The sequence below is a fragment of the Balaenoptera musculus genome, chromosome 8 (genome assembly GCF_009873245.2).
Source record: "Balaenoptera musculus isolate JJ_BM4_2016_0621 chromosome 8, mBalMus1.pri.v3, whole genome shotgun sequence".
NCBI lineage: Eukaryota > Metazoa > Chordata > Mammalia > Artiodactyla > Balaenopteridae > Balaenoptera > Balaenoptera musculus.
In genome coordinates, this window is record NC_045792.1 from 98,673,896 (window position 1) to 98,803,404 (window position 129,509).

At 43.2% G+C, this 129,509-nt stretch overlaps 4 protein-coding genes and 1 pseudogene across 4 annotated transcripts; 2 read left to right on the forward strand and 3 right to left on the reverse strand.

Moving 5' to 3' along the window:
- Window positions 1-21,923: 21,923 nt before the first annotated feature.
- On the forward strand, window positions 21,924-56,169 carry DTX4 (deltex E3 ubiquitin ligase 4). Its single transcript, XM_036862121.1, has 9 exons — window positions 21,924-22,567; window positions 30,994-31,717; window positions 38,045-38,106; window positions 38,459-38,620; window positions 40,447-40,508; window positions 41,434-41,586; window positions 43,730-43,891; window positions 48,830-48,919; window positions 52,401-56,169. Exons 1-9 carry the CDS (start codon window positions 22,357-22,359, stop codon window positions 52,632-52,634), a joined length of 1,860 nt encoding a protein of 619 aa, XP_036718016.1. The 5' UTR covers window positions 21,924-22,356; the 3' UTR covers window positions 52,635-56,169.
- Window positions 56,170-56,439: 270 nt separating this feature from the next.
- Window positions 56,440-60,652, reverse strand: MPEG1 (macrophage expressed 1). The gene has a single exon (XM_036859203.1). The coding sequence runs from the start codon at window positions 60,562-60,564 to the stop codon at window positions 58,411-58,413; it is 2,154 nt and encodes a 717-aa protein (XP_036715098.1). The 5' UTR covers window positions 60,565-60,652; the 3' UTR covers window positions 56,440-58,410.
- A 17,449-nt stretch (window positions 60,653-78,101) lies between these two features.
- Window positions 78,102-79,038, reverse strand: LOC118898734 (annotated as a pseudogene).
- A 15,182-nt stretch (window positions 79,039-94,220) lies between these two features.
- On the reverse strand, window positions 94,221-103,100 carry LOC118899596 (olfactory receptor 1440-like). Its single transcript, XM_036861360.1, is given in 2 exon segments — window positions 94,221-95,187; window positions 103,096-103,100. Coding segments are annotated over 2 exon segments (972 nt in total).
- An 18,920-nt stretch (window positions 103,101-122,020) lies between these two features.
- On the forward strand, window positions 122,021-124,548 carry LOC118900206 (olfactory receptor 5A1). Its single transcript, XM_036862561.1, is given in 5 exon segments — window positions 122,021-122,413; window positions 122,415-122,579; window position 123,311; window positions 124,173-124,223; window positions 124,226-124,548. Coding segments are annotated over 5 exon segments (933 nt in total).
- The last annotated feature ends 4,961 nt before the right edge of the window (window positions 124,549-129,509 follow it).

The following is a 129,509-nucleotide window of genomic DNA, read 5'->3' on the forward strand; positions in this document are numbered from 1 at the left end:
AATGGATTAAAGACCTAAATGTAAGGCCAGACACTATAAAACCCTTAGAGGAAAATATAGGCAGAACACTCTGTGACATAAATCACAGCAAGATCCTTTTTGACCCACCTCCTAGAGAAATGGAAATAAAAACAAAAATAAACAAATGGGACCTAATGAAACTTCAAAGCTTTTGCACAGCAAAGGAAACCATAAACAAGACGAAAAGACAGCCCTCAGAATGGGAGAAAATATTTGCAAATGAAGCAACTGACAAAGGCTTAATCTCTATAATTTACAAGCAGCTCATGCAGCTCAATATCAAAACAACAAACAACCTTATGCAAAAATGGGGAGAAGACCTTAATAGACACTTCTCCAAAGAAGATATACAGATTGCCCGCAAACACATGAAAGAATGCTCAACATCACTAATCATTAGAGAAATGCAAATCAAAACCACAATGAGGTGTCACCTCACACCGGTCAGAATGGCCATCATCAAAAAATCTACAAACCATAAGTGCTGGAGAGGGTGTGGAGAAAAGGGAACCCTCTTGCACTGTTGGTGGGAATGTAAATTGATACAGCCGCTATGTAGAACAGTATGGAGGTTCCTTAAAAAACTAAAAATAGAACTACCATACGACCCAGCAATCCCACTACTGGGCATATACCCTGAGAAAACCATAGTTCAAAAAGAGTTATGTACCACAATGTTCATTGCAGCACTATATACAATAGCCAGGACATGGAAGCAACCTAAGTGTCCATCAACAGATGAATGGATAAAGAAGATGTGGCACATATATACAATGGAATATGACTCAGCCATAAAAAGAAACGAAATTGAGTTATTTGTAGTGAGGTGGATGGACCTAGAGTCAGTCATACAGAGTGAAGTAAGTCAGAAACAGAAAAACAAATACTGTATGCTAACACACATATACGGAATTAAAAAAAAAAGGTTCTGAAGAACCTAGGTGCAGGACAGGAATAAAGGCGCACATGTAGAGAATGGACTTGAAGACACGGGGAGGGGGAAGGATAAGCTGGGACAAAGTGAGAGAGTGGCATGGACATATATACACTACCAAATGTAAAACAGATAGCTGGTGGGAAGCAGCCACATAGCACAGGGAGATCAGCTTGGTGCTTTGTGACCACCTAGAGGGGTGGGATAGGGAGGGTGGGAGGGAGACGCAAGAGGGAGGGGATATGGGGATATATGTATACATATAGCTGACTCACTTTGGTATACAGCAGAAACTAACACAACATTGTAGAGGAATTATACTCCAATAAAGATGTTTAAAAAAAATTCTCTAAGTAGTTGATTGCAGGGGTGTAGGGCTTATTTTAAACATGACTCCTTTGTAAGAATCAAAAAATTAAAGAGAGATAAAACATTCTGAAAAAAAAGAACTTGTTCGGTTTGTACTCTTGAAAATGTGAATTTTATTTGGTTTAAGTCTCACTAGCTATATTTTGTAACTTTGAAATTAAGACTTCACTTGGTTTGAAATTTGAAGGAAAAAACAATAACCAAAGTCTGCTATAGAAAAAGAAATGTCAATCTTAGACTTTTTAATTTTTAAGGTAAGGAACTTCAATAATATAAATCAAGAACTTCAATAATATAAATCAAGAAAATGGAAAAGATGTAGGGATGATGAAAAAAGTGTGACAGTAATCATTCATCCAAAAAAGTTTATATTCCTATTACCTTAAGCCAAAATGTATTTTATTGAAAATATATTTAAGGTTTAAGAATTACTTACTTTACACCCTTTTCCCAATAAACCAACACCTAATTTACCAAGCCAGAAATGTTTTTTATATATAGATTATTTAAATTGTACAAAATTACATAAAGATTCAGGAAAAAATGATAGATATCTCACTAGTAGGTTTAGTAGCATAGATATTAGAGGAACAAATTTTATACCCTCTGTAATCGTAAAGTTTTTTTATCTTCTTGTGCACTAATGTTTCAGTGAACAAAATTTATGTGTATGTTGAATTCTTAACATCCGTGCCTTAGAAAGTGTTAAAGCCTATTGTCTATTAAATCACTTTGTTTATACATTGAAGTATACAAAAGGCAAAAGGCAAAAGGCAAAAGGCAAAAAAAAAAAAGGGAGGGAGGGAAAAACCACAGAAAATCATTCACATCTGCACAAACACATTCTCAGTGGACTCAGTTGTATTTATTACCATCATAGTTCTTCTCACTGTACATGTAGTGGCTTCAACAATACCTGTGTTTATTCCAAAAAGGATGACTTCACTCTTCTTCATAGGTTTCTGAGATCCGTTTCTTAATTTTCAGGCAATATCTCAAAAGCCTATCAAATATTAATAAGTCAGATCGAATGGCAGGATGCTGTTCAATGTTTGGAAGTCACCAGGATAGCTCAGATTTTTCAGCAATTTCAACCCTAGTGTTCTTTACTCCTTTTACTTGTCAATGAAATGTTTGCTGCTTGAGAATCCACAATGAAAAAAAAATATCAGCCAGATACTAATTCTCTGGTGATAATTGCAGAGATGTAGAAACCTACAATGATTCAGAGAATGACAGTAAGTGGTGAAACTTTTGTACATGCTGGGATTTTTGTTGTTGTTATTGCCTTTATTTTTTTTATTTTTATTTTTTTTTGACTTTTTAAAGGTTCCTCTATCCAAACAGCAGAGAACCCACAGAAGAGTGCCGCAGACTGGCTGCAGAAAGCTAGAAGTTCCTGGCGGTGAGGGGTAAGGAACTGAAAAGCACCAGTATGGGGTCAGAAGGGCCAAGACAACTGATGGTTGCAAGGCAAGTTTATTCAAAGAGCATGAATGTATATATAGGTTTAGTACGGACCGAATATTAGACAATAAATCAGTAAACCTTGTATTTCCACATAATTCTGTCGCCACTATCTATGCGCCACTATCTATGCGCCACTATCTATGCGTCAGCATGCCTTATGGGCCATTCTTTGGAGATACAGACTTCCCCCTCAGGGCAGCACGTCCTTCTTCTGGGGAACAACCAGGGGCTCTTAGATCCAGAGCAGGCACCTGGAACGAAACTGGCCGCAAGCCATTTTCCTTTTTTATGCTCAATACCGCAGCGTCAGGAGTGCATACCAAGAAAGAGACAAGCAGTTCTCCGGAAAGCAGAAAGCTGAATAAGCTTACAGCTTGGGGGCCACCACAGAAGAGGAAGCAGGAACTTTAGCCACTTCAGGTGTATTGTATGCACATTAAGGCCAGTTCTCCCAAATCACCACACGTATTGTGATTACCAACACACTTTTCAACCCTGTGACTTTATATACATCGTATATTCCTCTGTCAAACTGCATAGAAGTAGCCACTGTTGCGACACTGATCCCTTCCCGAGCACAGCATGGAATACTTGCATGCCTGCTCTCCACGGAGACTCTTAAAACAGCAGGCTGCCTCTGCAAGCCCTTTCCGATCGAGATCTTTGTCAGCTTTGAGATGCACAGTCCTGGAGTTCATGTTTCCCTCCTCCGGTTAGTAAACTTCTGCACGTATGGAGGAGGCACGTTTGGAGAATCGGTTTGTGACGAGGTTGTTCACTCCGCCTGCATTCGCGGCTTCTTCCTAATTGTCCTTGTCGTGGGTCCTGTCCCAGCTGCTGGGAATGACACCCCTGGAAAGTGCCCGAGTCGCCCTAGCCCCCTCCTCCCCACCCACGCGCAGTGTCCTCTGCGCGCCTGAGCAGGTGGAGATGTGTGCTGCAGACGCCAGGCTAGTGTCGCCACGATCTCCAGGCGGGGCCTGCCGGGCACGCGGGAGCCCCTTTTCCGCCCGCCCACTCTGCCTTCTGCAGCCGGGTCTGGCTCTTGGGGCTAGGGTCTCCCCAGGGGCCCCTCCTCCCGCGATCAGGGCCTCCCGCTCCCGAGTCCTCTCTAGCCCCATCCCCCCCTCTCCTCCCCACCCCCGGACCCCTCTTCCTTCCCGGACTCTTTCCCCTGTTCAGGACTTAGAGAGCTGAAGCAGGCCCTGTGGGCAGTGAGCAGCGGAGTAGCGAAGCACGATCTTAACCAAGAGAAAGAGCTCTTGGGGAGGGAGGTGGACCAGCCCACACTCACCTTTTCTCTCGCTCCACACCTAGGCTAGAGCTCAGCCAATCGGCTTCCTCAGTAGCAGAGCTGTTATCCAATGAGAGCAGGACTCCAAGATCTCTCTGTCCATTGGCAAGAGGCGCAGTTTCCCAGATCTCGGAATTAGAGAGGTTCCTGCCACGTTACCTGAGCAGACGAGTGGGAGCTTGGTTGGGGAAAGACACTTCTTCCCTTACCTGAGTTACGCCTTTGATCCTGGGGCTGATCTGAAGTTTGGGGGAAATTCACTGGCTGGGACACAATTCGAAAAAACCCTCAGGTTTGGTGGGGGGCCTGGAACGTAGTCCTGGCTACAGTTGTTTCTGAAAGGGGAAATGAGGTCTGTCCCTGGAAACGTAAAAAGAACAGAATAAAGTAAAAGGATGTGTATTTCTCTTGCAGTGCCCAAGGGGGGAGCACGGTCTAATTTTAAAAACGGATGGGTCTTCTAAGACCCAACATTAACTTCATAAAAAATGTTTCCTAAGATCACTCTCTCTCTGAATTCTGTATGTAACAAACAAATCATGGCAAATGTGTTTTCCTGAGTCAACTTCTTTCCAGGATAAAATACTCTAAGTGACAAATGTTGATTATGTTCTCACAGGCAGGTTCACCATTGAGAGAACTGAAGCCATCTACATTCACATAGATTTCTAAGTGACTACATTTATATGACCTATTCACTCTTTTTCATCAACGTAAATTTGCTATTCCAGCAAGCTTTTCCCCAGGGACATGAAAGCTGCAAATATCTTCATTGTTTATTCCAGTAACTTCCTCAAAGACCCAACCATTCTTCAACAGAAAAGCTCAAAGTACAGTTTACATCCCAAGACTTCTTGAACCCTTGCCTCAACGTCCTTGCCTTGTTATATCCACATCCTAAACTGTTACCCAACCCTTATCTTATCCTAATCAATCCTCTACGTTAAAGACACAACTTAAACCAGACTTCAAAACTTTAATAAATAACCCAATCTTGCTCTCCTCCCTCTGAGACACAAACAAAATTCTGTCAAGTAATTGCTCTCCATGACTTCTATAAGCAAATGACGTAGCTTTGTCTTAGCAACAGGTTGCTTTGGGGATCTTTCTAGGAGCCAACAGTTGACATTCTTGGAGGTCCCAGCAAGACCTACTCAGTTTCTGCTGCTGCAGCCCAACACCTCCGACTCAGAATCCTTGTGTTCCTCTGAGGTCCCTTGAACTTTCTCTCCGGGCACTCTGCACTCAAAGGTAGGGAAAGTAAATCATATATTAAGTTGAACTCCAGTTTCTCTTTGTTGAATTCCCCCAAGTGATGAGTTTATTTTGTCCGTGGGAGCAAAGAAACGTTTTTAGGGATCGTTTTGCTTATGTGATCAAAATATTTAAAGCTCTTGTACTCGGTGAAAATCTGCCTTATTAGCAATACTACAACGTGTCTCTATCTTTGTCACATGTCGGTGTACTTGTGTAAAGGAAAAGCTCATAGTAAAGAGAACAGGCATAGGCTCTGATAAATCTGTTTCTCAAGCGGGTCCCGGGGACGAAGAAGTTCAGGAGGTTTTGTTTCAGGCTGGAGGGACCGTCTGAAACAAGCATGGCATCAAACGCTTCCCTCTGGAAGCCCTCAACAGTCAGGTTCCCGCTTCCCCGGTTGTCCAAAGAACAGAAGAACCCAGAGAAGCCTGGAAGAAGCCGGGAGGAAAGGGAGGCGAAAGCCTCCAAAGGGACAAGCGGAGCAGCATCTCCCGAAAGTCAGGCAGCCTTAGCCCCACCTCCCTCCTTTAAAGCTGTCCGAGCAGAAGAGGGAGAACTCTCTTCCGCCAGCCTTGGACGGAGCTGGGAGGCCTTCGCTCCGCCAGATAAGGAGCGACCTGGGTGCGGGGGGCGCTGGCGGCGGGCGAGGCGCGCCGCGCAGCAGATGAGCACTGCGGAGGCAGGTGCGCGCCAGCCCCGGGGCTGGGAGGGGAAGGGACTGGGGCCCCAGGGCCTGCGCCAGACAGCGGCCCCCACCTGGGGGACCCAAGTAGGAGCACGGTTTTTATTTCAGGGGCTGCTTCGTGTCATGCTCCGTGCCGGTGGGAGCGGGGTGGTGGGCTTGGACGAAGCCTAGGGTCAGCCGTGATCTGATTCCTACCTCTCGACGATGGCCAGGCTCAGCTCTGGGGAACCCGAGCCGGGGAAGAGTGAGAAGGGGGGTAGGGAAGAGGGAGGGGAGGAGGGGGGCAGAGAGAAAAGGAAAAGGGAGGGGTAGGAGGAGGCGTAGAAAGAGGGGAGAGGGAAGGAAGGAAGGAGGGAGGGAGGGAGACAGAGAGAGAGAGAGAGGAGGGCAAAGGAGAAAGAAGAGGAGGGGGGAGAGAGAGAGAGAAAAGAGAGAGGGAGCGGGAGAGAGGAGGGGGGAGAGAAAAAGGAGGGGGGGAGGAGTGGGAGAGGAGGGAGAAGGAGAAAGAGAAAGAAGGGGGCCAAGGAGGGAGGAGAAGAGGGAAGAGGGAGGGGAAAGGGAGGAGAGAGAGATGGGAGAGAATCATTTCTCATTTTACAAACAGAAAACTAAGGCTCAGAGAGGCTGAAGTGAGCTTCTTAAGTAGCTCATTCCCAATAAATGACGAAGCCAGCGCTCCTGCTCCATTGTGAAATAGTCAAGTGGATAAGCTTAGTCTTTTTTTTTTTTTATAAAGTGACATACGCTTTTTTTTTTTTTAAGGAATTCCTTGTTTTTATTATTTATTTATTTATCCATTTATTTTTGGCTGTGTTGGGTCTTCGTTTCTGTGCGAGGGCTTTCTCTAGTTGCGGCGAGCGGGGGCCACTCACCATCGCAGTTGCGGAGCACAGGCTCCAGACGCGCAGGCTCAGTAGCTGTGGCTCACGGGCCCAGTTGCTCCGCGGCATGTGGGATCTTCCCAGACCAGGGCTCGAACCCGTGTCCCCTGCATTGGCAAGCAGATTCTCAACCACTGCGCCAGCAGGGAAGCCCCAGCATAGGGGCTTCTTGACCAGAAATGCAGGGGCTAGAACTTAAACTAAACAACAAGGTGAAGAAGTAACCCAGGAGGTGAACATTCTACCAACAATTTCTCTGTCCTCTGTTCTCTTCAACAAATCATTGCTTTTTCTAGAATAGAAGAGCTCAAAAGACATAATAATTAAAGATGACTTATGTGCCTCAATTGGATCTTGGTCTGAATAAATTAGTATTGTGATGATATAAGAAAAAGTCCAACATTTTTCAGACGGAAAGTGGTAATTAGGGTTAAAATGTCATGATGTCTCTAACTGTAAAATAATGTAGTAAAATAAGAAGATGATGTAAATTTGCAAATAAAATGAGCACATTACCCTATGTTACAAGTATATGGAGGCTCATTATGCTATTCTCTTTTTTTTCTATTTGAAAATGTTCATAATCAAAAGTCACCAAAAATATACTCTCTGGGGCTTTGAGACCTTGAGTAAATAGTTTGATCTGTCTGGGGGTTCAAAGGCTTTATTAGTGAAGTGGGGCTAATAATACCTATCTCACAGGGTCGTAAGAATTACATGAGGTAGTTTATGAAAAGCAATTAGAACAGGGCATAGTTCCTCACATGCACACTTCGTTCATTCATTGAATATATCTTTGCTGAAGGCTTGCCCTGGGCCAGGCTTTGTGTTAGATGATGGAATTCTGAAGAAAGATGGCTGCTACCTTCTATGGCTTTCATTCTAGTGGCATATATCACTCTTGAAGATTTCACTATTTTATTTACATTGTTCATTCCCTTCTGGGGAGACATCAGAGGGAAGATAGATGGGGAAAAATAACACAGAATCCCTCTTTAAACTAAAAACTAAAGCTGCAACAAAAGTTTCTCACTAACTTCCCAGGCGGACTCTCACTTCACGTTTATTTTGCCTTCATGGTACTACACAATTCTCTTCCCATCTGTTTCCCTATAATTATACCATCTCGGTATCATCTTCATCTTAAATGGAGACCAGATTTTAACGTCAGTGTATCTAGAACACACTTTTGAATTCTCCAACTGAAAATCCATCTGTAGGGTATTTATACCTGCATTTGAATTCCATCTCTGCTTTGTAGCTCTGGACTTGGGCAGGTCACCTATTTTCTCTGAGTTACACTTTCTCCATCTGCAAAATGAAGATATATCTACATGATATATATGTGGGCATTGGCAATTAGAGATAATTTTTGTAAAGTGTTTGATATACTGCTCTATAAAAAGGAGATGTTATTGTTCAGATCATTATAATTAGTGGATAAACTGTCTACATGCTAAATTAACAACTCTAAGGAAAGTGAGGGTGGAGTTGAAAGGTGGGTTAGGGGGTCCCTGTTAATCTTACTCTCTGTACAATTAATGATAGCCATGAAGACACTGCTATAACTGGACCCTTTTTGAAATTAGTGTTTCAGCTGAATTGTCTATTCATCTTCAAGCCATCATGAGCTCTGAGAAGCCCAAGTCACAGAAGGACGCAGATAAAAAGAGTAAGACAAATACTGAGCACTGCTTTCATAAGGTATGTTTGTAAATACTATTTATGGAATATACCAGTATTAGACTTAGCCATTCTTGACACTGGGCTTCAAAGGTTTTCCTGCCAAGAAATGACCTCACTGTATGTAGGGAATAGTAAAAAAGTTAAAATCTGTCTCGTCTATTTTATTCTTCTTATTTTAGTAGGATGGTGGTAGGGAGGTGTTTTAATAAGAATCTTGGCCATATCAAAGCAGCCTTTAATAAAAGGCTATTGTAACACTTCCTGAACAACAACCAAAAAATCAAATGTAACATATTACAGTAAACTATGGAATGAAAACAAAATGAATGCTATTTCCTAGCATGAAAATATACACCATCCCAAACATGGCTGATCTATTCAATAACAATAGTAACCTACATTTGTATAATGCTTTACAGTTTATAAAACAATTTTTTTTAATGTTTGTTCTTACCATAACCTTGTTAGGCAAGCAGGGAGGATTTTATTATCCTCAATTTGTTGATGAGGAGAGAGAAGAGTGAGTTGTTGCTTAAGGCAGAAGTGGAATGAAGACTTGGACTTAAGTTTACTGACATTAATTCAGGTCTCTTCCTACTAACTGGGCTCTGTTATCATATCAAACCGTCATCTCCTTTCCTGAGTCTAAAACGCTCCTTGAATTTTTCAACAAGAAGGCTGAGAAATGGTAAACATTTTAGACTGCAAGTTAAAAACCTTTAACTTTTCTTTTATCCGGTTCTAACTAGAACATCCCCGTATCTAGAAAAGCCAAGACCAACATAGTTCTGGTTTTCTCTGTCCTACTCCATGATCCAGTGAGCTGACAACTATGTACTACTACCCCTGTCCCCTTTTGAAAGTGTCTATATCTGCCCAAGAATCTTTTAACTAGTCAGAAATCCATTACAGTGTTCCATTGGGGTGTATGACATTTCTGAAAGCATCAGGCCAAAGGGATACTTTTTGAGAGTCTGTATGGATGCCCAGAGTACCTTTATATTACCTTTTGTTCCTTTTTTGGTTTTTTTGGATCCAAAATATTAGTACCATTACCAAGAAGGAAAGGAAAAGTTAACATATTCATGCGTCAGTCATTGTGCTACTCAGACACCCAAGTCACTTTCTTGCCCTGGAAGAGGAAAAGATTCTGGGCACAGCAGCAAGCGGTCAAAGGCACCAAGGCCTGAGGGATGGAGCTGAGGCAGTGTGTGTGGAGGGAGAAAGAAGCCCCTGAACTTGGTTCTCACCAGACACTGAGAGGTACATGGGAAAGGAACTAGCACTGGCACTTGGGCAATGACCCTGGAGCAAGGGGCCAAAGGAGGAAAAGAGACTGACAATCAAGTTTTCTCTCTCCTACCTCCACTATCCTCCCTTTTCAACCCTAGCTGGCCTTTCTCCAACACCCAGGACTTCCCTGGGCCCCCTAGATGGTAGCTTTTGTTGTAACCCCTGATTTACATTGTGCTTCTATAGGAGGAAAGGTACCTAATTCAGTCGATGGGGTTTAAGCAAGATTTGAGGTGAGGAAAGAAATGACGTGAACTTGTGGATGAGAGCCTTTGGATGGACTCAATGTACGGCTGTTGTGGAATTGATGCCATATATGCCTCCACTCCCATCTCATAAGCACCAGAGGGGATTTCTCCTGTTTAGGAACTGCTTCATGTGGGATGTGTAGATTTTCCCCAAACTATTTCCCTGTCCCGTCTGGATATTCCAGCAAAAAAAAATAACACAGAATCCCAAAAGGAGAAAGCGAATTCGGGGCTTTTCTTAAAGACCGAAAGGGGGCCTGAACTCTCAGAGAGGCCTTTTCCTGGTACCACATCGCCACCTGCTGGATAGAGCCACAAAATGCACACTTTCCAAACAAAAGCAGCCCTTCACTGGTAGTTAAACTGATGTTGAAACTGACCAGGGGAATTTCCATCTGGCGTCTCATTTTGGGGGGTTTTTCAACTCCCACTCACCGACTAACAAAGGAAGGATTGAAAGGCATTGGCAGTCAAATGCAAATGGTATATTCAGGAGCTCAGTCAGCCCCCAGCCTAGTCGTCCTGTTGGATTTTACATGAAAAAGTGGCAGCTGCCTTTCTGGGAGAAATCATAAACCCTACTTCATCCCCGCTCCACTCCGCCCCAGGACTTTTTTTTCCCTCCAAGGAGGAGTCATCTTGCCTTCTGATACAGAGAAATCAGATCATCTTAATCCAGTCAGAGATGAAACTGCCTTGAAACGGAGTTACAAAATGTTGGGACTCTATCTACCTCTGGTCTGCTCTGCCCTCCAGGGGTCCCAGCTGAGAGCTTGGGATATTTACTAATACCCCTTCCCTTATCAAATTCTGAACTCCAATTTTTATCTCATCAGCACCATAAGCCTTTAGGGAACTCTGCTCCACTTTTCATTGACTTACCTACCCTCGTTGGGGTGGGGGAAGCCTGAAAATTAGTGCCAGCCTTAAGGATCTGAAGAACACAGAATTAACCATCTCTGTCATATATGCATTTGCTTTATCAGTCTGGCCCCTGCAGAAATCTAGTAAGTCCCGGAGAATGACCGTTGACTTCCACAAAGTCAGCCAAGTGGTAGGTCCAGTTGTGGCCACTGTGCCAGATGTGGTATCTTTGCTAAAGCAAAGAAACATGGTCTCAGGTATATGGTATGTGGTCATTGATTGGATGAATGTGATTTTTTTTTTCTTTTACTATTAAAAAAAGGGGATCATAAGTAGTTGAACTCACACAGAAGAGACAATAGTATATATTGTTTAGTTTTGCCCCAAGACTGTATTAACACACTCTCCTTTTGTTACAATAGAGAGAGAAAAATCTGGATGGTGTGTACTTCCAGCAGACTATCACATTGCTAATTAAGCCAGATGACCAAGAAGTAGTTTAACATCTTAGAGGCCCTGGCACTCACACATTTCAGATATTGGGAGATAATTCCTATGGAGAACCCACTAAGTCAGGGGCATGCCAGGACATCTCATCTAAAGAAAATGATATACCCCACTATGAAGAAGGAGGTAACACTGCCTCTGGTTTCTGGCAGTAGCATATTTCACACCTGGGTATACTGCTTCGGCCCAGTTACAGGCTGCCAGCTTTGAATGGGACTTAGATTAGGAAAGGGTTCTACAGAAAATCCAGTCTGTGGTGAAAAGAGTGCTGCTGCTTGGATGATCCAGCCTAGCTGACCCTATGGTATTAGAAGTATCAGATGTGGAAAAAAGATACCATGTAGAGTTTACAGCACATGTGGGAGAATCACAATGCAGACTCCTGTGGTTCTGCAGCAAGGCCATGCCATTTGCAGTGGAGAATTATATGTCTTTGGAATAACAACTTTTGGTTGGTTGGTTCACTAGCAAGTGAACCCAGGTAAAGATGGAGCACCTGACCATGAGACGTCATGTGACAATTCATCCAGAACTGCCCATTGTGCGGTGAGTTCTATCAGATTTACCAAGTCATAATTCAGGGGTGGCCAAAAATATCCTCTTGTAATTTGGAAGTGGTACACCCAGAACTGAGAGCATGAGTGAGAAAAAAACCACAAGTGAGTTGCATGGACAATGTGGGGAGCATTCCTGCAAAGACATCCATGTCATTCTTGGAACCTATGAATATGTTAAGTTATTTGATAAAGGGCAAATGAGAGGCATCTCTGATTGACCATTTTTAGCTCCTGAGCTTCCTGTTGGGCAAGACTCTTATAGGGTACAAGTTCCAAAGTTCCCAAAGACCAACTTCAGGTTCAATAATTTGCTAAAAGATTAGTAGAGCTCAGAAAACCATTATACTCATGGTATGGTTTTTTTTGTTTTTTTAAGATAGTAGTCATCTTTTTTTGTTTTTTTAAATTATTTATTTATTTATTTATTTATTTTTGGCTGTGTTGGGTCTTCGTTTCTGTGCGAGTGCTTTCTCTAGTTGCGGCAAGCGGGGGCCACTCTTCATGGCGGTGCGTGGGCCTCTCACTATCGCGGCCTCTCTTGTTGCGGAGCACAGGCTCCAGACGCGCAGGCTCAGTAGCTGTGGCTCACGGGCCCAGTTGCTCCGCGGCATGTGGGATCTTCCCAGACCAGGGCTCGAACCCATGTCCCCTGCATTAGCAGGTGGATTCTCAACCACTGCACCACCAAAGAAGCCCCCATGGTATGGTTTATTACAGTGAAAGGATACAGATAAAAATCAGCAAAGGAGTTAGATTTATTCTAGGCATACAAGGCTGAGTCAACATTCAAAAACTTATTGATGTGATTCTTCACATGAACTGGCTAAAGAAGAAAAGCCATATGATCATATCAATAGATACATTAAAACATTCAACAAGACATGATACTATACACAGAGAAACCTAAAGATGTCACCAAAAATCTACTAGAACTAATCAATGAATTTGGTAAGTTTGCAGAATACAAAATTAGTGCACAGAAATCTCTGGCATTCCTATATACTAACAACAAAAAATCAGAAAGAGAAATTAAGGAAACAATTCCATTTACCATCGTAAGAAAAAGAATAAAATACCTAGGAATAAACCTACCTAAGGAGGCAAAAGACTTGTACTCAGAAAACTATAAAACACTGATGAAATGAATCAAAGATGACATAGACAAACAAACAAACAAAAAACAAAGATGACATAAACAGATAGAGAAATATACCATGTTCTTGGATTGGAAGAATCAATATTGTGAAAATGACTATACTACCCAAAGCAATATACAGATTCAATGCAATCCCTATCAAACTAGCAGTGGCATTCTTCACAGAAATAGAAAAAAATATTTCACAGTTTGTATGGAAACACAGAAGACCCCGAATAGCCAAAGCAATCTTGAGAAAGAAAAATAGAGTTGGAGGAATCAGGCTCTCAGACTTCAGACTATACTACAAAGCTACAGTAATCAAGACAATATGGTACTGGCACAAAAACAGAAATATAGATCAATGGAACAGGATAGAAAGTCCAGAGATAAACCCATGCACATATGGTCACCTAATTTACAACAAAGGAGGCAAGAACATACAATGGAGAAAAGACAGCCTCTTCACTAAGTGGTGCTGAGAAAACTGGACAGCTACATGTAAAAGAATGCAATTAGAACACTCCCTAACACCATACACAAAAATAAAGTCAAAATGGATTAAAGACCTAAATGTAAGACTGGACACTATAAAACTCTTAGAGCAAAACATAGGAAAAACACTCTTTGACATAAACCAAAGCAAGATCTTTTTTGACCCACCACCTAGAATAATGAAAATAAAAACAAAAATAAACAAATGGGACCTAATGAAACTTCAAAGCTTTTGCACAGCAAAGGAAACCATAAACAAGACGAAAAGACAACCCTCAGAATGGGAGAAAATATTTGCAAATGAAGCAACTGACAAAGGATTAATCTCCAAAATATACAAGAAGCTCATGCAGCTCAATATCAAAAAAACAAACAACCCAATCCAAAAATGGGCAGAAGACCTAAATAGACATTTCTCCAAAGAAGATATACAGATTGCCAACGAACACATGAGAGGATGCTCGACATCACTAATCATTAGAGAAATGCAAATCAAAACTACAATGAGGTATCACCTCACAGCGGTCAGAATGGCCATCATCAAAAAATCTACAAACAGTAAATGCTAGAGAGGGTGTGGAGAAAAGGGAACCCTTTTGCACTGTTGGTGGGAATGTAAATTGATACTGCCATGATGGAGAACAGTATGGAGGTTCCTTAAAAAACTAAAAATAGAACTACCATATGACCCAAAAATCCCACTACTGGGCATACACCCTGAGAAAACCATAATTCAAAAGGACACATGTACCCAATGTTCATTGCAGCACTATTTACAATAACCAGGACATGGAAACAACCTAAGTGTCCAACAACAGATGAATGGATAAAGAAGATGTGGTATATAAATACAATGGAATATTACTCAGCCATAAAAAGGAATGAAATTGGGTCACTTGTGGAGACATAGTTGGACCTAGAGACTGTCATAAGAGTGCAGTATGTCAGAAAGAGAAAAACAAATATCGTATATTAACGCATATATGTGGAATCTAGAAAAATGGTACAGATGAACCTATTTACAGGGCAGGAATAGAGATGTAGAGGTAGAGAATGGACATGTGGAGATGGTGAGGGGAAGGGAAGGGTGGGACGAAATGGAGATTAGGTTTGACATAAATACACCGCATGTGTAAAATAGATGGCTAGTGGGAACCTGCTGTATAGCATAGGGAGCTCAGCTCAGTGCCCTGTGACTACCTAGATGGGTGGGATGGTGGGGGGTGAGGGAGGTCCGAGAGGGAGGGGATAAGTATACATATAGCTGACTCGCTTCATTGTACAGCAGAAACTAACACAACATTGTAAAGCAATTATACTCCAATAAAAAATATTTTGACAAAATCCAATACCCATTTATAAAAACTATCAACAAACTAGAAATAGAGGGAAACTTTCTCAAGTTGATAAAGAACACCTACAAAAATCTTACAGCCAATATCATACTTCATGATGAGAAGCTAGATGCTTTCTTGCTAAGATCAGAAACAAGGCAAGAATGTTGGCTTTCACCACACCTATTCAATATCATACTGAAAGTCCTAGCTAATGCAATAACACAAGAAAAGGAAGTAAAAGGTACACTACTTGGGAAGGAAAAAATAAAACTAATCTTTGATCACAGATGATATAGTTGTCTATGTACTTTGCAGAAAATCCCAAAGAATCAACAAAAAAACTCCTGGAACTAATAAGCAATTACAGCAAGGTTGCATGTTACATGATTAATATACAAAAATCAATTGCTTCTGTATGAACCAGCAGTGAGGAATTGGAATTTGGAGTTTAAAACATAATACCATTTACTTTACCACTCCCCGCAAAGAGAAATATTCAGGCATAAATCTAACAAAATATGTACAAGATCTATATGATGAAAACTATAAAACTCTGATGAAAGAAATCAAAGAAAATCTAAATAACTGGAGATATATTCCATGTACATGTATAAGAAGACTCAGTGTTGTCACATTGTCAGGTCTTCCCCACTTGATCTGTCATCAGTGTAATCCCAATCACCATCCCACCAAGTTATTTTGTGAATATTGACAACCTGATACTAAAGTTTATAAGGAGAGGCAAAAGACCCAGAATAGCTAACACAATATTAAAGGAGAAGAACAAAATTGGAAGACTGTGACTACTTGACTTTACTACTTATTATTATAAAGCTACACTAATCAAGATAGGGTTGTGTTGGTCAAAGAATAAAGAAGATCAGTGGAACACAGCCCAGAAATAGACACACCAAAATATAGTCAGCTGATCTTTCATGAAGGAACAAAAGCAATATGATGGAGCAAAATGGTTTGTTCCACGAAAGGTGCTAGAACAACTAGACATCTCCATGCCAAAAAATCCAACAAAAAAAAGAATCTAGATATATACTATACACCTTTCACAAAAGTAGACTCAAAATGAATCATAGACCTAAATGTAAAACACGTAACTATAACATTCCTAGAAGATAACAAAGGAAAATCTAGGTGAACTTGGTTTTGGCACGAAAGCATAACCAAGGAAAGAAAAAATTGTTATGCTGGACTTGGTTAAAACTGAAAACTTCTGCTCTGTGAAAGACACTTCACCCCCACCACCATGCAGTGCAAAGGTGAGTGCTGGCAAGGTTGGAGAAAGTCCATGTGCGCCTGAGCACTGGGACACGAGGTACTTCCTGTCACTCTTGGGCCCTGTGGCACCTGCAGCAGGCCAGCTGGGGCAAGCTCCTGTTACTTTAAAGAGAGAAAGAGAGACAGAGAGGAAGAGAAAGAATGAATAGACAAGTCACAGATTAAGATAAAATATTTGTGAAAGACACATCTGAGAAAAGACTGTTACCTAAAATACACAAAAACTTTTAAAACTCAACAACGAGAAAGCAAATAACCCTATTAAAAAGATGGGCAAAGATCTTAACAGACATTTCACCAAAGACAGATGGCAAATAAGCAGGTGAAAAGATGCTCAGTGTCACACGTCATTAGAAAACTGCAACTTAAAACAGTAATGAGCTACAACTACCTATGTTCTATGGGTTCTATATAAAAACTCATAGAATTTACAACACCAAGAGTGAGCCCTAATGGAAAATGTGGCCTTTAATTAATAATAATGTATCAATATTCGCTCTGCAGTTATAGCAAATGTACCACACTAACCCAAGATATTAATATTAGGGGAAACTGAAGGGGTAGGGCACTGATGGGATACATGAGAATTCTATGTATTTTCCACCAAGCATTTTTATAAACCTAAAACTGCCCCCAAAATAAAGTGCATTAATTTAAAAAACTCATCAAAGGGAGAGACGATAGGGAGAGAACAGGTGTGGAGCTATCCATTGTCTGTCCCTTCCCAGAGGATTTGTGTGGCTTGTGTTTATTTCTCCAGCAATGGCTTGTGACAATATGCATGAGTAGTGCTAACCAGGGAAGCTCCCCAAACTTTTGAGTCCAGAGTTTTTATTAGGGGCTTGTTATGTAGACGTAGTTGACCACCCATGAGGCTGACCTTAGTCGCCAGCCCCTCCAAATGTCAAGCTGATATTGTGTGCCCTAAGTCCTCTACCATATATCATGTTGTGTTAGTATAAACTATCTGTCATGGCCCAAGCCCGACAGATAAACAAAGACACTCTTATCAATCAGGACATTCCAAAGGCTTAGAGGTTACCTCCCAGGAGCCAAGAGCAAAGGGCCAAATCTTTTTTGGGCACAATTAATCCTTTATTGCCCACAGAACCTGCATTCCAGCACAGCTCCCTTTGCCCAATCCTTGCCCCCTTTTTCCTTCTTTCCTTTCTTCCTTCCTTCATTCCTTCATTCCTTCCTTCCTTCCTTCCCAGGTGTTAAGCCAAAGGATGCTCCTTTATAAATATTCTGCTCACTAAGCTCTGTCTCAGAGTTGGCTTTCTAGAGAACCCTACCTGCAACAGAGGTTGTGATGGGATACTTAGTCTGTAGTTTAGGTCCCACATCCAACTCTGATCAGATTTTATTCACCAGGTTTTGAGATGTATTCTGAACTTTCCACAGAAAAAACTGTACATAGTGTACCAAAAAAGAAGCAAAAGTTTTCAGTTGCTTTAGGAATTTAGATCTGTGAAGTTTTTATTTTCAGGACTCCAAAGACAATTAAGGTAAGTCAGGTGCTCTCAAAGAAATCTTTTTTTTTTTTCTGGTCAGAGAGGCTTCAGGAAAAGTTCAAGAAAGATGACTGGCATCCACATTCAAGGAATATATTCATCTGAGGAAAATCCCAAAGGGCAGACAACTCCTTAAAAGGAGAAATTAACCACTGCTTTGGATCCAAACTACATGAAACACAGAAAAAGTAAAGGCAAGCTTAAAAGTGATGAAAGTGAAAACATGTATGTGTCACTCAGCTGTCAAAACAGAAGGAGAAAATCAGCAAGGAGCTGGTGGCGTTGGGGTGTCTCATGACATCCTGGCAAGGGCATAGTTTCCCCACTCAGCCTTTGTGGTCACTGGTGGGGATGGGACCACAGTTTTTCTGTGCTGTTTGGCTAGAGTAGAGTGGTTACTATTTAAAAGTTTTCAGCTTTGCTATGCTGCCCCTTTCTTTGTTTTTTTGATTAGAGAGAGTAGGCTTTTCATGTTGTGTTTGTTCGTTTTGCTTTGTTTTGGGTCCATGCCCATGGCATTTCCAAGTTGCTGGCTTCTTCCAATCCAAGTCTTGGGTATATGAGGCAAAAAGAAAACTAGGGAAACACCACCATTTTGTTCCTTGGATCCCGAGGTCCCTAAATGATCTGTCTTTCCTCCAACTTTCAGAGTCTTCGCATGGCTTGCCAGGGTTTTTAGTTGTACTTAGCTAGAGGCATAGGGAAAATATGTCTGCTGCTTCTTCTTCTTCCCAGAAGTTGAAATCCCATATTGACTTTTACACTTTATTGTCTTTTATAATCTACCCATGAATGTCAGATAATGTCAGTTCTATTGTGGTGCCCTATTAGACAATGCAACTAAGGATCCCACAGATGGAACCTCTTCATAAAGGAGTGACAATGTTCTGGAAGAGCATATGGGACCAGAAATATTGTTGAGGCCATTTCTGGAAAATATAATCTACCATGCTCTTTGCCTTGGGAAACTGATGAACAGCTGCACTACAGTTAAAGTACCCAAATTTGTTTCTCATCTCAGTGACTCAGTTGACTACATATCTGGAAGCAGTAATCAAATCAGGACCCTCCCACCTGATTTGCCTTAACTTCAGAGGATTATTCACATCACTGTGAGGAGGCACTACATAACACTGTAAGAAAAAGAAGAGAGCCAACTAACTGGGAAAAAATAATCAGTCGACAGAACGTAACACTGATGTGGTCCTAAATGTATATAGAGCAATTATAAATGGGGGAGGGTAAAAAGAGTTAAAGGGAAGTAAGATTTCTCTACTTCACCTGAACTGCCAAAATGACTACGTTAGTAGATTGTGATGTTGTAAATATATAGTGTAATGCCTAGAGCAACCTCTAAACAAGCTATTCAAAGAGAAACATTGAAAAACACTATACATAAGTCAAAATGGAATCTTCAAAATGTGCAAGTAACCTGCAGGAGAAAGAAAACAGACAGAGCAAGCAGAAGACAAAAAATAAACTGGCAGACTTAAGCCCTAACGTATCAATAGTTACATTAATTGCAAATGGTTTAAATACACCAATTAAAGGGCAGAGATTGGCAGAGTAGATTAAAACATGACCCAGCTGTAAACTGTCTACAAAAAAACTCAGTTCAAATTGAACATCATAGGCAGATTGAAGGTGAAAGGATAGAAAAAATATACATCAGGAAGACATGGATAAAAGGAAAACATAAGTGTCTATCTTAATACTAGATAAAGTTGACTTCAGATCAAAGAAAATTACCACAGAGAAGGATACTATATAATGATAAAAGGATCAAGCCACCAAGACAATGTAGCAATCTAAAATGTGCAAAGCACAAACAACAAAGTGGCAAAATACGTGAAGCAAAACCTGATAGAACTAAAAGGAGAAGTAGACATATCCACAATTGTAGTTAGAGACTTTAATACACCTCTTTCAATAATTTATAGAACAACTATACAGACAGTCAGCCTGGCTAAAGAAGAACGAAACAATGTCATCAACCAATAGCATTTCATGAAAACTTATCGAACACTCCACGCAACAACAGAATACACATACCTTTTGAGTGCACATAGAACATACCCCTTTTAGCAGGCTGAGGCTTTTTCTACTTGGGAATTTCTGGTTTAGCTGGTCAGATGCTGTTTTCTCCCTGGTACTTCCAGCCTCCCCTTCAGTTGTTACTGTTAGTTTATAGTTTCTGGATCTGTACCTCACAGACCACAAGAGAGTTTCCAGGGTCTTCATACACTTGGTCTCATGATTGAAAGTAAAAATAGCTCAATACAAATTTACATGACCTTTTCTTCAATTCTACTTGTGTCCTTTCAGGACACTCTATCCTCATTTTCTCCCTTCCTTTCTTTCACACTGAAGCACTTTTACATTGCCATATATCTTGCCTCTTATCGCACCATCTCCTCATCATATAACTTGTATTATGGAACAAGGTGAGTTTTTTGTTTGCTTGTTTGTTTGGTTTGGTTTGGGTTTTTTGCCCAACTAATTTTTGGATACCAGTTTCCCCTCTGCTAAACATGTAACTGGGGCGAACTGCTCAAATTCCCTAAGCCTTGTCATTTATAATATGGGAATAATAGTGACTCTTGTTAAGATTAACTGAGGTAGCCTTAACTCCTTTTCCTTTTGCCCTTCAAACCCTAAAATTCCATGTTTTAATGAATGGTGTTGATTGAGTTGGATTGGGAGACTGGCCTTAGGGAAGAGGTTTACTGGAGATTCTGGAGGTCACCCTGGGGAGATTTCTGGGCAAGGGGACCAGCAAGAACAAAGCTCAGAGGTAGCCTCAAGCCTGGTGCTTTTGGAGGCCCGAAGAAGAGTATGGTTGATATTTTTTCTTTAATTTTGTACTTAGAACTCAGTGAGGAGGGAGGTAAATAAAGGTAGAGGGGTGAAAAAGATTTGGAAAGTACTAGTGACGGGAGAAAGGACAGGTATAATTCAAGAGAGAGCAAGAAACAGAGAGGGAAAGCAAATCTTCCAAAGCAAAAGAGATCATATGTTATGAAAGAAAACGATTATTTCAGAAAGTTTCATAATCCCGGTTCCTAACACATAGTCTACTTTCATTTTTCTATATCCTATCCTGGCTCTTGAGCGTATGAATTCATTGTTTTACGTAGCTGCAACTTTAGCAAAACAAAGTTTGTGTTTTCTGGCAAGATTAATATGTAATCCCGATGTCAATCTACCTTTTTAGTCAGAACGCACCCATTTTAGATTATTTTCCACGTTGACTATTGATGACCAAAACAACCAAGTCTAGCTTGTGTCTGTCTTAGTGTCTCATTATTTCGGTCATAGAAATCCTGCAAAAATAAATCAATTTAGCACGTGTCTTCTTGATTCTAGTAACGTCTAAGCAGGCCAGAAAAAAACACATTTGCTCCCTACATAGACAGTGTTAATCCATCACCTCTCAAGTTGCTGCATCCCTTTGGACTGGGGTCTCATAAGCAGAAAGGCCCAGTTAGTTGAGCTAACTAGTGTGTGGCCAGTGGCCGGCACGCGTCTCTTTAGGCCAGCAGGGAGCGCCTGAGCTCCAGGGCACCTGCTCCAGTCGTCAGGGGGCGTGGCTCTGCATCCTTGACGGACAGCTGAGGATGCGGACGAAGATGAGGTAATACAACCACATCAAGGACAGAGTGCGGATGTGGGCGCGTGTGCGTGCGAGCGTGAGTGTGCAAGACACTAAGTGTCTCGGAGCTCGCGGTACGGACACCGATCACACTGCATTAAAGAGAAAGAAAGAAAAGAAAAAAGAAAATTCCATTTCTGGGAGGGAGACTGCAAAGTTACGGCCGGCAACAGCTGCAGTCCCGGGGCTTTGTCCTGGGGGGTCGCTTTTCCGCGTCTAGGGACCGGAGAAACCCTCCGCAGGCGCGGGTTTGCCCGAGCGCCGGGCTTGGGAGGGGCGATTCATTCTAGAAGCAGCTGAGCGGAGCCACAGGGAGGGGGAGCTCTCTCCCAGGCGGCGACAACTGAACGTGCGGTGAAAGGGTGGGGAGGGAGGGGTGGGGAACTCAGCGTGCCAGTCCGAGCGCGATCGCGCGGCGAGATCCCACCCCGGCGTCTGCGGAGCCCGAGGCGCAACTGGTGCGAGGGCTCGATGCTCGCCTCGCCGTCAGCCCCAGCTCGCGGCCGCCGGGGCTCCGGCCGCGCGCCCGCCGGGTGGCTTTGCTAGGCGGGGGCCAGTTTGCAGAGAGCCGGACATTTGCATGAAGCGACTCGACCCCACGGAGCAGCGGCAGCAGCGGCGCACCCGGGCGGCGGCGGCGCGCGGTCGGAGCCCGGCGGCCCTGGTCTCCGGGCCCCGGTGGATGCGCGGCTGGGGAGCGGCCCATGGGCCGGAGCTGAGGCTGCCCGGGGTGTCGGGGCGCGGGGCGGGGGGCGCGGTCGAGGCCCGGAGGCGGCGGCGCAGGAGGAAGCGGAGGAGGGCGGGCGCGCCGGGCCCGGGAGGCAGGCATCGCAGCGCTGCCGCCGCCGCAGCCCCGGGCTCGCCATGCTCCTGGCCTCGGCCGTGGTGGTCTGGGAATGGCTGAACGAGCACGGCCGCTGGCGTCCCTACAGCCCGGCCGTGAGCCACCACATCGAGGCGGTGGTTCGCGCCGGGCCCCGCGCCGGGGGCAGCGTGGTGCTGGGCCAGGTGGACAGCCGTCTCGCGCCCTACATCATCGACCTGCAGTCCATGAACCAGTTTCGCCAGGACACCGGTGAGCCGGCCGCCCCTGCCCCGCCCGCGCCTCCTCCCCTGCCTGCCCTGAGATCTCCCACGTCGCGAGCCCACCGGGGCCCACCTTTGTCCGCATCTCCATACACTGGTGTCACCGAGAGGTGGTCGTGGAGGGGGCGCTTGACGCCCCACGATCCTCTTAAGATACTCCCTGCAATAAACGTCCATGCAAATAGTATCCGTGGTTTGGTTATGCAAACCGAGCTTCAACCTAGCTCCTAAAAGACCCCCTTTCACGCCCCCCTTTTAAACGCTTGGTGGCTCTCGTAGAAATTCAGGGGCTCACCAGTCCACAAGCAATCCCAGCTGATAGGAAAGGCTTCCTGCTCTCATTCCTCACACATCACCTTGGCTGACTGACCCTACTGTGCCTCAGGCACCCTTGGGCCTGCCACACGTTCCCCTGGTCAACCACCTTGCTGCCTCTACCCCTCGGGGTGGGATGGCTTCCCACAGCTGCAACCTGGAGGGTGGGAACTGGGGGGGAGGAAGAAGGGATTCCCGGGAGGCTTTCACTGTAGTCTAGTATGGGAAGGGAGGGGCCTTTCTGGGAGCAGAGATGGACTTGGGGGATTCCAGGGGAGGAAACGCCCGGGTTGCTGTGGCATTGGTGAGTGCCTCTGCTTGGGCACTCCAAGTGTTGAAGCAACAGGCCAGAGCAGATGGAGAGAGGAGGGGGAGGGACACAGCTCCGGAATGCCTGGCTGGGAAGCTGATCGCTTTGTCCTTGGAGGAGGAGGAGGAGGAGGAAGATTCCTAAAAAGAAACTGTCCCCAAGATTCGCCCCGTAAAGGTCCCCTATGGGGGACACTAAACTCCTATCTTTTTGTGAGAATCAAGTTGCCACTGTGGCCACCACAAATCCCACATCCCAGCGGGCCAGCCTCTCCAGGTCAGAGCAAAGAAGAGAGCCTGCAGGCTGGAGGTCAGGGTGGCGGGTCCTTGGCGTGAGGGGCAGAGGGGGCTGCATCTCTTTGCGTGGCCCACGCATGGTAGCCAGGCTTAATTTACCTGGGACAGGTTTGTCTCTCCAGTAGCCTCTTCACGGAAGTGGGCAGTTGTTTTGGGGATTCTGGCTCGGCTTTCTCGAGAGTGTGACCGAGGAGCCTGGAGAGACAGGTGTGGAGGGGAGGGACCTGAGAGGAGGACTGGGAGAGTCCCAGAGGGTCAGAGAACAGCTGTGTGAGCAAAGGCATCTCCGCCTCCTTGGAAAGCCCCCGCATCCTGTGCGCTAATTAGGATTGTCATGGGAAAGGGGTATCTTTCCACCCTTGTGTCCTCATCTTTAGTCATAAGTCCTAATAACCTCTTTGCCAAGGACTTTGTAGACACCGACCGATTGAGTGAAGCTTTCTGGGGAAAGGATTCCAGAAGTGTTAGCATCTGGAGGGGCTTAAACCTTGGTGGGAAAGGGAGGGGGGTGGAGCTGAGAGAGACTGGGAGGAGGAGGGAATAAGGAGGAACGCGGGGAGATTGAGAAAGAGGATTAAGAGTGGCCAAGGGGGAAGGGGGAGAAGGTAACTGTGTACTTTGGATAGAAGTCAGAGAGGTGAGGGTGGAGGCATCAGACTGGGGGGGAGGGGGAAACTAGCCCTGTAGGTGGGGCCAGAGAGTCTGACAGTCAAGACACTTACCTGACAGGGGACTGCACTCCTGCTCAGAATAAATGGGCAGGTGTTAGCTTTTCTATTTCAGACTAAATCTCAGCAGCAGATGGAGAGACACCTTGGTGACATAAAGGTCCCAGGCCTTGTCCCACATTTGAGAAGGGGGAAAGTTTAACCGGTGTTTAGGGATGTCTGAGATGGGCGTGGTTCCTAGGAAGGGTCATGGCCTGAAGGGTCCTTACTACAGAAATGAAGTTCTGAAGAAAACTGGGTTGAAGGACAGTTGCTACTTCCCCCGGGTCTGACCACCCTTCCCTGAGGACAGGCTGCCCACTGCCTGGTGGTCCGCAGTTAAGTCGGAGGCTGGAGCTCCTCAGATTTTAGACCCGACCTGGCCCTGGATCATTTTTCAAACTGCCTCAGGGTGTGTTTTACATTTTTTGTCTGTCTTTGAGGGATTCAGACTGCTTTGGTACCATCCACTCATTCTAATGGTTGATTGGCCACCGTGGACCGAGAGCCTCCATCCTCAGCGCCAGGCCCCGTGCTGGGTGCGCTGGGTGCATAAGGCACTGGGCTGAATTCCCAGGATTGCTGGGTCTGTCAGGGAGCTTGTCAAAGCAGAATAGAATCTCTGGGTTTCTGGGCTCACAGCCCCCTCCGCTGTCTTCTCCATCAACAGACACACAGTTCCTCTCAATATAGCTCATTGATGAAGCCGTGACAGGGTAGGAACTGTAAACCACCGGCTCCCAGGCAACCTCGGCCAAGCCCTGGCAATGTTTAATTAAATTACCCACCATCCCCAAGCCACAGTTTGAAGCTGGGAACCAGAAACATCCCCATAAACAAAGGAGAGCTGGAAGTCCCCTGCCCAGAGGCGATTCCTCTCTTTTTTTTTGTTGCCTCCTCTATGTGGGGACATTTCCTGACATGGGAGCTGTGTTTTTTCAGAGGTTGCCTGCCCTGCTGCCAAGGAAGTCCTCAGACTCTCCACTCCCCTGGGTTCCAACCTCATCCAGCCTGTCTCCAGGGAGATGGCTGGGAGGTTGCAGATACCCTCTGCCCACCTCTGTTTGTCCTGGGCCCTTCTCCTTCCCCAGACCATCTCTGAGTCTGAGCTTGTTTGCATTCTATGCTGGTCTCCTCTAGGCATTTTGGGCTAGAGAATGGGGAAGAAGGGAAGAGACAGGGCTAGATAGAGGTGAAGGAGTCTTGGCTGCTTCCAAAAGCCTCTGTCGGGTCCGCTCCACCCACGATCATTCACCTTGACTGGGCTGAGCTTTTTCTGTTGTAGGACAGTGGCTGGAGCTCTGTCCCTTGTAACTTCCAACATCACTGTGCTCTGTATCTTCCAACATATCTGATCACTGCCATTTTCAGGGCCTGGCAGCAGGATGGGGGAAGACCCGGGCTGGCAGTGGGAGACGTGACTCAGGGTCTCATTCCAGACCCACTGGCTTACTCTGTGACCTTCAGCAAGTCCCTTGACTGCTCAGGCCTCATTCTCCTTCGTAGAATGAAGAGCAGCCTTAGGGTTCCTTCTGGCTCCTTTCCTCCCGTCATGCAGATCGGCAGGTGAATGGGTTTGGACTCTGCACCAGTGATGACGCTAATTAGAAGTAAGGTGGTACGAGGGACGGTTCTTTCCAGCTGTTTTCTTATTTTTTTTTTTTGGAATTCCTTTATTTTTTTATTATTTATTTATTTATTTATGGCTGTGTTGGGTCTTCGTTTCTGTGCGAGGGCTTTCTCTAGTTGCGGCGAGCGGGGGCCACCCTTCATCGCGGTGCGCGGGCCTCTCACTGTCGCGGCCTCTCTTGTTGCGGAGCACAGGCTCCAGACGCGCAGGCTCAGTAATTGTGGCTCACGGGCCCAGCTGCTTCGTGGCATGTGGGATCTTCCCAGACCAGGGCTCGAACCCGTGTCCCCTGCATTGGCAGGCAGATTCTCAACCACTGCACCACCAGGGAAGCCCCTCCAGCTCAGTTTTCTGTGCAACTTTTGCCTCTTTCATGTCTTTAACACAGTGACAAGAGTCAGATGGAGAGTGATTAAAGGGTTTGATAGAAGCTGATTTTTAGTACCCCCCCCAACTATACTCCCCACCCTGTGTGAGCACAAGAGTGGTGGGAGCAAATGTCATGACCACATGATAGCTATGGTACGAGGGAGGCGCCAAGCACATTGCACACATTATCTGGTTTCATCCTCGGCCATCTTATGAAGGACCCATTGTTCTCATTTCATAGGAAAGGAAACAAGTTGAAAAAGATGAAGTTGCTCAAAGTTGTACAGCTAGTCCACGGCAGAGCTGAGATTCTGAATCAAGTGCCCATGTCCTACTTGTGCAGGCACTGTTCCAGGCTTGTGGGATATAGCGATAGCGAACCATCCAAGTCTTTGCCCTCATGGAACATTCTAGTGGGGGTGAGGGGTGCTGGTAAGAGAGGCCTGGGATTTCCTGGGTACAGGAGCATCGTGTTGTGTGGACGTGGGTGAAATGCCCTGGAGTCCTAGGGTCATGCCTGAAAGGTGTTGTCTCTCATTTCCCAGGAGCCAGGACAACTTGGGTGCTTTGGGATGTACGTGTCTGAGTTGCTGGAAAAAACTTTTTTCCTCTTTCTTCCTCCTTCGTCTGTGAAATCCTTTATCCCTGTCCCATTAGAAGCCTTGTCCTTGGGTCACACTGCACCTTAGGACCCAGTGGATTTCCTCAGATCATCTAATTCAGGGTCCTGATAATAGAAAGGTCCAGGACTCGCCCATGTCAGATGGAGTGATCTCAAAATAATCAGAGAATGTAATCCCACCACCTCTCTTGTCCCACAACTTTCGCGCTGAGGTCTGCCTTCTGTTTTTAACTAACCCTCTAGGGCTGAACTGAACGCAGCATCTTTCCTTCCAAAAATCAGCTCTTCCTTGTGACACCCCTCTTCTTGTTAAATGGCGTCACTACCTTACCACTCGCTCGTGGACAAAGCCTCAGGGGTCTTTGACTCGTCTCGTCCTTCTTTTTGGATGCCCCATATATACGGGCATGTAGAAGCTGAAACTTCAGCATATGTGACGAATGAATACTCTGCAGTTGTTCACGTGCAGATTCCCGGGCCCAGTTCCCAGGAATGCCGACCCTCAGTGCTGGAGGGTGTTGCTGATCTGTTCCCCAGGAGATTCGAAAGCACGTGATCCTGGATCACTTGGAATGCATTCAGCTACTTGTGGTCAGGTCCTACCCATTACCTCTCTGTAGGGTCCCTCTGGTCTATCACCTGCTTTTCATTTTTGCTGCCAGCACCCTCCCCCCTCTCCCCCCCCCCATTACTTCTCATTTGGAACTAATAAATGGAACAGCTCTGGTGTCATCACTTCTCTGTGTCACAAACCTGGTTTGTGGTTCCTCGTGGCCTGTAAATAAAAGCCCTCACAGCCTGGCAGTCCAGACCATCTATGCCCTGGCTCTCACACACCTTTCCAAGTTTATCTTCCTGTATGCCCATATTTTCCTCTACTCCTGCCAAACAGATGTGCCTTTTATTCTCAGGCATTCCCTTAGACACCCTCCCCCCAACTATTCACAAGGTCCCTGCTCCTGAGATGCCCTTCTTCATCACTTTTACCTGTTGAAGTTCTCCTTATCATTCAGGCCCTATGCTCTTTGTTATGGTCTCCATTTCTTGAAATGGTCTCCAAATTACTATTACTTCCTTTCTTCAGTGGATATTTATTGAGCCCTCAGGACATGCTAGGCATGGGGGCTACAGCCTTAAGCAAACTCCTGGATGCCCACCCTCATGAGACTGGGAGTCCCATGAGGTAGGTGGACATTCATCCAATGAATCACACAAATAAATGTGTAACTGCACCTCAAGATGGTGTAAAAAATAGGAGCAGGAATTTTACCTGGTCGGACAACCCAGAGAGGTTTCCTCGAGGAAATGAGCTGAAATCTGAAGGATGGGTAGCCAAGAGGATGCCAGAGTGTGGGTGGGGAGGGACCAAGATTGTGAAGCAACCCAGAGAGGAGAAGAGGCAGTGGCGAGAGTCTGCAGGAGGCCAGTGGGGCAGAAATGTGGGCAGAGTGTATTAGGATTCGAGGAGACCACGGAGGTTGTGGATGGAGAGCATCTTGGTCTTGACCTACAAGGAAGTCATGGAAGAGATTGAAGCACGGTGGGGTTGTGGTTACATTTTCTGCTAACACCGCATTTGTTGACACCCTTTTTGGTGGCATATTCTGCCTCATAACTAGGCAGTTGCCTCGTTTTAGACTGGGAGGTGCTTCGGGAGTGCCTGAATCTGCATTCCTCACAGCAGCTAATGCATACTCAGCAATATGGGATAAATGATCAAATGCCAACGTAGCCAGAAGTCCTCACCCCATCACAGCACGTCTATGGAGCCCTCGTTACTGCCGACTCTGCCTTAGGCACTGATATGAAAAGTGCCGAGATGCTTGTACCCATCAGACATAAGCAGCTGTGTGCCCCAGACTCCTTGAAGATGGAGCCCGGACTAGGAGAGCATTTCAAGAAATGGATGGCAAATGGCATAGGACCTGAATGATAAGGAAAATTTCAGTAGATCAAAACAGCAAAGGAGGGCATTTTGATAGACGGGACCTGGTGAATAGTAGGGGCAGCGGGGAGTCAGGGAACACTGAGGGAATGCAGGAGGAAAAGGGGGCATCTGTCCAGGGCAGAGAGGAGGATAAACCTGGAAAGAGGCAGGGCAGAGTTTCCAGAAGTTCTGGGGGAACTCCCAGGCATAGCTGGGACTGATACCACCATTGTGAAAAATGCCTTTTAAGCATATTTATGAGAATTGGTCAAGTGCATTGTTTGTCCCTGCTACCCTGGACAGAGAATAAAATAGTGTCATTTAAGCTCTCTAAACTTAATGTCCTCACCTTTAAACGTTGTTTCATAGGATTGCCAGGAAGATCAAATGAGTTAGGATAGCTGAAGGTGCTTTCTAAGTAACAAAGATTGTGCAAAGAGGGAGTTTAAACTCTCTCTCTCGTCCTCCTCTTCTCTCTCTGTCTCTGTCTCTGTCTCTGTCTCTCTCACTCTCACACACACACACATACACACACACTTCACATCCCCTGGACTAACCTTTCCCCGTGACTTCTCCATCCTGCGACATGCGACAGGTATTATCTTAGCATTTATATTCATTGCTGCATTTAATCCTCAAATCCACCCTTTGAAGAAGCTACCCAGGACCCAAACAGATGAGGAAACTAAGGCTTAATCACACAGCTGGAAGGGACGGAAGCTCTGCTGTTGGATCCAAAGGCTGTGCTCTTTGTCCCCCAGCAAGCTGGCGCCTTAGGAAGGAAATGGCGGCAAACCAGGGGCCTACTGGCCACCCCGTTCTTCCTCCTCCTCTCCTGCTCCCCCCCACATCCAGCAGACCTCCTGGCGCTGAATAGGGGATTGTTCTGCTTCTCCCTCCTGCCTCTGAATGTTGATGTTTTGGGTCATTAAGGGGCTTGGAGATGGGGTGGGGGTGGGTGGGTTATGACCTGGCAAAGGCCTGAATAGTCATTGTTCCTTTTCTTCCCCCCTTGAATGAGATTCTGTCCCCAATCTTGGTGTCTCCCTCTGGGTTGGAGGAGGGAGTGGGTCAGAGGCCAGGGAAGGGGAGCCTTTTCCCACCACTTTGATGGATAGAGCTTAAGCTGACGGATGCAGAGATTCCAGCATCCTTGGAGCTCTCCCCAGTCTCCCTACCCGGCCTTGAACCAGGCATCTTCAGCGTTGATGTTAATATCCATGAAAGGAGCCCTGGTGGGGCATGGATCTGAAGTCAAGGTTCCGGTAGATAGAGGAGAAAGAGGCAACAGTTACAGGCTTAGTTTTCCCTGCCAGTCCTGCGGGTTCATTTCTTCTGTCCTATTCCCCTGCAATAAACCCTAATCTCCTCCCTGCCCTCACCACCCCCCACCCCACCCACTGTGAGACTATCAAAATTGAGACTATCCTATCTTTAGGAGGGTTGAGCTTCTCGGAACAAAAGACATTAGATAAATAGAAAGTTATTCTTATGATCACTATCACAGTTGTTGATATAAGATTTAATGCTGGGAAATATGAGAGAGTTCTTTCAACCTGATCTTTTTTTTTTTACCACGCCCAAAGAAGTCCAGAGAGCCAGCTCCATCGCCCCCAGCCCTGGGCAGCCTTCCTGGGTGGGGGCAGAGTCTTCCTCTATCCTCTAGGGTCCCATGACCCTGTGTTCTTTTCCTCTGTAGCCTTCGGGGCTGAGGCATTTGGAGAATCAAGGAAGAAGGGAAATGATATTTCTCAGCACCTAGCACGTGTCAAGGGCTTTATATATTTTATTGCAAAGTACAGGGCGCATGAGAAATCCAGGTCCTGCCACAGACAAATACATATTCGATGAGTGAGTGAGCCACATTTAATTTCACAAAAACTAGGCAAAGGAGTCATCATCTTGTTTCTTGAGGGGAGAAAAGAAGGTTGTGGGGTGTTATATTAAGTGATCAAATTTGGCTGCAAACTAAGGTCTCCCAACTCCAAACCAGGAAGTGCTCTTTCTGGTACCCTGTACTGTCTCCCACATCCTTCCCCTTGTAACTCATCTGCTTTCACCCCCTTGTGACTGCTGGACTTCAACATGGCAGGAATGAGCCTCATTTAAAGCTGATACCTCAACCGGCAGCCCAGTGCCGGCACACTGTAGGACTCGTTTAATGTCTGCCTATTAATGTAACACAATTCAGTTTCATCCCTTGGTGACCCTGATCCTCTCCTCTGTCCCACTCTGGCAGGGACCCTCCGCCCAGTTCGCCGCAACTACTACGACCCGACCTCGGCCCCTGGGAAGGGCGTGGTGTGGGAGTGGGAGAACGACAATGGTTCTTGGACGCCCTACGACATGGAAGTGGGCATCACCATCCAACACGCCTATGAGAAGCAGCACCCCTGGATCGACCTCACTTCCATCGGCTTCAGCTACGTCATTGACTTCAGCACCATGGGCCAGATCAACCGGCAGACCCAGCGCCAGCGCCGCGTCCGCCGGCGGCTGGATCTTATCTACCCCATGGTCACTGGCACCTTGCCCAAGGCCCAGTCCTGGCCAGCCAGCCCCGGGCCTGCCGCCGCGCCCCCCGCCCCGCCCTGCTCCTGCCCACAGTGCGTCCTGGTGATGAGCGTCAAGGCCGCGGTGGCCAACGGGAGCGCTGGACCCCTGCAGCCCCCGGCTGCCCGCAAGAACATGCCCGAGTCTGGAGTGGTCAAGGTGCCTCCCCCACCAGGCCCTGGGGCCAAGCCACTGGACAGCACGGGCACCATGCGAGGCCCGGTGAAGACGGTCCCATCGCAGGCGATCCGGCGACAAGCCTCCAGCACGCCGGCAGGGGCGAATGCGGGCTCCCCTGCTAGCGCCCCGGGAGCCAATGGCAAGACCGGAAGGGTGGCCCTGGCGACCTTGAATCGGACCAACCTGCAGCGACTGGCCATCGCCCAGTCCCGGGTACTCATCGCCTCCGGGTAGGTGCTTCCATGGCTGCCTCTGGGCATCGACTGACCAGGGGCGTCAGACGTCACTGATCATCCGGGTCAGAGATGAAGGAAGGGCTGCCAAGGCTTAAGCTCCTCCTCGTCTTCGCCTGACCCCCTGGCTGCAGGTGGAAGGCAGCACGGTGTGGTGGGTTAGCAAGGATGTGGCCTTTGGGGTCCAGCAGATCTGGATTCTAATGGAGACTTTGCCTCTTCCTAGCCCTGTGATGGGGGCGGATCCCTAACATCATAGAGCCCCAACTTCCTCATCTGTAAATGCTGGCCATAATATTCATGTTAGGGTTGCAGAGAGGATTAAAGCAGGTGATGCCTACCAAGAAATAGCAGGCAACATTCATGGGCTCCCACCGTGTTCTAGTTTGGGGGCTTTATCGCTTTACTTAATCCTTACAACAAGCCGATGGAGTAGGCATTTTTTGATCCCATTTTGCCCTTGAAGACATGAGAGTTTCACTCGCTCCAGGGCACATACCTAATCATCAGCGGAGAACGGGATTCAGACTTTAGGAAGTCTGAGCCCAGACTCTTCCCCACTCAGCCATGCTGCTTCCCTGTCAATCACATACCACGGTGTCCAGCATACAGTAGGTGCCAAGTGAGGGTTAGTCCCTTTCCTCTGGTGCCTCCAGATTGGAATAACAGCCCATGTTTAACGAGTGCTTACTACCTCCCAGGCAGTTTCCATGCACTGTCTCAGTCATTCCTGTGACAACTTGGGGACGTTGTAGATTCTGTTATAACTACTTTTTATCATCCTCTTGGCCTTCCTGATCCTAAAATGGGAGAGACGCGGGTCCATGTGGTACCCGTAGCCTTTGCCTGCCAGCCCCTGATTTCTTGTGAGATTGGCCTCTTATATCTGTCCAATCTTCCCTTTCTCTGGAGGAGCCTGGCCCTGCCTGCCACCCAAGCCCCAGACATTCGGGATGGTTCAGAGGTAGGTTGGACGCAAGAGTGTGAAGGTCAGGCTGCCCAGAGGAAGATCTCTGCACATAGAGGCTCAGCGCTGGGAGGAGACAGGAAGGAGGGTAGATTGCAGACTGTGAGGCCGGGCCTTCACTCCTGCCTCTGCCACTGGGTGAGGCATCGAATCTTTGCAAGGTCCATGTTCCCCCTGTGTGGAATGGGGGTCATCACGCTTGCCTTGCCTACCCCATGGAGTCAGTGTAAAAACCTCAGCTAAGAGAAGTCATCCCTTAACAGCTGACCCTATGCACTCGCCGGCATTAACTCATTACCTTACACCGTGATGCAAGTGTCAGGCATGGGCACTCCGCTAGGAATTAACTCCCCAAGGAGAGATGCACAGCCCATGTGTTACTGAGTGGGAACTGGAACCTAGATTTTCGTCTCTTAGTCTTCTGCTCTTTTGGCCAAAGCCCAGCTCTTCGTTGTATTCAAAGGCAATTTATAAATGGTCAGATGCTAGTCAGATGCCTGGGATATTCATGACTTCCTCTGAGCCTGCAGAAGTATTTGGCAGAGGGGAAGGGGTACCCGCACAATGCCACTGCCCAATTTCTCCACACTGGCGTACAGAAGCATCCCGGGGCCTCTAACGGAGTTCCAGGGCGACTGCTGGCATGGCAGAGGGAGGCTCCTATAGTGGGTAAGAACTCAGTCTTTAGAATCTGACTGGCTGGGCTGGAACCCAAGTTTCTGGCTGCGTAACTTGGGGCAAGCTTTGCATCCTCTATCTTCAGTTTACTCATCTGTAAAATGGGGATAGGAATAGTACCTTGCTTATAGGGTTTGTCATGAGGACTAAATGAAATATTCAGTGTGGATTTACTACAGTGCTTGGCACATAATAAGAGTCTTTTCAGTATTAGCTGCTATTATTATTACGAACAGTATCTATGCGCTCTGTAGTTACTGAGGTCGGAGCTGAGCAGAATCTAACACCCTACTTCATTTCTGGCGCCCTAGACAAAAGCCAAGTGACCCCATGCCATACTTGAGGGAAAAGAACCCCAGATTGCTTTAAATGTCAATGAAGGAGTCGGCAGCTCTTTATCTCTCTGCTTGAGTATCTGCCTGCCAATAGAATCCGAGCAGCAGAGTAGGGCGGAGGTCTGGGCAGTGCAATTTCAAAAGGGCTATAGAAACAAGTTGTTTTTTTCTCTGCTCTGTTTTCCTGACAAGGGAGGCCCCTCCCTACCCTCTCTGTCTTCCAGCCCTCTCCTTTTCACCTCTTACCACCTCCCTCACCCCCACAACCATCTTCTCCTCCAGCCTTTCTTGGCCATTTAATTAGCGTGTTTATTCCCTTTGTCTGCCATTGCCATCGACCTTCTGTCGTCCAACGGCCCCTTCCCCCTCCCCTCTCTGCCCATGACCTCTTCCAGTAACTTTCCCACGGAAAAAAGGAAGACCAGGGAGGGCGGGAGAGGTGGGATGGAGGGAAGGGTTTGGGGGGAACAAAAGATCCTGTGAATTATTCAGAGACACAAGCAGGGGGTTTCTAAAGAGGAGAGAGGAGGGCTGTGCTGAGGAGGGCGGGAGTCGCCCCTCTGGCCCTCTTTTCCAGAATGGAAGCTTCTCTATCTCCAGCGAGACCTCGGTTGCTGGAGAGACAAGACCATTGTTCTGCCGAGGATTCCTGGGTTGGCTCATAACTGCCAGAAAAACACTTCTCACCATGGTATCTGCAGAGCTATTCTCCCCTCATCAACCCCCCTTCCCCTGCCACCTTGCCAGCTCTTCTCTTTTCTTAGTTTTGTATTTTAGAGACAGAAATTAAAACGTGCACCCTCCATAACTGGGAACTTCCCCACAGCATGGGGGCAGGGGGTGTCTGCTGATTGGCCAACAAGTAGTTGGGTCAGGCAGCTTTTGCTGAGTTGAGTTGCCTGGAGGATGTGAACACTCACCTGCCTTTGGGTTGCTGATTTCCAGGAAAAGGAATCTGGCACCTGTAACCCTGGGGGCCCCAACAGGCTGTGACCGGTGTGGACCATACAGGCTGTTCTTGGTTTTCATTTTAATGAATAACGGTGGGGGAAGGGTGATCAAGTGTTGCCAGCTTAACAATCTGCCCAGCTCTCAACTTTGTATTAATACTTTACACCTGACATCCTCAAGAATCTGAGAAAATTGGAATATTAAGCAGGAAAAGGCTTTATATCAAGCCCAACTTCCTCTCACCTTTGGGAACCAAAAAATGTAAACAATCACCCAAATTTGCATAGGGCTTGGCTATTTACAAAGTGTTCGACCTAGATCCTAAATCCTCCCTGGGAACCCATGAGACAGAGATTTAGGGTGCCCTGTTTACTACGTGGTAACTCAGATGCGGTCATGAATGGCAGAGAGGCTGCACGGTTCTCCCAAAGGCACAAAGTCAGTGCAGAGCTGGGTTAGAAGCAGATATCCTGACCCCCTTGCAGGGCCCCTTCCGCTGGACCCTTCTGTATTTCATAAGCAAATATCCCCTCTTCCCCAAGCCCTGCTGGGGAAGCCTCCAGAGCCTCCTGACAAGCCCTTCCACCATGTTGTCCCTTTCCTGGCCTGGCAGGGACACCCACCTGTTCCGCAGTATTCACCAGCAGACCCTCCCTCTCCCCAGACCTTGCCCCCAACCCTGAGTTCTCGGGCTGCCTGGGACGTGTGCGCTGGGGACGTGTGCGCTGGGGACGGACTGTTTCCTGGTTAACCAGGTTGGGTGTGGAAACCTGCCAGTCCAGTTTGTGGCAACAAAGGTGGCTTTTGTCACCCAGATCACAGCTACTTATCAGCTGAAGTGGGGGCCTTGGAGATGGTGAGGGGGGAAGGCAGGTGCTGGGCTGGGTGGCACCCACTGCCCACTGCCCCCTGGTGCAGATCCAGAGAACAGGCGCAGAGGCGGGACCCTGCCCACCCCACCCTCCCCAGAAAGAGGCGGGAGGAAAATCAGCTCCAGGTGGGGGACCCAGGGCAGAGACGGCACCTTGGGTCCCCAAGTAGTGGGGTGGGAAATCATCAGGAAGTCTCCTTGGCAGCTTCTAACCCAAGACTTTCACAGTTTTACAGATAAGGAAATTGAGGCTCAGAAAAGTTGATGGACATTGTTACTGGCAGGACGGGGTCTTTAACCTGATTTCTCTGACCGCCCTCCCCCCCCCCCCATCCACAATACCATGGCTGGCCTTGTGGGGCAGGTTACAGAGTCCGGAATCGAGTCTGTGCCTCTCTTTCTTGGTGTCTTTCTTCTGTGTTGAATTCAGCTTTCCCCTCCTCCCATCGGGATTTGATTTATCCTGGGGACAGTTTCTGAGGACAAGTAGCCTTTGGTGGCCTGCTGAGACACAAACACACCCACATTTGTTATTTCCACATCCTTCTCACAACCCCGGTGCACACGTCATCATCCCTGGGAAGGGACAGAGGCCCCAGAAGACTCGGCATGGCCAGGCAAGCGCCCATCCTCCTGGGCACGTGGGGGACAGACAGACCCAGGGCTCAGCCTTGAGGTGACACTCCAACCTCCCCTCTGAGTTGTGGGTTTATTCCTTAAACCTGAAGCTTCGTGTTTTCTGTCTGCAGCACGGGGGTGTTAGGAGGATTACACAGACACAAGAGCACAGCCTAGTGAGTGGCAAAAACAATGGGCTCCGGAGACAGATTTCCTGGGTTCAAATCCTTCGCTGTGTGACCTTCGTCAAGTTTGCTTAACCTCTCTGTGTCTCACCTTCCCTGCCTATTAAAACGGAGTTAATAATAATAACACCTCTTGCATAAGTTGTTGGAAGGGTTAGATGGATGTATATATGGTGAGCAGGTAGAATGGTGCCTGGGATTAAGTGCCTGACTCTACTCCTGTTAGCGATTTTAACACATGGGTGAAGGGCTGTGGGCTGTCTTGTTCACTGCTGTGTCCCTGGCATCCAGTAGAGTATCCAACACAAAGTGGGCTCAGTATGAATGGACAAATAAATTAATAAACAAATAAACAAGTACTCTTTCCCCTCCCCCTACTTTCCCAGCACCACCCTTCCCCCATAGCAGAAACTCTGGCTCCTGGAGTCATCGGTGACCCCGTCCATCAGGCTCTCCAAGCACACATCCCCTCCCAAATCCAGCTGTGGAGGCCTGGGTGGCAAGGGGGATGGTGCAAGACCTAGCCCCATGTGTCTCATATTTTTCTACTCAGCACCGTGGGAGGCCTCGACTTTCCCAGGCAGCTGTGCTGTGTTCTCTCCATCCTGGCTCAAGTTGCTGGGGAGAAGGACAGAAAAAGGAGGAGGCCTTGCCTGATATTTATGTTTCTCAGGGAAAAGGAGAAGTGACAGCTGTTAGAGCAGTGGTTTCCAAATGTTAGACTAGGGATCGGCTGCCTTTGCATCCTCTCAGCAGAAGCTTGTAAAAATGCAGATTCTCTTGGCCCACAGGTAGAGCTTCTGAGGCAGGCAAGGGGCTTTGCCTTTTCAAAAGCTTCTGAGGTGACTGTACACCCAAGTTTGAACTTGCTTCTTTATGTTTTTTTCATTTCTTCAACCAATATTCGTTGAATGCCTACTAGTGTCAGGCTCTGAATGAAACAGACAAAGATATTTGCCCTGGTAGAGCTTAGATTTTAGGAGGGAAGATAAGAAGCAACAACTTATTTTCAAAGATCATACGTGGGAATTCCCTGGCGGTCCACGGGTTAGGACTCAGCACTTTCACTGCCGTGGGCCCAGGTTCAATCCCTGGTTGGGGAACTAATATCCCACAAACTGTGGGACGTGGCCAAAAAAAAAAAAAAAAGACCAGGGTAAGAGGACTTGGGGGGGTCTCAGGGTGGGATGGAGTGGTGGTTAGCAGTATTAAATAAGATGGCCTCAGGAACATCACTGAGAAGGGAACATTTGAGCCAAGGCTGAAGAAGTTGTAGGAGGGAACCAAGTAGGTGTCAGGTGGAACAGCATTTCAGACAGAGGGAACAGCCTATGCAAAGGCTCTGAGGCAGGACTGTTCTTGGCCAGTAGGAGGAACAGCTAGAGTGCAGTAAAGAGGCGAGTGATGTGAGGAGAGGCCAGAGAGCTGGGGGGATTGGGGTGGGGGATTTTGGCAGCTCATGCAGGGCTGTGTAGGCCTTCCTGGGACTCTGAGGGAACTGCAGAGCCCTTCTGAGTTTTGAGGTTCTGAGTGGAGGCATGATGTGGACTGACAAGGTTTGAAGGTACCAGCTCTGGCTGAGGGGCTAAGAACTTACTGCCTCTTTAGTAGTAATAAGAAAGGGGAACCCCTCAGTGGGTGAAGTTTTGGGGTCCCCACCACTGGCCCATTTTGTCCCACTTGTCAAAAGCATGATGCGTCTGCTCTTTCCTTCTTCAGGGTCCCCACCGTCCCAGTGAAGAACCTAAGTGGGTCCAGTCCTGTCAACCCTGCCTTGGCAGGTAAGAGAAGCCCCCGGCTGAAGGTAGAAAAACAAAAGCAATGAAATAGGTATAGTGAGCATTTGTAAAAAGAGAGACAATTCGGATGTTGATTAAGACAAATGAGGGTGTGAGGAGTTGGGTTGGAAGGGCAGGAAGAGTTTGGGGAGAATTGATTGTGAAAAGCAAAGCTTGCTGTTGAAAATGAGGGAATGGATACGTTTCCGAGAAAAGTAGAGGCTACGTAGAGAATCCATGAGTTATGAGAACGCCGGTGGAAAGGAGGCGAGTAGGTTACTGGGGAGGGGGGTTTGGGGGGGGTTTGGGGGGCTGACTCTCCAGTCCTTCTTCTCTCATGCTCTTGCCATTCCAGGGATCACTGGGATCCTCATGAGTGCGGCAGGGCTGCCTGTGTGTCTCACCAGGCCACCAAAGCTGGTTCTCCACCCGCCCCCCGTCAGCAAGAGCGAAATAAAATCCATCCCAGGGGTTTCCAACACGAGCCGCAAGACCACCAAGAAACAAGCCAGGAAAGGTATCGGCCTCTTTATCGAAAGGGGTCCTGACGGGGAGGTCACAGACTTGGCTCCCAGCCGTGGCTCTGCCTCCACCACTGAGGGTCACACCCATGCCTTCACCCTCTATGCCTTAATTTCTGCATCTGCTAAATGGGCCTACCTAGTACCTGTTCTGATGATTACACCAAAGTGGATGAGGTATGGATCAGATGGCGACACCTTGAGAAATATAAAAATGCAGCGCAAAACTATAGACACATAAAAATAGGATGCGTGACACAGATAAAACATCAATACATTAGAGGGAAAGATCACTTTGACATTGGAATCCGAACAGACTCGACTCATACCCCAACTTTGTCCCTTGCAGTCTTGTGACCCCAAGCAGCCTCTATTTTCTCACCTTTACAATGGGCACAACCGGTACCCGGCAGGTATGTCCTGTAATGCATCCATGTCACTGGGGAAGTAACCACTGTCTTGTGTCCCTCTGGAGAGTCCAGACACTCTGGCCCCTCGAACCCCCCTTTAGGAGCTCCATTCTCCCTTTTCACATCCCACAACTAGGAGGTCAAATACCTGTGCTTATCCGGGCACCAAGGACCCCACTTCAGCTTGGTGGCTGGTCTTTCTAGCCTCTGGTATTGGTTGTTAAATGATTTCACTGTCACCCCTAAGTCCCCACCTTGCAAACTTGTTATGAAGTTTCAATGGGATCATATGTATATTGTGACTTAGCCCGGCAAGCAATAGGCTTTCAGTTAATAGAAGCTTGATTCTTCTAAGAGAAGCAGGGCAGTGGGAAGGAAGGGCCTGCATCCCAGCTTTTGAATGTTGCAGGATCCACTTCCTCAAACCCTTGTCCTACTTTTCCAGTCTATCAAAATCTCTCTGCTTAAATAAACTTGATTGCCTTGCTTGTAGTCTCATAGGAAACGGCAGGATTTTGCACTTTCCCACTCTTCCTGTTATTATTAACAGCATATATCAGACTCTTAGCAGGTAAAGTGCCAAAGAACTGTACATCCATTAGCTCATTTAATTGTCAAAGCATCGCTCTCAGTAGGTGCCAGTGGTTGCTCTTGCCCATTTCCTAGGTGAGAAAACAGAAGCTTCGAGAAGTTAAGAAAGTCACCCAGGGAGGCACTGACCCTTTTCTCAAACTTCTATGCCTCTTTGTGAGTCTGTATCATCCCATCCCCTGCCTTTAGGCTAGGCTGCCTCTTAGGGGTCCAGTTCCTCCCTCCCCAAAATTCCAGAATCAATGCACCTGTCAGGTGATTGCTTCCCAGAGCATCACCCTTTCCCTACCGCTGGGCTACCTCTGCTGGCAGTGATCATGCCATCAACAGCCAGAGAAGACCGTCCTGAAGCTGTAGTCATAAATTCCTGGTTTCCCATAAAAATAATAACACTTTGACTCCACATTACCGATTGAGACAGTACTTAGCACATTGTAAAAGGAATGCCATAAGCCTACCTAATGCTTTTAAACGTGTAACAGTTTACAGAGTGCTTTCATTCGTCATCTCATTGCATCGTTTGGGCGGGTCCAGGCTCCTCGATGATGTGGAAGAGAAACCCACTCAACTCAAGTGGGTTTGTTGAAATTAGGCAGGGGGCTGTCAGGGAAGTGACCTAAGGAGATGAAGGTGGATGTGAGCACCTCCCATCTCCTCAGACCACCTCCCTCCATCTTCTACCACTCTGTTCCCTTTCAGTTCTTAAATCCAATTGCGCAATGAATTGCTTGCCTTTTCTGCTTTGAGCCTGGCTAATAACTCCCCTCTCTCTGGCACATCCAGCTTGTCTTGGTGGCCCACTGAACATCTTGTCCCCACAGGTAAAACCCCAGAAGAAGTGCTGAAGAAGTATCTGCAGAAAGTCCGGCATCCACCAGACGAGGTGACTGCAGGGGAGACAGGGCGGGGTTCACCTTCTCCGTCACCCACAAGCATCTCCTCTGCTAGAGTTTTCCGCAGGATGCGGCAGGAGCTGCTTTCTAAGTCCTGACTGGTGCAGAGCTGGTCAGAGCGGACGCCCAGGCTCCAAGGTTCATGGTCCTGAGCGACAGCTGCAGCTTAACCTCTCCCACCTCCCCATTCAGCAAACTGCTGACTGATTCTAAACTGCCTTAACATGAGAGTCTGAATTTAAGAAAGGCAGTATGATAAGCTATGGGCACTGACTTTAAAATGGGCTTGATGTCCATCAGCAGTTCTCAACCAGAGGTGATTTTACATGACTGGAGGGGAGAGGGGATACTGATAGTATCTAGTAGGCAAAGGCCAAGGGTGCTGCTAAACACCCTACGATGCCCAGGAAGGCCCAGGACAGCACCCACAGCAAAGAATTATCCGGCCCCAAATGCCAATGGTGCCAAGGTTGAGAAATCCTGTTGTAGACTTATTTAAACAGCAGCCTCTCCAGGACACTTCAAATGCAATTCCTTTACAGACGTTCCATTTAAATAAAGCTTGTCAGTGAGTCTATCTGCAAGCATTGGTTTCCTCCACAAGCCACTGAAGGATACCAAGGAAGGACGGTCGGTCACAGCCCCCAAGGAGGTTATCATTCTTTTGGCCAGCCTAAATGAACATGTTCCACCATCAGGTATTATTTCAGGAATTTCTCTGTTGTGCAAAGCAAGGCAGGATTCTATTTAGATTCCCAAAGGCATGTTTACCCTGGTTTGTGGGCTTTCTAGAAGAGGAGCAGAAATAGCGCACCTGACCTCTGAGATCACGCGGGGACCACCTTGGAGATGCTTTGGCCTCATAGGCTGATGGAGAGCTGATGTCCTCTTTCCTCTGTCCCCTCCCACCCCCAGGACTGCACTATCTGCATGGAGCGCCTCACGGCCCCCTCGGGCTACAAGGGTCCACAGCCGACGGTCAAGCCTGACCTAGTGGGTAAGCTGTCCAGATGCGGCCACATCTACCACATCTACTGCCTGGTCGCCATGTACAACAACGGCAACAAGGTTAGTGCCAGCCCACGGGGCTGCTGCCACCTCCCACATGGGCCCTGGGGTGCAAGAGCATGGAGGCCTTATTGGAGCGGCACGCGGGTGGTCTGGGGAGTCTCAAAGGCATCCCAGGGCAGCAGGAGTGATGAACTTGGTTGTTCTCAGCAGGATCAGTTTTCCACGAAATTATGACGTTGGTAAAATCTGTCTTTACCTTCCTTTTGGTCTATGCTACCCAACTCTCCCCCTGTATCCACACTGAGTGGTGGTGTGAAAGGTGTAGACTTCTGTCCCTGAGAGTCCCGAGGGGGAGTGGTCCATGATGATGGGCCAGTGGTTAGTGTTCGCTCATACTGGCATGGATGGATTTCCCATCACCCTTCCTTCTCCCAGGGCTAGTGATTTTCAGTTACAATTCATTTTCTGTGGACAATTTCAAAACACCTTTCACTGCCCCTTTAAAAGCACTAAAGATTTCATCAAAGTATAACCGGAAGTCCCTTAGGGTCCGACTGTTCGAGGAGAGGAAGACTGTCTGTGATGCTTGTCTTGTCCACTAATGACAGAGGAGTGGTATTCCCCCATTAGAGCTGGTTTCCAGGAATCTGGGAGCGTCCTCAGATGATAACCCTCTCCTTACAATGCCTAAGCCATTGAGTTTTCTCATGTTCTCTCCCGTGCCTGGAATAACCTTCATTCCCCATCTGCATGAATTAGAATTCTACTCATTTCTCCAGGCCCAGCTTGGATTGCCTCAGAGTCTGGGATTTTTGTGATATCCTCCAACCTTTTATTCATCCAAAAAAATGTTTGGCTTTCAGAGGCTGCTCTGTACTTCTCTTGCTGTGGGAAAAAAGTAAAGGCAGCAGACCTAAGCTCAAACCCTGGCTTAGTAGCCAAATGACGTTGGGCAAGATTTTCAACCTCTCGGACATTTCATTTTCCGTCTGGAAAATGGAGATAAAACAATCCCTACTTTATAGGGTGCTGTTAGCATTGTTATTCAAATTAGTATCTCCTTTGTATTATGGCTGTATGTTTTTTCCCTTCATCCTAATATAGCCCTGTGGTTGAAATTCCCGAAGTGCCAATCTTGGGATCTTTCTTTGTCTCAGGGAGCTCAATTATTTGTGAACGATGTGTGTCTGTATCCCTTGCCCAATTTCCTGACCCTAAGAAAAAAGGTTTCATCAGGACTTGGCATTTGAAGAGGTTATTTTGGGTTTAAAGGGGTTTCTTAGAACATTTATTCCCTTTTTTGATAACTGTATTCAAGAATAATCTAGTACTTTTGCGTTTATTTCCATGGTGCTTCAAAAATGTTGAAGACGCTATCCTTTATTCTCTTTTGCACTAATACTTTGAAGCACGCAGTTTTTATCTTCTTTACAGAGAAGAGGGGTGAAAAGGCCCAGAGAGAATTTATTGTATCGAGAGATTCATCCAAGGTCACGAAGCAAGTTAAGGCCAGAACAGAGAGTGGGACCCTGGCCTTGGATTCCCATCCTTTGATCACACGGAGTAACTTCCATTGCCCTGAATACAAGCTGTTCCTTTAAATGAGTAGAGTTTGAATGGAAACGTCCTTAAATAGCCCTGCAGAAGATCCCAGTCTTCCCCGAGGAGATCTGGATGTCCTGCAGAGCTCTGGTCCCCGCTGTGTGACAGAACTTTGTACTCACGTTGTTTCCTGCCCACGCTTTCCTTCTCCTCACTCCCTTTCTTTTTTCAAGCTGGGAACAGGATTTACTGTCCAGGCTTTCTCCCAAGCTCTCCTCCTATCCCTCCAGAAGACACGTCACCAGGTTCCGCTGTGAAACCATGACCCCTCACGTCACTGTACCCAGAGTCCCCCACCATCCCCCCATCAGAGTCCTGAGATACAGGGCAAAGCCCGGTCTCCTTATGAAGGATGGGGTCTCTCTTACATGTCCCTTAGCATGGGAGCATGGGGTTGGTGTGGAATTTTCCTCCTCTTATTCTGGAGAAAGCTTTAGTTTTCAATGGCCTCAGTAGCCAGGCAGGGGGGTAACGCAGGTCTGTTACTCATTTGGGTGCATTTTGCCCCCGACCCTAGCCCTTTATCTCTGGTACCTTTTGGGGTTGGGTGGGGAGGTCATTACTAAAACTGTTTCCTATTCTGACCTTGTCTCTTAAGGATGGGAGTTTGCAGTGTCCAACCTGTAAGACTATTTATGGGGTGAAGACAGGTACCCAGCCTCCAGGGAAGATGGAGTACCACCTCATTCCCCACTCTCTGCCTGGGCACCCAGACTGCAAAACCATCCGGATCATCTACAGCATCCCCCCTGGCATTCAGGTGAGCCCATCCTTAGCCAACGGCTTTTATCATTTGAAGTTCAAATGTTTGCAAGTAAATGTTTGTCTTCAGTCCATTCAAGCTACTGTAACAAACAAACAAACAAAACCACAGACTGGATGACTTTTAAACAACAGAAATTTATTTCTCACTGTTCTGGAGGCTGAGAAGTTCAGATTCAGTGTCTGGTGGCAGCCCGCTTCCTGGTTTGTACACCGTCTTCTTACTGTGTCCTCACGTGGCAGAAGGGATGAGGAGCCTATCTGGCATCTCTTTTATAAGGGTACTAATCCCATTCATGATGGCTTCACCTTCATAAGCTAATCACCCACCAAGGGACCCCCCCCCCCGCACCTCCTCATACCATCACATTGGGGATTAGATTTCAACATAATAATTTATGGGTGGGACCCAGACTTTCAATCTACAGCTCTCCACCCGTGGCCTCCCCAAATTCATGTCCTTCCTGCACACAAAACACATTCATTCCATCCCAATAGCCCCCAAGTCTTAACACATTCCAGCACCCACTTTAAAGTTTAAGTCCAAAATCTTATCTAAATATCATCTACATTAGATAGGGGTGAGACTCAAGGTAGAATTCATCCTGAGGCCAATTCCTCTCCAGCTGTGAACCTGTGAAACCAAACAATTTATGTGGTGGTGTCTCACCAGACACTGAGTCAGCCGACACCTTGATCTTGAACTTCCCAGACTCCAGAACTGTGAAAAATGAATTTCTGTTGTTTACAAGCCACCCAATTTATGTTATTTTGTTATAGCAGCCAGAGCTGCTAAGACAATGTTATGCTATGAAAAGTCTCCTCCCCACTCGGGTCCCCCATCTACCCAGTCTCACCCTCCCCGACTCTCTGCCACTGTTCTCACTTTCTTATGTATCCTTTCAGGGTTCTTTGTGCTTTTGCAACAAAGGCTTCATCCACTCCTCCCATCTTTACACAAAGGGTGACATATCAGACATAGTGTTCTGCACCCTGCACTTTCTTTCTTTTTTTTTTATAGATCTTTATTGGAGTATAATTGCTTCACAATGCTGTGTTAGTTTCTGTTGTACACCAAAGTGAGTCAGCCATATGCATACATATGTCCTTATATCCCCTCCCTCTTGAGCCTCCTTCCCACCCTCCCCAGCACCCCCCTCTAGGTCATGGAAGCACCGAGCTGATCTCCCTGTGCTATGTTGCTGCTTCCCACATGTACCACAATTGTTCATTGCAGCACTATTTACAATAGCCAGGACATGGACGCACCCTGAATTTTCAATGAACAATATAGTCTGTAGATCTTTCCATGTCAGTATAGAGAGAACTTCCACATTCCTTCTTAGCTTTGCATAATCATCCCTTGTATAAATGTACCATAATTTATATTCAGCCATCTCCATTTGATGGGCATATGGATTGTTTCCAATCTTTTGCTACAACAAAATGCTGTCATGAATAACCTTGCACGCATGTGAGTATATCCGCAGAATAATTTTCTAGAAGTGGATTTTTTTTTTTTTTTGTCAAATGGTATTTGCATTTGTAATTTGATAGATAGTCCTTGACTTTTGTGGACATTTCTTTTGATTCTTCAAAAGACAGCCCTAAGGAACAAATTGAACAATTTTCCTGCAGGGCAGGAAACAATTTTCCTGCAGGGCAGTACATACAAATGTGTCCCTTCCTTCACACATTGAAGCTTTTTCTAAATGTTCTAGGGTGTTCACTCTATTCATTTATTTAACAAATATTTATTAGTTTACCCTCCTTTCCTCCTTCCTCCTTGCCTTCCTCCATTTTGTCTTTTGTTTAACAAACATTTGAGTGTGGACAAGGGGCCAGATGTGTTCTAGATGCTAGAGAAAGAATGCTGAGCTAACCAGACACAGTCCTTGCTTCCCTGAAGTCCCCCTTCTAGTGAGATAAGGAAGAAATAAAACAGGGAGATGTAATGGTCTGTAAAAAATTGAATAAAAAAACATGGTTCTTCTTTGAAGGACACATCAACCAGTCAGGCAGAAATAAATATACATCACTAAACTATGGAGTAAAAACTGATGTGCTACTGATACAACCATGATGTGCTACAGTGATACAACCACTGATCCAAGCTGTGGGAAACAGGGTGGACAAAGACAGCACAAGACCTTCAAAGTCTGACAGGACCTGGCTTCCAATTCCTGGCTGATTCCTCCTTAGCTGGTGATTTTGGACCTTGACCACCTGACCTTCCTGAGCCCTGTTTCTTTATGTGCACAGCCGGGAAGCTAATTTGCAGGGGTTTTGTAAAGATGGGTGATAATGTTTATATGCGCATACTGTGGTCCAGGGTACAGAACCAAGGTGCTCAGTACCTGGTCTCCGTCATTAATGAGTATCTTACATGTCAGGGTAAGGAAGAGGGCCTACGTCTGTCTGTCTGGGAGGGTTGGAGGAGACTTTCTGGGGGCAGGATACTCACTAGTAGAAGAAAGACATGAAGAAATGGAGGAGAGAGTTTTTAGTTGGAGGACACAACAGAGTGGCCAAGGGAGAGAAAGAGGGGGTGTGGAAGGCCCATAAGGAAGAGTTTAACTTGGGTTAAGATTTGCCAAAGTAGGGGACAGGAGGAGGGAGTAAGAAGGATGTGAAAGGGCAGGCAGAGAAGGGAGACTGTGGCCAGGTCGGGGAAGGCCTTCAACACCAGGGTGAAGGCTATAGATTCTCCTTGACAGGCTGGTGGTGGGGCGGGGCGGGGGGGGTGGTCCCTGAAGGTTGTTGGGCGTTGGTTAGGATTATGGAAAGTCGTGTGATTGGGAAGATGCTTTAGGAAGGCCAGTCTGGCAAAGAGTTGGGGGTGACCTGACAGACCAATTAGGAGACCACGGCGATGATTTAGCTTCCAGTAATGAAAAAGGGAGGGGCCGGGACCAGGGAGATATGGTTGGATGTGAGGGCAAGTGAGACTTCTGGAATGATTCTGGGGCTGCCAGGGGGGTATAATAGGGACAAGAATGAGAATACGGGAGTCCTGAGGAACAGCCAATGGCCTTGGTGGGAAGTAGGACAGACTGACGTGGGCAAAGTCGGGGTGGGGCCACCACTTTGGAGGATGTTCTTTTTTCCCGGACTCCAGGACCAAAGAATGGGGAGCCTGCACTCGGGTATAGAGGTGCCCGCCTGCTGCCTCTGGAGGTGCCGTGGCTCCCCTAGGAAAACCCAAGCTTGTGTCAAAAGAAATGCATCTGTGCACTGTCCTTACAGCCACTCCGTAGACCACCCCTGAGAGTCGGTAGCAGAACCCTCAGGGCAAAGTCCATTCCTGGAGACTCCAGGGACCACACAGGCTTGGGCTTTCATGACGAGTGAGGTCCTTTAAGCTCTGCCTTCACTGCAGACAATGATTCTCTGGGGGAGAGACTCTGAGCGGGGCCAAGGCAGAGTCGTGACTGCTGAGCTTAGCACCGTGCAGGGAGCACACAGCCTTGCTGGGCTGGTGCCAAGCAGGTGTCTGTGTTGGCCGCATAACAGGCAAGTCCCGGGCAGGAGAGGAGCAGGCAGAACCGTGGTAAGAATCGGCCATCAGTTGTCCAGCCTGGCTTAGAAACAACCATGGCCGTGGGAATGTTGTAAATGTGATTTCCTAAGAATGTGAAATTCAGAAACCTCAGGTCCCGCGTCTCCCAGAAGACACTGTTGCCTCTTTCCGTTCCCTGTGATCTTTCCCTTCTCTGAGACTCCACTGTACTCATCATGCTGTTCAGTTTGCAAAATCATACATGATCCTGAACCATGCTATTAAAAAAAATTGTTTTAATCACATAATTTTTAAATCACTTTGGAACTGTTGTCCATAGTAAGAGAAAATGGAAAATCTGTGTTTTCTTGAAGTTTTGTCACTCTTTCATTCATTCCTGCATTCACTCCTCATTCATTTGTTCAGCCAGGATACGGTTACTGATCTACTGTGTGAGAGCTTGTACCAGGAACTGTGTGGAATTATCAATATTATATTGGCTTCATCTAGAAGGGATTTTAAAACAGTGTTTCACAGACTCTGAGGGGGGCTAGGGGTGCTCAGAAATTATAGACAAACATTTGTGTGTAGGGGGAAAATATGTGCATTGTTACTGGGAGAAAATCCCTTGTTTTCCATGAGCTTCTCAAAGGGACCTGTAAACCATTCTGAACCCTGATTAGGAAGCCTTGTTTTTGACTAAATTCTGCTTCAGTTTCTTTCCCACCTGGTGGCTTGAGACCGCTAGCTTAATAGGGGTGTTGGATGATGACAGTTGAATTGTCAGAAGATTTTTAGTCGTGAATATGTCAATGTATATTGTTAAATAAGAAAACAAACCAAAACCCTTGAGGACAACGGAGAAAATCCCCAAGAATCATTCAGATAATTCTGAGCGCATGGCTCTTGGCTCAAAGCTCACAGGCACTTACATTATTCTGAGTAGTTTAGAGGTTAAAAAAGTCCAGAGTATGCTTCAGGAAACCTGGGCTTAAGTTTTGGCAAAGCCATTAACATAAAGGAAGTCATTTAACCTCTGGGGCTGCAGTTTTCCTCTTTTGTAAAACAAAAGAGCCAGAATAGATGATGATGAAGGTGATCAACAGCTGCTGAGCTCTGAATGTGCGCCTTAACATTCATAAGGTCCCACAAGGTGCGAATCCCACATCTTCCTTATTTAAGGGGTGGGGAATTAACACCCCAAGAGAGAGCAGCTCCAGCTAACACAGCTGGGAGGCAGCAGCTCTGGGTCCAGAGCCAGGTCCAATGACTCGAGTATGTGTTAAACCACTACTCTCACTGCTGTTTGGGTCTGTTCTCTGTCTAGACTCTGTGGCCATTAGTATTCATCATTATTTGAATCAATCACAGCCTGCACCCCCTGCATCCAAAAGATTTTGAAAAATGCTCTTTCCTCTCTTTTTTTTCTGCTTTCAGGGGCCAGAACACCCAAACCCTGGGAAAAGTTTCAGCGCCCGTGGCTTCCCACGACACTGTTACCTTCCAGACAGCGAGAAAGGGAGAAAGGTGAGAGCAGGTTTCAGCGTAGGGCTGGGGAATTTACTTGTCTCTTAGGGCCTCAAGTTTGCTCCCTACGATGCTAAACAGAACTGGGTCTCTTGGAACTCTAGATGCCCATGTAGCAAAGTCATAGTCAAGTCAACTAGAGGTAGGATGGATATGTTTAGAATTTTATTTTTGCAGGGTGGTGGGGCCTGGGCTTTTGGCTTTTTCCTCTCCTGGATTTTACTGGCAATAATTCATCTATTTTAGGATCCTTCCTCTAGAGTTTTGCTGCCTAATGGCAGGTCCTGGGACCAGCACCAGTGGCAACACCTAAGAGTTTGATATAAATGCAGAACCTTAGAAGCTACTTCATTTTAACAAGATCCCAAGTGATCTGACAGCATATCAAAGCTTGAGAAGCACTGCTCTGGGGCAGGGATCTTAATTTGTGGAATTTTATTTGTTTATTTATTTTTTAATGAATACTTTGCCTTTCCCCAAAAGAGTAGAGGGAAAAATCACTGGGTTTCTGGATTCTTAGTGATTCCCAGTGAGGCTTCAGTTGTTCTATGAACTCTAAAATTAGAATTAAAATTTCATGTTCATTTTCCTGTGGATAAGGCCAGAAAATCATTGGAGTTTCAAAGCATTCCCTGATCTCAAAAGTGAAAAGGACCGTTGATTTATTGAACAAGAGGTGTGCCTTTGTTAGCTTTCTCTAGGTCATGCTGCGTAACAAACAACCTCTAAATCTCAGTGGCTTCCTTCAACCACTGTTTATTTCTCATGTACTTTGCATGTTAGTGGCTGTGTCTCGGTTGCTGCTATGGGTCAGCTTTCATCTGCTCCATGTGGCTTCCTGTTCTGGAATCCAGGTCAAAGGAGCAGCCCCTCTGTGGTCCATCCCCTTCCCATGGAATGAGGCAGAGGACCAAGAGAGAATCCAAGCAGGAGTGTACAATCCCATTAAAGCTGCTCCTGGAAGCTTGTTACTTCCACCCACCTTTCATAGGCCCCAGCAAGTCATGGACAACCCAGACAAGGAGCTGGTGCCCTGCCTACAGGGAGGCCCCTTGGCAAAGAGTGTGGCTCATAGCAAAGAGTGTGGCTATAGTCTCTCAGAGGGGAAGAATCAGATAGTTCGGGACAATAAGAGAATCAACCACATCATCCTGAAGAGGTGCCCAGTTCAGTGTTCCCAGATTAGGAGTCAGGGCCAGTCCTGATACCCGTTTGCCCTGAACAGCCATGTCTCTACGCTCGAGATCTACAGCTCCAACTGCTGGCTAAACATCTCCACCATCAAGTCCCACAGTTAAAATTAGAATCCTCTAGCCAAGAGCTGCTCCTCTGCCAGGCCTCCCTCTTCATGTTAATGACATACTCTGTATCCCTGGGACCAAACTGGACACATGAACATCTTGGACTCTGGCTCTGAACCACACATTTCTCCCTGCACTGCCCTCCAAACCACTTGAATCCTTTTCTAATCCTGCCACCGCCAACCTAGTTGTCTGTCACCAGAATAGTAATCCTGAAACACAGTTTCTGGCATCACTCTCCTTGCTTAACAGAAATAAAGTGAGAGAAAACAATACAAAATTGTTAGGATGGCTTTCCCTTCCTTCTTTACAAGGACAATCTTCTCTGCTTGATATACAAGACCTACTGCAGCGTGGGTCCCCTCTCACCAGTTCCTCAGCCTTATCCCTCCTGTCTGCTGTTCCCAGGTGCTAACCTTGGGCTCCTTTGCAGAGCAAAGTAATAAGAGCATGGGCTTTGGGGCCAGACGAGCCTGGGTTCAAATCCTAGTTCTGCCATTTACCAGCTGTGGGAACTGACATAAAGTTGACTTAATCTATAAAAGAATGGTGATTATTTCTAGCTGTATGGACAGGATATTGTAAGAATTAAATGAAGGTAGCGTTGGTAAAATGCCCAGCATGGTGGCAGCAATCTTAATTATCCATGCCTTGGATGATATGTATTTCCAGTGTCTATACGTCCTACTCTGTTAATATACCTCATATGCTCCCCTCTCTCTGAGACTCAGCTCAGAAGCAGCATCCTGCATGAAATCTATACTGATCCCCACCTGAGAGTCAACAGAGTCATGACTGAGAGCAGGGATGGTAAAGTCAAGCAGTCCTGAAGTCAAGGCCCCCCTCTGGCACTTTCTAGCTGCACGACCAAGGCAAATCTTTTGTCTTCTGAGCCTGTTTCCTCTTCTGCAGAGAAGGGATAATGAGCATCCTGCCTCGGCCAATTATTATAACCATTACATGACCCAGTGCCTGGCACTTAGTAAGTAAGCACTCAGGAAATGGTAACTCTTAGTTTCAACGCCAGCTACTCTTATTACTGTTACTATTAAGATCCCCCACCTCGGGCTTCCGTGGTGGCGCAGTGGTTGAGAATCTGCCTGCCAATGCAGGGGACACAGGTTCGAGCCCTGGTCTGGGAAGATCCCACATGCCGCGGGGCAACTGGGCCCGTGAGCCACAACTACTGAGCCTGCGCTCTGGAGCCTGTGCTCCGCAACAAGAGAGGCCACGACAGTGAGAGGCTCGTGCACTGCGATGAAGAATGGCCCCCGCTCGCCGCAACTGGAGAAAGCCCTCGCACAGAAACGAAGACCCAACACAGCCAAAAAAAATAAAAAAATAAAAAAAAATAATAAAAAAATAATAAAGACCCCCCCCTCCAGCTCGCGCCATGGTTACAGCCACTCAGTGTTGAGCCCAGTGCACTTTCATCTCGTGCCTTCTTCTTGCTGGTCAGGGTGTCAGGCATTCATCTTAACAAAGATTTTTCTAAGGTAGCTGAATTAGAACGTTCTGCAAGCCCTACCACCTCTCTGAGCCTCACCAAGAAAATAGAGATAATATTAGTACCTGCCAGGCCTGCCTCAAAGGGTGGCTGTGAGGATCAGATGAGAAAATAAATATGAAATAGCCTGGAAGAGGTCAAAACGCTTCCACCATGTCCCTGGAGAAATATTCCACAACTTTAGCTGTGGATCAATTAACACCACATTCAGGTGGTGGTGATGGCGGGGGAGGGCATAGCTCAGAAGATCTCAGATCGTAAGTGCCTTGGATGCCTAGATCCCAGCTTTTAAAATGCAGCTACGATGCTCGCAGCTAACATCTGTTGAGTAGACGTGCCAGGCGCTACTGTGAAAGTGCTTTTCACACAGTGCTCCCTAAGTTGCGCACAACCTTCAGGGGTAAAGTGTACCATTGCCATTTTATAAGTAGGGAGATTAAAGCTCAGAGAGGTGGTGTAACTTGTCCAAGGTCACACAGTTAGTCAATGACAGAGTCAAGACTTAACCTGCAGGTCCCTGACTCCATTTCCAAACCCCTTTCTATTCACTGTGCTGTTCAGGGCATCACGATGCAGGAGGGGCTAGGACCCTTGGGAGGACTCTCCACTTCCCAAGGGATAGTCTTTGACCACCACTGAACGCCTGACCCTGATCTCCTGCCTCTTCTCTTAGGTCCTGAAGCTGCTGCTTGTGGCCTGGGATCGCCGTCTCATCTTTGCCATCGGTACATCCAGCACCACGGGCGAGTCCGATACCGTCATCTGGAATGAGGTCCATCACAAGACAGAGTTTGGCTCTAACCTCACTGGCCACGGCTACCCAGATGCCCACTACCTGGATAATGTGCTTGCTGAACTGGCTGCCCAGGGCATTTCTGAGGACAGTGCTACCCAGGAGAAGGACTGAACCGGAGGGGCCTTGGGGTGGGAGAGGCCATGGGACCACAGGTCAGGAAGTTGGGAGAGTCAAGGTGGAAGCTGGCGCCATGCCCTCCCAACTCCCTGTCTCCGCTCCTGTCCTGTCTCCATCCCCCCATCCCTCCCAGCCCCAGGCTGGGGGCAGCAGCCAGAATGAATAAGGTGGTGTCATCCACAAACCTCATCCAGCGCAAAGGGGACGTGGGATGAGGGCCATCCTCAGTCTGTTCCCATGGAGTTGTCGGTGCTGGGTAGGCAGGGACCCCCCCCCTCACCCCCCCTAAGCAGGGGGCACGGGCAGCACACTTAGGGTAGGGGCACTCCTTATCCTGGCCTTGTGAAGCCGGAGGTTCATGCCTCAGCCGGCTTCTTGCTGCTTCCGCTCTGCTTTGAGAGCGGAGTTTCCGCTTTTCTCTCCTCCACTGGAGGTGAGGAGCTCTCACTGTGCAGGGCTGGGGGGCAAAGTGGTGAACCGCGGAACTGCTGTGAGGTCAGAAATCCGTCCCTCGGTGCGCAGCAAGGAAGCGCTTCTTGCCAAGAGGGTCAGGGTGGCACAGGCTCCGGGGAGCAGGCTCAGCTCTCATCATCGCCCTGGCCTCTCTGGGCCCTCCCTCCTCCTCCCACCTGCGACCTGTCCAAAGAGGCACCCAGATGGATAGGCTCTGGGATTCCTCTCTGGGGCGGCATCCCACGATGTCTCCAGCCCCTCTTTGATCAGACCCGAGCCTGCATCCCACTTAGCCTCTGAACAGTCCTCAGGGAGAGGAGCCCATAGCCTTCTTCCCAACTCATCCCAGACCAGCTCAAAGATTCCATGAGTTTCATCCAGTCACTGTGAGTGGCGCCCAGGCTGGGCTCTGTGCCATCTGTGTGCGTGCATACGTGTGTATGTGCATGTGCGTGTGTGCGCGTGTGTGCACTGCTGGGCCAGGTTGGTGGAGGGTCCCCTCGTGTTCTCACACTCTGTTTTGCAAGATGTCAAACCCCCATTCTGATGGGGATGAAACAGCTAGGCTGTGCGCCCTTGACTTGCCTCACCCTTTGCCAGCCCAGCCCATAGTAAACTTGGACCCAGAAGAAGACAGAACTATGCCTGGGAAGATGTGTAAGGTGAGGGCTGGACTGACCCCTTTGTGTATCTCTTTCAAGACGAGATCTGAGCCAGACTACGAGGGCTTCAATCTGTCTCCGTGCACATTTGCTAATCAGAGCCCGGAGGTGGTGCTGGGCCCCTCACCTCCCTCATCGATTACAGGGTGACCCAGAGCGTGAGGGAGACTCTAGCCCATTCCCAGCAGGATTGGGGCCACATTAGGGTCCAGTCCAACCTGCGTCTGGGTTGTGTCCCAAGACCCTGTCTATCCCCTCCCTGACGTTCCCTTCAGCTCCCATTAAGGATGGAATTGTGCGTCAGGGAGGAGAGAAGGGGGACCAAGAAGGGAAACCCAATCCTCCCTTTGAAAGTGGGTTCTTTGAACTACGTGTTTGGGGGAAGTTCCTCTGGATACTAATTTGAATTTATATACCTCATGTTTGGGGGGTTTGACGTATATATATGCATATATATTTCATAGTATTTGGAAGGTTTTCGATGCTAGAAAGATGGAAATGGAAGAACCTTGAAAAATGGTATTTAAGTTAGAAGCAGAAGCCAAGCTTTTCTGAGAGCGGGCTCCGAGCTGCTTGCTCTTAGGCCTGCAGACGTTTTGACTGTAGGGTGGCCAGTGGGTTCACCTAGGTGTCACCCAGCTTCTGGGTCACGCTCCCCTCCTTTTCCGAACGGCTCTAGGGGTGTTCATCGGCTCCAGCAGAGGGAGCTCTGACAGGAGGAATTGTTCCTGCTGGCTGAGTTTCAGTCTCGCCCATCAGTCATTTATCTCACCAGCAGACCAGGGCCTGAGTTCACCGCACCATGGGGCAGTTTCCTGCCACAGTGGGGAAGGAAACATCTGAACTCAACGGAAGAGACAACCCTGCAGCTTTTGATGTCACGTCCATGCCTTTTGCCAGGCTAAGGCTACGCCGTGCCAGAGATGAGCCTCATTATAAAAGCCTAGTACCATCCCTACCTTCATTCAGCACCCTTGTCAAGTGTCCACCGGGTTCCTCACCCACAGGGGATGAGGAAACAGACTGAGCGTCAGCGGGTAGATAGAGCTGTGCAGTAGGAGGTGGGAAAGCAAGAAGAATGTTTTGGCAACTGGCAGAGGGCAGTGGGGAGAGATTGATTTCCCTGGATCAGGCAGAAGAAGGTGTGGGTGGAGAAGGGGGCGTCCAAGAGCAGAAAGAAGAGGATGCAGGGAACATGCAAGGCAGGCAGTGTGCCAGGGGCAATACCCCTTTGAGAGTTCATCTTCGTACCTTCAAGCCTTTCCCCCCCCCCCAGGGCGCTGATAGTATCGGTGCGCCGTGTCTCTTGCTCTCTAAGGATGCTCACTCAGTAGGGGCTACCTCATCCTCATGCTGCTCTTTTTGTGGGACCTTCTCAGAAGAAGGAATCTTAAACTTCCTCTCTAACACTGTGTCAGGCAAGGCGGGAGGCATTCCTTTGCCCTCTCTCTTGTGCCAACCTGGAAAGGTACAGTCTCGGGTTCGGTGAGAACCCCCGCCAGCAGAGGCCCTGTGCATCCATCACTTTGACACAGGAAGTTCTCCCACCGGAAGCCCTGCTGTGTTCCCTGCCCCGTGCAGGGAATCTCATGCCTTTCCTTTCATCGTCTTAGCACCAGCAGCCTAGATTCTCCCTTCCTGAATCTCCAGGGATGATGCATGGGATTGGAGACGAACCTTGTTATATGCTCATCCCTTAAAAGATGAATTGTGTATGTGTAGTTGTGTGTGCCCTTGTGTTTTCATCTCCCCTTTGTAAAGCTTGGACTTCTCTGTGGTTTTATACTTGGTCAAAAGTGCTCGTCCTGGTATTGCACTGTTGTGGGCATGGGAGGATTGGGGGAAGGTCCCGTGTGGTACAAGAAAGGACCCTGTCCTCTTTCCTTGTTTTTGGTCACTGGCTTTGATGGGGAGTGGGGAGATGGTGGTTCTGGGAGAGGGCAGGTGAATGTCCTATTGCAAATCATTGTTTGGAACCAGCGTGTTTTGAAGTCCTTGGTGTTGCTGTGTGAGAGGACATCGCCACCTGGTGCTCATGAGGTGTATGTGCAGAACAATAAATGGTAAATCAACAACCACAAAATTGCCGTCAACCTGCTTTCTGTAGACCAGTGCACCGACCTGTGAGGCATTTGGGGTACCTCCCCAAGCCCGTAAGCAACCACAAGCCCTTCCACTGAACGGGAGAGTCCCTTTTTCTAACTTTTTCACATCTTTTCTACCCACATGTTTGACCAAGTTACCTAGCTTGACTTCTTGTTCCTCTAAAGGAACAGACCATGTGGCAGGGGAAGTAAGTAAGTGAAACTGTGGGGGAAAGACCGTCTTAAAAGCCATGAACGTTTGCTTCTTAAAGTTCCCTTCCCCTGACTACAATATCGTGTATTTTTCAATAGTTTACAGGCTGTTGTTTTTCAAATACATGTTTAGTATTGATCACCTCGATACTAGTGAGATTCCAAAAATAAAATGCAATTGCAAAGCCGCCTTTGTCACCCAAATGTGCCTCTATTTCTGATAGTCTGTGTAGTGTGGTTAGTCTTTCCACAGATGCCAGCCTGAGCTAGCTAGTCAGGAAAGCAGGATTCTGAAAGCAGAGCCTGTGAACCCCTCATGGAGGTTCTGATTTTGTAAAGTGAACCGATGAATGTAAGCTGCCGACCCCCTCATTCTGATTTCCTGTGGATGAACAGTCAAGCAGAGTACTCCTTAAGAACACATTTTAATGCATATTTATGTGCAACGTTGTTAGAAATATAAGTTGGTGGAGAACTTTTAATTTCAACGGGCAGTTAGTGCATTAAAAGTCTGGGAGGCTCTAGCCGTACTTGGTCTCTCTGACTCAGTAATCTTCAAAGAATTCACGGGGAAGTCAGTATTGGCAGGAAAGCGGTTAGCTTGGCTGAAACATACCCACAAAACACCCAGAGCTTAAGGAGAACATTTTAATGCTTAAGAAGCAGGGGTTTGGTAGAGAGGCTGTAGAAATCAGTGTCTCTGGCTGAGAGCACGACTCGAATTCTGTGAATCACTTCCCTGTATCACAGTGGGAGATGAATGTGTGATCCCCCCTCCCATCTCCCCACGGTCTGGGATGCTTCAAGCTCCTCAGAAGAAGGACCTAATATAAGCCTAAACTCTTGACTGTGAATGTTAATGAGGTCAGGACAAATTATCCTTCATAAAAGATAACTCACCAATGACATTTGATTTGGTGAAGAAATATGTAACTCTAAAAAATGTTGCAGAAGAATATTAACAGATTCACCCTAATAATTACAATTAGGTGATACTCTTATTAAAATTGGGCAAAGCCCCAACTGCCAAGTAACAATCATGTGTCACGCTAGATGTCCCAGGGAAGTCAGCCTGGAACTGAAATAAATGCGTCACAAATGACGTTGGATGCCTTTTTCGTTTCATTTAAAAGAATTGATTTGATCATGTCAAGCCCCTTTCTGCTGGAAAAAAAAAATAAGAGTAGGGTACATAATTGGTATTTTTTACTCTGTTTAGGTTTTAGGGATGAAGTGATACTTAGGTGTGGGCTTACTTTGACTTCTTGCGTTTTTCTTGTCTCCCACCCCCAGAATAATGCAGACTTCTTGTTGGAATGTGGTGTGTGTGTGTGTGTGTGTGTGTGTGTGTTCGAGGGTGTGTGTGCATGTGATGGGAGGACCTGAAGGGGGGATGGCCATCCATGGAAGAGAAAGGGATTGTACCTTGGTAACAGAAAATGAGATGGTAATGCTTGATCTATCCATTCCTGCAGCTCCTTTCTTTGCCCATTTATGATGAGCTAAGAGGACGAAACCAAGTAGTTGGCTGTGGGTAAGAATTTCAATTTCCCATGAGCACCAGAATCTTTTCTAGTTTTTACCCTTTCTTCACTCACTCCTGGTCTCCAAACCGTCCCTTCTCCCTTGACCTCCTAATAGAAGTTTATATGTTAAAATGTTTTCTGAGGACTTTATGACACTAGTCTGAAGTCCAAGAGTGGCCTGGTCTCAGTAAGTCTTAACTCTGGTGAAGTTGGAGAACGTGGGCCTAGTATAGGCACCATGTCTCGGTTCAGATGATGTTGAGAGGACCCGGAGGAGATGACACAGTTTATCAATTCAGAGCCCTCAAAGCTGAAAAGCAATAGCCAAGCAGGACCTCCTGTGTCTTCTGGGGGCTCTGTCCGCCTCCAGGAGCATGAAACCCAGACAGCTTTTTAAAAACACAAAATAGTGGGAGGGTAACACGTAAAGGCATAAATTCTTAGAGCTCATGAATTGGAAACCATGGCTGACCTCAGATTAAATGCGTCTTCAAATTCAAATATCAACATTCTCCCTCCTCTCTTTTTACACGTGGGCATTCAGGTGAAGATACTTAATGACACAGGTAGAGAAAAGACACCTCCCTCGTGTTTTAGGCTCCAGGAGGACTTTTGCTTAAAAAGTCACAACTGTTCTCCAACCCCTCCCCCAACTTTGTCCATGTAGCTCTATTCATTTCCTGGCCCAAAGACCTAAGAAAGTCACAAAGTTATACCTGCCTTTTGTTGCATTTGCCACATCAATACTTAGGAAGGCAGAAGTGGAAAGAAAAAATGAAAGACATGCTTGAAGCTCTGGCTGGAGACGAGAGAAGTAGTTTCCTGGGAGAGTTTAGGCTGGGCTCTGCACCTGTTCTTGGTCAAGGGCGTCTCCATTCACGGCCGTGCCTGTAACCAAACTCTGCCTCTCGTCTTGGACTGTCTGGTATCCCCTCTTCTTGTACTTCCGGGTGCCGTAGATGGCCAGGGCAATGACAGCTGCCAGGACGGTGGTGACCCCCAGTGTGACCCCGGCTGCGGCCCCCCCAGACAGACCACTACCGTCCCCATGGATGACCTTCATGGCCCTGCGAAGCTCGAGAGGCTCTCCCAGCCTCCACTGGTGGCTCTGGGAATCTTTAACCCAGGAGCTTGCAGTCTCAAGATTAGTCACTAGGACAGTGTTGGTGGCAGCCTGACTCATGAGGGGTGGTTGGGTGTAAGGTGGGAGCCTGACGGGAGGCAGAGACCCTCCTGTAAAAAGCCCGGCTTTGACGCAGTAAGACACTTGGCACCCGTCACTGATGAGGGCTAGGTGTTGGCTGAAACCCCCTGGACACTTTTTTAGAGAAGGTGCCCCTAAATCTTTGTACATGGCAGAATCCACCAAGGGGTTCCCGACTGCACAGCTAAAGAACCCACCAAATGGGACGGAAAACCTATATCCCAACTCATAGTCCTGAGAGGCACATACCTTGAGGTTTTCAAAAAGTCTCAATGGAAAATAGCCAGCTGGGCATGACTGTGCATTTGTCAAAGGGTTGATGCTCTTACCGCTGAAGAGGCCACCAAAAAGTAGTCCCGAGTTTTCAGGTACTTGGCCACTGGCCACGCACCAGAAAGCCCTAAATTCTGCCTTGGCCACCCGGAAGACATCTTCACACACCCTCTTGCAGAAGATGAGGAGGGTACACTTCCGTGAACACTCCAGGTGGTTGTAACCCTCCTCATGGGTCTGGGATAGCAGCTGGACTGGGGTGTAGCCAGAGGGGCAGGAGAAATCGCCAGTGAGTGGATTCTTCTGCTCCAAGTTTTGGCAGAGTTGGACAACCTCATTCCCTGAGAACTGGGTGCATTCCTGGTAAACTCCGCCAAAGGAGAAATTGGTCATTTTTCCCTCGCAAGAGCCATCATCCATGTTGGCCTGGAAATTGAAGTTGGGCGACTTGATATCTGTGCAGCCGGGGTAGGTGTTGAATGCGTAATAGCATCTCACGGCAGTTTCCACTGTCTTAGACAGCTTTTTCACCAAGGGTCCTGGCAAGTCAGGCAGCCTGTCAGGGTTGATGAAGAAATACAGAGGCAGGCCAGCTCGGTCCGTGGCCACCAGGTGGTTGGTGATACCCTGCTGCCAGGTCTGGAGGGTGATGCCTGGGTAAAAAGGAAGCCCTCCAATGCTTTGCACCCTGGAGTTGGTTCGGTTGGAGAGGTAGCTCTTGGTGAAGGCGTTCTGTGAGGTGTAGTTCTCCTCAAATTTGAAGTTCACGATGTTTAGGAAGGTGATTCCAGCGGACGCTGTCACTGCACTGCGGCTGCTCTGGCTGTCCTGGAGCAAGGAAGATCTGATGTGGTCCTCCTGAATGAGAGCAGCCCCTGCATCCACACTGGTGATGACATGGGTACCGTAGTTGAGGACCAGGAGTTCCGCCAAGTAGGTGGCCATCCGTGTCTGGTTGTTCTCCAGACGCTCAACGATGTCCATGAGATCCTTCTTAAACCCCCAGCTTAGCACTGCATCTGGGTTGATTTTGACTGTGTAGACCAGGTTTCTTACCTGAACCTGGGTAGTTACAGCTTGGTCCTTCACCTGAAGGGTCTTCATCCTCTGGAACTCAGGGGAGAACTTGCCGTTGACTTTGGAAAAAAGGGAGAGCTCCATGTTGATGGAGTAGGAGGTGCTACTCTGGTAATTCTCCCAGGACTCCAGGATTTTTGAGTTCATCTCCAGGTTGCTCTCTTTCTGGGGAATGGTAAAGACCTCATCAGGCACGATGTACTGTCCATCTTCTGTGGTCCTACAGTGGGTGTAAGTCAAGCTCATCACCCGTCCCATGTCCACATTCCGCAGATTATCCCAGCCGCCTCCAGGTAAGACTGCCAGAACAGGTAGTTTTAAGGCATTCTTGCATTTTTGAAATCCATCCTCATCTGTGTCTCCCAGAGATTTGTTCATTTTAGCCCATGCTGCCACTGCCCAGATAAGGATGGCACCTCTCAAGCTGTTCATGGTTCAGACAGCCCCAGCCTGACACACTAGCCCCAAGTAGCAGCCAGCAAGCTTGGGGCAGACTGAACTGATGGGAAAGAAAGCCGTTGCTGAAACAAAAAGTTCAGCAGTTCTCCTAAAGCCACTAGTTCCTCTTTAGGCTAATCTAATTGCAAAATGGGGAAATGAGAGTCGATTGGAATATTAAGGTCCATCAGGACTTTGAAAAAGTTGTGTTGTACTAGATATGCAAACTTAGCCCTATACCCTTACCAGTTAACTACCCTAACTGCCCCCCACCTCCCCCAGGATTGGTTACTCTGCAGCAGTACTGGGCACTCAGAAAAAGCGCAGCCACACACTTTGCTGTTACCCCCAGGAGAGTTTTCCAGCTTTGAAAGAAAGCTTTGGTTTTGTTTTTTTTCACTCTCTTGATGTTTCAGCTTTTCCCTGACTACTCTCTTCTGGGACTTCAATACCAGTTTCCTTTTCCGGTGTGTACAGTTGGCAATAAGTTGGTACCTACTATTATAACTTTAATTTTTTCATTCCATTGTTAAGTGCATGTAACCAGGATAGGTGCGTAAAAATGAATGGGGCTCTTCATTACTCAATTTTTTAAAGCAACAATTCATTTATTATATTATTAGGAGAAGGTAATTTCCTGAATTTGCTTTTGTATGCTAATGCTAAGTCTGTTAAACCTCATAATTTAGAGCAGTGTTTCCAGGTCCATTGATCTCGAACCAGGTTTCACTGAAGCCCAGCTCTGTCAATTCTTTGGGACAACTAGTACACTTAGTGGAAGCCAGGAAATCCAGAGGAGTTAATGGAAACTCCCAATTTCACCCTTATGGCTCCCCAAATCATACCATGAAACAGATGCAGTGCTGAGACTGAAAAAGTCATGTTTCAATTTACAGGTCACCTGTATGCATTCTGGAAAGAAGGTTTCAAGGAACTGAATTACCACAGATTGTCACTGATGCAGCTGACAAGTGTTTTCAGAAATAATGAGGCCAGTTGCCTAGCTTCACAGGCTGAGCATCACTAGTTATTAAAACCTTGATGTAGAGCTGCCATATGATCCTGCAATCCCACTCCTGGGCATATATCTGGAGAAAACTCTTATTCAAAAAGATACATGCACCCCAATGTTCATTGCAGCACTATTTACAATAGCCAAGACATGGAAACAGCCTAAATGTCCATGGACAGATGAATGGGTAAAGAAGATGTGGAACATACATACAATGGAATACTACTCAGCCATAAAAAGAATGAAATAATGCTATTTGCATCAACATGGATGGACCTAGAGATTATCATACTAAGTGAAGTAAGTCAGACAGAGAATGATAAATACCACATGATATCACATATGTGGAATCTAATATATGACACAAATGAACTTATCTATGAAACAGACACAGATTCACAGACATAGAGGACAGACTTGTGGTTCCCAAGGGGGAGGGGGAGTGGGGGAAGGATGGATTGGGAGTTTGGGATTAGCAGGTGCAAATTATTATATATAGGATGGATAAACAACAAGGTCCTACTGTATAGCACAGGGAACTATATTCAGTATCCTGTGATAAACCATATTGGAAAAGAATATATATATATATATATATCTGAATCACTTTGCTGTATAGTAGAAATTAACACAAAATTGTAAATCAACTATACTTGAATAAAATAAAATTTTTAAAAAACCTTGATAGTATTCTGTGAACCCAGAAATACCACATTCTGGGTCTATTCATGCCTCAGTTATCATGCTCTGGGGAATTCACTTACACTCAAGAGGGATTAATTTATGAACCAGTATCCATTTTCTGCTTGGCTAGAGAAGCAAGCCTCTGTACAGGAGGTCCTGGTTAATTTATAAATCAGTTAGTTATAAATTTATAGCTCAGTAGAGTGATCCTAGAATTAGAAAAATTAGAAAGCCCTTGAGTACTTCCAATAAGTCTGTTGAAATATCCAAATACTTCTCTTCAAACTGTTTCAGGGCTAGTTCATCAGAATTAGAAAACTCACTTACATTGTTATGAAGACATGCTGACAATTTCTTACTTTTTGTTTTGGCTTTAATAGATCCTGATGAGACTTCACTCTTCTTCAGTGAACATACAAGCAAGGTGAATATAGATAATTCGATATTCAGGTGTTCCTATATCTCTAAACACTTAGTCATTGTCATTTACTTTTGGACAGCCTTCCTCTTCACTTTTATCATAGCAAGAGAAACTTGAAAATGACTAAAAGAGCCAAAAAAGAGTGAAGTTATATTGCATCCATATGACAAAACATTTTACAGCCATCACAGTTATATTTTCAAACAATTTTAATAACATGAGAAATTCTTATGCCATAATGTTATGTGAAAAAGGCATGACATACATTCAATATGACCTCAACCATGTACAAATATAACTAGAGGAATATACACCAACTGACCCATTGACAGTAATTATATCCAGTACGTAGGTTTTATGAATTATTTAAATTTTTTCCACTCTTCTCTACATTTTGAGTTTTCAACAATAAGCATGTTTTTACTCATTTAACAAATTTTTATTGAGAATCTACCAAGTACCAAACACAGGGATGGGTAACCATCACTTTTGTCCTCAGAAAAGTAAGCAGCAAATATACATTTAAAAAACAAAAGAAACCAAATATTTCTGGAATTTCCATATGCCTGAGATGATCCAAAGCCTATGACTGTGTTTGCTGTGCTCAAGGAAGTTCTCTTTTCAATTCATGGGGAAAAAATGAAAGAAGAAGTGCAAATGGGAATTTCGGCTCAACTTAAATTTGCATGCCACCAGCAGCAATTGCAGCTCGTAAAGGTCACAGAGGAGGAATCGACCTCCAAGAGTTTGACCAGAGCATTTCACCCATTCTTGTCTTGCTTTACTCTGCTCACCAGCAATTTCTTCCACTTTTTCTTGTCCTGAAAGGCACAGGCAACCGCATAAATTCTCCAAATGGCCACTCTCAAGGGCTTGTGTCTGAAAGCTAAACATTGGTCTCTAAAAAGAAAAAGGCAACTTTTCTACAAAAGTTATGCATCTGCGTTGCAGGAGAGTGATTTCACTTCCTCCAAAAAGAGGCAAGAGGGAAGTCCCACATCTGCTTTCTTTCTCAGTTTGAGCACGTGCTTTCTGACACCAGCTCATGCAGAGCCAAACCATGATTCATGTCTGAGGTTCAGTTCTGTGTGGGCTTGGAGCTGGTCCAGGTGTTCCCTACTTCTGCATTTCACCTGTGGTCTGAAATAGGGAGGAAAGTTTGGCTGTGTTTGCAGGGACCATCCCCTTTCTTATTTTTAGCAGGAATCTAGGAAACTGGATTTAGCAGGAGTCTGAAATCTGACAGTCAAATAGTCCCTAAATGGATCAAAGAACTATGACTCTTAAAGACTCTGGAATAAACTTGGTTCTGGCAAATCCAGGAGGAATCAGTAACAGCGGGACAATATTTTCTTTTCTGAACACTTGATTGCTAACCTAATGCTTTGAGAATTGCTCTGTCAGCTCCTTCTCCTCAGAGACTATTCTTCCCATCAGGACTGTTTGTGTCCTGACCACAAAAATCCGAACACAGTGGTTTCTTGATTTCTTTTCATCTTGTGAGAAAATAAACAGAAGGCCCATGTGAAATTCTGCATATTCCCAATAAATATGCCAGAATTTGGCCACCTCGACCATTTTATTTCTTTTCTCTATTAATATTTGTCCCTCATGTTGTTTCTAATTCTTTTCCTCCTCATCAACTTTTCCCCTTCTGCTCTTTTTTTTCTCTTTGCCATTTCCCTATTTAGGTTTGGAGGACACAAGTCCGTGATTTAAGGCGATACTTCCACTGCACTAAAGAAGAAGGCAATCTTAATGTGGCAGAGACTTCCTCTTTAAGCTACCACTTGCCTATTGCACGTCATGGCAGACATCACTAATCACTCACACCATTAATTCCACTGAGCTCTGAGGCTGCCTCATTATCATTCTTAGCACAGTTCCACAGAACATTCTAAAGGAAGCCTATTTCACCCACCCCTTAAATAAATACTTATTGAGCACCTATTACTCAGGCACCCATTGTAGGTACCGTTTTTGCAGTAGCCAATGTCAACTTTAATGCTCTTTTAAGAGTCTGGCTGAGCAGGTGTACCCTTGGAACCACTGCTTCCTTTTCCTCTACTCTCCAAGTTAAGCTCCACTGGATTGAGCAGTTAGGACCAACCCATTCCCCTTCCCCATCAGCTTTCAGGTTTCCTAATGACACCAGTCTAATATGAAGAGTGCCTCTTATATTCTCCTTCAGCTGAAAGCAGCTAAACACAGAGAGCTTTGCCCACAACAGGAGTGGAAACACAGTGGGATTTCTCTCATTCCCTCGTTTCTTAGTCCCCGAGCATTTCCTGTCATGTAACTCCTCTTTGGAGGAAGACTTGAGCAAAAGAAGTGATTGGGTGGCATCTGGACTCTGGACTACTGGCAGAGTTCACATTTCTATACTTGTTTCATTATTGGGTAACACAAAACCAATCTAACGTTCAATCTTCTCCTCTTTTACTGCAGGATCTTCAGAGGGACTTCAAGCAGAGATGAAGTAAAAATTGCCACCATTTTTCTTTCTACCTGAAATAACCATGGAAACAAGTGAGTTAGGGGAGGTGGTTCTTCCATCATGGAATTATGTGGAATTGGGAGCTTTGGGTCCTCCACTGAAATATTCCTATTGTCTTCACTACTTTTTTGTGATCTAAATATGAAATTAAGAGCATGGGCAGGGTTGTGAGTCTATTCAATGTCTAGACTTTGTTCTGCTTTGTACAGTCACTCAAAATATCTCAGCAGCTAGACTGATGTGCATAGATGTGAAATAGAGGTTTCAGAATTGAAATATAGGTAATATCCTGGCTCCATATGTGACTTAGGGCAAGTTCTAGAGTCTCCCTAAGCCCCCATCTCCTCAACTGTGACACACAAATAGCATCTACCTCTATGCAGTAGATGAAGTTGTTGAGAGGATTAACAGAAGCCATCCATGTAAGGCTCTGTATGACCCAAGCAGGAGCTCACTGCATATCAGCTTTTAGCTTTGCTGGACTTGTTGCTGCAGGTTTCAGACTGACTCTGTAGTTCAGTCCTCACAGGAGGGGAATGGGAGAAAAGCCGTATTAGAGCATCTCAGGAGCTTGACCTTTTTCTGCTCATCCATTTGATAGCATGGGAAGTCCTACCGACTCAGAGAGACCACCTGAACATTTTTTATTAATATCCTGAACAAAGATATGCATATCTTTAAGGAAAACAATATAGTAGCCATGCCATCTAGATTAACAACACAGATAAATCAGAAATGACTGGATGCATTATCAAAGAATTCATTTCAGGAGTCTCTTAGAATGGGACTAACGAACTTTTTATGTAAAAGGCCAGCTGGTAAATTTTTCAGACTTTGCAACCAAATGGTCTCTGTGGTAACTACTCAACTCTGCCATTGTAGTGCAAAAATTGATGACACGTGGGACTTCCCTGGTGGTCCAGTGAGGAAGACTCCATGCTCCCAATGCAGGGGACCCAGGTTCGATCCCTGGTTGGGGAACTAGATCCTGCATACATGCCACAACTAAGAATCCGCATGCTACAACTAAGAATCCGCATGCCACAACTAAGAATCCGCATGCCACAGCTAGAAGTCCAAATGCCGCAGCTAAGAAGTCGGCATGCCGCAACAAAGATCCCACGTGCCACAACTAAGACCCGACACAGCCAAGATAAATGAATAAAAAAAAAAAAAGTAGATGATATGTAAATGCATGGGCATGACTGTGTTCCAATAAATCTTTACAAAAACAAGTGGGGGCTGAGTTTTGCCTGGGGTCTGCAGTTTACTGACATCCAATTTAGAATCGTAGAATTATGGAATCCCATGATTGGAAAGGACCCTCTCTCTCCGCCCAGTGCTTGAGCCTCCTCCAATACTGTCTTACAAAGCGGTCACCCACCCTCTGTTTGGATGTCTCCATGGCAGGGTGGCCCCCCTACCTACAATCTGTGGCAGTTCTGATTCTTAGAAACCTGTTGCTTCAGCTGAGCCCAAATTGTCTGTGTGATCTCTGGTGGCTGAAATAATATTTCTGTGCTGTGGCCATCTTGACAGTGATGTTGTATTCTAGATGCAAGCAAGAGAAGGTTGTTGGCTTAGATGCCCACCAGCCTGGAACTCCTGGAGAGTATGACTACGTCTATCTTGTTTAATGCCTAATGAGAATGGACAAAGACCGCAGTGTGAAGGTCCTAGGGGCCTCCTCCTGGGACAATTATTCCTTCATTGGTGGATCGGGGGGAACTTCAGGTGTTTCCAGGGCAAGGACCAGGGTGGATAGGGTGAGCTTAGAGAAGCACGTGTTCACTTAGAAGGAGAAATTATTTCAATATTCTCACAACTTAGTCACATGAATACCAGCCTTCCCTAGAAGAGCATCTGGCACCCACTAGGTAGTCAATAAATATTTGCTGGAAAGATTAACTGAATAAATGAATGAATGCAAAAACTTTGCAATTCTAGAACTCTATTAATGAGATTCAAAAACAGTCAGTGGTAAACAGCTACAAGCCCCGAGGTAATAGGAACAAAAGGACAAGACATCCCATTTAGGAAAGGCATTTAGTTTATATTTGAAGCTGACAAGAATCCACATCCCAGAAATTATTTTATGCCAACATTCTGAGGCCTGTCAAGACTGGGACTGGAGAGACACCAAAGGACAAACATTATGTGGTTCCAACTTATATGAGGTACTGAAACCGAGCAGGACCCTGTGGGGCTCCTGGGCATGAAAACCTTTCTTTGTTCCCCATATCTTGTTCGTAGGGAATAGGCTTCAGCCTCCATGACCTTCCCTGAGCTGCTAATCAAGGAAGGGAGGGAATGCAGAGACAAAGGAGGCGCAGTCAAGAAACAATAGTGCAGCCTTGGGACAGGATCCTGGTTCAACCTCAAGGGATACACATAACAATATCTTTGAGCTCTTCTTTTTTTTTTTTTTTTTTTTGATGTGGACCATTTTTTTTTTTTTTTTTTTTTTTTTTATGGCTGTGTTCAGTCTTCGTTTCGTGCGAGGGCTTTCTCAAGTTGCGGCAAGCGGGGGCCACTCTTCATCGTGGTGCGCGGGCCTCTCACTATTGTGGCCTCTCTTGTTGCGGAGCACAGGCTCCAGACGTGCAGGCTCAGTAGTTGTGGCTCACGGGCCTAGTTGCTCCGCGGCACGTGGGATCTTCCCAGCCCAGGGCTCGAACCCGTGTCCCCTGCATTGGCAGGCAGATTCTCAACCACTGCGCCACCAGGGAAGCCCAGATGTGGGCCAATTTTAAAGTCTTTATTGAATTTGTTACAATATTGCTTCTGTTTTGTGTTTTGATTTTTGGTCTCAAGGCATGTGAGATCTTAGCTCCCCGACCAGGGATCAAACCTGCACCCCCTGCATTGGAAGGTGAAGTCTTAACCTCTGGACCGCCAGGGAAGTTCCTCTTTGAGCTCTTCTGCAGAACTAAAACCCCCAACCAATGGAAGATAACTACTTGATGAAACATTCTTCATTCTACAGAGAAGGGCGCAGTCTGATAACCTCGAGAACCACAGAAGATCATCAGGAGGGCACCTGAGGCCAGATTAAAGGAATGCAGGCCCTTTATACAGCAATCCTGCCCTTGAACCATTGCTATAAAACTCCTCACCAAATCCCGCCAGGTTGGGTCACACAGTTTTGAGGGCATTAGTCTGCTGTGTCCCCCTTTGCTTGACAAAACAATAAAGCTATTCTTTTCTACTTCACCCAAAACTCTGTCTCTGAGATGCAATTTGGCACTGGTGCACAGAGGCCGAGTTTCAGCATCAGTACCTAGAAGCAGCAAATTCATAAAGACAGAACGTAGAAAGGGGTTGGGGCAGAGAAGAATGAGGGGTGTGAAAATGCAAGAACATTTTGACAATGTGTATTTATTTGGGGTGTTGCAGAGGCAAACTCGAATTGAAGAGCTGCCTTTTGAGATGCAGGCAAAAACACAGCTAAAGGCAGTGACACAAACTTGAAGTCCTCTGTCTGGGTGCTGAGCAGAGCATGCTGTTTATTCAGATTGAACTACTCCCCAGATTCTCCAGGCTAAATCTTTCTTCAGCTGCAGTAGCCTCCCAAACCCTCAGATACTTCCCCTGCGAAGAGTTCTGGCTGGTCCTCCAGCCCCTCACCTGCAAAGACCACTTGACCTCTCCCAGGAGGAGGTCTGGGATCTGGCATAGTCTCCACCTGCTCCACAGCAAGGGGAAGGAAGGTTGCTTGATTTAGCAGATACGAATGTGGGTTGCCCAATTACATTTCAATTCCAGTTAAACAACAAATAACTTTTTTAGTCAAAGTATGTCCCATGCAACACTGGGGGCATACTTACACTCAGAAAAATATTCATTGTTTATCTAAAATTCAAATTTGGGAATTCCTCAGTGGTCCAGTGGTTAAGACTTGCGCTTTCACTGACATGGACTGGGGTTCGATCCCTGGTTGGAGAACTAAGATCCCACAAGCCGTGCGGCCAAAAAAAAAATAAAATAATAAAAAATAAATAAAATTACTAAAAAAAAACCAACAATAAATAAAATTCAAATTTAACTGAGCATCCTATATTGTATCTGGAGACCCTAAACACTACTGGACCGAAAGAGACTTTGGCTCCGTCTCACTTTTGAGCTCAGGTGAAGCACTGGGCCACCAGATGTGGGATGTGGCTTCCCCAGTAGCTGGTAAGAGAATACTGGGTAATGCAACCCAGAAATACAGAGGACTTAATTCCTTGTGCTAGTGAACAGTGAGAGATAGGAGGCATCTGGCACATAATTTGCTCTTCGTTTCTCCCTCCAGTGGACTATTTTGAGGACTGGTGGTTTCGTGTGCTCTGTCTGAAGACACTTGCATGACTAAACAATTGTCTGTGTCTTTCCTTAAACTGTGATCAGCTCAGTAATGCACCCCCTTAGACTTCCTTTGTGTCCTTTGCTGCCTTACCTCCCTTTTCCTTTTACATTTGCTGCCCTGGGATTGTACCTCCCAATGAAACATTAATTAATGTAGAGTATTAATTAATATTATAATGTTCCTCTATGTGTTCCATAGTATCCCTTGCATTTATCACTATTTTAATGGACTTTTTGTTTAACTCTCTCCCCTAGTAAACTGTAAGCTCCTAATGGGAAGAGATCATGTTTTTTCGGTTCATCATTGTATTACCCGAGGCTGGTGCTATATCCGGTACATAGCAGATACCCAATCAATATATGTTACTATTGAATGAATAAACAAGTGAATAAAGCCAACAAAGCTGATAATATTTCTACAACATGCCCTCAGTAAATCAGGTCTTGAGTGGTTGGGAATGAATACTTGAGCGGAAGCAAAATTATTATAGGATTTTTGTTTCAACTTACATTAGTATCTTTGAGCACTTACTCTGAGCCTAGCTTGTGTGACTTGTATTTATTATTACAAAATTTAATTTGGTTTTCTGGTCTGTAATTGTGTCTTGGTGAATTTGGGAGGGTGTAAGCCTAGTGTCTTATAGAATACATGCATCATAAGAGCCCAGACGGAATGTTCCTATGTGCCAACTCCTTCTGCCTTATTTACATCTGATCTGGTATTTAAAGCTTTGATCCTGCAGGACTGAACCCACACCTACTTGCATACCCACCTTGGTCCCCATCCCTGCCAAGTGTCTGCATCTAGTGAAGCTGGTCTTGGGGTACTTGGTCCTCACCCCATTCCTTTTCCCTTTCCCTCTCCCTAATCTTCCTATGCAGTGTGCACGCAGGGCTTGCCTGGAGGGTAGAACAGAGGTTAAGAAGGAAGGAGCAACAATCAGAGAACTGACTTGCCCAATTCTGGTAACATTTCCATTCTGCTGACAGTCAAGAGAAGGACTAAGGGGCTTCCCTGGTGGCGCAGTGGTTGAGAGTCTGCCTGCCAATGCAGGGGACACGGGTTCGAGCCCTGGTCTGGGAAGATCCCACATGCCACGGAGCAACTGGGCCCGTGAGCCACAACTACTGAGCCTGCGCGTCTGGAGCTTGTGCTCCGCAACAAGAGAGGCCGCGACAGTGAGAGGCCCGCGCACCGCGATGAAGAGTGGCCCCCACTCACTGCAGCTAGAGAAAGCCCTCACACAGAAACGAAGACCCAACACAGCCATAAATAAATAAATAAATAAATAAATAAAGTGTAAAGATTAAAAAAAAAAAAAGAGAGAACGACTAAGGAAAATAGGGGAAGAATAGGAAAGAAAAACAGGTCAGTATAATGCAAAATGGTGATAGGAGGGGTTTATGAAAAAATTCTAGAGGACCTCCCTTGTGGTCCAGTAGTTAGGACTCCATGCTTCCAATGCAGGGGGTGCGGGTTCGATCCTTGGTCGGAGAACAAGATCCCACATGTCGTGCAGCGTGGCCAAAAAAAAAAAAAAAAAATCTAGTTATTCGAACACCAAACCTGAGCTTTGCTAATAAGAGTCAGAGCCCTGATTTGGGGTTTTCCTGGGTCTTAAGTAGGCTTTTCTGTCCCCCTTTCCTCCTGTCTTCTCTTGAAGCTAGGTTTTTAATTTCTATCTTGGGAAATTAGGGCAGCGTGGGGCAGTAAAAGTAGCACAGGGTTAGAAATATGGAGACTTGGATTCTATTCTGCATTCTATACTAACCTGCTGGTGACCTTAGACAAGTCATTTCCTCCCTCTGAGTCTCTGTTTCTCAATCTGTAAAATAAGAAGGTGTGTTGAGGTCCTTTCCAGCATCTTCATGATGCACGAGTCTGCATTCCAGTTACAACCTGCCTCAATTGGAAAGCTATGGCTGCGATCTTTTATTTTAAAAGTTTTAGAAGATTCTGTTTCGTGCAGGTCATGGCGTGTATGTTCTCCCATGTTGTTCCTGCTGATACTTCCTCTTAGTGACTTATTTCCCTGTGTGGTTTGTCATTTGTGACTCGAGCTCCTTTTCCACTGCGGTTTGCTGTGCAAGACTGGTTTGCACCGGTTTGTTCAGCTGTTCCTCCAAGGTGGTTTTCATTTTGTCTCTGCTGAGGCCTTATAATCATACTGGACCAGAGTTTGTGTTAATTTCTTGGTTTGGAGTCGATGTGAACTAAGATCTTCCATCTGTGTCAACACAGGCCTGGGGTTCTCTGATCTCTGGTAAGATGGCAGGAATCCTAGCCATTTTCCACGGGCGCGTGGGTGTTTTCCTCATCTGCAGGTGGTGGCAGAGGCAGTGCTTCTTGACTCCCAGGATGGTTCCAGCCTCCCTTGAACATTGTACACAGGACCAGTGGCCTGGGTGGTCTCCCACAGCCCTTAAAGCCCCAATAACCTGCTCTGAGGTCAGCATCTGGCTCTGAATGTCCCTCAGCCACAGGCTTAAGTACCCTCTCACTGCTCTGATTGTGAGTTCTCTCTTTCTAGCACCCACAGATTTCCCTTTCTTGGTTTTGAGCTTGAATCTTTGTGTTTGCGGAAATGGGTCTGTGCCTGTGTGTCTAAGGTGTGGGAGTCTCCCCTGCGTCAGCTCAACCAGCCAAATCCTCTCTTGTTATGATTATTTTGTACAGTTAACTTTTTCATAGGTATAATGGGGGTGCGGGCACATACATTGCGGCACAAGGGCTTTGGAGAACAAACTTTCCTGCTGTCACGTCCCTTCCTCCCAGTAAAAGAACACCTTCACTGAAGTCTGAGACCCTGTCTCCAGAGGGGACAGATCACCTTGTGCAGGGAGAGTGGGGCTTCTAATGTGGCCTGCTCTCCCTCTCCCTGCGTCCCCTGGAGAAAGATGGAGAACATCTTGAACGGCTTCCTCAGGAAGTGACGAGGACAGAATGTTTCATGAGGCACGGGGGCGCGGAGAGCAGCTGGTTACCGCGTAAGTGAGACGGCCGGAGGGAGGATGGAGAAAGCCGAGGCCCTTTGGTGGAGAAAGATCTCGGACCAATTTTACAGACAGGAAGATGTCAACGAGAACCGTTTCGTTCCGTCCTTCCCCTTCATTTCCACACTTATGTGTGTGTGTGAGAGTGTGTACTGTGTGAGTGCGTGTATGTGTGAGTGTATGTTTATGAGTGTGTATGTGTGAGTGTGTATGTGTGAGTGTGTATGTGTTTGTGAGTGTGTGTGTATCTGTGAGAGTGTATGTGTGTGAACATGTGTCTGTGTGTATGTGTCTGTGTATGTGTATGTGTGTGTATGTGTGTGTATGTGTGTGTAGTGTGTGTATATGTGTGTAGTGTGTGTGTATGTGTCTGTGTGTGTGTCTGTGTGTTGTGTGTGTGTATGTGTGTGTGTACGTGGGTATGTGTGTGTGCATGTCTGTGTGTGTATGCGTGTATTGTGTGTGTATACGTGTGTGTATGTGTCTGTGTGTGTCTGTGTGTGTATGCATGTATTGTGTGTATGTGTGTTGTGTGTGTATGTGTGTGTAGTGTGTGTATGTGTCTGTGTGTGTATGTGTGTAGTGTGTGCATATGTGTCTGTGTATATGTGTGTATGTGTCTGTAGTGTGTGTGTCTGTGTCTGTGTGTGTTTGTGTCTGTGTGTGTGTCTGTGTGTCTGTGTGTGTGTGTGTGTGTGTGGCAAAAAATGCTTGGTCAAGACACAGGGAGTCGGGAGAACTCAGTTTGAATCCCAGCCTCGTTGTTCTCTTGCAAATTGCTTCTCTCCTCTGGGCTTTTATTTCCTAATTCTAATTCCCCAAATTAGAGGATTGTATTAAATTTGTAGATTATAAACATGATTTTAGCTGTGGAACCCTTATTTTCAAATGCAGTCTTTCATAGAAACTTTCATGTAAAAGAAGAGCTGCCTCCGATGAACAAGGGCCAGAGCCCCAAAACCCAATGGCTTCATTTCCTTCTCCCCACTTGGAGGAGGCAGATCACCAGGGTCCCTGGAATACAGTTTGAAAACTGCCAGTCTATGTACAGTTTCTTCCAGCTGGGGTATTATAATTATGATGAGAAGGAGAAAACTTTCCCTAAAAATTCATTTCCATAAAATTCATGAGACAGAGCTGAAGTGGCAAGATTTCCCTGAAAACAGGAAGTCAAAGCTGCCAAACCGTGAAGCAATATGGTTTTTTAGACCATATTGCATTCTTTCTTATAGAACCTTTCACCTCAGTTTGGGTAAGTTTTTGATGGTAATGGCCAGCTGTTGTGTAGACATGGGAAGATTGCTGGGCTGGAAAGCAGTGCTTTCAGTAGCCAGCTGTGAGTCATTTGCAAATTATTTCACCACACAGAGGCTCAGTTCTTTATTTGTGAAAGAGGGGAGTGGAATAGACTAGTCACTAGGAGATCACTGACAACTAAAACTGTTCTGAGATAGAGCAAATTATTAATGTACTCACAAAAATTTATTGTGCAAATACTACATGTCAGGCACCACTTGCTCTGCATGGAGATTATAGTCTAATGGGAAGACAGACACTGAACAATGATGCTTTATATGGAAAAGGAAGTACAGGGTTATAAATGACCAGAGAGGAAGGTCTCAACCTGGACCAGCGGGTCAGGGTGGTCCTCCAAGACAGACAGAGATAGAGACAGACAGAGACACAGAGAGACACAGAGGTAGAAGGAGATCGACACAGAGAGACAGAGACAGATGAGAGAAGCAGAGAGAAAGAAACAGAGAGAGAATGGGGAGAGTGATGGAAAAGGCGTCTTGGATGACTACAGATTAGGGAGATAAGTTTGATTTCAGCTAAGGTTAGAGATATAGGTGACCCAAAGAACAAAAATAGATTCACTTTCTAATGAACCGACCTGGTGGGTAAAGCAAACTCTTTGGTTATCTTTATATTCTACTTGGCTCCAAAATGTTTGAGCAAGCAGCTTGCAAAGATATATAAAATGTACAAAATAACAGATTAAAAGAGTGGTGAAAGAAAAAAGTAGAGTTGCAGAGTAGAGCCAGGAATAAGAATAGAAGTGCTCATCAGAGTTACCTAAATTCTTGCTACAGATGAGTCACAAATTTTACTCAAAACTTCTCAGCAATCAATGTAGAAAGAGCTCGTGTTTCCATATTCAATGATGCAATTCACAGTGTTAATGGGACAAATATGGAAAAATTGTTGATAGGAAAGCAGTTAGAGAATAAAATTCTTCTGGGGTCCTCCACTATAAACCATTCACTGTGGATGCTGATACAATGTTGTCTGCTAAAATCTTTTTTATCTGGCGTAATCCAGAGGGAAACTTCAAAGCATCAACCTGCCCTGACTCTTATTATCCCCCTAACCCTGATATCTTGATACATTGCCTCTCAAGACTTTTCCTTCACCAGAGCCTACAGCACAACTGGTCATTTCTTTATCTGAATATAGAAACAGATGCTATAAGTTGGGTTGGAGCTTCATTACTATTGTTACCTTTCAAGAACATTATTCATTCATTATTAATTCAATTTTGGTTTTGTTTTAACATTTTGGTTTCTCCTTGTTTCATAGCTATTTGAGAATAAAACCATTCATAAAATTGTTCCATTAACAAATCCATTTTTGAATAATGCTTTTTAAATTATTGTTTTAAATAAAGCTCCTGGTATAGAACTTAAGTGGTGATCTTATTGAAACTAATCCTAACTATTTAACAGAAGTCAGTCAGTCCTCCTTTCTCCTTATGCACTGAAATCACGCCTGACTTGAAAAATTAGTCGTTTTTTGTTTTTTTGTGTTTTTTTTTTACAGAATTTGCTTTACTATTTCCTTCTTCATCTCTGGATGTTGCCAAGCATACATGTAAGAATACGTATTTTCAATTAATGGCCTTGGTGTCATGTAGACATGCACTTAGGATCTCCTTACCTTGTTAGTGTGTGCCTTTGTGTATGTTATGTAACCTCCTTCCCAAGCCTTACATATCTCATCTCTTAGATAAAGATGATTAACACCCCTATCTCATAGTGTGGTTGTGAGAACTAAAGAAAAAAAAATTGTGTATATTAGAGACTTTCTGTAGTAAGTAAATGAGGACAATAAACGATCCTATCTAATAGGGTCATTTCAAGGATTAAAAGAATACATTTAAAGAGGCATCAGGGAGGAAAAAAAAAAATCAGTTTGATAGTATCATCCTTCACCAAGGGTATGAAGAGATAGCTGCCCTATTACTTTGCTGACAGGAGGGTCCATTGGTAGCCGCTCTAGAGAGAACTTGGCAGTGTCTATTAAAATTTAAAAATATACATGTCCTATAAGCAGCAATTCAACTTCTCAGTTTCTACCATAAAAGTGCATATTAGCAGGAAGTGTATGTTCAAACATGCATGTTGCAACACTGTTTGTAATAAACTAGCAACAACTGGACGCTACCTAAATGTCCATTAGGGAGGAATAGGTACATAAATTTTGGCACATCAATTCTACGAAACAATGAAAAAGACTAAGGTAGATTTATATGTATAACATGGAAAGAGGTCCAGGAAATAATGATTGAATTTTTAAAAATCAAAGGATAGAATGATCATTCAATATGATTTCATTTATGTGAATACATAGAGAGCCACATAAAGCAGTACTATATATTTTTGATTGGTACACATATGAATGTTATTAAGCAGAAAAAGTATAAATTTACATGTCTGCCAACATAAACCATAGTTACCTCTTGGGGAGACCAGGAAGGGATTAAAATTGAGGGTTCTGGTTTAAACATTCCTTTACCTATGGTGTTTTAATTTTTTTTTTAATAGGGAATTTGTCTGTATGTTATAGAGTTGAAATGCAGTTTTTAAAAGCTTCTGGGAACAATGTCTGGCATATAATAAGCTTCTAATAAGTGTTAATTCCTTCATTTGGCATAAAATCTCTAAATCATCTACCAAGTGAATTTGGATTTATTTATTCATTTACTTAACAAATATTTATTAACACAGAGCTTGTCCCAGTCATAGCCTATGCTTCAGGGAAACAGCAGAGAGTAGTTTACAATTTGAGTAGAAGGAAGATAAATAAACAAGAAAAAAATAGTAGTGTTGTAGGAGCTGATGGATGAAATAGAGGATGCTATGGGAATATACTGCAGTAACTCTTTACTATGTCTGGAGGAGTCAAGGACCAAGGAAGGCTTTACAGACAAACTTCAAAGTCATACCCCTCCTACACATAAACTGCCAGTAATCCAAGTGGTCAGAGAATGGATCAAATACCAGCATGAACTGAAAGAAGGACTGAAGTAGAACAGTTACAGCCAAAGTTGATGCAACTTAGGGAAGGCTGTCATGATTCACCATGATTTATATACACAACCACTAAAGAAGCAAGACTTCATTAATGTTTGCCCTTTGCTCAAGAACCATCTTGTAAAATAGGATCAAAGACAAATTAAAATCCACATTCAATTCTGCTGCAAACTCACTGACTTGGTTGTCCTATCTCAGATCATGTCATAGAGATCTGAGATAGGACGTAGAAGGGACACCTTCTGAGATAATGCATGAAAATGAAAGCAGGGGTGTCAGAATCATGGAACAGGCTGCGTTCAAATTCCGGAGCAACAGTAGAAAAGATACAAACTCTAGTATATGGAGTGAAAGTAAATTGGGGATGAAGTGAGAACAGAGAGTAAGTCAAATATCCACACAAGACCAAGAGTGAGAGCTGGTCTAGGGAACAGATATGGAATCAGAGCTGCCAGAGGAAGTCTCTCTTCTCTGACACTGTTCCTTAAATCAGGTCCCATCCAGTCACTAGGCAGTTTCAGCCAAGAAAATTAACCGTATGGCACTCTGCTCTCCTTTAGGGCTTCTCCCTTACCCTTATCTCTGCTCTTTGCTCACTGTGATTTCACATCTTTGAATCTGCTGGTTTAGGTCCCTATTTCTGACCCCAGGGGACACCATGACCCCACAGATGTGACCCTGGTCTCTTTTCACACACGATTTACAGGTACCCTATTGCTTTGCTGGCTCCGAGTAACCACTGCTGAACCCAATTCAGTGAGGGCTCTCAGGTCAGCCTTCCTGGTCAGTATTAACCTTTGGATAGGTACGTATCCAAGGTAAGGGGAACAAAAAATTTGTCCCAAATAGTGAATGGACTGGTATGAGTGGTGTTTTGTAAACAGGTCTCTAATCAATGCTCATGGTCCTAGGTCATGCCCCAACTTGCTCTAAGGCATCCTGGACACAGCACCTGAGGCCATAAAGCTAAGGAATATCATAGAAAAGCATATTTATTTTCTATTGCAAGCAATCAAAATTGAAACCCTACCAGTCTATGACAAGAAAAGTAAAAGGAAGAAACAAACCTTTGTAGAGCCTAATTACACAGTAGACATGTAGGTTGGGGATTTTATTTGAAAGAGTTTCTTTAAACTATTACTCAGATCCCTATTATTACTAATAGTAAGTGGGCCACTTATTATTATGATTACATATACCAAAACTTAAGGTATTTTTTGTTTGTTTTTTCTTTTAAACTCAAGGAACTATAAGACACAGAGAGGATATCTGCTTCTTTCTCTCCTTGAGTTTTTTCAATGCATCTTTGATCTCCTTGTTTCTCAAACTATATATGATGGGGCTCAGCATGGGAATCACAGCTCCATAGAGCATGGACACTACCTTATCTTGGTCTAATGAGTAGCCAGCACTAGAATGGAGATATGAGAAGAGACCAGAGCCATAGAAGAGAATCACTGTCGTCAGATGAAAGGAACAGGTGTTGAAAACCTTCATCGGCCCTTGGGTTGAATGGATCTTCATGACAGCAGCAATGATGTAGCCATAGGAAACCAGGACAACAAGAGCTGAAGTCCCACCAACTGTACACACAACAATAAAGTTTACTACCTGGCTGAGGAAGGTACTAGAACAAGACAAGACCAGCAGTGGTGGCAGGTCACAGAAAAAGTGGTTAATGATTCGTGGCCCACAGAAATGGAGTCAGAATATAGAGCTGGTTTGGACCAATCCGGTGAGGAATCCTCCAGCGTGCACTGTAATGGCCATCCCCATTAGGTGGTGGGTGTCATGAGGGCGGTGTAGAACAGAGGGTTGGAGATGGCAGTGTACCAGTTGTATGCCATGGCTGCCAGGAGACAGCACTCTGTGCCTACCATCCCAATGAATAAGAAAAATTGAGCAGCACAGCCCACAAAGGAGATGGTCTTCTGCTCCTTGAAGAAGTTACAGAGCATCTTAAGGGCTACAGAGGAGGTGTATGAAATATCAGTGAAGGACAGTTACCAAGGAAGAAATACGTGGAGGAGTGGAGGTGTGACTCCATGGCAATCAAGACAATAATGCCCAGGTTCCAAGCCAGAGTCCTGAAGTAGATCCCCAGAAACAGTACAAAGAGGGTAACCTGCAGCTCTGGATGCTCTGAAAATCCCAAAAGGATGAAACTGGTCATCATGCTGATATTCCTTCCCAGGGCCATCTTCTTCTCTCTGCTGCCTTCAGAGTCCCAAAATGAGATTCCTGGGGCAATGAAAATCCAGATGAAGAAATCATTTTGTTCTGTCATGGAAACAGACGCCCCAGAGCCAGAAGAGACAGTGGAAGGCAAATGTCCTACCTCCATCCAATGCAGAAATCCCCTCTACAGCATTTATTGGGTCTTTCAAAGAGATCGTTGTCATCCTGATCTGATTCATTTGTTTATGCAACAGTGACAGGTCCCAGAACAGACTGGCATTTTTGCATTATCTGATTCATCACCTTCACTGTCAATGTCACGACTTTATCAAAGGAAGTTATTAATAGCACTTGGACTAACTACCCCCACTTTTTTTCCAGTTGATCCAAGCATTGTGATTGGATTAATGGGCCACTCAGATTTATATTAGATTTTTTTTCTTTTTTGAGAAGAAATGCCTAGAGAGGCAATTTTGTGTTTCTTATCATCATAGTCTGTTCTGACCAGGTTTTATGGGGTCAAGGGTTTGTTTTTCCTTAAAGCAGAGGAATGAAGCACTTAGAGATGTGAAAAACTGGCATCCCCTTTAGAGATTAAAGAAAGGGATAAGGAAAAAAAAGTTCAACACTGTGAAACGCTTATGCTCATTTTGCACAAATACTATCAACTGACCTTGCCCCATGTGTTTGATAGAGAAATGCGGATGATGTACAAAGTAATAAAACATTACTATTAAGTTGAAAATATTCAACATACTGCGTGGGATAGTCAGGAATCAGACAAATCACAGCACAGTGTGACAGTTGCTCTAAGAGCAGTATTTGTACAGTGCCCTGGGTCCTGGACATAGCTTCTGAGAGGAGATGTGTTTGAGGAGGATTCCAACAATGAGGAAGGAGTTACCAGAATGAAAATTGTGTGTGTGAGCGGTTGACAGGTGGTTGGCTCAAGAGCTTTATATTAAAAATGGGAAAAGCATTTGTAAAAGCACAGGAGACCATAGTGTTTGAGGAACCTTAAAAACATTAGCATGGCAGGAGCACAGGCTAAACAGAATTAAGAGAAGATAATATAAGGCTACTTTTGAGAGACAGCAGGGGACGAACAAATTGTGAAAGATCTTCAAAAGCAAAGATGGTGACAACATTTGTTGAAATGTTTCATATATGTAACTGCATTTACTGTATATATAATTGCACATACTATATATATATATATATATTTATAATTGCATATATGTGTTTACATATTCATATTTAATTTCAACCTTCTCTCCACTTCTGGACTTCTGCCCCCTTTGCCCTGCCCTCTTCTTTTGATAGGACTTATCACCTCTTACTACTGCATATAATTCATTGGTTTGTTGATTATTGTCTCTCTCCCTCAACAAGAATGTAAGCTCAATGAAGACCAAGATTTTTAGGCGTTTTTGTCTCTTTTGTTCACTGAAGTATCACAAGCACCTAGACCATTGCTTGGCACATAGTAGATGCTCAATACATATTTGTTGAATAAATATCATGCTAAGGAGTTTGACCTTTCCCTTACGGCCAAAGGGAAAACATGAACATTTTATTTTTGTTTGTTTTTTAAATTTTACTTTTTTTTGTAAACAAGGAACTAGCTGTCAAGTACATGTTTAACAATATAACTGGGAGCAATGCAGCAGCAGTGTAAAAGATGAATCAGAGTGAAAGAAGGCTGAGAAGGAAGACTGGAAAGCTACAAGAAGAGAAAGTTGCTTCAAAGGCCAGGAAGAAAGCTGATGATGATTTGAATTAAAATAGGTAGATTTAGAAACAAATTCTTCCCTGAGATGTAACAGCACCATTCATTCTGCAGTGCAGCCGAGAAGAGAAACCATATATGGTCAGACAACTCATCCCTCCCCCTTCATCTTTCACATTTACAGTTATTGTCAAAGGTATATTTTAGTAAGATTCATCATGATTCTTGCTACTTCAACCTCAAGGTTCTATGATAACTAGTCTATTACATTTTTAGAGTGTGATAAAAGCTAATTGCCAATTATTTTACCTGATTACTACATCGTTAACCTGGTCATTTTGACCTGAATTATCTGAAGGTAAAGATATAGAAATAGAGTATGAGACATACATTAAATTTCCTTATAATAATAACGATATATAAATTAGTTTGCATGGTCTGAGAACCACCATCACTTATTTTTTAGTGTTTTTAAGTTTCTACAAAATTTTCACATCCATCATGGTATTGGTGGTCCTCCAAAGCATGGCCTTGACGTCAGACACAGCTAGTCTCCAATCCTTGCGTCACTACTCACTAGCTATGTGGCCTTGCTCAAACTGACACAGGATTCTCAAATCTCTTTTGATTTCCCTCTACTGTAAAGGGGGTGCAATACTAGGACTACCTCCTAGATTGTGAATATTAAATGAAATAAATTACATCATGTTTTGGAGAGAAAAATATTTTTATTATTTAACAAAGGACCCACACTGTCAGGGTTTGAACCCAGATGTACTTCATCCCTAATCCAGGGTCTGCTCTCCACTGCACCGGCTGACTAACCCCAGGTGCATGTACTTGTACACAATAATTGCTACATCAACCATATGCCCTTCATGATGTAGGAAGTAATAAAAACTTTGTTATTGCCAATATTTATAGCAATGTGTTGGGTTATTTGATAACACTTACCTCACTCTGTATTTACTCTTTGTTTGCTGACTTGTTCTGTCTGTATCCTTAACTGTGAAGTCTGGGAGGGCATTATAACCTTAATTCCTTGCACTGTGCCTGCAACATAGTGGACATTAAATAGTATTTGCTGAATGAGTTCAATTTACAACAATTCCAAAAGACATGTATTACAGACAAGAAGCTCATTGAAGTTATGACAGCTCAAAGAGATATTAAATGACTAAACCAATATTTAAACCCTTGATTCTTTGACTCTAGAGCCTGTTCTTTTTCCTGAGTGCTATGAAAGAATTTGGCCATGGGTCTGGGCAATCCATAGGACCATAGTATAGATGGAACTGCAATAGAGGTGATACTTTCCCCATCCCAACTGACTGGACAAGACTGGTTACGTGGAACTTGAATTCTGAAAATCATTGTAAAGAGTTTTCTTCTCCTCAACCTGAGCAAGTCCCTTTACATTTTAACAAAATTAAGCCACTACCAAAATAAAGAGGAATGAGGTTCTAATGTGGTAATTCCCAAATAAACGATATAGTTGAGGTACAGAGCGTATTTGTATTTCAGATGACTTTGTAGGTTATGATGAAGAAAACTTAGAGAGAATAACGTGCAGGAAAAGAAATGTGTTTTCTGCTTTCCTCAGTTCTTTCTCCTTATCTGTTACAGTGCATAGCAGATTATAGATGTCCAATGAATATATGTCATCTGGCTGAATAAAGGGCTATAAAATAGTTACTATATAGACATTATAAACTTTCCCTAATTCCAAGACTATTGGATCTGCCCTATTTTAAATACTCCCTGAATATCCAGAAAATTCTGGTGATATGCCTAAAATAATAAAATATCAGAGATAGAAACCAGTTAGCCTAGCCTTTGTCCATTATAAATAATAAAACTGAAGCCAAAGAGAGAGAGTTATTGTCTGTACTATTGGTTGGTTACCAGAGGTGAAATTAGGACCTAAATCTCATTCTCCAAGATTAGCTCTTTCTGCTTTACCTTATTCTAAAACCTGGAGTTTCAATGGTCACTAGAGAGAATCCAAGGAAATTATATGTTTTTTTAAAAATTGCAGACACACACATGCACATATTCATGAGTCTAGAATAGCGTAAAAAGCCCTGGACTGAAACTTTAAAAAAAAAAGAAAGAAAGAAAAGTGCTGATTCAAGTCCTGTTTCTCCTACCTTTCTGCTGTGTGAGCTTGGGAAAAAATATTTGCCTTTCTGAATCTTAACCTTCTTATCTCCTGTCTATACTAGAAAAAAATCAGCTTAGATCATTGTTTTCTAGTCCACTTCCCTTCCTTCTTTCTTTCCTTCCTTATTTCCATTTGTAAATAACAGAAACTTTTTAAAAATGAGAGCTTCTGCAGAATTCCAGAATATAAAATAAGTCAGGTCCAGCTCCTCTGGTTAAAGTCAGAGCAGTAGGGAAGGGGACGCCAGCATATTGCCTGCTCCACCTTCCTCATTTTCAAGGGTCTTTCTAACTCTCTCATTCTGTGATTCTAGAATTCACCATGAACCATATCTAAAGAAGGGCAAAAGGCAAACTCACCTACAACTCCCTAAACTCTGGGTTTTGGTCAGATGGCTAAGACCAGAAGCTTGTAACAAGAATGAAACACATCTCTGCTTGCACCTGGAGCACTGGTGTTGGCCAAAAAAGATAAACAAAATTTATATGTAGCTACTTTAAATTGGCCACCAAGGGAAGGACTTGATGGGGCTTTAAAGCAAGGCCCATTCTCTCTGACGTACCATTGGATCTCTCTAGTTGTGGGGTATGACATATCCCTGAGAGAACCTACTGGCAGCTTGGCTGCCCATCTGGGCTCGGAGGGAAAAAGGATGCCAGCTTTGGTTGGGTGGAGTTGATTTCCATTGGCCCTGCTTCCATTATATTTCTAGTCCCTGGTCTGGTTCCAATAAGGTATCCCTAGAGGCAGTGAAAGCCAAGAGTGGCTTTCGGCTTCAAAATAGGTAACTATATCATCAACGGCAGTTACCTTTGTAAAGCACCAGATATTTTACAGAACTTCTTCAATGTAAAAATATCTTGAATGACTCCAAGGGTTGGAGCTAGGACTGAACGGGTAAAATTGAGAGAGAGAAAGAGACAAGAGACAGAGAGATTATAAGGAAACAATAGGACAGTCCAAAGGTAGAATGGATGTTCTGGAAAGGAGTGAATTCTCCATCACTGGAAGTAAGTGAGGAGAAGATAGTACAGTTGACAGTGATGATCTCACTTCTATGTGGAATCTAAAAACAAACAAACAAACAAAGTCATAGAAACAGAGAACAGATTGGTGGTTGCCAGAGGCAATGGGTGAAGGTGACCAAAACAAATTTCCAGTTATAAGAGAAATAAGTTCTGGAGATGTAATGTACAGCATGGTGACTAGAGTTAACAATAGTGCATCACATATTTAAAAGTTGCTAAGAGAGCTGATCTTAAAAGTTCTCCTCACAAGAAAAAACATTGTAACTACGTGAGGTGATATATCTTAACTACATAAACCTATGTGGTAATCATTTCACAATATATACCTGTACCAAATTGGTATGTTGTACACCTTAAACTGATACAATGTTATGTCATTTGTATCTCAATAAAACTGGAAGAAAGTAAAATAAATAGGCTATCTGAGAGAGAGCCAGAGAGACAGAGAGACTGAATTAGTTGACCTAATGCGTTCTTCAAAATTCTAAGATTCTATGATTTTGTACAATGAGGAGAAAGAGGAAAGAAGACTGACAGATACTACTATTTTTAGCTGTATAGATTGGGCCTTTTGTATCCTTTATTTCACAATAGCCTCACAGTAGCTCCCAATGGAAAGCATTCTTAAATGCATTTTCAGGTGAGAAAAAGGAATTTTGGAGAAGTGTTTGCCAAAGGTCATGCAGAGAGGTTGTGATAAAGCTGGCATTTGTACTAAGGTCTTCCAGAATCCAAAATCCATGTTCAGTCCTCTATACCCCACGTCCCCCACCCCCATAAGGACATGAAAAACGGATGGCAATGGGGAAAAAAAATCACTTGATGGGCCTCATTTAAAAAAAAAAAACTATGTGTTGGGAGTTTAAAAGAAAAATAACTTTTGGTGTTTGACTAAGGCCAGATTTCCTTCATGTCCATGTTTTGTTTATGATTTATCAAATATCCAACTTGAAAAGACTTGAAATCTATTTGTGTGTCTGGCGAAAGGACATGCAAGGAACAGAAGGAAGTGGGTATTGTGCAAACCCACAGGACTCTGCGGCTTCTTTCGAGGATTTGTGAAATGGGAGCCACACCCTGCTTCTGTTGGCAGCTCTTCAAGCTGCAGCCAGATGAGAAAAATCTTCTGCCTCTTCCCTTCTCCACCCCCAAACCCCATCCACTTCTCTTCTATCAGGGTCATAATCTCTTACTGTGAAGCTAAAAAAATTATACCCCTTCCCCAAATTCCCAGCTCTTGGCCTTAGGCCTACATTCTTGGGATCCCTCTAAGGCTTGACATTGGGGAAAGGGTCACCATGGTCAATGCAGTAGTTTGTATGTAATTAATATTTTCTAGATTTAAAAAAATATGTGAATAAAACCCAAAAAACCCTCTAGTTTCTTACTCCTCATTGCAGAGTGAAGGGTGTAAGGATGGAATTACTGGAAGACTGTGGTGTTTTTAAAAATTCCTGCCTCTCTCCTTCCCTTCTTCCCAAGGCAAAATTTCGGAAAGGACTCTCTTTCTTTGATATTTGCAGAATAAGAATATCCTCAATAGAATGAAGTCCACCTTTCGTGGCGTCTCCATCCCAGTCCCTTTTTGTCAGGCAGTTTTAACCTGATTGGTCATAATCTGCCAAAGTCTTCCAACTGCTTTCTTTTTGCCTTCAGACTCTCTCCAATTCAATCTTTCCTCCTTAACCTGCAGGAAGACCTCCCTAAACACAGGTCCAACCGTGTCTTTCCTTGCTCAAGAATATTCGTTAGTGTTGTTCATTAATAGCCTGATGACACCCAAGTTTCTTATCCTGATCCTCAAAGCCCTTACCACCTAGTGACGCTTGGTGAACCTGGCATGGAAATCAAAGATAGAAAAATATGAATAAAAAGCCATTGGGGCTTCCCTGGTGGCGCAGTGGTTGAGAATCTGCCTGCCAATGCAGGGGACACGGGTTCGAGCCCTGGTCTGGGAAGATCCCACATGCCGCGGAGCAACTGGGCCCGTGAGCCACAACTACTGACCCTTTGCGTCTGGAGCCTGTGCTCCGCAACAAGAGAGGCCGCGACAGTGAGAGGCCCGCGCACCGCGATGAAGAGTGGGCCCCGCTTGCCGCAACTAGAGAAAGCCCTCGCACAGAAACGAAGACCCAACACAGCCAAAAATAAATTAATTAATTAATTTAAAAAAAAAAAAGCCATTGGATGTGGCAAAAAGGAAGTGGTGATCTGCCCAGCACAGTTTCAATAGGAGCCCATCAATCTCAGATGGAATATCTGGAGTGGGGATCAGAGAGGGTTTGAGTAAAGCCAGGTGCGGAGAAAGATGAGATCCCAGTTTAGCAGTAAAAGAAGAGAAGGAAATGGGAAAGAAGGTATCATGGCTGGCAATGTCAAGGGAAAGAATTCTCAAAACTAGGGAAATTGGAACAGATCTGGAGACTGAAGGAAAGGCCTTGGAGATGGATATTCTGCTGCAGTGGTTCTCAGTCATGGCTGCTCACAGATCACAGCCAGTCATTAGCAGAGCCAGAATTTAAGCTTGTGCCTCCAATCATGAGAGATGAAGGAAGGCTGGATGAGAACAATCGAGGCAAATGGTAATCAGTGAATCAGGGAACCCAGAATCAGGAAGGGAGGGGCCTAAAAAGGGAGGAGGCGGCACAGAGGACAAAATTATAGGACGTTATGCTTTTGCTTAAAGCTGGTCTCGTCTGCCTTTGCCAGTAGTTGTTTTAGCTCATTGAAAATTACATAGAAGTTTATTTACTTTTCTGGATCCAGGGTAAATGGAGAAGGTACTCTCTGAAATCCATTCTCAGTCTTAGAATAGATCTATAAACCAGCACTGTAAAACCTAGAAAATAGTTGCTCAACCACACGTGTCAGGCAGATGTCGCCCTTCACACACAGTGTCTGTTGTCTATTCTTTAAGAGACTCTGATCCTTCAGTGCTGTTTGGAGTGATGGGAAGGGTTGAGGCTCTTCTGGGAAGCCGCACTGCTGTGGTATCCCCTGCTGAGAGAGCCCACCCCAGACGTTCCTAAAGAAGCCTTTCTGGGACACAGAACACAGACAGGCATGGAGCCAGTAGGAATCATGCATCCAATTAACTGTGTATTACAACGCTGAGTTGTCCCTTAAAATAGACCTTAAAATGACCCAGAGCTGATGTTGCTTGGGAAATGTACAACCACTCTGAATCTGCTTGATCTTAAAAGTAGCATTTTTCAGTGGGCTGAATTTCAAGGAGAAAAGACAGCTGTGATTGGATACAGGCAGTCAGGTTGATAAATGTTCGCTGGAGAGCGCTATCCAGCTGGATCCCAGATGGTGGGAAAGGCCTTGTCTATGAGGCCATAAAAAGCCAGATGAATAAGGAACATTTTAGTCTACTTGGATGTTGATGTCTTGGGAAGGCAAGAGAGGAAGAGAGAAGAGAGCAGCTGTCGGGTATCAAGTATCTGTTTATTTTACTGAATCATTAATGAGCTGAAAATCGGAAAATGGTCTTGAAATTCTCTCTATCAGATGTGGCAGATAGAAAGATAGAGGGAAAACCCAACAGATTCCCTCTGTGCCCTGCCTCTATTATATCTCTGATTGAGGTCTCAACACGTCACTCTTGATCACCAATGTGTTTGGGCAGTCAGCTTAAGAGCAACCACACATGGCTAGGAATGGCAAGAAAGAACCTATTACTCACCCATTTGTTGCCTCTCCTCAAGACCAAATTTTGAACTCAGTAATGCTGGAAATATTTCTGGATTGACTTCACCTCATTCTGATTCTTTCATTCTTCTGTATGCTCCTCAAGTCAACATTTATTTAGCTCTCTATGATTAAGGGCAACTGGAAAGATAAATCAGATGGTTTCAAGGTTGACGCCTTGAAATTCCCTAGCTGTACACTGTGTTGACCTCTATACCTCCACCAACTTCAACCTGTATGCCACCCCAGTAACACAATGTGACAGCCCAATCCCAGACCTCACCATAATGGGAGACTGCTAAATTTTAAAATCTCAAACCCTAAAATTTCCCTTTATCGAAACTTCTTCTTTTTCTACTGTGCAACTATCAGTGAACCTATTCTTGGTGACTTTTTGCTCCTCAAACCCTCCCATGTTCATGAGTCTACTGGCCCTAAGTTATTCCTACTACCACCCCTCATGATTTTCTTCTTTTTCCCGGTACTATTCCCAGACTTAGGTTGCTGATGAGATCAGCTATTTAAATGAGGTCTACAACCCCACAAAGAAATTCACTGCTGCATAAAATCCTTCCTGAGCCTTCTGTTGTCTCCCTATCATATTCCCCACAGCCAGCCCAAGATAACCGTTCTTGACACCCTCAACTAGATATGAATTCTCCCTGTTCTAAACTCTCATAGCTTGTACTTGTTACTCTCTCATGGCATCTATCACTTTCTGACTCAGACAATAGTTATGTGTCTACTTGTATTATTTCTCTTTGAGGTCTTTTAGGGCTTCAACTTCTTATTCATCTTTGTATTCCAGTGCTCGGCATCAAGCAGATGCTCGGTGACTGTTTCCTGAACTGAATAGGACAATTTTTCTATACAGGAACTTTTAAAACTTCATCAGGGTATCAACTGCAAAGTTCAGAGGGGGGTAGTTTTACAGAGAAGCAAATTAAAATGTAAATGAGGATATTAATTTCCCATTGTTGCATAATGAATTAACACACATTTAGCAGCTTAAAACAATAGGCATGGGCTTCCTTGGTGGCGCAGTGGTTAAGAATCTGCCTGCCAATGCAGGGGACACAGGTTTGAGCCCTGGTCCGGGAAGATCCCACATGCCGTGGAACAAGTAAGCCTGTGCGCCACAACTACTGAGCCTGCGCTCTAGAGCCCTCGAGTCACAACTACTGAAGCCCGTGTGCCACAACTACTGAAGCCAACGTGCCTAGAGTCCATGCTTCACAACAAGAGAAGCCACCACAATGAGAAGCCTGTGCACCGCAATGAAGAGTAGGCCCCGCTCGGCGCAACTAGAGAAAGCCCGCGCACAGCAATGAAGACCCAACGCAGCCACAAATAAATAAATAAATAAATATTTTTTTTTAAAAAAAAAGAATGCCAACCTTAAAAAAAAACAATAGGCATATATTATCTCACAGTTCTGTAGGTCAGAATTCTGAGCACAGTGTGGCTGGGTTCTCTGCTTACTGTCTTCCTCCTGAACAGGGTAAGAGAAGATAATGGGGTTTTTTAGCTCTACTCACCTCTTCAAGGAGAGTGTCACGTCTTGCATCTTATGAAGTTGGGAGGGAGGATATTTCCACGTCCCTTTTGCAGATGAAACCAGCTTGAAGTTACTTGGAAAGAGCTTGTTGTTTAGTTCAAGGAGGAGTTTTCTTACAGTGAGAATTTTCTTATCTTAATCCACAGTTATAAGGGACTAAAAGGTTGTGAACCCTTGGGGTGAAGAGAAGTACTGAAGATAAGTACTCATGTCTCCTAGGCACAAAGCAGAGGTGAATGCCTTTAGCCTTTCTCAGACAGCCATGCCAAGATATTTGATGGGATAATTCCAGCTAAAGTGGCAACTATTGGGAGAAAAGAGTATCCTATTTGGACCACTGTGGGAGAGGTGTTACTATTCTGTCCCCTTGGATGACGTAGTTGCACATGCATGCCTTGTCTCTCATCTGCTGCTCGTTTGCTAGGTCACATTTACAAATGTGAGCTGAGGTTCTGCTTCCTCATCTATGAGGTGAGGGTCTCAAAGCCAAGCTGTCATGAAGACCAAGTATTTGTGGCTACAACTGTAAACAGTTACATTAAAGTCAGTATCATCACTGTCACTAGTCAAATCCGTCCACTGCTCTCCTAGTCTTGTGTTAACTCCTCAGCTACAGTAGAGTCTTCTGATGGATCTCCCTCTACTGGTTAATGAAAGTCTAACAGGATATCACATTTTGGTGTCTCATAACCAATATATCATACGTATATAAGACTTTGTTCCATTTTACTTGCCTCTTCAAATTCATTGGTTAATTTGGTCATCTTCATGGCTATGTAATACATTCTTGACAATCTATATGTAACTAAACTATACAAGTCAAGCCATATTTTAAGTGCATAAAGAGAAATGGCTATTTCAAGGAAACCTATGGTGAATCTCTTCATTTCTACTTCTGAGGCTCCCTACGCCCTCCTGCTCTTTCATTTGTCTCAGTTCTGTTGTAAGCGGTTTTTCTGCAGGAAAGAGCTCTCTGCGGGAGACCCTGTTGTCTTGTCACTAACCTTAAACCAGGTGCCCCCGTGCTCTACTCATCTCCGGCCATCACACATATTTCAAATATTTTGGCCACACAATACCTTGCCTAAGCTGTTGGTTCCTTCTGTAGATCAAAGAAGTAGAAATGAAGAATAAGTAAGTAACAGATGACCAGATCTCTTCCCTAACTTCCCGTTTCACAGGCTGCGTGAAAAAGATAGCATCTAAAGAAAAATCACAAGAAGTCAGCAAGCCTGTACACAAGCCTACACACAGCGGGGTATGCCGATGACTTTGACCCCATATCTCAATGATTAACTGAGATTGCTTCCCTTTTTCCCTTTAAAAACTTTCATGGCCAAGCAGAATCTTCGGAGATGGTTTTTGGGGGACCCTGAGTCCACCATCTGCCCAGATTGCCGGTATTCTGATTAAAAGCAACTTTCCCTTCTACCAACATTTGTCTCTCTCTCACGTATTGATTTTTGAGCAGCAAGCAGCCAGACCTGAGTTAGGTAACATTGTCCCAAGAACATTGAGTTGTTCGGTGTATGTCTTGTTGGTGAACGATGTATCTGGACCACGCCACAGCACGACAGGTGGGGGAATTGCTAGATCCTGGAAGTATTGCTCAATCATGTTTCTACCAGGGCCTGAGGTCTGAGACTGTGCAGGGTTCTATGAGGATCAAACAGGGAATGGGGCTTGAACGTTAAACTGGGTTTCTTAGCTTAAGTGTGTCCTCTTCTGTTGGTATAGAGAAGAGCAATTTCTTTTGTATAGTCACTTTCCTCAGGAAGAGAGATGGGTTAGTGTTTTGCTTGATTTTAAAATTTTTCTTAGGGCCTTTAATTTCCCTGCTCACTTCCTTTTTCTCTTTCATCACCAAATCTTTAAGGAATACCCACCACAGAAATTGTGCCTTCCCAAGAACATTGCCTTTTGTCTTATGCACTTTCCAGGCTCTTTCTTTAAAAAACAAAACAGAACAAAAAATACAGCTTTACTGAGATATAGTTCACGTATTATAAAATTCAGCCTTTTAAAGTGTGCAATTCAGTGACTTTCAGTATATTCACAGAGTTTTTCAATGATTACCACAATCTAATTTTAGAATATTTTCATTAAATATTTTCATCCATATTCACTAGCAGCCACTCCCCTTTCCTTCCCACCCCCTTATCCCTATGCAATTACTAATCTACTTTCTGTCTGTATAGATCTGCCTATTCTGAAGATTTCATTAAAATGGAATCATACAACATGTGGTCCTTTGTGACTGGTTCTTTCACTTGGCATGATGTTTTCAAGGTTCAGCCATATTGTAGCACATGTCAGCACTTCACTCCTTTTTATGGCCCAATAATATTCCACTGCATGGATATACCAACCCTCTTCCTTTTGCTTTTTTTTTTTGAGATATAATTGACATATAACATTATATTAGTTTCAGCGGTACAACATAATGATTCAATATTTGTGTACATTGTGAGGTGAGTCACCACAATGTCTAGTTAACATCTATCGCCACAGAGCTACAGATTATTTTTCTTGTGATGAGAACTTTTAAGATTTATTCTCTTAACAATACTTTCAAATATACAGTATGGTATATATAGTCTCCATGCTGTACATTATGTCCCCATGATTTATTTATTTTATAACTGGAAGTTTGTACTTTTTGATTCTCTTTACCCACTTGCCTCCTCCCTACTCCCTGCCTCAGGCAACCACCAATCTGTTCTCTGTGTCCATGAGATTGTTTGTTTGTTTGTTTATCTTCCACATACATGTGAGATCATATGTATTTGTCTTTCTCTGTCCAGTTTATTGGCTCAGCATATACCCCTATGTTCCATCCACATTGTGGCAAATGGCAACCGTCTTCCTTTTGGTTCTACAGTTTTTAGCGCTCTGATTCACCAGGTCTCTCACCTATTTTTAGTATTTCTCCCTTTGAGGAAGGAGCATCTCTTTTGAGGGGAGATTTAATCTGTGTTTCACCATAGCTAGTCCTCACTGCCTTATCCTCTTTACCAATAATGCCAATATCTTAAGATTTTTCAGGTCTGTTTATAGGGACTATTTTTCCCCTGCCAGTTCTCAATTATGGGGGTTTGACTCTAGATAGAGGTTTGCGCTTTTATTTTAGTTTTTACGATGAACTGCTCTTTTTGTTCTTGAACATAATCTGTGGGAATTCTTGCTAATTTATACTGAGGTTATAGCCTTCCACTTCACCTGGGGCATGTCCTAAGTCTTGTCTTCTGAGTCTTCACCACCCATGCAGTCCACACAGAAGAAGTCAGGGGCTCTAGCCTGTAGCAAGACTCTCCAACTGATAGCCATTTTTAGCATTTGTTTACTCTCCTGGGTTCCTGGTTTCACTACTTTTGAGGGTTTAGCTTATTACTCCTTTTCATTAAGTTAATTGGAAGTTCATTTAAAAGATGATTTTACTTCAAATTTAGCATTTCAGATGTTTCAGTTACGAGAGTCATTCAGGTAGAGTATACAATTCACCACACCTCCAGATGCAGAAATCCTTCATTGTCCTGGTCTTTAAAGATATTTTCAATTCCCCTTCTTAACTTTGACCATATCAGTCATATCTAATTTTTATTTGTATTAAGACAATTGCCATTCCTGATGTCTTTATAGGTTTGACATGACAGGTCTTTCTAGCTTTCATCTATCAGGTCTTGTTTCCTTGTGTACTTTAAGATTTGTACAACTTGATTTTCTTCAGAAAGTTATACGGGGGAATTATTTCAGCTTGGGTTTAAGATTTTCTCTTAAGGATTTGCATTTGCTTTTGATTGGTACTTGAGGGTACTACCAACCTGGGGCTGTTTTAAAATTAATCCTCACCTAAGATTCCTTTATCTGCACAGGTTGTATGAATTCAGACCACAAACCTCCATGGGGATGCGTGGTTACAAACTTTCAGTTTACTTTTCCCCATACCCAGCACGAAGCCTGAGAGAGTTGAGATTTCTTTTTTGTGAGATAGGACTTTTTTTTCCTTAATTTCCTTTCATATCAAAGTCTAGTCCACTGGACTCTCATATGTATGTCTGGGTCTCCTATCAAACTCTCCCCGAGAGTTTGGGTTTGGTCTCCCTCTCCCCGAGCTTCACGTGCTTGTCACAATACAGGCCAAATATTACCAGAGTGCAGCAGATCCCCCCAATGTGAAAGTCGTCTTCAGAGCTGCCTTTACTCTCAGGATTCATGATTTTTCTTTACATTTGGAGGTTGGAGATTTCCTTTTCTTTTCTTGTTTGCTCAGAAGTGTATTTTTAAATATTTTCTAAAAAATATTTTGTCCAGCATCTTTAGTAGTTTTTCAGTGGTGGGTGCATCTATGCTATTCAATCTGCCTTAATAACAGAAATGTAATCTTTTCAATATATTTCAGAATTCAAATGATCACTTCTTTTCTTTGTATTTTAGCTCTCCCAGGTCAGGATAGTATCATAGAAGTCCCTTGTTCATTCTCCTATTGGTGTTTTAGGTTCTAAAAATAGAAACTCAGAAAACAAACTCTATATGAAACTCCATGTGGTATTTTCCATGGCAAGGAGGTTAGGTCAAAGTCTAAAGTTATGCTTCTCTCCACATCCCGTTTTCATCAACTGGAATTTGCCTAGGAACCCAGAGAGTTTGAAGTCTATGACAAAGTGGTTGTTTTTCTACTTGTGATGTTGTGTATGAGAAAGATCATTTACTGACCTGTGTTTAGTCCCATTCTCTCCAGCCTGCAGTCTGAAATTCTGAAAGGGTATGTTAGGGTCAAACACTGAGAAACTGAAGGTTATATTGACATAAAAATTAATATATTAATTTGTGAAGTCATTGCTGGCGTAAGAGAGGAGAGTCAACTGTCAAGACTCAAAGAAGCCACAGGATTTGCCTGACACTGAGCCAGTGCTGGATTTAGATGGGTTGACTCACTTGAAATCCTGCCAGAGCACCAGGAATAATGTTAAATGCATTTCTCTTACATAGTCTAGAAGCTTCCAGTCAACAGGGTCACTAATCTACCAGACATTTAACTGAGACAATGGGAAAACATTCTCTTCTTCTTACACCACGTAAGGGTATCTTTGATTTCCTTGTTCCTTAGACTGTAAATTAAAGGATTCAACATGGGGATCACCACTGTATAGAAGACCGATGCCATCTTGTCATAGCCCAGAGAATTATCAGTGCTGGGATGCATACAGACAAAGAGTCCTGATCCAAACAAAAAGGTCACTGCTGTCAGGTGAGAAGCACAAGTGTTGAAGGCCTTGGCCCTGCCTTCAACTGAGCTGATCTTCAGGATGGTGGCAGTGATATAACCATAAGATATCATGATGATTAAGACGGATGTCACACCAAAAATCACTCCTATCACAAACTTTATCTCTTGTAAGAAAAAGGTTTCAGAGCAGGAGAGGACTAATAATTGAGGCAGGTCACAGAAGTGATTGATACCATTTGGTCTACAGAAATTGAGCTGAAGTAAAGCACACAGTTGGATCAATGAGCCAAAGAATCCAACTATATAGGCTCCAACCACCACCTGCACACACAGGGTGGGGGACATGATATCTGTGTAGAGCAGAGGATTACAGACAGCAACATAGCGATCATAAGCCATGGCTGCCAGGAGACAGCATTCAGTCAGACCCAGGCTAGCGAAAAAGAAGTATTGCATGGTGCATCCCATAAAGGAGATGAATTCAGGCTTCCGGAACTAGTCTGAGAGCATTTTGGGTGTTGTAGAAGTAACATAGCAGAAATCTAAGAAGGATAAAGATAAGCTGCTGAGGAAGAAGTACATGGGTGTATGTATGTAAGAGTCCATCCTAATCAGGATGATGAAACCCAGGTTCCAGGCCACTGTCAAGAGGTAAGTCCCCAAGAACACTGAAAAGAGAACAATCTTGAGCTTGGGAGAATCTGAGAATCCCAAGAGGATAAATTTGGTGACTGTTGTATTGTTCCTTCCTCCAGCCCTTGTCTTGAAGTCTCTTCAAACTGCAGAAGAAGTTTGGGTTAATGATTGTCTATTTTTAATATTATGAAGCATACTTGTTTTGGATATAGTCTCATGATTTTGGACAAAAATTATCCATAGTCAAGATAACTTTTTTAAACAATGTAAGAAATTATAAAAATTATTTTAAAAACATTGGGAACCCCGTTTCTCAGTTATACTTGATAGTTTGTGGCAAATTTTTCTGCACACACACGTGTGCACACATAAACACACAGATGTTGCCAAACTGCTGTCTAAAAATTGGTACTAGTTTACACAAGTTCAAGATTTTATGATAATATATCTTACCATTCCATTCAACACTACCCATAATTATTTAGCTTTACTCTTTGACAATCTTACACGTAAAAAAAAAATTTTTTTTTCATTATTTTTTATTTGCACTTACTTTATTGATTTACTTATATATTTTTTCACCCATTTGTTTAGTAGGTTGTTTATTATTGATTTGTAGGAGCTCTTAACATACCAAGGATCATAACTCTTTCTCCCTCATATATTTTGCTAAATCTTTTCCAAGTTTATCATTTAAATAATACCAATATTGTTTATGTTGGGTTTTCTACATGGATTTCTTTTATTTTTAGGTACTCAATTTTCTATGATATTTATGGTTCCTGGCCTTGGTATTATACTGAAAAATATTTCTTTACACAATCCAAAAGTCTTTTTAATATTCTCTTTTAATTCACTTGTATTTTTATATTTACATTTAAAATTTCTGGAGCATTTTAGTACACAGCATGAAGCATAAGTATGAGATTATTTTGGTTTTGTTTTTCCAAACTCTCCCAACACAATTAATTGAATGATTTCTCCACTGATTAAAGTCACTTCTATGATGAAATTGTTTATGGATTCCCTATTCTGCCCAATTTTTAATCTAAGAGTCCATGTACCATGTGTCCAGTCCTGCACATTTTATAACTACTTATGACTATATTTTATTTAAAATAATAGAATATTTTGATGAGTGGTAAGAAAAACATTCCTTCACTTTTTCAGTCTGAAATCACTTTTTTTGTAATAAATTTATTAATTTTATTTTATTTATTTATTTTTGGCTGTGTTGGGTCTTCACTGCTGCGGGCGGGCTTTGTCTGGTTGCAGTGAGCCAGGGCTACTCTTTGTTGCAGTGCACATGCTTCTCATTGCGGTGGCTTCTCTTGTTGCGGAGCACAGGCTCTAGGCACACGAGTTTCAGTAGTTGTGGCGCGTGGGCTTCAGTAGTTGTGATGCACAGGCTTAGTTGCTCCGCGGCATGTGGGATCTTCCCGGACCAGGGCTCGAACCTGTGTCCCCTGCATTGGCAGGCGGATTCTTAACCACTATGCCATCAGGGAAGTCCCTGAGATCATTTTGATGGTCCTCATATTTATGTCTTCAAAAGATCTTTATGATGAACTCAGGTAAATAAAAAGGCATTTTTTATTGCATTTCATTCTCACATTAATTTGGGGGGGAAATAACAGACGATTTTTGTTTGCTAAGTTGTTCTATAAATAACAAAAAAAACACTAACAATTTTAATAAATATTATAATATTGAGACTATCAAACTTGACTGAGCACCTGGGTTGATTCCAAGCTCTGTCCCTACATTGTTATAGCTTCTCTGTGTCTTCAGTCTCCTCATCATAAAACGAGATAATTGTGGCTATTCTCCTTATATCATAGGGACCTTTTTTTTACAAATAAGGGAACAGTAGTCATGGTAGGAAAACACACTGAAAGAAAGGTAACCTAATATTTTAAGATATTATTTTAATACCCCCAAAAGATGATCATTTGACTACTAGAAAAGGAAAAACTGTACTGACTCAATACCATCCATCAGTGTCCCCAGTGAGGCCACAGGATTCAGACTATGTTCCTACAGTAAGATCTGAATCACACGTTTATGGACTTAGAACACCTTCAGTATAGATAGAAAGAGTCTATCAGCTACATTTATAATGTAGTTATATTTCAAGAAGTTAAACAAAGCTTTCTTTGGAAACACCAGTTGCTGTGGTGTTTCTACAGTATGTTTTGTCATGTCTGTCCTGAAAGTACCTGTGCTCTGGAGATCCTGAAGCCATAAGATTATTTTTGAAATTTTAGAAAATGCTTTCAGTGAAGTTGATTCGTTTTTGATCCTTATACCTTTGACACATTTTAAACAAAAGGGTTTTTTTTTAATGACAAGGCAGAAATGGTAAAATATTCATCATAAAATACATTTGCTAATTCAAAAATAAGAGAAAATGAAATAAAGTATTTAGATAATGATGATGATGATGATAATGATTAAAACTCCCAGTAGTAGAGAAAGGTTACATAACTAGAAAAATAAATAGAATATTTCATATTTATTCCTCAATTATTTTTATGTTGTTTCCTTTTGTTATCTGTTATCACTCCCCACCGTTCATTCAAGACCAAACATATAGCAATCAAAATCATTGGTTGTGATTAAAAATAAGAGGTCCAGAAGAGTAGAATACATACTGCTTCCTCACTTTCCTTCAGGCATGTGAAATGCATGGACAGGCCAAGCAGAACTAGTGCAATCCTGTCACCTGTGATGTCAAAAGGATGACATCGAGAGCAGTAAACAGAGTGAATCTTTTAAGGAGCAAACTTACCATTCTTCTAGAATTTTTTTATTATGGAAATTCATTGCATATACAGTGTTCTCAGAATCCCATATAAAAATAAAATTTATGGAAAAGTAGCTTTCGAAGTTTGAAAATAAAAGCGGATGAGCAGTTGCTCAACATGGAAACGCCATTTCTAAGATTTTGGAGAACTAACAAACGGCATAATAAATTATTCATATGCTTCCAACAGCACAAGTTACCAAGAGTAGTTTAACACTCAGTTAAGAAATAAAGTCATTCTCCTATCCTTGCTTTCTATCTTTCCCTCTTAACTTAATACAACAAAATGTTATATTTCCAAAATAAAATTTTACATCCCATGAGATAAATATTTTACATTTATTTCTTTTTAATAATAAAGCCCAAATCAAATCACTATTTATAAGTCACAGAAAATGTTTCTCTGTTCAGCAAGTAATTTGATGTTATTGAATATCTAACATCTGCCAGGTGCCAAGTAAGACTATCATTTGGGAAGGAAGATTAAATAAGTATTTCAAATGGCTCCTGGACCAGTTCACTATTGTCATTCATATATTTTCAGAAAGGAAGGTGAAGAAAATAGGTGATTTAATATGAAGAGGGAAATACACAATGTATAAAGGTAAGCATATTTTCCTGCCTACACTGGAAATCTGTCCTTCTTATAAATATGGACCCCTTCTTCTATGCTCCCTCAGCATCTGTATATTTTTCTAGTACAGTAAGAATCTCACTGTTTTTTTATATATAAGTTTTATTTATTTATTTATTTATTTATTTATGGCTGTGTTGCGCAGGCTTTCTCTAGTTCTGGGGAGCAGGGGCTGCTCTTTGCTGCAGTGCCTGGGCTTCTCATTACGATGACTTCTCTTGTTGTGGAGCACAGGCTCTAGGTGTGCGGGCTTCAGTAGTTGTGGTACGTGGGCTCAGTAGTTGTGGCAGTCGAGTTTCAGTAGTTGTGGCTCAGAGGCTCTAGAGCGCAGTCTCAGTAGTTGTGGCGCACGGGCTTAGTTGCTCCGCAGCATGTGGGATCTTCCTGGGCCAGGATTTGAACCCATGTCCCCTGTATTAGCAGGCAGATTTTTAATTACTGCGCCACCAGGGAAGTCCCAGAATCTCACTGTTCTTATTTTATTTTTATGAGTTTTCCCATTAGACTTTAACCTGTGCTTTTAGGCAAGAATAAATATATTTTGAATATTTCTTTAACACCTAATATATCAGTTATATATTGATGTGTAACAAACTACTTCAAACTTATTGACTTAAAACACCAACAATTTATCATTTCTCATGTTTTTCTTGGTGCATCTGCTGGTCACACTTGGATCCTTGACATGGCTGTATTTATCTGATGGTTTGGATGGTCTGAGATGACCTCATCTGTTTTAGGTCTCACCTGGGATGGCTGAAATGGCTGGGATGGCTGAAATTCTCTCTCCACATGGCCTTTCATCCTAGAGTCTTCTAAGTGTGATCTCAGGGTTCCAAGAGAGCCAGCTCCAACAACAAATGCTCATCAGGCCCCTGCCTGTGTCAAATGTGCTGATGTTTCACTGACCGAAGTCAGTCACATGACCAAGCAAAGAATCAGTGTGGTAGGGGACTATACAGGGACATGGAAATAAGGAGATGCGATTCATTGGTGTCCATTAAACTAACAACGTACCACACTGAGGTTTAGTTTAGTGGCTGAACCAGAAAATGTAGGTATGTAACAAATATTTGTGGAATTGTAGTTTATTCAACTATCTCTTCTGGAACAGTGTAGAAAAAGTGCTTACTATATCTTGACTGTATCAACGTGGATATCTTGGTTGTGATGTTGTACTATAGTTTTTAAACATGCTACCATTGGGGGAAACTGAGTAAAAGATACACCAGCTGTTACTGTATTATTATCTTAGAGCTACATGTGAATTTACAATGATCTGAAGTTAAAATTTTAATTTAAAAGTACTTAACGGAAATCCTACAAAGGAGAAGTAAACTCTAAGGCACCTCATTACTGAGAGCTGAGTCCAAGGTAAAGCTCCAGAAATAAGCCCGCTAAGAATCTTTTACCTGTCCTCAGCTCCAGACCTTGCTCAGCAGTTTGAGGACCATAAGTAAACATCTCCCAGGGCCTTTCTCAAGTACCCGTTTCTCTCTCAAGAGAGACCTCAAATCACATTAACAACTTCTTTAAACCTGATCTCTTCCACATATTAACTAGCATAAATTCTTCAAGGTTTTAATGTAGATGACACACATGCTAGTTTCAAATACTGATCTGGGTGTCTTCCTAGGTACATATCCTAGGTATATATTGGTAACTGGAATAAGAATTTGGAGGAAAGCAGATAGACACCCTATTTTTTTTTTTAAGGAATTCCTTTTCTTTTATTATTATTATTATTTTTTTTTTAAGCTGTGTTGGGTCTTCATTTCTGTGCAAGGGCTTTCTCTAGTTGCGGCAAGCGGGGGCCACTCTTCATCGCGGTGCGCGGGCCTCTCACTATCGCAGCCTCTGTTGTTGCGGAGCACAGGCTCCAGACGCGCAGAGCTCAGTAGTTGTGGCTCACCGGCCTAGTTGCTCCGCGGCATGTAGGATCTTCCCAGAGCAGGGCTCGAACCCGAGTCCCCTGCATTGGCAAGCTGACGCTCAACCACTGCGCCACCAGGGAAGCCCTAGACACCCTATTTTTACAGAGTCTTCTTTTTTTAATGTAGCATTCATTTTTTTCCCAAAGTTTCTTTTTAAAGGGTAGATTTAATTATATAACAATAAACCAAAAATAAAAATTTAAACAAGGACTTTACATATCAAAATATCAGTATCTATCCATGTCCAATTGCTCCTCAGTCTAATCTTTGGACATAGAAGGTGTGTCAGTATGGAACCAAAATCCTGATTTAAGTACCAAAATACCAAATTTTTGTATTTTGATTTTCAGACTTTGGTAAAAAAGGATCTGATACTTGATAATTAAAACAAAACAAAAACAAACAAAACAAAAAAATCTGTCTTGGATAATATCAGTCTGGCACTCACAAAGCCTGGAAACCTGGAGGAATAACTTCATTTTCCCTTTGTATCTAGTTGTTCTGACATTGTATTAATTTCCTAAGGCAACTGTAACAAGCTACAGTCGCCGTCATAGATGTGGAACCGCAGATACAGAGGGCCAACAGTACCACCCATTTTACACAAGGGACTTGAGCAACCACAGTTTTTGGTATCTTCAGGGGCTCCTGGAACCAATCCCCATGTATACTAAGGGACAAATGTACCACAAAGTCAGTGCTTTAAAACAAAAAATTATTCTATCATAGTTTTGGAAGCTAGAAGTCCAAAATCAGAGTCGCTGAGCTTAAAGCAAGGTGTCAGCAGAGTACACTCCCTACAGAGAGCTCCAGGGGAGAATCGGTTCCTTGCCTTTTTCAGCTTCTTATGACTGCTGGCATTTCTTGGCTGTGGACACATCACGCCAGTCTTCAAAGGCCGCACTTTCATTTTCTCTGTGTTCTTCCTCACATCACCTTCTCCTCTGTGGCTGTATAGAATCTCTCTTTGTGTGATATGTGTGATTGCATTTAGGGTCCACCCAGGGGACTCTCCCAATCTCAAGAGTTTTAAAAATCACATCTGCAAAGATTTTGCCATAAAAGGTAACATTTACAGGTTCCAGGGATTAAGAGCTGTTATCTGGGGGGGATGGAGGCATTTTCAGACTACAACAGATGTCAAAAAATAGTCTTTGTTTAGGTTTTAAACTTGAAAATAATATCATGAAGTCAAAAAAGTAGAAGGTCACAGAGTACAGGCTTTAAGAGCAGACAGATCAGGGGTTCAGATTTCAGATTTGCTCTCACTAATTGTGTGACTTTGGGCAAGTTACTTACTCTCTTTAAGCATCTATTCTCTTATTGCTAAATGCAATCTTGAAGGATAATTTTGAACATTTAGAGAAATGTCTGGTTCTATATAAAGCCTTGGTAAATGTACAACAAATTATAGTTAAACCATTTTTATTATTAATGATGAATATAAAATTGGTCATTCATTAGGGTCTAGTAATATGCTAACAAAAATAATATAGTTCAGGTGAAGAAGCTAAAGGTGTTAGAAAATTTTGCATTTGCTTCTGAATATATATGACAGTATAGAAATTGAGGCTAAAACCTGAACTTCTTGAATTCCACACATATTCAGGTAAAAGTTCAGCATCTTGGTTGAACACAAATCTTTCAAAATTCTACCAAGTGCATCTGCTGAAAATTTCTTCTGCATCCCCTGGCAGGTTGATCATATATATTTCCTTTGTAGGGTCTCAAACCAGGAATAAGGATGCTGTGAATGATTACCTACAAACAATTTGTAGAATGTATCTGAAGCACACCCAACTTCAACAGCATAATCTGGGCCCCTCACTTTTACATGACATCATAAGAGAGGAACACAGTGGATACTCTGTGACTTATGTGTCTCCCTCCCTCTCCCCTTCCTTCCCCCCTCCCTTTCTCTCTTCCTTCCCCAAACACTAAGTGTCCAGTATGTGCAAATACTGGACTACTGAGACTATAGTGAGAATAGCACATAGACTTTATCATCAAAGAGCTTGCAGTCTCTCAGGGAAGGCAGACACCTAAATAAATAATTACTATGAAGGGAGATGTGTTAATAGTATGAACATCAAAATAAGGTTTTCATCTAAAGATCTCCAAGTACATGCTATTCAGGATTGTTTATTAATGGATGTGGGAATTAAGGGAGAGAGGTTACTATTTTACAGACAGTATAGCTTAATGATGTTCAAGTCAAATAGATATGGTTTCAAATCCCATCTCTGCTACCTGTGTGCTCCTGAACAAGCTACTCAACTCTTTCAAGCCTCTGTTTCTTCATCTGTGAAATGGTCACAGTGCTAGTAACTTCCTCATATTATTTTTGATTCTCTACCACATTATAAGTTTGCAAAAGTATTTCCTAAGATTACATCACAACAATGTACTTAGAAACATAACTCTAGTATCCTGCATGGTTATCCTGACTATAGAAGGATATTGATTGCATTTTCAACTCCAGTCATAAACTAATGGCAAGAATGTATTTGTTCATTGAGAGATAACACCAATTACCGAAAACTCTTAATAAACTGAAAAGGACTTTTTCAGAAAGGGATTCTAGGTATAATCCTGAATGAATATGAACTTCATAGACTTGGAAGAGGAGGAAGAACATGGGCGTTAGAGTCTTGGGCCAATAGCACTTACTGCATGACTTGACCAAGCTACTTTAATCTTTCTGAAGCTCAATTTCTTCATTTGTGAAATAGGGATATCAAGATTGGTGGTAGGGTCATGGTAAAGATAGCATGAAATCTTACACCTATGGGACCTTACATAATTCTTGGAACAGGGTAGAAGGTTGCTCTATTTTTGTTTCTAATATTATTATTAAATTATCAAATTTCCATTTTTCTACCTCCTCATGACTCAATTTATATTAAAACTCCAGGGAATTTTTATCTTGTTTTGTTCTTATGACAAATAGATAATACACAATGATTTCCCAAGCTAGGTTTTAATTTCCTGAAAGCCAAAGATATTTTCATGCACCTCTGGTTAAGTTCTCTGCTCCCTAACCATGAATACTGGCCCCTAGACAACAACACTGAACCCACAGAAATTGATGTAGTTGAATTTTTCTACTATTTTATGATACAATGATCAAAATATTTTAAACTCATAAAATGTACTTAAGTATTTCAAATGAATTAGGCACTATCTTTTTTTGAGTATGAAAATCTTATGTGTCCATCAACAAATATTTCATTTCTATTCTCACTTCTACTGTTAATGGGTGAGTTTAGAAGTCTCGTTCTCTCTAGGCATCCACTGAGAATCAAATGCTTCCAATAAAAATTCACCAGCATTTTCTGAAGTCTGAATAGGGTTGATGAAAACAACGTGACTGTGAAGTCATTTTTCTAAAAACTAGACGATCAGTCTATTCAGGAAAAGGAAATCAAGCAAATTAAATACCTGGTATCACTGTAGACTAGTCTTTTTGTTTGTATGTTTGTTTGTTTGTTTTATTTCTGAGATATATATTTTAAAGTAATAACTAGAATTATGACTTATAACATTATACCAGAACATATAAGATTTTTAGAAATTTCATGCAATGTCTGAAACATTTATATTAACATATTTCCATACAAATAACCCAAACAAAGTTTAGTATTAGTTGTTTTTGTTTGTTTGTGTGTTTGTCTCTACTGCAGGTTCTTATTAGTCATCAATTTTATACACATCAGTGTATACATGTCAATCCCAATCGCCCAATTCAGCACACCACCATCCCCACCTCACCGCGGTTTCCCCTCCTTGGTGTCCATAGGTTTGTTCTCTACATCTGTGTCTCAACTTCTGCCCTGCAAACCGGCTCATCTGTACCATTTTTCTAGGTTCCACATATATACATTAATATACGATATTTGTTTTTCTCCTTCTGACTTACTTCACTCTGTATGACAGTCTCTAGGTCCATCCACATCTCAACAAATGACTCAGTTTTGTTCCTTTTTATGGCTGAGTAATATTCCATTGTATGTATGTACCACATCTTCTTTATCCATTCGTTTGTTGATGGGCATTTAGGTTGCTTCCATGACCTGGCTATTGTAAATAGTGCTGCAATGAACATTGGGGTACCTGTGTCTTTTTGAACTATGGTTTTCTCAGGGTATATGCCCAGTAGTAGGATTGCTGAATCATATGGTAATTCTATTTTTAGTTTTTTAAGGAACTTCCATATTGTTCTCCATAGTGGCTGTATCAATTTACATTCCCACCAACAGTACAAGAGGGTTGCCTTTTCTCCGCACCCTCTCCAGCATTTGTTGTTTGTAGATTTTCTGATGATGCCCATTCTAACTGGTGTGAGGTGATACCTCATTGTAGTTTTGATTTGCATTTCTCTAATAATTAGTGGTGTTGAGCAGCTTTTCATGCACTTCTTGGCCATCTGTATGTCTTCTTTGGAGAAATGTCTATTTAGGTCTTCTGCCCATTTTTGGATTGGGGTGTTTGTTTCTTTAATATTGAGCTGCATGAGCTGTTTATATATTTTGGAGATCAATCCTTTGTCCGTTGATTCATTTGCAAATATTTTCTCCCATTCTGAGGTTTGTCTTTTGGTCTTGTTTATGGTTTCCTTTGCTGTGCAAAAGCTTTGAAGTTTCATTAGGTCCCATTTGTTTATTTTTGTTTTTATTTCCATTACTCTAGGAGGTGGATCAAAAAAGATCTTGCTGTGATTTATGTCAGAGAGTGTTCTTCCTATGTTTTCCTCTAAGAGTTTTATAGTGTCCAGTCTTACATTTAGGTCTCGAATCCATTTTGAGTTTATTTTTGTGTATGGTGTTAGAGACTGTTCTAATTTCATTCTTTTACATGTAGCTGTCCAGTTTTCCCAGCACCACTTATTGAAGAGACTGTTTTTTCTCCATTGTATATCCTTGCCTCCTTTGTCATAGATTAGTTGACCATAGGTGCGTGGGTTAATCTCTGGGCTTTCTACCTTGTCCCATTGATCTATGTTTCTGTTTTTGTGCCAGTACCATCTTGTCTTATTACTGTAGCTTTGTAGTATAGTCTGAAGTCAGGGAGTCTGATTCTTCCAGCTCCATTTTTTTCCCTCAAGACTGCTTTGGCTATTCGGGGTCTTTTGTGTCTCCATACAAATTTTAAGATTATTTGTTCTAGTTCCGTAAAAAATGCCATTGGTAATTTGATAGGGATGGCATTGCATCTGTAGATTGCTTTGGGTAGTATAGTCATTTTCACAATATTGATTCTTCCAATCCAAGAACATGGTATATCTCTCCATCTGTTGGTATCATCTTTAATTTCTTTCATCAGTGTCTTATAGTTTTCTGCATACAGGTCTTTTGTCTCCCTAGGTAGCTTTATTCCTAGGTATTTTATTCTTTTTGTTACAGTGGTAAATGGAAGTGTTTCCTTAATTTCTCTTTCAGATTTTTCATCATTAGTGTATAGGAATGCAAGAGATTTCTGTACATTAATTTTGTATCCTGCAACTTTACCAAATGCATTGATTAGCTCTAGCACTTTTCTGGTGGCATTTTTAGGATTCTCTATGTATAGTATCATGTCATCTGCAAACAGTGACAGTTTTACTTCTTCTTTTCCAACTTGTATTCCTTTTACTTCTTTTTCTTCTCTGATTGCCGTGGCTAAAACTTCCAAAACTATGTTGAATAATAGTGGTGAGAGTGGACATCCTTGTCTCGTTCCTGTTCCTAGAGGAAATGCTTTCAGTTTTTCACCATTGAGAATGATGTTTGCTGTGGGTTTGTCGTATATGGCCTTTATTATGTTGAGGTAGGTTCCCTCTATGCCAACTTTCTGGAACGTTTTTATCATAAATGGGTGTTGAATTTTGTCAAAAGCTTTTTCTGCATCTATTAAGATGATCATATGTTTTTTATTCTTCAATTTGTTAATATGGTGTATCATTGATTGATTTGTGTATATTGAAGAATCCTTGCATCCCTGGAATAAATCCCACTTGATCGTGGTGTATGATCCTTTTAATGTGTTGTTGGATTCTGTTTGCTAGTATTTTATTGAGGATTTTTGCATCTATATTCATCAGTGATATTGGTCTGTAATTTCTTTTTTTGTAGTGTCTTTGGTTTTGGTATCAGGGTGATGGTGGCCTCATAGAATGAGTTCGGGAGTGTTCCTTCCTCTGCAATTTTTGGGAAGAGTTTGAAAAGGATGGGTGTTAGCTCTTCTCTAAATGTTTGATAGAATTCACCTGTGAAGCCATCTGGTCCTGGACTTTTGTTTGTTGGAAGATTTTTAATCACAGTTTCAATTTCATTACTTGTGATTGGTCTGTTCATATTTTCTGTTTCTTCCTGGTTCAATCTTGGAAGGTTATACCTTTCTAAGAACTTGTCCATTTCTTCCACGTTGTCCATTTTATTGGCATAGAGTTGTTTGTAGTAGTCTCTTAGGATGCTTTGTATTTCTGCAGTGTCTGTTGTAACTTCTCCTTTTTCATTTCTAATTTTATTGATTTGAGTCCTCTCCCTCTTTTCCTTGATGAGTCTGGCTAATACTTTATCAATTTTATTTACCTTCTCAAAGAACCAGCTTTTAGTTTTATTGATCTTTGCTATTGTTTTCTTTGTTTCTATTTCATTTATTTGTGCTCTGATCTTTATGATTTCTTTCCTTCTGCTAGCTTTGGGTTTTGTTTGTTCTTCTTTCTCTAGTTGCTTTAGGTGTAATGTTAGATTGTTTACTTGAGATTTTTCTTGTTTCTTGAGGTAGGCTTGTATAGCTATAAACTTCCCTCTTAGAATTGCTTTTGCTGCATCCCATAGGTTTTGGATCATCGTGTTTTCATTGTCATTTGTCTCTAGGTATTTTCTGATTTCCTCTTTGACTTCTTCAGTGATGTCTTGGTTATTTAGTAACATATTGTTTAGCCTCCATGTGTTTGTGTTTTTTACGTTTTTTTCCCTGTAATTCATTTCTAATCTCATAGCATTTTGGTCCAAAAAGATGCTTGATATGATTTCAATTTTCTTAAATTTACTGAGGCTTGATTTGTGACCCAAGATGTGATCTCTCCTGGAGAATTTTCCGTGTGCACTTGAGAAGAAAGTGTAATCTGCTGTTTTTGGATGGAATGTCCTATAAATATCAATTAAATCTATCTGGTCTATTGTGTCATTTAAAGCTTCTGTTTCCATATTTATTTTCAGTTTGGATGATCTGTCCATTGGTGTAAGTGAGGTGTTAAAGTCCCCCACTATTATTGTGTTACTGTTGATTTCCTCTTTTATAGCTGTTAGCAGTTGCCTTATGTACTGAGGTGCTCCTATGTTGGGTGCATATATATTTATAATTGTTATATCTTCTTCTTGGATTGATCCCTTGATCATTATGTAGTGTCCTTCCTTGTCTCTTGTAACATTCTATTTTAAAGTCTATTTTATCTGATATGAGTATAGCTACTCCAGCTTTCTTTTGATTTCCATGTGCATAGAATATCTTTTTCCATCCCCTCACTTTCAGTCTGTATGCCTCCCTAGGTCTGAAGTGGGTCTCTTGTAGATAACATATATTTGGGTCTTTTTTTTGTATCCATTCAGCAAGACTGTGTCTTTTGGTTGGAGCATGTAATCCATTCACGTTTAAGGTAATTACCGATATGTATGTTCCTATGACCATTTTCTTAATTGTTTTGGGTTTGTTTTTGTAGGTCCTTTTCTTCTCTTGTGTTTTCCACTTAGAGAAGTTGCTTTAGCATTTGTTGTACAGTTGGTTTGGTGGTGCTGAATTCTCTTAGCTTTTGCTTGTCTGTAAAGCTTTTGATTTCCCCATCAAATCTAAATGAGATCCTTGCCGGGTAGAGTAATCTTGGTTGTAGGTTCTTCTCTTTCATCACTTGATATATTCGGCCACTCCCTTCTGGCTTGTAGAGTTTCTGCTGAGAAATCAGCTGTTAACCTTATGGGAGTTCCCTTGTATATTATTTGTCGTTTTTCCCTTGCTGCTTTCAATAATTTTTCTTTGTCTTTAATTTTTGCCAATTTGATTACTATGTGTCTCAGCGTGTTTCTCCTTGGGTTTATCCTGTATGGGACTCGCTGTACTTCCTGGACTTGGGTGGTTATTTCCTTTCCCATGTTAGGGAAGTTTTCGACTATAATCTCTTCAAATATTTTCTCTGGTCCTTTCTCTCTCTCTTCTCCTTCTGGGACCCCTATAATGCGAATGTTGTTGCGTTTAAAGTTGTCCCAGAGGTCTCTTAGGCTATCTTCATTTCTTTTCATTCTTTTTTCTTTATTCTGTTCTGCAGCAGTGAATTCCACCATTCTGTCTTCCAGGTCACTTATCCGTTCTTCTGCCTCAGTTATTCTGCTATTGATTCCTTCTAGTGTAGTTTTCATTTCAGTTATTGTATTGTTCATCTCTGTTTGTTTGTTCTTTAATTCTTCTAGGTCTTTGTTAAACATTTCTTGCATCTTCTCGATCTTTGCCTCCACTCTTATTCCGAGGTCCTGGATCATCTTCACTATCATTATTCTGAATTCTTTTTCTGCAAGGTTGCCAATCTCCACTTCATTTAGTTGTTTTTCTGGGGTTTTATCTTGTTCCTTCATCTGGTATATAGCCCTCTGCCTTTTCATCTTGTCTATCTTTCTGTGAATGTGGTTTTTGTTCCACACGCTGCAGGATTGTAGTTTTTCTTGCTTCTGCTGTCTGCCCTCTGGTGGTTGAGGCTATCTAAGAGGCTTGATGGGAGGGTCTGGTGGTGGGTAGAGCTCTAGGAGGTCTTTAAAATATATATGCAAGAGGAAAGTACTAAGCTAGAAGTCATAGAAACTAAGTTCCAGTTCTCATCCTACTGTGGGGGATTAGGCTCTTGGCCTCTGTGGACCTGTTTTTAACTCTGAAACAAAAGAGCTAATGTAGAAGACCTTAAGAACCCAAACAGCATGGTTACAACTGAGATAACTATTAACAAACCATTATCTTCAGAGATGCTTGCTAGTTTAGCCCCACTATGAAATGTTGCTACCACCTGGTAGAAGTATGCCTAAATTGTAGGGTGAGTTTTAAGAGGTGACTGGGGGACTAAAATCCACATGAGAACCCAGCATTGCAGTAGTAATTGACCTTCCTCAAAAACATTATATGCTCATCATGCTCTAAGCACTCTACCATGAGCTCCTCAAGTACCTGAGCTTGATACTTTCATGCAGTTTAATTCTGGGAAAGAAACCAGACCAGGGAGATGGGAAATTTACTGAGCATATTGTAAGTGTTGAATAACATTAATAAACAAATATATTCTGATAAGGATAATGTAATTGAGAACAGTTAAGTTACAAATTCACATTCACAGTACCATTTTACACAAATCATACTGTTTAATTCTTAAAGAGAGGCATCAAGACATAATGAAAGAACAATCTCAAAGAGTAGGCATCATAGTTTCAAAAAAAAAAAGTGGTAATGTTATCACATGGCACAGGATTGAATCCTGCCTATTTTCATCTGTGTGGTCTTGTGACCCTCAACTGATCTCACATAAGCCCTTCATTCATCTGTGAGATGCACCTAAATATGTCAACATTGTATATTTGTGGGAGGATCCTATGATATACAACCCATACGAAAACCATTATATAAGAACTATTCAAATAGGACAGATTATCATTTTGATTTTTAAATTCCAATTTGTCTCTGAAGAAATACCTCCAACTGTAATATTCTGATACCAGTTTATTAGAAATGCATGGTAATGTATATTATTATTGTTCCCAGCTAACTATATGTTTTCATTAAACACAAGCTAACTATATGTTTTAATTAAAATGCCAACTAATTTGGACATAGTTTTTTTTTTTTAATAAATTTATTTATTTATTTATTTATTTCTGGCTGTGCTGGGTCTTAGTTTTTTAAATGGGAATTATTTATTTATTTATTTATGGCTGTGTTGGGTTTTCGTTTACTGTGCGAGGGCTTTCTCTAGCTGCGGCAAGTGGGGGCCACTCTTCATCGGGGTGCATGGGCCTCTCACTATCGCGGCCTCTCTTGTTGCGGAGCACAGGCTCCAGACGCGCAGGCTCAGTAATTGTGGCTCACGGGCCCAGTTGCTCCGCGGCATGTGGGATCTTCCCAGACCAGGGCTCGAACCCGTGTCCCCTGCATTGGCAGGCAGATTCTCAACCACTGCGCTACCAGGGAAGCCCCTGGACATAGTTTTAAAAAGACTTTCATTTTCAGAAAATCTTGGCATAGTGATTTTTTTATAAACAATTACCTTTGCTGTCACTGTCAATTTTTTATTATTATGAGATTAATATTATTAGGAACACTAATTACTTATGAATAATGTGAACATTATACTTCTGGAAAGCATTAGAGTATATTAGACTCTTTGGAATTACTAGATAAGACTTCAACTCAAAATGAGTCATTAGGAAATTATGTGTTGATTAACAAATAAAATGAAAATTCCTTAACCATTGATGTAGTGAAAATTGCAGCAAAAATTTTAAATAGCAACCTGTTGGTTGGAGTGAAATTCAGGTTTACACACAAAAATCTGCTGAGCCTGTTCATAACTATTACAATCAACTTCAGATTATTTTTAAAGAAAATTCTGGTCTTCCTTCAGATGTTAATTCCACTTGGGTAGCTTTAATTCTATGTTTTTGGGGTTTTTTTAAATTTATTTATTTTTGGCTGCATTGGGTCTTTGTTGCTGTGCGCGGGCTTTCTCTAGTTGCGGTGGGCGGAGGCTACTCTTCATTGTGGTGCGTGGGCTTCTCATTGCGGTGGCTTCTCTTGTTGCAGAGCACAGGCTCTAGGCGCGCGGGCTTCAATAGTTGCAGCACGCGAGCTCAGTAGTTGTGGCTCGCGGGCTCTAGAGCGCAGGCTCAGTGGTTGTAGCGCATGGGCTTAGTTGCTCCGCGGCATGTGAGATCTTCCCGGACCAGGGCTTGAACCCGTGTCCCCTGCATTGGCAGGTGGATTCTTAACCACTGCTCCACCAGGGAAGTCCCTAACTCTATGTTTATTTATGGGTTGAACTGGGACCTTTCTCTTCTAATAAAAAGGACCAGGATGGAATGAGAAACTATGTCCACCCCAGATTTAGTTAATCTGGCAAACCAGCTCTCTCATACACTAGATGAGTCACCTAAGAGAAAGACCACCATAATTTTTAACCTTCAACTCTAGTAAATGAAGCCAAACCCTCCTAGTTTCTGTTATTGCAAAGAGCCAGGACATTGGAAAAAATATTGTTATAAATCTAAGTACTTTCAGCTCTCTAACAAATCTTTCCAGCATCCTCCCAATTCTCAATGATGAGGCTCCAAGGAACTACAGGGGCTCTTCCCAATCCTCCCTCTTAATCTGTTTGGAGAAACATTTCTCCAGATTGGAGATGAATCTCTTCCAGTCCTAACTGACCCAGAGCCACATTCTTGGTGCTCAACCCTGCTATTATAAAACAGCCCCTGCCTTGGAGTCCTAAAACAGTTCAAATAGTGGAGATCTCTAATGAACCTCAAGAGGTTCCTGTCTCTGAACCTATCCCCTATTGTTTAAGCCCTTTGAGAGATACACACCCTCTTTTCCTTAGTTCCTCCACCCCACCCATTTATTAGGCTGAGAGTTCTTAGAGAAGTATCACGCTCGAATTTCTTTCTCCCAAAAGGGGGAAATAATCCTAGAATTTGACAGTAGTCATCAAACTAACCAACCAGGTAAATTAAATGAAACTTTGACATCTTTTATTTGTTCCATCTGTGACAGTACTAGACCTGATTCTGGAAACACTGATCATTTGTCCTTATCGAATTAACTACCATTCTCCTTATGGGCAAAATCTCCAACTGATGTTGGCAAAATTCACAGTGCATCTCCCAATCAAGGTTCAAATAGATCCTTCAAAACGTCTTCTCAGAATTAATCAATACCCTATAAGTCAAGAAGCCCTTCAAGGCATAAAGCCCATAATAGAAGATTACAAGGTTCAAGGCCTCATTATCTCTTGCTCTAGCCCCTGTAACAACCTCATTTTACCAGTGAGAAAACCTAAGGGCCAAGGGTGGAGGTTTGTCCAGGACCTTCAAGTAATAAACAACCTTCAAGCAATAAACAAAGTTGTTATCTCTCAACATCCTGTTTTTCCTACCTTCATACGTTACTAACATCCATTCCCACTGGAGTAAATTCTTTACTGTAATTGATCTATGCGGTGCATTCTTTAGTATTCCAGTTGATGAAGCTAGAAACACACATAACAGAAGACAAGATAAGGACTTTGCTCATATGTTGCTTATATAATAATGAAATTGCTTCAGATGAAGTTTTCACTGAAGGCAAACTTTGGAAAACCAAGCAACTGCTGCACTTGATCATTATGTTAGTAATGACAACTACTATGACTATTAGATGGCCTGTTTGTTTTTGACTCCACTAGAGAGCTTACAGCAAAAAAATGATATGCTTGGGGTTTTAAACCCTCAGCTCACTTCCCAGACAACTGGAGTGCCTCTATTTTATGCATATATATATATATATATATATATATATATATATATATATATATATATATATATAGCCAGCTATATATATAAAGCTAGCAATACAGGCTATTTTAATTCTTTTTTTCAGTTATATATTTATATATTCATATTCTTTTCCATTATAGATTATTACAAGATATTGAATATAGTTCCCTGTACTATACAGTAAATCCTTGTTGCTTATCTATTTTATGTACAGTAGTTTGTATCTGTTTATCCCATACTCCTAATTTGCCCCTCCCTCATCCCTTTCCCCTTTGGTAAACATAAGTTTGTATTCTATACCTGTGAGTCTGTTTCTGCTTTGTATATAGATTCATTTGTATTATTCACGTGTATTATTTTTTAGATTCTGCATATAAGTGATATCATATATTTGCCTTTCTCTTTCTGACTGACTTCACTTAGTTTGATATTCTCTAGGTCCATTCATGTTGCTGCAAATGGCAATATTTCATTCTTTTTTATGGTTGATTAATATTCCAGCGTGTGTGTGTGTGTGTGTTTGTGTGTGTGACATCTTCTTAAACCAATCATCTGTTGATGGGCTCTTAGGTTGCTTCCATGTCTTGGTTATTATAACTAATGCCACTATGAACATTGGGGTGCGTGTATCTTTTCAAGTTAGAGTTTTTGTCTTTTCCAGATATATGCCCAAGAGTGGGATTGCTGGATCATATGGTAACTCTATTTTTAGTTTTTTAAGGAACCTCCATACTGTTTTCCATAGTGGCTGCACCAATTTACATTCCCACCAACAGTGTAGGTGGGTTCCATTTTCCCCACACCCTCTCCAACTAAAATAAATATTTTATTTATTGTAGATTCAGGGTTGATAAGACTTAAAAGCAGGACCAAGTTTAACTGTGTGGGTTGCAGAGCCTCTTAAGTTAATGTAATGACGTGTTTGAAAAAGAACAAGACACTGAGATTCGGACCAGGTACTTATTAGTAGGCTCAAATGAAGCTGATAATCTTGAACTCCCGAATTACCCTGAGCTTCCCTAGCCATGAGACTATCCCTCTTAACCTGTCTGAAGAGACTAGCCATTCCTTGCTCAGTGACATTTCTTAACCTCATGTGAAGCAATTGCCTTGCAAGAGGATGCCTATTTATGTCAAGACCTACCAAACCAGGCTTTATTGCTACCAGCCCGTTATTAGATTCAAAATCAGCATACTCCAGGAGAATAAGTGCAAACTATAACCTTTTAGAAGAGAAATTATTCCTCCCAAGCTTGAAAGATATTGTCGATTTATTTGGGGAAAATCCTGGGGAATACAGGAATACCTCGGAGATATTGTGGGTTTGATTCCAGACCACTGCAATAAAGTGGAAATCACAGTAAAGGGAGTCTCAAGAATTTTTTGGTTTCCCAGTGCACATAAAATTTATGTTTACACTATTCTGTAGTGTATAAGTGTTCAATAGCATTATGTCTAAAAAAGCTATGTACATGCCTTAATTTAAAAATATTTTAAAAGATATAAAAATATTTTTAATCTTAAAAAATTAAAAAATGTATTAAAATTAATTTTAATTTAATTTAATTTAAGTTAAATTTAATTTAATTAAAACTAATTTAATTAAAAATTTTTTAATTAATTAATTTATTTTTTTGGCTGTGTTGGGTCTTCGTTTCTGTGCGAGGGCTTTCTCCAGTTGCGGCGAGTGGGGGCTACTCTTCATCGCGGTGCACGGACTTCTCACTGTCGCGGCCTCTCTTGTTGCGGAGCACAGGCTCCAGACGTGCAGGCTCAGTAGTTGTGGCTCACGGGCTTAGTTGCTCCGCAGCATGTGGGATCTTCCCAGACCAGGGCTCGAACCCGTGTCCCCTGCATTTGCAGGCAGACTCCCAACCACTTCGCCACCAGGGAAGCCCTTAATTAAAATTTTTAATTAAATTAACAACTTTTTAAAAATTGAGTTATTTGTAGTAACGTGGATGGACCTAGAGTCTGTCATATAGAGTAAAGTAAGTCAGAAAGAGAAAAACAAATACTGTATACTAACACATATATATGGAATCTAAAAAGAAATGGTTCTGATGAACCTAGGGGCAGGACATGAATAAAGACACAGACGTAGAGAATGGACTTGAGGACATGGTGCGGGGGGAGGGGGGAAAGTGTAAGCTAGGACGAAGTGAGAGTAGCATTGACATATATACACTACCAAATGTTAAATAGATAGCTAGTAGGAAGCAGCTGCATAGCACAAGGAGATCAGCTCCGTACTTTGTGACCACCTAGAGGTGTGGGAGGGAGAATGGGAGGGAGACACAAGAGGGAGGAGATATGGAGATACATGTATACATATAGCTGATTCACTCTGTTATACAGCAGAAACTAACAACACTGTAAAGCAATTATACTCCAATAAAGATGTTAAAAAAATTTTTTTAAATAAAAAAATAAAAACGAAAACATTTTAAAAGATACAAAAAAATAAAATTAAAAAATTAATTAATTTTTAAAAATAAAAATATTTTATTACTAAAAAATGACAACCATCATCTGGGTCTTCAGTGAGTCATGGTAGTAACATCAAAGACCACTGATCACGGGACTTCCCTGGTTTGCACAGTGGTTAAGAATCCGCCTGCCAATGCAAGGGACATGTGTTCGAGCCCTGGCCTGGGAAGATCCCACATGCCACAGAGCAACTAAGCCCGTGCGACACAACTACTGAGCCTGTGCTCTAGGGCCCGAGAGCCACACCTACTGAGCCCCTGTGCCACAACTACTGAAGCCTGCGTGCTTGGAGCCCATGCTCTGCAACAAAGAGTAGACCCCGCTCGCCGCAACTAGAGAAAGCCCACGCGTAGCAACGAAGACCCAATGCAGCCAAAAATAAATAATAAATAAATAAATTTATTTTTAAAAAAGACCACTGATCACAATCATCACAACAAATATAATAAAGAAAACAACAGCATATACCATATATTCATATGCAGGATTTGGTGTCACATAGTCATGGGTTCAAATATTGAACCAATCCCTAACTAACTGTAAGATTTTTTTTTAAAATTTATTTATTTTATTTTTATTTATTTTTGGCTGCGTTGGATCTTTATTGCTGCAGGCGGGCTATCTCTAGTTGCAGAGAGCGGGGGCTACTCTTCATTGCCGTGGCTTCTCTTGTTGCGGAGCACGGGCTCTGGAGCGCAGGCTCAGTAGTTGTGGCGCACGGGCTTAGTTGCTCCGCGGCATGTGGGACCTTCCCGGACCAGGGCTCGAACCTGTGTCCCCTGCACTGGCAGGCAGATTCTTAACCGCTGCGCCACCAGGGAAGCCCTAACTGTAAGATTTTGAGCAACTTATTTAGCTTCTCCAAATTTCAGTTTCCTCCTCTTCAAAGGGGATTTTGGAGTATTTAGTAAGTTAACACACATAAAGCACCCAGTACAGTTAGCGCATAGCTTAGCACATAGTAGGAACTTGGTAAGATTGAGTTCCCCTTCATCTAACATATTTCAGGCCAAAGAGGTTCTATGAAGGAGTGGAAGAAAGTAAATGTGAATACATGTGTATATACACATTGCATAATTATATGCAATGTGTATATACAATACAATTATTTCTGGGGGTATATATTATATAGATATAAACAAGAAGTAACTTTCTAAAAAAAAAAAAAATATATATATATATATATATACAATCGTGTTTTCTTCTACAGAGTAAGTGTTTATCTTATCCTTTGTGTTCCGCTGCTATCCTGAGTTTGTTCACGAAGTACCAGAAGAGATCTTGATTAGCCTTGGGGGATCGGAGGACCTGGCCACTGAGATAGAGCTTTATAAGCATTGTCTTCAGAGCATTTATGTGAATATGTGTTCTCTATGCCACCCCAGAGACCAATTAACTACAAATCTGTGAAGTTTGGGTGATACATTCCTTTCTCTTTCAAAAAGAAAAAACCCTCCAGGGCAAATGTAATAAAACATCTCCAAGGAGAGAGAAAAAGCCCTTTCTCAAATTCACCCCCAACCCCAGCTTTTAAAACTTCCAAAATGACCTCAAATGCAGACATTAGTTGATACCAGAAGAGATTCTTAAAGATTACATCCTCTCGGGCTTCCCTGGTGGCACAGTGGTTGAGAATCTGCCTGCCAATGCAGGGGACACGGGTTCCAGCCCTGGTCTGGGAAGATCCCACATGCCGCGGAGCGGCTGGGCCCGTGAGCCACAATTGCTGAGCCTGCGCGTCTGGAGCCTTTGCTCCGCAACAAGAGAGGCCACGATAGTGAGAGGCCCGCGCACCGCGATGAAGAGTGGCCCTCACTTGCCGCAACTAGAGAAAGCCCTCGCACAGAAAGAAGACCCAACACAGCCATAAATAAATAAATAATTAAATAATTAAAAAAAAAAAAAAAAGATTACATCCTCTCCTTCTTCTCCCGATACATCTTTTCCCTTTACTTCTCTGCCCACAAACACACATTCTATGCAACAAGTGGATAGTTTTATCTTTGGTGAACAAACCAACCTCAAGCTTGCTCTTCAAACTTGTTAGCACTTTGGGTACTGGAAGCAGGTACTGAAGCATGATTAGACTCCTTCCAAAGCAGAACGCAAGACAAGTAGAAGCTAAATGACAGACGCAACAAGAGGGTGGGGTAAGTGCAGTCATTCATCTTTTACTTTTCATGTTCATGTCCATATTAATTTTACCTTATAGAGCACCCTAGATCTAGGAGCCTATGTAGATGACGAAAGAGTTATTTGGCTTTCAGTTTTTTCCCCATGTACCTCTCAATTCTACCTGTTTTGCCCAAATTCAGCCCCAATCTTGGTTCTACCTTGGTGCTCCTTTGATGGGCATCTGGAACCATGTTAAATCCTTGCAACTAGGAATAGAATTAAGCAGACATAAAATTTCTGAAGGAATTTCTATGCCCCTGAACATGGCCCCAATTATTAACAAGTTGTCTGAAAAGCAATTTGGAAAGGCTGTAATGGGGGCAGACTTTACATAGCAGATTTTCCAAACAATGCAGAGACCTCTAACCTCTGAAACACTTCTTCTCTCTTCTGACTGATGACTTGAATTTTGCCATCTGAATCTTAATGTCTTGGCACATTTGAATTCTCACCTTACATGGAGAGGGACTCATTCAGTCCCATCAATCATTTGTACATCCAGATGATAGACAGACCTAGAAGAGTAAGACCTTGAGGGCACCGGGCTCTTGCCCAGTGAGGGGAGGAGGCATCATGAAGTCAGGAAGGATGGGAAGATCACAGAAAACCAGTTTGGCTGAGGTTCTCCTTGTCATTATTGCATTTTTTTTCTTGCATTCCCAACTGCATCTGTTAAACTCAGATTAGGCATATTTCATTATAAAATTTAACACTTTCTTGAAGATCTTTCATAAAAGATGAGTTGAGTTATAAATCAGTGCTACCAGATCCCATCAGTTTCTGCCTGTCTTCCACGTGCTAGATTGTTCATTTTACTGCATTGTTATCTCTTCACTATGGCTTTGAAGGCTAGTGTTATTCACAAAGATGAAGCTCCAGCATCTATAAATCCAACAAAGTCACTGAGCCCCTCAAACTCTCTTCAGCTCTGTAAAATAGGCTTGGTGTTGATTATATCTACACCACAGGATCACAGGGAGTCCAGATTCAGACCAAACTGAACCTCCCAGAGTTTGCTGCAAGAATGAAGGAGATTTCCTTTCTCTCTCAAGGGAAGAAGCACCTCTTTGTGAGCAGAGTTCAGCGATGTAAAGTGCTTCATAAACCCTTAAGATAACTTCCATTTAAGGGTCTAGAATAACATTCAGGGCATCCATATGTGAGAATAAAACCCTGGATAAGCTTCTCCTCTTGTTTCAATATGCCCAGCTTCACTTTCTGTTTCTGGGGATGGGAAATTTCATTCTTAAATATGAAAATTTTCCCTCCTAATGGCAACATTCAAAACAGACTTTCAGTTGACACATCAACCTCCAGATCATCAAATTCTGCAACCTCACTCCTGTACACCTCTTATAATCCTATATGGTCCATCAGTGAACTCCTTATTTCTGTAAGAAAAGCATACTTTAACGTATCACATGAGGAGGAATTGTTTCCAAAAAAGGCTCAGTTTCATAAATAATTATTTAAGGAATATTCACTGCTGATAGCAATCACAGTGTCAATTTATTAAGCAAACATTCTATCTCAGGACCCATGAACCTTTCACACATTGTCTCATGCGATCCTCAAACAACTCTGTTAACTGATCCTCAAACAACTCCGCAGTCACTGTTATCCCTGTTTTGCAAATAGAGAAATTGAGACTCAGAACAGAGGAATGAGTTGTTCAATATCCCACCACTGGCAAGTGGCAGAGTCAGGATTAGAACCCGGCTTGTCCTGAAGCCTACCCAGAATCATAACCACTACCTTATCCCTTTTCTGCTAACCTGAATAGCTGCCCCAAACAACCTGAACCACATCATGGACCTCAGGTCCTTAACTTGCTAAATGGTAGACCCTACTCAGAATTGGGTGAGGGCTCCAGCAGAGCTGTTTTTGTTTAGCTCTCAGTTTCTCCATGTGACTCTACACCTGCGGCAGATCATGCTAAACTTTGCTGTGGGTCCCTTTCTTTTCTTCAAGAGGAAAGAATCCTCTCTTGATTCTCAGAACTCTACATACCTTTCACAAACAGATGCATAACCTCTGAGCATAGGATAAATCTTAAAACCACATTGGTAAGATTGGCATTGGGAGAGATCTCCTAAACTGCACAAATGATGGCATGGTGATGGCTTAAAATGAGGTTCACACTGTCTCACTATCCAAATCTGAGAGTTTTAGCACTGAAAAATCTGTAGTAGGAACTATTGAGAGGGAAGAAGGTGGACCCCAATCTAAGGGCATCTCTCCGTGCAAGTACCAAGAAGAAAGTGAAGAAGGTCAATGAGACCTTGACTAGCAATGGGTAGATATGGATTGATTTATGAAAAACTGGGGATATTAAAATGAGGTCACACTCCTAAATTGAGCCAGAAAAATTCAGAGCAAATAGAGAAAGTGGTACTTCCCAAATTGTGAAGTTACTGACTTAGAATGTTCTCTATAATATATGTAAGTTATAGAGGGTCTGTGTACTATGATACAAACACCCACACATATATACATATCCTTGCACAGAACAGGCCAAAATATTAAGAGCTGTTATTTCAGGGGATAGAATGCCATAATTTCCAGTTTGGAGGTTTTTTGTGTGTCTATGAGGAATTGCACATGATTTTTAGGTTTAGTATTTCACAGTTGTTTGCTGATCAAATTATTTTACAGTTCTCACATATTGCTTTAAAATTCATAAGATAACATTTTCTTTTTGAAAAATAAATGAAATTTGTGGGATTTACTATATTTTAAGAGTTAGGTAGAATAGGCTGAACATATGGCTTAAAAGACAGTTATGGTAATTTGGTTGATTTCCAAATTGTTTAGGTTAAGACGTGAAGAAGGATCAAGATATATTCCAAACGTTTAAGGGTCATTCACCATGAGACACCAAGTCCTCTGACCACACTTTTCCTAGAGTCTCCTGCAGGGACCTCAGCTTCAGAGACCAATGGCAGAGCTCTCTTCTGATTGATGCGAACTGAGATTTAGTGTGGATGTGTGAGGTGGTGATGGGAATTCTTACAGATGTGGATTGAATGGAATCAAGTCCCCGATCTCAAAAGACGCTTCCTACATTGAAAATTCTAAGAATTTGGTCGAGGATAGTTTGCAATTTAGGTTTTAAACAATAGCAACAACAAACACTTGTAGAATGCTTACTATGGGCCAGGAATGTCCTAAAGGAGAGTAGAAAGATGACGATAGATAGATAGATATGATAGTTCCTAATAACAAGGTAAGTGCTATTATGATCTCTAATTTTACAGAGTGTCATAGAGAGTTCAAGTGACCTGTCCAAGATCACACATCTATTAAGTGGTAAAGCTGGAAACTGAATCCAGGCAGTCCAAATCCAGAGCCCACATTCTTTTTTTTTTTTTTTTTTTTGGCTGCATTGGGTCTTCGTTGCTGTGCGCGGGCTTTCTCTAGTTGCGGCGAGCAGGGACCACTCCTCGCTGCACTGTGCGGGCCTCTCATTGCAATGGCCTCTCCCATTGCGGAGCACGGGCTCCAGGCGCACGGGCCTCAGCAGTTGTGGCTCGCGGGCTCTAGAGCGCAGGCTCAGTAGTTGTGGTGCACGGGCCCAGTTGCTCTGCAGCGTGTGGGATTTCCCGGACCAGGGCTCGAACCCATGTCCCCTGCATTGGCAGGCGGACTCTTAACCACTGTGCCACCAGGGAAGCCCTAGAGTCCACATTCTTAACGAATAGGTTAGAGAGCTCAGAGTGAACACAAATTTGAGACTGGAACCATGTTAGTATATTCAGATCTAGTATTTGACAATTAAGAACATTTCTATGCACATCTGGCCTAATCCTTTGGATTTAAAACATTCAAAATGTCTGATTGACTGTTTCACAAGTAAATAGCTGAATCCTGTCCATCTGTTGGTTTCTCCATTCCAATACTGAAACTGGAATAATGTCAAATAAATAGTTATTTCAGGGCATGGTGTGATTCACCTGGGAAACACAAAACTGTTTTCACAGCGGACTTACTATGTGTCAGTCACTTTATACACTTTGCTTTATTTTATTCTTAAAACAAATATGTGAAGTAGGTAAAGTCACCCTTTTTAAAGATAAGGATATTGAAGCCTAGAGATGTTAGCTATCTCATCCGAAGTGACACAGCTACTAAAATGTAGAGGCAGGACTTAATCACAGGGAGTCTGAATCCAAAGTTTAAGTTCATATAAACCATATTATATTATGTTAAAAAACAAATATTTAAGATATTTGCCTTCTGAGAGAAAGAGAGAGAATCTTTGCATAAGTTGTAACCTCCTGTAATACTCTGCCCTTCCTCTCGTGCATTTAATAATTTGCAGACGTCACCTGCACTGTGGATTATCATTACTATCCCAGGTTTGCGTCTCGTCCTTGTGGTCCATGGGAAACATGTCCACAACTAAGGCCTGGAACGGCTTGTCAGTGACCATGTTCATCCTCCTGGGATTTGCAGACCATCCAGAACTCCAGGCCCCCCTCTTTGTAACCTTCCTGGGCATCTATCTTGTGACCCTGGCCTGGAAACTGGCCCTCATCTTTCTGATCAGAGGTGACACCCACCTACACACACCAATGTACTTCTTCCTCAGCAACCCGTCCTTCATTGACATTCACTACTCTTCTGCAGTGGCTCCCAAAATGCTCATTGACTTCTTCCAGGAGCAGAAGACCATATCATTCTTGGGCTGTGCTGCTCAGTTCTTTTTTTTTGTCGGCATATGTCTAACTGAGTGCTTCCTCCTGACTTCTATGGCGTACAACCGATACGCCACCATTTCCAGCCCCCCTGCTGTACACTGCTGTCATGTCCCAGGGCCTCTGTACACGCATGGTGGTTGGGGCCTATGTCGGTGGCTTCCTGAGCTCCCTGGTCCAAGCCAGCTCCATGTTTCGGCTCCACTTCTGCGGACCCAACATCATCAACCATTTCTTCTGTGACCTCCCACCAGTCCGGGCACTTTTTTTTTTTTTTTTTTCTCATGTGAGTGAAACCATCTTTATTATTTTTTTTTTTCTAACATCTTTATTGGAGTATAATTGCTTTACAATGGTGTGTTAGTTTCTGCTTTATAACAAAGTGAATCAGTCATACATATACATATATCCCCATATCTCTTCCCTCTTGCGTCTCCCTCCCTCCCACCCTCCCTATCCCACCCCTCTAGGTGGTCACAAAGCACCGAGCTGATCTCCCTGTGCTATGCGGCTGCTTCCCACTAGCTATCTATTTTACATTTGGTAGTGTATATATGTCAATGCCACTCTCTCACTTTGTCACAGTTTACCCTTCCCCCTCCCCGTATCCTCAAGTCCATTATCTAGTAGGTCTACATCTTTATTCCTGTCTTGCCCCTAAGTTCTTCTGACCATTTTTTTTTCTTTTTCTTTTTTTTTTTTCTTAGATTCCATATATATGTGTTAGCATACGGTATTTGTTTTTCTCTTTCTGACTTACTTCATTCTGTATGACAGTCTCTAGGTCCATCCACATCACTACAAATAACTCAGTTTCATTTCTTTTTATGGCTGAGTAATATTCCATTGTATATATGTGCCACATCTTCTTTATCCATTCATCTGTTGATGGACACTTACGTTGCTTCCATGTCCTGGCTATTGTAAATAGAGCTGCAGTGAATATTTTGGTACATGACTCTTTTTGAATTATGGTTTTCTCAGGGTATATGCCCAGTAGTGGGATTGCTGGGTCACATGGTAGTTCTATTTTTAGTTTTTTAAGGAACCTCCATACTGTTCTCAATAGTGGCTGTATCAATTTACATTCCCACCAACAGTGCAAGAGTGTTCTCTTTTCTCCACACCCTCTCCAGCATTTATTGTTTGTAGATTTTTTGATGACGACCATTCTGACCAGTGTGAGATGATACCTCATTGTAGTTTTGATTTGCATTTCTCTAATGATTAATGATGTTGAGCATCCCTTCATGTGTTTGTTGGCAATCTGTATATCTTCTTTGGAGAAATGTCTATTTAGGTCTTCTGTCCATTTTTGGATTGGGTTGTTTGTTTTTTTGATATTGAGCTGCTTGCAAATTTTGGAGATTAATCCTTTGTCAGTTGCTTCGTTTGCAAATATTTTCTCCCATTCTGAGGGTGGTCTTTTCATCTTGTTTATGGTTTCCTTTGCTGTGCAAAAGCTTTTAATTTTCATTAGGTCCGATTTTTTTATTTTTGTTTTTATGTCCATTTCTGTAGGAGGTGGGTCAAAAAGTATCTTGCTGTGAGTTATGTCATAGAGTGTTCTGCCTATGTTTTCCTCTGAGAGTTTTATACTCTCTGGCCTTACATTTAGGTCTTTAATCCATTTTGAGTTTATTTTTGTGTATGGTGTTAGGGAGTGTTCTAATTTCATTCTCTTACATGTAGCTGTCCAGTTTTCCCAGCACCACTTATTAAAGAGGCTGTCTTTTCTCCACTATATATTCTTGCCTCCTTTATCAAAGATAAGGTGACCATATGTGCGTGGGTTTATCTCTGGGCTTTCTATCCTGTTCCATTGATCTATATTTCTGTTTTTGAGTCCTCGCACTTTCTTGCTCTAACACTTTCTTCAGTCAAGTGGTGAATTTCCTGGCGGGGGCGCATCATTCCTCATCCTCCTCATCTCCTACAGTTACATAGTGGCTGCTGCCTTGAAGATCTGCTCAGCGGAAGGTCGAAGGAAAGCCTTCAGCACGTGTGCCTCGCATCTGATGGCAGTGACTCTGTTGTTTGGGATGGCCCTTTTCATGTACCTGCGACCCAGCTCCAGCTACTTACTCGGCAGAGACAAGGTGGTATCTGTGTTCTGTTCGCTGGTGATCCCCATGCTAAACCTTGTCATTTACAGTTTGAGGAGCAAAGAGATCAAAGACGCCCTGTGGAAGGTGTCGGAGAAGAAGAAAGTGTTTTCCTAGTTCATGATTGAAAACATATTTCTCCGAACTGCTAGAGACTTAAATGATCCATGACACCTACCTCCACCTCTGGCTTAGGTAAGTGATATGTTTTGTGTGCATTTTGAAAATGGAGGCTCCTGCCAGATTCTCTCACTGTTCCTTATGGTCATCTGTCTACTGATCCCAACATGGATAGTCAAAAGGAGAAAGAGATTACTTCAGTAAAACAAACAAACAAACAAAAAAATTCCCCAGGGTAACTTATTCTCACAATTGGTATTACAAACACCTTTTATTAAGTACTTACTATGTACTAGGCATAAAAGTTATTTAATTAAATACACATTGCAGTGCTACGATATACATGACACTATCCCTATGTTACAAATGAGGAAACGAAGTCCCAGCAAACAAAAAGCAAAAAACAAAACCCAGGGTCATACAGGAAGTAAGGGGCAGAACTCCCATTCAGACCCAGGTCTTCCTGACTCCAGAGCCCATGCTCTACCCAAATGTTGCCTTCCACGTTCAACAACAAACAGCCCTGAATTTTTACAAGAGTATAGCTCTTATTATTAGAACATGGAAGAATCCGAAAAGATACACTATGTGTAGTTGAGAAAAACTGCAAAACAAGATGCCTACCCCATTAAACACTCTCTCTGAGCTACCCCTGTTGGACTCCCATTGTGGCTACTGGAAAATTATTTAAGCAAATACTGAAGGACATTACCCATTGCTGCCATTTCTATGTCACCTATGGAGGGACCTGGAAAATTTGAGTCCAGCGGTATCACAGCAATACTCTTCTCTTCTCAGTCTCAGTCACCTGAACTGCCTACTTTTCTATCTCCTTGATTTCAACCCTATCATTCCTTTACCACCACAGGACTTCATGTCACAGCTCCATCCCCCTTTTGATCACCACACTCTGAGTTCCTCTTTTCTATTTGAGCCTATTGCTCCTATAAATTGTTTCTGTTCCCAAATGGATTAGCCCTTGAAGCCCCACATTCAGTATTATTTGCCTTTATCTCTGGGAGGTATATCCCAGGCTATCATTACTCCTTCGTAGAAGACACTTACAGTGGAATTGTCAGGGACAAAAATTTCTGCTGATAAACCCCTCTCTCATTGCTTTGTGGCTCTGTCCTCTCCCCTCTGTTGTATATTGGATATGGATTTGACTTTACATCATTGTTCATATAAGTGGATTAACTATTTCCTTCATATCTGGAGGAGCATAAATGACTCATGGCAGAGGAAAGACCTCTGTTCAGGTCTCCTGGGTTTTTCAGTCTCCTAAATCCATTCCCATTCAAGGTCAAGCAAGTTTAAAATGACTCATACAGATAATACCCAAAGGTATTACCCAAGAGGTAATTTTTCCTGAAATTCCTTTATCAGTTACCCTTTTGAACATTAGGAAGGACCTATATGGCATTGTATTGGAAATTCTGGGAATCATCTCGATGGATGGATGCTATGCCCAGGACCCTTCTAGTTTTATGTTTCCTCAGCTGGCTGAGTGTAATGTGAGGAAGTCTTTGCGATTATTTCAAATGTAATATGGAATGGAGGGACCACACTGACCAAGCAGAGCAGATTTAGAGACATAGGGATAGATTATTCCTTTGAAGTTTTGAATTGACCTGCTAGAATTCTGGTACATATCAATCCAAATGAATACTTCTGATTAAGTATAATTAGTCTTTCTCCCTAAAGGAAGTGATTCAATTTATGAAAATTTTGGAATGAGTTTACCTTAAAGGAAATCTACAAGTTATTCAATATCAAGTCATTTTACCTTCTTCTCCTCCTTTAAGTTAAAACACACACACACACACACACACACACACACACACACACACACATCTTTGCTCTTCCTCATCTGCCTTACTTGCTAACCCGTCTCAGTTCGTATACCCTAGACCCTCCATCTGATCTCATGAGAGAGCCTTACATGGAAGCAGAATAGAATGTGGCCTCTACATTGTTCTATCTGAAGAAGCTGAGTGTGTGAATTTACTATCACTGCTGTAACTAATTACCACAAACTTAGTGGCTTAAAACAACATAAATTTATTATCTCACAGTTCTGTAGGTTAGAAGTTTGACAGGGGTCTCACTGGGCTGAAATCAAGGTATCAGCAGGGCCGCCTTCCTTTCTGGAGACTCTGGGATAGAATCCATTTCCTTGGTTTTTCCAGCTTCTTTAGAGGCCACCCACATTCCTTGGTTTATGGTCCCCTTCCTCCCTCTTCAAAGCCAGCAATGTCACACCTACTCTCATCTGAAACATTCTCTGCTTTTAAAGACTCTTGTGATTAGACTGAGCCCACCCAGATAATCCAGAACAATCTCCCCATTTCAAGGTTGATAACTCTTGTAAGTCAACTATACTCCAATAAAATTAAAATACTTTAAAAAAAAAAAAAAGACTGACAATCACATTTGAAAAGTCCCTTTTGCCTGAGAGGTAATCTATTCGCGATTTCCTGGAATTAGGACCTAGGCATCTTGGGCGGCGGGGCGGGGGGCGGGGGGGGGCGGTGGAGCGGGGTGGGGAGACTATCCTGCATTCTTAGTTCTTTTAACACTTGTCACTTTATTGATTTGAGTTTCTGAGGCCAGCTCTCAAGAACATTCATGAGCTCCCCTTTGCGTCCAAGTTAAGCTCCTGCAAAGTCCATTTTACTTTTTGCTATACCTCTCCATCCTTCACTCCTCACTACATCTCCCCCAGTACCATGGGATCTGGACAGCATGCTATCCCATGACCCCTGAAATTCATACCTTGTTTTCTAACCTAAATGCCTTTCTTTCCCTTCATGGGTCAAACATGAATCAAGAATCAACTTCTCTCTACCTTTTCATTATTCGTTTTAGCTATTTAATAAAAGTTCAAATCTATGTTCCGTTCACGAAGCAAGTGAATTAAAATGTTTATATTTATGTTAAATTAAAATGTAAATTAAATTAAAGTTAAATATTTAATTAATATCATTAAATTTGTATTAACATTTTTATTTAAATATTATAAAATAAATTTTTTTAATTGAATTTTATATTTATATATAAAAATGTTAATGGTACATCTAACTGGTAAACTACTTTTTTTTTTTTTTTTTAACTACTTTTTATGAGCTTGTCATCCTCTGTGTCTATTTTGTTTCTTTCAGTTTTATTGAGATGCAATTGACATACTACACTGTATAAGTTTAAGATGTACAGCATATATTGACTTGACATATATATATTGTGAAATGATGACCACAATAAGTTTAGTTAACATCCATCATCTCACAGAGATACAAGAAAAGAAAGAGAAAATGTGGGATTTTGTGTGATAAAAATTTTAGGATATACTCTCTTAGCATCTTTCAAGTGTACCATACAGCAGTGTTAATTATAGTCATCATGCTGTACATTACATCCCCAGTACTTATTTATCTTATAACTGGAAGTTTGTACCTTTTGACCACCTCTATCCAATCCCCCCTCTACTGCTTTTTATATGCATGTGATTTCTCCTTAGAAAAGATATTCTCCACTCCTGCCCTAAATAGTGTTACATAAGTGCACATTTTAATAAAATAAAACTAGACTATTATAGGAAAAATCTGTGTATTTTGTGCTCCCTCACCTGAGGGAAAGGTCACATGTGTGCTGTGAAGAGGGTATGGGCTCATGATGTGAGTACTATGGCGCAAAGTGTCCCTCTAATTTATGAGTGTTAGTGTCCAGCAAATCATCTGTAAATGGGTTGTTTGCAGGATTTAACATGTTAACATATGCAAAATGCCCAGCACAATGCTTGGCAAACAATGGAAACTCAATAATTTTGAGCTTCTCTATGCTGACAGGTTATTTGGAGGTGAAGAGGGCAAGATTTAAGATAATCAAGTATTTATTTATCAATATTTATCCTTTGCTGTGTCTTCCAGACCCTCCTCTGTGTTTTCTTCATGGACCACAAAAGAAAATCCCAAGTTGAATCAACCCTAGGGTATCTCAGGGTCTGACCCCTGGGATGACGATTAATTATCTCTGTTTTTAGAAAATTTAAATGAGAATGTGTCCTTTACACCCCAGAGAGTGATAATTTATGAAGCTGTGGATTTTGGATTTTGCAAATCCTTCCTTTGTAGAGACACTCAAGTGGTAAATGTAGTGAATCATTTGCAAGGATGTAGAGAACCAGCTCCCCAAATTCACCCCTAACCATGGGCTTTGAAAATTCCTTCTCTACTGTCCAGAGCTGTGGATATTAACAGGACCTAGTAAAGAGATCTTAGAGGTTACAATCTCTCTCCAATCTCCTTTTATCTTCTCAACTTCAAGTATCTGCCCACAAACACACACTTCCAGCACCAGGAGTATGGATGAATAAGCTTCAAGTTCTCGTCTCATTAGAGAGCAGCTTGAGGCCTGGAAGGAGCTACATGTGCCTGATTAGACTGTCTCCAAAGCAGAATAAATCCAAATACAAAGTAGTTAGGGAACAGACTGGCAGGAGGGACAGAGAGGGAACGGGTGCCCATAGTCAGTTGGCATTTTCTCTGTGTGTGTATGTACTATCCAGGCTTATTTATGAGCCCCCTGGAACTGTAAGTCTCAGCCAGATGAAGGAACTTCTTTCGTATTTCCTCTCCATGCATGACTCTAGTTTTTCTGCCTTTCTATAAACTCAACCCAAATTCTTCCCTTTCCTCTCCCGCTCCTCTGATGACATCCTCTGATGGGCATCCTGACCCATGTTTGAAACTTTACTCCTAGGAATAAAAATTTAAAAAGAAAAAGTTTCTGAGGAGGTTGCTTGCTCTAGACCTCTACCCAAAGAATTAAGAAGTGAGATATATTCTAGGTACCAAGGAGGTCCAAACTTTCCCTTATTTTCATCTTGATACCTAGAATTCTGAAACTCATCTATTAGTTTAAGGTTTGTCCCCTTTTAAAATGCCAACCTTTCCCTTTTA

Bases quoted from the DNA above. Each gene is read 5' to 3' on its own strand.
- DTX4 (XM_036862121.1), top strand. From the start codon at position 22,357: ATGCTCCTGGCCTCGGCCGTGGTGGTCTGGGAATGGCTGAACGAGCAC. The intron at 22,568-30,993 runs GTGAGCCGGCCG...CCACTCTGGCAG, and splicing joins CCAGTTTCGCCAGGACACCG to GGACCCTCCGCCCAGTTCGC. The intron at 48,920-52,400 runs GTGAGAGCAGGT...CTCTTCTCTTAG, and splicing joins ACAGCGAGAAAGGGAGAAAG to GTCCTGAAGCTGCTGCTTGT.
- MPEG1 (XM_036859203.1), bottom strand. From the start codon at position 60,564: ATGAACAGCTTGAGAGGTGCCATCCTTATCTGGGCAGTGGCAGCATGG.